This window comes from Monodon monoceros, unplaced genomic scaffold (genome assembly GCF_005190385.1).
Source record: "Monodon monoceros isolate NGI ecotype Baffin Bay Population unplaced genomic scaffold, NGI_Narwhal_1 Super_Scaffold_13, whole genome shotgun sequence".
NCBI lineage: Eukaryota > Metazoa > Chordata > Mammalia > Artiodactyla > Monodontidae > Monodon > Monodon monoceros.
In genome coordinates this window covers 76,609,601-76,749,635 of record NW_021703769.1, presented here as the reverse complement: position 1 = coordinate 76,749,635, position 140,035 = coordinate 76,609,601, and the positions used below count along the sequence as shown (strand labels likewise).

General features: G+C 55.7%; 1 protein-coding gene and 1 non-coding gene across 7 annotated transcripts; one reads left to right on the top strand and one right to left on the bottom strand.

Moving 5' to 3' along the window:
* The first annotated feature begins 25,412 nt into the window (after positions 1-25,412).
* Positions 25,413-137,056, top strand: GTF2IRD1 (GTF2I repeat domain containing 1). 6 transcript variants are annotated; one of them, XM_029220892.1, is made up of 27 exons: positions 25,413-25,812; positions 60,112-60,240; positions 62,912-63,053; positions 65,921-66,076; positions 67,890-68,073; positions 68,893-69,203; positions 70,274-70,363; positions 71,782-71,865; positions 76,621-76,804; positions 82,358-82,383; positions 83,331-83,439; positions 84,348-84,385; positions 84,823-84,903; positions 85,497-85,586; positions 92,241-92,288; positions 93,195-93,260; positions 94,370-94,553; positions 99,994-100,043; positions 100,263-100,319; positions 101,684-101,767; positions 105,732-105,915; positions 106,438-106,466; positions 128,506-128,583; positions 130,847-131,039; positions 133,089-133,126; positions 135,623-135,741; positions 136,826-137,056. In XM_029220892.1, the coding sequence occupies exons 2-27, from the start codon at positions 60,118-60,120 to the stop codon at positions 136,892-136,894; spliced, it is 2,817 nt and encodes a 938-aa protein (XP_029076725.1). In that variant the 5' UTR covers positions 25,413-25,812; positions 60,112-60,117; the 3' UTR covers positions 136,895-137,056. The 6 variants fall into 6 exon arrangements, with proteins under 6 accessions (XP_029076725.1, XP_029076721.1, XP_029076726.1 ...); XM_029220888.1 differs by lacking the exon at positions 25,413-25,812 and having other exon boundaries at positions 59,937-60,240; XM_029220893.1 differs by lacking the exons at positions 25,413-25,812; positions 65,921-66,076 and having other exon boundaries at positions 59,937-60,240.
* Positions 137,057-138,124: 1,068 nt separating this feature from the next.
* LOC114895110 lies at positions 138,125-138,228 on the bottom strand. Its single transcript, XR_003793419.1, has one exon. It is a non-coding gene; the product is annotated as a U6 spliceosomal RNA (small nuclear RNA).
* Between the last annotated feature and the right edge of the window lie 1,807 nt (positions 138,229-140,035).

Sequence of the window (140,035 nt, the reverse complement as noted above, 5' to 3'; positions counted from 1 at the left end):
CAGCTAAGACCCAACATGGCCAAATAAATAAATAAATATTTTTTTTAAAAAGTGTTGGTTGTATAACGTCATGAAAATACTGAATGCCACTAAGTGATCATTTAATCATTTAAAATGATTAATTTTATGTGATATAATTTTCACCTCAGTAAATTACTTTTTAAAAAAGAAAACGAATTTTACATTGTGATAATTGCCATGTTTCCACATGTGTACCAGTAAGATTGTGGGAGGAGTGTGACTTGTTCATATTAACACCAAACTGTATTGGTAATCTTTGTTAAGCCGTGATGTGTGAACTTTTTTATTTGTTCAGCTAATTTCAGAGAAAAAAATTGCCAAGAACCTGAGCAGGCTTAAGAACTGGACAGTCTGATTTTGTATTCCAGCTCAGCCACTTACCAGGTTTATGACCTGCACCAGACCCCTAAACCTCCCCGAGCCTCTGTTTTTCCATCTCCAGTATGGCAGGGATAGTGGGATACATCTTATGGGATTGTTGTGACATCCCCTCCCCCCAACACAGGGTCTGTCTCCTGGGGGGTGCTGGTCTCAGGAACCGGGATTTCTCTTGTCCCACTTCCCTTCTTTACTCCGAATTCCTGGGGAAACATCAGTCAGACCAGCTAGGTCAGTTGGGAGGTCTTGGCCATATCCTCCTGAGGGAACTGGGGGTGAAGCTGGAGGGTGGGTGAAATACACAGCCCTGGATCCGCGGGAACCCACCTGGCAAGCCAAGCCTGTGATGCTTCCCACTCACCAGCAGGTGTCACCCTCGGCCACCTCACCACTGCGTATCAATCCACCGTGGATGGATGCGGAAGGGGAGACTGAGGCCCAGAAGGCACATGGCCACGTTCACAAGCCAGAACCAGATGGGGACCCAGATGTCCCAGTGCGTGACCCTAGAGCTCTCCGCCCCTGTGGCCTCCGAGTCTTGCTTCCGGGCTCTATGTGAGTATCTATCTGGGACCCAGGCCAGCTGGGGGTGGATATTCATTCCATCACAGGACCCTGCTGACCAGGACCTGACCCATCTCCCTCCTCCCATCACGGTGGCCTCCCCACCCTGCAGGACCTCGGGTCTTGTCTTTGTTTTTGCGGTACGCGGGCCTCTCACTGTTGTGGCCTCTCCCGTTGCGGAGCAGAGGCTCCGGACGCGCAGGCTCAGCGGCCATGGCTCACGGGCCCAGCCGCTCCGCGGCATGTGGGATCTTCCCGGATCGGGGCACGAACCCGTGTCCCTTGAATCGGCAGGCGGACTCTCAACCACTGAGCCACCAGGGAAGCCCAGGACCTCGGGCCTTGATGTACCCACTCCTAACTCTAGGCTCTACCCCCTCCATGGAGATGCCTCCTAGACCTAGAATCTCTGTCCTAAACGTTTTCTTCATGTCCCCCTTGCCAACCCCAACTCTGGGTACTTTTTCTGGTCCCCCTCCTACCCCCAAGAGTGGCTGAAAAATGTCTTAAGACAGAAGTGTGGAGCCCAGTGTAAATTTAGGAGACAATATGGGATAGAGCAAATAACCAGGAGACTGAGTTCTAGAGTCTTCTCTGGAAACTTGGGCAAAGTTTTCTGCTCTTTCGCTCGGGTGTCCCAGCAGAGGGAAGGACCTGCTGCCTCCAGGGCTGCCCCAACGCCCATCTAGATGCCCCTTACAGCCTCCTTCTCCCAGTCACAGTGACCACCCTCCCCTCTGACCCACACAGACAACTTTGCCTCCAATTTCCCAGAAGCCTTGAGCCTGAAATTTACCAGGAACCTCTTCATTATGCCCCTAGCTAAGTGTGCATCTCTGGACTTCATTATGTTTGTCACTTTCTATCCTTCATTTCTCAGTCCTGCGTGGACCTCCCCCAGGTACCCCGTCCCCCTTCTCACAACTCAGCCCTCAGATCCTGGCTCAAACCCCATAGCCTCAGAGAAACCATTCCAAGTGGCAAGACACACACACACATAACCTGCGTTTTTCTCCCCCTGCACGTTCCCCATCCCCTCATGGCACAGACCACATTCTGAACTTGTGTACCACCTGTCTCTCCCAGGGGCAAGCACCGTGTGGGGCTCACTCCATATCCCTCACAATTAGCCCAGTGCCTGACACAGAGTAGATGCTCAATAAACAGTTGTCAGATGGCTCTATCCTCACCTGACATACACACCTAAACCTTCAGCCTTGCTTTCCACTTGGCCATCTTCCTTGAACTCCAAACATTCCCAGGTTTGCCCTCCATTCTAAAAAATATAGCCCTTTATGGGTCTCTTAATTGTCCTCATTTACTTGTAATCTGAGTTTATTTTCTGTATCTGTAAACTTCTCCAAGATTTTTTGCTCTTGTTTCCTTTAAAACGGTTTTTCTCTTAGTCCTCTTTCAAGTTTACTTCTTATTTAGAAGGTAAACAGCACCGTCTTCGTTCTCAAAGTCACTTCTTCATCCAGGGTCCCGTCCTCTTGAAAATCTCTTTATCTCGTGGGTGGTTGTCTGCATCTTCTTAAATGCTTACATCTTTACCTTTCCTAGGTTTAATCTTTTAATCTCAGACGTTAGGCTTTGATCTTCAATCTTAAATCACATTCATTTTGTCACTTTATTTTATCATCATTTTAAACCTCTTAACTTTCATCTCTCGTTAAGGGTAATTTTAAGCCCGATTTCCTGGTTTTTCATTTTCATTTTCATTGGCTGATTACAACTTTGTATTATATACACATTTACATTTTAAAGTTGTCACCTCATTGGTCCTAGTCTTTGATTTCTGTCATCTTAAATTTTTTTCATTATTTCAAATAATTCTCTACCATAAGTCTTGGCTGGCTTTTTTTTTTTTTTTTTTTTTTGTCATACACGGGCCTCTCCCATTGTGGAGCACAGGCTCCAGACGCGCGGCATGCGGGATCCTCCCGGACCGGGGCACGAACCCGTGTCCCCTGCATCGGCAGGCGGACTCTCAACCACTGCGCCACCAGGGAAGCCCTGGCTTTTCTTGTTTGTTTGTTTGTTTTTTGGCTGGCTTTTGATTTTCTCAGTTTAAAATCATTGTTTTTCTCAGGGATTACGTCTTCTTCATCTTCCAGGCATTCAAGCTTCACTAGACCCTGTGCAACTGGTGTTCTAGGATTGCCATCAGCTCTTTTTGAAAGGTGAGCAGATGAGACCCAAGGAGGATAAACAGTTGCTGGAGGTCACACCGCTGGTGAATGGCAGGAGGGGTGGCAAGCCCAACGGGGCTGGGTCCAGCCTCTCACTCTCTGCTTCCCCTTCTCCTGGCCCCTGCCTCCGCTTCACCTCAGGAGCCCCCCAGCCCTCTGCAGAGACCCCATGCCTCATTCCCCTGGCTGTCCCTGTAGGCCCCCTCAGGTAGCCCCATAGATCTCCCCACCCATTCACTGCTGCTTTTTCCAAAAACTTCATTCCAAGGAACTAGAGAGGCTCACTAGCCTCTCTGTGCAAAGGTCACCTTGATTTACTGAAGCACATGGTTGCCTAGAATCTCATGCCACCCAGGCTTTCACTAAGGACCTGCACGTTTTAGAATCCGTGGTCTCTGACACCCACAGCTATTGGAGTCAGGGCAGATTCTGCCAGGAGGATGCCACGAACCTAGAGGCTATGCTGGGCAGGAGGTCCTGCCCATGTGCACTGGTCTCCAATGGGAACTGATGCTGGGGTCCTGGTAGCTGGTGATGGAGGACAGGAGAGGGTCTACACCAGGAACCTGGCCCAGCTTTATACCAGGCTGCCCCGACACATCCATTTCCTGGATGGTCCAGTCCTGTTCTCTGAAAGGCTGTGTGAAAGCCGGGACGCCATGTTGCACAACTCCAGGGGATGCTATTCACGTAGCGCCACGCAGGGATGCTGTGTGAGGATCCTCCTGACGGGCCGAGGGTCAAGGAGCAGCTGGCTCTTACAGAGTTTATCCCAAACAGAGATCATCTTTGGGGTCACACAGGGGCTCCTGACTCAGGCCAGCCAGTTAGGTTACCTCCTCACCCCCAGCTCTTTCCTGCCAGGACCACCACAGGTCACCAGGATCCCCTAGAATATCCATCCCTTAGGCTTGTCTCACCTCCTTCCCACACTTCACCCCCAGCTATAAAGAACAGAAGCGTAGCAGACAGTTAAAAAAACAAAAACAAAGGACTTCCCTGGTGGTTCAGTGGTTGGGACTCCACGCTTCCAAGGGGGGCAGTGCATGGGTTCGACTCCTGGTACCCTGGTGGGGAACTAGGATCCTGCATGCCGCAAGGCGTGGCCAAAAAAAAAAAAAGGAATAAATCTTAAAACAAAAGGTGCCAGGCAAAACAGTGCGCACTGTAGAATCCCATTTGTCTATGAAATAAAACAGGCAACAGTAATCTATGCTGTTGGTCGTCAGGGTATGAGTAGCAGGAAGTATGGGGGTACTTCTGGGGGCCTGGAATATTCTATTTCCTCACCTACATGCTGGTTACATGCAAGTGTTCAGTTTATGAAATCCAACATGCTGTACGCTTGTGGCATGTGTCCTTTTCTGTATGCAATACCTCGATAAAAAGTTTTTTAAAAAGCAAAAAAAGACGCGTTCTCCTGCAGGCAGAGGATATAGCTTTCCCTGGGCCTGGACCAGGTCTGACCTGCCCTCTGATTATCACATTAAGAGGGCTCAGACCCACCATCCCAGGTCACAACTCTAGGAGATGCTCCAGGCTTTTAGAGACTTTTAGGTAACGATCCATTTCTTCAAGTCACCCCAGTGAGTTTGGGGCCTGATTTAGAGCCAGGAACCACAGGACTCACACCCACACATCTATGACACCTTACTGTGTGTTATTCTTTGCTCTCCTTTCATTTTTTTTAACAGCTTTCTTGAGATATGATTCACATACCATACAACTCACCCTTTTTTATTTTAATATTTTTTAAATTTATTTGGCTGCGCTGGGTCTTAGTTGCAGCACACCAGATCTTCATTGCGGCGTGCGGGATCTTTAGTTGCAGCATGAGGGATTTTTTAGTTGCAGCATGTGGGAATTTTTAGTAGTGACATGCGGACTCTTAGTTGTGACATGCGGACTCTAGTTGTGACATGCAGGATCTAGTTGCCTGACCAGGGATCGAACCTGGGCCCCCAGCATTGGGAACGCAGAGTCTTAACCTCTGGACAACCAGGGAAGTCCCCAACTCGCCCATTTAAAGTGCTATTTTTTTTTGGTATAGTCACGGAATTGTGTAACCATCATCACAATCAATTTTAGAACGTTTTCATCACCCCAAAAAGAAACCCCATGCCCCTTAGCTGTTACCCCCTCAATTTCTCCACCACTCCCAGGAACAACTGTGTTTACCTGGTAATGGCCTGCTTTTACCTTTTAGATAAAAACGGATCATGTTTCCCTCTGTATATCAGATGCCAAAAATTTCATAGGGAAATTGTGGCCCACCTCTGACAACTACACAAGCCCTCACCTCTGGCTTTATCTTCTTTTCCTGCCATTATTTTCCCTAATTTCCTAACCTGTTTTTGTTTATCTTTGCAAATATAACTTGAAAAGCCCACATTAGGATTTGATTGGGGTGGCATTGAATTTATAGATTAATTGAAGGGAGAATTAACTTCCCATCCATGAATTATCCTCCCATCTGTAATCATGGTATATCTTTCCATTTATCTAGGTGTTTTTTTGTTTGTTTGTTTTTGGACTGTGCCATGCGGGGATCTTAGTTCCCTGGCCAGGGGCCGAACCCCTGCCCCCTGCAGTGGAAACAAGGAATCCTAATCACTGGACCGCTAGGGAATTCCCCATATCTAAGTGTTTTTTAAATTTACATCCCAAAGTTAATTTTACAATGTTATCTATTAGGTCTTGAGTAACTTTTATTAAATGTATTCCAAAATACCTTATACTTTGTTTTGGACTATTCAATAAATGATGCTAGGACAATTAGCTGTCCATATGGAGAAAGAATAAAATTAGATTCCCACCTCCTACATGAGCAAAAATCAACTGCAGATGAATTAAAGAACTACGTGTGAAAAGTAAAGTTGTTCAACTTTTAAAAGAAAATGTAGGATAGGGAAGTGTGTTCAACTGGAAACACCCAAAGCAATAGTGGCTTAAGTAAGTTCTCTCTTATTTAAGATCATTTCGATCTCAGGTATAATCACTCTAGAAGTAGGCAACAAAACAAAACTAAACAAAACCAGAAAAACTGTTATGACAGTGATACCAAGAATTAGGCTTCTAACTTTGGCCCTGCCATATTCAGCATGTTGCTTCCATTCTGAGGTCGCCTCAAAGTCCAAAATGACTGCTGGAGCATCTACATCACATCACATCTACATTCTAGATGGCAGATTGAAGAAGGTAAGGAAGGGAAATGTCCCAGAAGTCCCACAAAACACTTTCACTCATATATCATCGGCCAGGTGTCAGTCTAATGGCCACACCCAGCTGGAAAGAGGACTGGGAAATGTAGTCTTTTAGCTGAGTGGCAATATGTCCAGCTAAAAACTGGTATTCTGTTACTAAGGCAGAAAGGTAGAATGGATGTTGGAGGCCCCCAACAGAATTAGCCATAGTAATTTTTTGAAACAAGATGCAAAAAGCACAAATGTTAAAGGAAAATATTGGCAACTGTGACTAAATTAAAATGTAAAACTTCTAATAAGTAAAATATTTAACTTATTTTAATAAATAAATATTGACAACAAATGAGTGTTAACTCTTAGTTTGGGGAAGGATTTACGGTGCATATAGCTAAGTGTTTTAAAATTTTCCACAAAGAATTGGGATCTATCGTATCCTAAGAATTCCTACAAATCAATAAGAAGAAGGTTACAACCCAGTACATGAAACTTACCCTCATGCACCTAAAAAAGACCATAAAGGATGTGTTTTGTCTGGGCGGGGGGTGGGTTCCAGACAAACCAGCAACGTTAACACTGAACCCCAGAGTACACGGCGGGAGGCGGAAGCGGTGGCCTTAAGGACCAAGCTGCTGCAATGGAGCAATGTCAGTTAATAAGACACAGGATGACCCAACTGACATGAGTGTTATACGTGTGTTGTTGAAAGTGGCTTTAAATTTTCTCTGAAAGGAGGTACAGTCGAGATAACTGAATAAATGAAAGAGTAAAGATGCAAACTTTTTCCACAGATGCTTACTTCTGGGGTGTCTTAGCCTTTATAGCTTCAGACACCCCCTCTTCCCCAGGGCTTCTGCAGCCCCATACTCCTGGGCTGCTTCTTAAATAGGAGTCAATCCCAGAGAAATAGGAAACTCTGGCTGGCTTTGCTCGAATTCCCCAGGGATTTAAGTGCAAGTGATTGGGAGGTGACCCAGGATGACTGTGGAGGGGGGGGAACAGGGAGAAAAGCCAGTAAAGGGTGTGTCAGTTAGCAGGTGACTTTGGGGTAATTGGGGCCCGGGACCCTCTGAGATCTGCGGCTGGCTTCGTGCCTCAGGATCGTCCCATGGAGCGGGGGCAGCTGGGGTGCTCAGTTTCCAGCTTCTGCCTCTCAGTGGTTGAGGGAGCCCCCCTTACCTAGAGCCAGACATCACCCTTAGGCGGAGTCATGGGATGCTGTTTGCAGGTAATGCCAGGTGGGTCATGGGTATATGGGGAGGACACCAACAGCAAAAGTGTCACAAACAGCATCGTGTCCCCCCGACATGACGGTGGTCCACCACCACCCCTGCCTGCAGGGCCCCCCGCAGTAAATCTGCCGCTTCTCTTTCCCATCTTCTCTCCCACATTTGGGTCAAGCTGGAAAACTCGTTATTCCTGACGCTTCCTGTGTTGTCTCTGCCTCCTGGCTTGTCCACAGGCTCTTTCTTCGTCCTGATCCGTCCTTTCTCCTCCCCCATCACTGAGGTCCAGCTTAGAAGCTAGTGTGTGTCTCTCCGCTCACCTTCTTTTGCCCTTTATCTCTCTCTTTCTCTCATCCCCACGGCCTGTTGCCTTCCTCAGAGGATCCATCTAATTGCCTGGTATTTATTCTTGGATGCCCTCTCTCTCCAGCTAGGCTTGGGCTCCTAGAGAACAGGGAATGGTCAGATCTGCTTCCTTTGTGGGTCCCAGGGTCTATCACTGGGACGTGCACGTAGCAGATGCTCCACAAAATACTCAAGAATTCTCATTTTGCAGATGGAGACATGGACCCAAGAAGCAAAGTGACTTACATCCCAAATGCCTTATTGAGCACCAACAGTAAACTCAGCCCCGTACACGGAGATCCTGGGGTAGGACGTGTTGGTCAAAAAAGAGGAGACGACTTGGTCCCTGCCCTCCGGGAGTGTCCAGTCCAGCCGTGGAAAGAGTGACCTACGTCAGCGCCCGGGGACTGGCGCTCATTTACATGTCCAGCGCGCATGGAGTGTCCTGCCATGTGTTGGGAATGCAGGTAGTTGGGGATGGCCAGCTCTGTTTGCTCAGGTCTGTGCAAAGCCACGTGTGGGGCTGAGAGGCAGGAAGCCCAGGAACCAAGGGGATTCCTCCTTGACCTCAGTGAAGCCATGGTCCATCAAGGAGACCAGAGCATCCTGGGAGAAGAGGACCACCTGGAGGGTCAGGTGTTGGTAGGCAACATGGACAGTAAGGGGTGAAGTAGCTCAGAGAAGTGAGAGATCCAGGAAGACTTCTTGGAGGAGGTGAGTTGGGGCTGAGACATGGAGAACAAAAAGGAAGTGTTTCCTGGCTGCCCCAACCCTGAGGGACCATGGCCTTGTCTTGCCTCAATTTTCCTTTCGTTGTTTTCCGGTGAGGGCCTGGTCTCCCCAAATTCCCTGGGGGCCCATAGAGATCGGGAGACCCTATGGGGTGAGATGAAAGGACATTGAAGCCCTGAGTGATGTTGGGCAAATCCCTCCCATTCTCTGTGTCTCAGTTTCCTTATCTGTTAAATGGGTCCATCCCCTTTATCACCCTTACAAGTTTGCAGGGAGGAAAAGAGACGATTTGCAGTTTCTGAGCCAAGAGGGGGCAAAGCTCCTTAGAGATCACGTCACCAGCCGCCTCATTTCACAAAGGGGAAGCTGAGTCCCAGAGAGGCAGAGGGCCCTCAGTCAGGTTCAGTGAGACCCCATCTGGGACTGAGCTTCCAGGACGATGGCAATGTGCTCCTCACCGGCAAAGTGGATTTCCTCCCAGAGCAAGGGGATCCCCACTTGGCCTGTGTGTGTTGTCTTCTTCTTTGGCACCTTAGAAATGTTAATTGAGGGACATTATGCAAAGAAGCCCAGATTGGAGATGCTCATTTGAATCCCAACAAGGTTCTGTATTAAAAATAGCAGGAGGGGCTTCCCTGGTGGCGCAGTGGTTGAGAGTCCGCCTGCCGATGCCGGGGACACAGGTTCATGCCCCGGTCTGGGAAGATCCCACATCCCACATGCCGCGGAGAGGCTGGGCCCGTGAGCCATGGCCACTGAGCCTGCGCGTCCGGAGCCTATGCTCCGCAACGGGAGAGGCCACAACCGTGAGAGGCCCGCGTACCGCAAAAAAAAAAAAAAAAAAAGCAGGAGGAGGAGGTAGCTTTGGGCTTGGAGGGAGGCAGCCGACCCTGTGACCTGGGAGGGTCCAGACTGTTGGGCCCCTGGTGGGACGTCCAGGTCTCAGAGCCTGAGTGTGGTCCACAGCTCTGACAGCCCGGGGTCCCCACTGTAGTCAGGCTCCCACGAGTCCCTTTAGCACACTGGACACCCAAGCAATGATTCTAAAAATCAGATCTGACCCCGTCACTCTTCTGTATATAACCTGCTGAGGCTGTCCGTTGCCCTGAGGATAAAACCTCAGCTCTGCGCTCAAGGCCTTTCCTGTCTGGTCCCTCAGCCTCATCTCCCACCATGTCCTCAGGGCTCCCCGGCACTCCAGCCAAGGGAGCATCCTGTCTGATCACCCGGCCTCACCCGCCCGCCAAGCCTGCATCCTGCGACAGCAGTGTCTCCTCTTTCCCACCAGGACAGCTACGTCATCCTCCAAGCATTAGCGGCTCAGAGGCACCTTCCTGGAGCCTCCAGGCCGGGCTGGTTACCTCTGCCTCTGCTCTTCCACAGACACCCCTTGTAGCGCCTGCTCTTAGAAGTGATGTGTCTGTGGGTCTAGCCATCCTGGGCTACATGCACCCCAAGGTCGGGGGCCACATTGGGGACCTCCCCTGGGCCTGCCCCCCCCACCCCAGATCCAGCCCTTCTGCACAGAGCACGTTGAGGGGGGAGTGTCAGAAATAATCACAGGGTTACCTCCCTGGGCCCCGCCATGTACCCCTCCCTCCAGAGATGGCCGAACTGGCCTGGGTGACTTTGGGTCCCCCACCCCGACCTGTCCTCAAGGACATCAGGGGGAAGGGAGGGGAGTGAGGAGGGAGGCTGGTTATTAATTAAAAAGCAAGTCATGTGCAGGTCCTGCTTCATTCCAATAAAAACCGTCAAGGGTATTAATTACCAGATCTGGTGATAGACGCGGGGTAGGTTTACTCAGGCTGGGTAAGGATGCTGGTGGTCAGAATGCCAATGAGCATGCAGCCTCTGTGGCTCGGGCCTCGGCCTAGGAGGGGCTGAGAGCTGAGGGGCACCTTGGGTTGACGTCGGTAATGAAATAACACCACCGCCAGTTACCTCCCGCTGAGCAGTTCCCGAGTCCCAGGCAGGGCCCACGTGACCGCTTTTCTGTGCCTTCTGTCATCTCACTCCCTACAGCCTCATGAGATTGGTCCTATTTTTATCTCCATTTTTCAGATGGGGACATTTGGGCGCAGAGAGGTTCTGTAACTTGACAAGGTCACACAGCTAGCAAGTGGCTGTACGAGGACACCAGTCTGGGTTCTTAACCACAGGGACATGAGGACCTAGACGTGCTGGCTAGCATCATCAAGCAGGTGGTCATCGCACAGGTGGGGAAACTGAGGCAGGAGAGGGCGTCACTTGCCCAAATCATACTGCACGTTGGTGGCATGGAAACCATGTCCCTGGGTGCTCAGTCCAGGAGTCTCTCTCCTCCTTAGCAGTTAAGTATGCGTGTTGGGGGTTCCCACCAAGAAGGAATAGGGTGGAGGGGCCTCAGGTGGGCCAGGGTTTGGGGCCAAGGCCACCTGCCCTGTCCCGCCCCCCTCCCCACCTCCCCACCTCCTCCCTCTGCCACCTCCCAGAAGCCTCAGGAGCCCAGCCCGTCTGAACCAACCCAGTACTCCTCTGTGTCAGCCCCAGAAGGCGGTCTCAGCCCAGCACTCGTCCCAGTGGAATTAAAATAGGCCTGACCTAAATACAAGCACAATGCCAGCACTGAAAATACAGCTGTGTCAGCAGAAACTCCAACTGGTAGGAAACCAATGCACTTTGGGATGAACACCCCCCCACCCCAGAAAGGGGGCCAGCCTGCGTGACCGTGAACACCGACAGTTCCTTATAACATACCCGAGTGTGACATAGAGGTGGGCAAGAGAGAAAGACCCCTCCCTCCTGCCGGCCTGGCTGATGGCAAGTTCACAAAGCGGATCAGGCAGCCACAGCATCATGGCTCTCACCCCAGGGAAAATGAGACCCAGAGAGGGGAGGTACCCCAGCCAACGTTGCACAGCTCACGGGCAGCAGCGGTCGGGAGACAGGTCTCTGGTTTCTGGGAAGGAAGACACGCTGGGAGTGAAGGGACCAGTAAATGGGCTCCTGAAACAAAAGTCTGGGCCCCTGAGGAGGACCAGGCGGGGGTTGATGCCTTTGACTGGCCTTAGGGTGGGGCCCCAGGAAAGCCCCTAGGGCTGCGCACTCCCTTTGGTCACCAAAAAGAACCAGCGCCGCAGGTGTGCACTGATGATGTGTAAACAGGCAGATGAGCAAACCGCGCTCCCCTTGGCAGGGCCCACCTCCTGGGCCACACAGGGCCCTGCGCTCAGAAGGGCTCCACGCTCAGTTAAATGCTCTGCTGTGACCATCTTAAAATTCTTAATAATTCTGTCACTGAATGTGTGTTTTGTAAGCGAATTCCAACAGGACAATGAACATGCGTGGGAACAGAGGAGGTACCTGGTTCGTATCCGTGCTCTGTGCCACCATGGTCCACAGCGGAGGCGATGCCCGTCGGGCATGAAATTCCAGTGGACCCGTCAAGAGCAGGAGACTCGAAGCAAGTACAAGGTGAGCGTGTCATACCAGGGGGCTGCTGACAACCTCGAGAAGCCCTGCTTTCTGTTCAAACCACAACTTGCTTCGAATGCAGAAAAGAAGGCAATGACTTCTAAGAATCACAAAGGACCAAGGAACCCTATCATACACTTCCTTATCCGTTACTTCCCCGCATTAGCCAACCACTCGTGCCGAAAATGACGACATGGAAGGAGAAGAATAAGTAGGGCAACTCAGAGTTTCTTTTCCTTTTGGTCCTTTCGTACACATCATAAGGCAGAGGAGAGGGAGTTGGTTGAACGCATGTGTGTGGGAAAGTGAAATTAAAACAGTTGAGTTGGTTTTGTGCCATGTTTCCACCTGTTGGAGTAAGAATGACATACACAGGCATGTACAAGTCATGATATAAACTGCGTAAACTCGGGGGTTCCACATATGAGTTAAGCGCTCTTATAGCTGCATTTAAAACTGGCCCTGGGCTTCCCTGGTGGCGCAGTGGTTAAGAATCCGCCTGCCAATGCAGGGGACACAGGTTCAAGCCCTGGTCCAGGAAGATCCCACATGCTGTGGAGCAACTAAGCCCGTGTGCCACAAATACTGAGCCTGCACTCTAGAGCCTCGAGCCACAACTACTGAGCCCGCGTGCCTAGAGCCCGTGCTCCGCAATGAGAGACGCCACTGCGATGAGAAGCCCACACACCACAACGAAGAGTAGCCCCCGCTCGCTGCAACTAGAGAAAGCCCGCACGCAGCAAGAGACCCAACACAGCAAAAATTAATTAATTAATTAATTTTAAAGATAAATAAATAAATTCTAAAAAAAAAATAGCAAATTTTTCAAAACACCATGATAAGTCGAAAGAGAGACTGCGGAAGAAAGGGAAAGTTTTATATTTTAGTACCTTTAAGGACACATTTTTCTTGCTTGTTGAACAATGAGCACCTGCCCCCCTCACCTACGCCCAACCCCATTTTCATTCTGCAGTTCTGTAGCAGGCCCCAGCCCTGGGTCAGGCAGGAAGAGAAGCATGTGTTATGTGGTTTTATTTTTCTTCTTTATTCAAGTCTCTGCAAACCTGATTGAGCAGGGGCAGAGTGCTGTGCGTCCACGGGGGCCCAGAGGGGCAGCTGACCAGCCTGAGATCAGGGACCCCTTCCTGGAGGCAGCGACGTGAGAGCTGGGCCTGGAGAGGTGAACAGAATGCTGGGAGGCAAAGGCGCTTTGAGGATGCCGGGCGGCTACCCACCTTGGAGCCTCAGGGCTGAGCGCCCGGCTGGCCCTGGCACGTGCGTCCACCTGGGCGGCAGCTCCAGATGGCCTTGCACTGGCCCCAGAGGACCTGTCACAAGGCAAGGTGAAAGATGGTGCCCCAGGGACAGGGGGCCCAGCACCGCAGATCCAGGGCCTATAGAGGCCTACTCACCCCTCGTTCAATGAACGAACATCTCTTGCACTTCTTCAGGCGGTCTTCTGGGCGCAAGACATAGAGCAGAAAATGACACAGACCAGAGTCCTGGATGCGTGGGGACAGCTGGCTGGAAATGACCAAGAGCTTGGGGAGAGATAGTCTCGGCCGTCAGCGGTGACAGGAAGCGCCGGGTCCAGCAGGGCCTCGGGTAGGACAGGCCTGGACCAACGGTATCTCCGAAGAGGACGTTGCTCTCCGGGAGCTTGGGCAGGTGACCCAGATTCCACAGGTGTCGAGGGATACCTCTCAGGAGGGCTCAGCAGGCAGGGGGCTGGTGGCCTCTGAACACATTAGAAAGGGTCTCTGCTTTGGGCAGATGCCATGCCGGGGCGCTAAGCGTGATGGGCTGACCGTGGAAGCAACCTCACACCACTGAGCCCGGGTGAGCTGAGTGTGACCTGGACTTCAGCCCCAGTCACCTGCCCACAGCCTGTCCAACCACCCAGGTCTGGCTCAGCAGGTCTAGACATCCAGCGTGTCTGTCCTTGCAGGTGCCTGGCCTGCTTCCCCCATAGGGTCCCTTAGAGCCGAGGGTAGTTGGGGGCACTCATAGCTGGTGCCGTGGAGCCTTACACATGCCAGGCACAGTGCTGACCATTCAGATACACGGATTCGTTTAGCTCCCACGGCACCTCCTCGAGGTAGGCAAGTTCCTCATTCCCATTTGATCAGTGAGGTCACTGATGCACAGAGAGGTGAGGTTATTTGCCCAGAGACACACAGCTAGCGAGGGGCAGTGCTGAACAACCTCTTTCTCTTTATCTCTTGGTTCCCTTAGGTTCTGGCTTAAGTGACCCCCGCCTTTTTTAAAAAAATTTTTACTGGAGTGTAGTTGATTTACAACGCTCTGTTAGTTTCAGGTGTACAGCAAAGTGATTCAGTTATACATATATCCACTCTTTTTTAGATTCTTTTCGCATATAGGCCATGACAGAGCACTGAGTAGAGTTCCCTGTGCTATACAGTAGGTCCTTGTTAGTTATCTGTTTTATATATAGTAGTGTGTATATGTCAATCCCAATCTTCCATTTATCCTTCTCCCCTAGATGGCCCCTTTCAGACCAGTTAGGATGAAGCCCAGGGAAATTCATTAGAACGTTGGATAACTCCTCCCATTTTGAAAAAAACAGAGGCTCAGAGAGGGAAAGGGACTTGCCTGCAGTAGCACAGCAACTCCTGACTCCTTGCTCCAGAGTAAAGCAAACAGTCCCATTCTGTCACCCAAAGGATACTTCCTTTTTGAGATCTCAAAATGTCCCTCAGCCTCCGGGGACCTGGGAGGTGCGACCTCGGGGACTGGACAGTTTGTGCTGAGGGGCAGGTGGGGGCTGAAATCCTATCCACACTCAGCTCGCTGGTGCGAGATGGGGCCCTGGGCTGGGGCTGCAGAGAAGGAAATTCCAAGGGTGAGACCCTGGTTCCCTGGGTCCAGGTACACCCCCTTGTCTCCTGTACAGCGAGAACACACGTTTGCCCACAGCTCTGCCTCCCTCAGGGACCAGAGCTGACGAGTTCTTTGAATGTATTCTTCGGAGTTTGCTACCTGGCTGGCTTTCCCCTGTCCTCCCTCATCTCAGCAGCCCAGCCCTGAAGGTACAGCTCCTGTATGATGCGACGTCTCCACTTGACCTTCAAATGGACAATTCTCAGTTTGCTCCCTTGCTGTTGAAACCAAGTCCATTTTCTGTGACCTTGGCCCCGAGCACTGACCTCCATTTTTTAATTAACATTGACGTGGGTTCAACTGAATTAATATTCCCATCTTCGAGGCACTATCTGGCAAGGGTCCAGCCCGGAGTTCTGGGCCGAGGACCTCCTGTGTGACATGCTTCTCCCGAGGGGATGGTGGAGAAGGGCAGAGGCAGCTCGGGGGGAGTGGAGGCTGCGGAGGCATCTTCCAGGCAATGGAGACAGGAGCACGCTCCCTCTTTTATTTATTTTTCAGGCCACAAAAGCACCAGTTAAGTGTGTGTCCAGCCTGACCCTGGAGAGGAGCCCAGGCAGTTCCTCTGGGTCTGACCAGCTTCCAGTCCCTGGAGGATCCCGAGACCGTGCCAATTGCCTGGGACCCAACAAGTACCAGGGACCAGAGTCACCTGGGTCACCTGGATTTGGGGGTGGGCCGGGGCAGGAAAAGTGGACAGAGAGGGGCATCTGGCCTCAGACCCCCGCTCTGGGCTCGGCCCAGCTTGCCAATTGTGTTGGTCTCAGGCCCTGTTGGTCAGGGGCCCGGGGTGAGGGGACAGAAATAGGCCATCTGTGAGCTTTCCCAGGACGCTCAGGGGTCTGGGCCCGTGGCCTCCGTGTGCACTGGCATTGTCTGCTCATTCATTTATTTTCAGAGCAGGAAAGTGGATTGGAAACGCTCCTTCTGAATGTTTATCCCCGGGGGGGAATGTGGGGCTCATGAATAATGCAGCCCATGGAGGACCGGGAGCCGGCCGGGCTCTGTCCTGTCCGGAAAGGCTCCAAGTCACCACAGACGGACCCAGGGCACATGCCAGCTGTGCCCCTTGCTCCTCAGGGTTTGGGAAGCGTCTCTTAGCCTCTGAGCCTCCAGATATAAAACAGGAGTGTGGAGCTTCGCCCTGCCACCCACAAGGCAGCCCATGGAGGGCCAGTCCGTCCTCACTGCCACCTTGGTCCTCTCCTGGGGCACCGGTGCAATCGCCTACAGCCTCACTCTGATGCTCAGAGCACACCCATCTTTTCTAACCACGCACTTAATAGCATCAGAGCCAGACGGTTATTCCAGGCTGCTGGAGGACGCAGGCTGAGGGGGCGCCCGGTCCCACCGAGATCCAGGGGGCTCAGCTCGGCCAAGTGGGCTGTTGGGTGGTGGCAGTGGGCACAACTCGTCCCCGTCCTCGGATGATCTGGGTGGCCTCCCTTAAAGGGGTTGGTTTTACATCTGATGCAGGATGCAGTTCTTGTTCCTGTTCGCACCCTGGGCCTCCAGCCTCACTTCTCCTGGGCAGGGAGCGGGGCCTCTGCATGTCAGAAATGTCCCCCGTCCCCCAGGGACTGTGCTCAGGGCAGTGGCCCTGTCCTGCCCCTTAGCCCTCTGCCAAGACCCCTCAGACCACCCCCGAGCTCCTGTGGGACTGAATCTCCAGTCAAACCCAACTTGGGTGTGGAAGGACCATCCTTTCTGTGCCCCCTCACCTCCCCGGTGGCAGTCACACCACAGCTCTGGAGAGCCCTCTGTTGGTGGGGTGACAGCCTGCAGGCTTCTAAGTGCTTCCTGCTGAGCCGAAAGCAGGAATGATTTAAGGTAGACATGGGGAGGATCATTGGGGGTTAAAATGGATCAGCAAATGGCCAAGCAGAAGTTCTTCTGGTGAGGATGGAGTGGGGGACCACACACCCGCTGTGCCCCTCCTATCCCTCACCCCATCCTCAAGGTCTGGGAGGTAGTGACCTCATGCTATTTTCTATCATAATATTTACCAACAGTGCTGCAATTGAGCCAGGCAGCTCGGCAATTATAATCATGTTATCATTATTGCTGATAATTCTGATCATAAGCATAAATTATAAACAGGAGCAGGGCCCAGCGGGTAGGCGCAGGGAGGGCATGTAGCGGCAGGGAGACTGGCCTCCCTCCCCACTCACCCACTCCCGCCCCCCTCCTGTTTTCTGGCCAAGGCCACGTGTCCCCTCTGGAGCCTGGCCCTGGGATACTGGTAGCTACAGGTGGCCCTTTCCCGCCGGGGTCCCTGGCTGTCCTGGCCACCTCTCACCGAGCCCTACTCTGCCTCACAGAAACTATTACGGTGCAACTATTACAGAGACGGTCATTCCAAAGTGATCTTTCAGTTACCCCACAGCTGCAACCATGGAGACGGCCCCAACGCAATTACATGCCTCTCTCTGTTCTTGAAAGATTCCAGGAGAGGAGAGTCGGAGGATACAGAGAGCAGGGACGGCGGAGACAAGAGGCACAAGGAGAGAGAGTCGCAGAGAGCAAGAGAAGTGAGGACCCCCAGAGACAGAGACAGAAACACAGAGACAGAGAGAAACAGCGGCCCCTGAGAGAGCTGGGAGAGATAAAGGTTCAGGGAGAGAGAGATGACAGACAGCATCACGTGAAAGATGTAGACAGAGAGACAGAGACAGATTCAGAGAGAGACGGAGATGATACGGGAGAAGGAGAGACAAAGGCTAGGGCAGACACAAGGACATAGAAACAGACCCAGGTGCATATTTTGCTGGAGAGAGCTACATAAAAAGACAGCAACAGATGGAGAGTAACAGAGAGAGAGAGAGAGAAAGAGAGAGAGAGAAAGAGAGAGAGAGAAAACAGAGACCAGCAAGTCACGTGACAGCAGACAGATGAGGTCTTTTTCATTCATTCATTCATCCATTCATTCATTCAGCAAATGTTTGTGGAGCCCTACTGTGGAGGGCTGGGGACCCCGAGGCACACCAGGACCCCTCTCCATGTCTGTCCTCACGTGATTTTAATGGGTGAGTCAGACAGGGACTGAATTATCACTCACCCAACGTAAAATTCCAGTGGGAGCACTTTTTCAGAGTTTCTCCCCTGCCCTTTCCTAAGGGGCTCTGAGAGCCTTGGCAGGATGGGTGGCCAGGTCAGTGCGGTCAGAAAGGCTGAGATCTGGAGGATGAAGAGCTGACTTGGTTAGGCGTTGGGTGTAGAAGGACTGTGTATGCAAAGGCCCACTTGCATGCACTGATGCAAAAGCAAAGACTTGGTTCCAAGGCCTGGACCAGGTTTCCCCTTGGGAGATGGGGTGGTATGGAAGGCTGATGGGGGAGACAGGGAGACCCTGTGTGATAAGTCTTCTCCTGGGGGTGCAGCAGAAAATCCTGGGGCGGAAAGGACTATTTCAGCATGTGCTGAGGCCCTGGACCAGTGGGCCAATGGCATGGATGCCAGACGGGGCTGCTGGTTTACTATTTCCCATGGGACCCGAGAGCGTGGCCTCGGCCACCCCCATTCCTCCTCAGGCTGAGTTGGGTGCCCCTCTGCCTCCAGTGCACAGGGCCTCTTCATTGCTGCACACACTACATCGTTTTGTGTTCATTGTTGGCTCAGAGCTCCCAGGGGCAGGTGGAGAGTGGGTCTAAAGGATGCCTGCTACAGAGAGGGCGCTTTGGTGTGGAATTAGGGCTCTCCCATCGCAGGGCTGATCTGGCCCAGCCAGATGTCTGTCCTGACTGCTGGTCTGGGCACCGGCAGCCTGTGAAGGAGGAGCCAGACTGGAGTGCCGTGTGGCACAGGGGACGTGGCTATGGGCTGGAACTGTGTGGCTGAGTGTGGGCAAACCACAGATGCCAGCGCCTGAGCGACCCTTGGAGAACATGAAGGCTAGTGATCCCCAAACTTGAATGTGTATCAGAAAGACCTGAGGACTGGGTTCTAAAGTGTAAAGTTCCCGACCCCTCTGGTGTCCGGGCCAACACATCTCCAGGAAGGGTCTGGACCTGCGCTTTTTTTTTCTTTTTCTTTTTCTTTTTTTGGCCACCGTGCAGCATGCAGGATCTTAGTTCCCCAACCAGGGATCAAACCCTTGCCCCCTGCAATGGAAGCACAGGGTCTTAACCACTGGACCACCAGGGAAGTCTCTGGACCTCTGCTTTTTTTTTTTTTTGCGGTACGCGGGCCTCTCACTGTTGTGGCCTCTCCCGTTGCGGAGCACAGGCTCCGGACGCGCGGGCTCAGCGACCATGGCTCACGGGCCCACCCGCTCCACAGCACGTGGGATCTTCCCGGACCGGGTCACAAACCCATGTCCCCTGCATCGGCAGGCGGACCCTCAACCACTGCGCCACCAGGGAAGCCCGACCTGTGCTTTTAACAAGCACAGGGGAGGAAACTGAGGCCCAAGTCCCACCATCAGTAGCTGAGCTGAGATGGAAGATGCCACAACACGACCCCCAGTTCCAGCTTGTCCACTTGTCTCACCTGGTCCCTGCCCTTGTGGGGCTCAACTCACTATACGCCTTGGGCTATGTTAGAAACCCCCTCTGCAGATGAGAAAACTGAGGTTTGGAGAAAAGAAAGTACCCAAACAACACAGCTGAGCTTCAGTTCTTGCTGTGCTAGACTTCCAGCAGGGAGGGGGGGCGCCCAGCTTCTCCGGGTCCTCTCTTCCCCGCACCCTCCATGGACACACACTCATAGCGGGAAGTCCCCCCAGAGCTTTTCTACTGACTTTGCTCTTTTCCTACAGTTTCTGGGGAAGTTGCTTTGAAGTGTTTTCCCCTTGTTTTTTCCTTTTCTGGCCCTGAAGTTGTTCTAAGTCTTCACTAATTTATAACTCTAAATTTGCTTAGCAGAGCTGCTGCCTGGTTCCCGCTGGGGGTGGGGGTGGGAGTGGGGTGCTGGAGGGCCAAGACCTGAGAAGCAGGGGCCCCTCGTGGGGGATGATGTGAGGGACAAAGGCTCTGTTCCTCCTTGTCCCACATACTCGAAGTTGGGGCCACGGAAGACTCACCGGCGGCCTCAGCCTAACTTCTGGGTGGGATGATGGAATCGTAACCTTGACCGTGTTTCTCAGGTACCTCCCTGAGCCTGTTTCTTCCACAGAATGGGCTTGATGGAAGATGCTGAGCACCACGCCTGGCTTAGAGTAAGCATTCAGTAAATGTTAAGTTACTGGGGGGTTTTTTGGTTTGGGGTTTTTTTTGGCTGTGCCGCGTGGCTTGCAGGATCTTAATTTTCCCAACCAGGGATTGAACCCAGGCCCACGGCAGTGAAAGCACCTAGTCTTAACCACTGGACCGTCAGGGAACTCCCACGTTATTGTTATTACTAGTATTTTTCAATGGTTGCTCTGTGGAGCAGGGAAGGGAGGGATGGAAAGCGGGGGGCAGGGGGTCTACAGGGGCTTCTCAGAGGAATCAGCAGATGAAGGGAATTTCGAGGCAGCTCCAGGACCTCCACTTCTGCTCCCATCCAGAGCAGCATATGGACTGAGCTTCTTTGCAAGAGTTTATTGGAAAAAAAGATTTTGCAACTTAAAAAGGGTTGGAAAATTACCTCACAGACCCGCATTTTCCAACACATGGCCACTAGTTACATATTAAAGTCTGTCTGGCCGAAACTGGGATGTGTTTTAAGTGTGAAATAGACACTATTTTCAAAGACTTAGTATAAGGAAAATAATGTAAAATATCTCAATTTTCAAAAATATTACATGTTGGGGCTTCCCTGGTGGCGCAGCGGTTGAGAGTCCGCCTGCCGATGCAGGGGACGCAGGTTCGTGCCCCGGTCCGGGAGGATCCCACGTGCCGCGGAGCGGCTGGGCCCGTGAGCCGTGGCCACTGAGCCTGCGCGTCCGGAGCCTGTGCTCCGCAACGGGAGAGGCCACAGCAGTGAGCGGCCCGCGTACCGCAAAAAAATAAAATTACATGTTGAACACACTTTGGGTGTGTTGGGTTAAATCAAATATACGACTAAAATGAATTTCACCTAGTTCTTTTACTCTTTCAACACGGCTACTAGGAAATTTAAAATTCCCTCCGTGGCGTGCATTTGTGGCTCATATTCTATTTCTGTTGGCCCGCGTGGCCGTACCCTACTTACCAGGGCCAAACCCCGGGGGCCTGGGAGGCTGGGGCTGCAGAGCTGCCTGTGTCATGAAAGGAAGACCTCCCTGCCTCCCAGCTGTCTTCCCCAGCTTGCCAGGGTGCCCGAAATCCCAGTACTAGGGCTTTGCTTTCTGGGGTCTGGAAAGCTTGGAAGAAGGGAGATGATTTCTGCCCTTAGCCTTCTGGATGAGCCGTGGAAAGAAAAATCTGGGGGGACAAGGCCCAGGCAGGGGATGAAAGGAGATGCCTGGAGCCCTGAGGGATGGCCCCTTGTTGGGGGAGGGGGTTGGAAATCTGGGTCCCAGACTTGGGACCCCCAAGCAAGCCCATCGCCAATCCTTTTCTCCTGCGCAGCCCTCGCACCATCTGAGCACCCTGGCTGACAGGGATAACATTCAACATCTAGGCTTACAGATTCTCTGCTCACCTTGCCTGACCTTGTTTTATGGATTCTGCACGCTGTCTTGAAAGCACATTTCCATCCATCAAATCTATTTTCCCTTTGGTTTCCATGATGGAATAAGAGATAGGTTGCTCTGGAGAGAAATAGGAGTAGTTAAATCCAGAAACCATTCAAGTGTCATTTTTAAAGACTAGATAGTTATTATCAGATAAAATCATTCTTCCTGAAGATCCAAGGAAAGCCACGGAGATGGCAGAAAAGAACGGCCGTTGGGGGGATTGGGAGTCCAGAGGTCCTCGCTTGCCACTCGCCACTGGGCTGCTGTGGGTTGATCCTTCCCCTTTCCCCTCTCGGTACTGCGGGCTGCTTACCTGTAAGATGAGAGCATTGGGCTCACCGTCCTCACCTTTGGCCCTTGTGTTCACATCCAGGGCGGCCAAGCCCCAGGCTCCCTCTGGGCTTGTCCCAGTGTTCAGAAAAGGGATACCTTGATGGAGATGGCTGGGCTGTCCTTCTATCCCCCACTCCCACCCCCACCCCGTGGAGTCTCACCTCCAAGGAACAAGGAGCCAGAAGTGGCCCAAATCATGGGAAAGGAAACAATGCACAAGGAGGTCAGGGATCCAGGTTGGGCCCAAACCCCCAGGGTGCAGAGGGTAGAGTCCATATGGCAGGTCTCTCGGGTGGCCAGTCTGCTGGTCAGAGACCCTGAATCAAACACACTGGGCCAGGAAGAAGAGACCGGCTCCTGCCTGGGAGTTCCTGGGCTGATGGGGAGACAGGACGCCCAGACGCACCGTCACTTCCACAAATGACCAACCATCCTACATTCCCACTTGTGAAATGAGACAAGTGAACGAGGGCGTGCAAAGGGCTTTGTCATGGGAGCAATCCTGTGGCTCTGAGAGAGTTACGAGGAAGGTGGAGAGAAGAGCCTTGGTTTCCACATCTCTGTAATAGTGGGGACCTGGCCAGGCCTGGGCGAGGATGGGGCAGGGCCAGTGCAAAGGCGCTTCATAAAGCTGGCAGGAGAAGTTCCTGTAGGTGCAAAGAAGCCACTGGCAAGGATTTCTCAACCAAACTCCCCTCTCTGCTTAAGGAGGTGTTGCTGTCCTTCTCAGGAGAAGGAATTGAACTTGACAGAAATGTGAGTGTCCATGACCTTGTCCTTAGTATCCCCACCTCCTTATGAAAAGCAGTCCAAGCAAAAACTCCACGTCTGACTTTGCCCCCTAGATGAAACCAACAAATTTTTTATTATTTATTTATTTATTTTTGCGGTACGCGGGCCTTTCACTGTTGTGGCCTCTCCCATTGCAGAGCACAGGCTCCGGACCCGCAGGCTCAGCGGCCATGGCTCACGGGCCCAGCGGCTCCGCGGCACGTGGGATCTTCCCAGACCGGGGAACGAACCCGTGTCTCCTGCATCGGCAGGCGGACTCTCAACCACTGCACCACCAGGGAAGCCCGAAACCAACAAATTTTCCTGTATTGCATGCCATTTAATCCTCATAGCAATCTTATGAAGAAAGGACTATCTTTTTTTTAAATTTAATTTATTTTTTTATACAGCAAGTTCTAAGAGATATTAATTATCTATTTTATACATATTAGTGTATATATGTTCATCCCAATCTCCCAATTCATCCCCCCCCACTTTCCCCCCTTGTGTCCATACGTTTGTTCTCTACACCTGTGTCTTTATTTCTGCCTTGCAAGCCGGTTCATCTGTACCATTTTTCTAGTTTCCACATATATGCATTAATATACAATATTTGTTTTTCTCTTTCTGACTTACTTCACGCTGCATGACAGTCTCTAGGTCCATCCACTTCTCTACAAATGACCCAATTTCGTTCCTAAGAAAGGACTATCTTGACTCCATTTACAGATGAGGAAGCTGAGGCCCAGAGAGGGCAACTAACTTGGCCTAGGACACAGCCAGTGAACGTGGAGCCAGCTGTCACACCCCAGTCACACGCAACTGAGAGGGGCAGGGCCTTCTGCTCTATCACACAGCCCCCAGTCTCTGCCTGGGTGAGGCTGAAGTGAGGCTGGCTGTTCCCACGTGGAGGAACAGCCCAGAGGCAGGCCATGCCCTCCCAGCACTCCACTTGTTTGTCTGCCGCTCTGGATTCTGCCTGCAGAGGGCAGTCCTGAGCACACACCAAGCCTCGGATCCTTTAGGCCCCCGCCGGGGTCCAGAGGTTTCTGGCACTCTGCCCCTGGACTTGGGGTCCAGGAAGCATTCTGCCCAGAAGCCAACAGCTCAGCCAGCCAGCCCTTCCTGGGACTAGCTTCCCCTAGCTGGGCCCACTGAGGCCATGCCTAACCCCCAAAACCTCATGGGTCTTTGCAAATGTAATGGAGGGACCATAGGCCAGTGGGCAGAATGAGGGCTATGGAGAGGGTCCCAGCAATGCCACTCACATGCTGCATGTCCCTAAGCAAGTCACTTCATCTCATTATAAAATGAGGCCAATAATACTGCCTTGCAGGCTTCATGTAAGGAATGGTGATAGCCTAGGTATTATGCCTAGTGGATATAGGTGCCTAGTAGATGCTTGACTAGCAGTGCCCATCATCACTGTTACCTGCAGAGACCACACCGTGGTTCACTGAGAGGCTGCAGGAAGGGGGAAATGGAGGCTCTGAGGGGTGAACTGCCTTGCCCAAGGTCACACGGTGGTAAGAGCCAGGATTTGATGTCACCTGGTCAGGCTCCAGATCCTGGCCCTTCCCCTTAGTCACTCTGCCACACCAGGGCCAGCACAGGGCAGGTGGGGATGTGAGTCTGAGGGGGACCACAAGACAGGGTGCTTCAAGGTGTCCCCAGGCCTCCCAGTGGCAAGGAGGATGAGAGAGTATTCCCAAGAGGCCGGGGCAGCATGGGATAGAGGGCATGACTGTGGCCTCATTCCCAATCCCCTGCTCTGGCTGATACCCTCTGTGGGCAAGGCATTCAATGGGCACAAGGGGCCCTCTGGGCTTGGCCTCGGGCTGGGCAGTGTGGACACAGCCTGCCAGGGGGACACCTGGCCAGCCAAGGTCAGCCTTTACCAAGGGCCCGTTGTGTGCCCGGCAGGGCCCCAGTGGGCTTTGCTAGGACCTAGTAGATTCTCAATCTGACTCCCTCCATCTAGGCCAGGCACTCCCTGGGGTTGGGGCCTACCTGGTCTGTTTCCCTCCCCACAGTGTCCAGCATAGCAAGGGCCTAGCACAGGGCTCAGGGCACTGCCATGAACCATCGTGCTCCTCGTGATGAATTAAGATGCACGCTTTGCAGAGGATCGGAGGTGTGCTTCTGAATCCTAGCACGGCTGGTATGGAGGGGAAGGGGGTGGCCCTGGAGGGGAAGGGGGGAGTCAGGAGGGCTGCCCAGACAAGATGGGACCTGGCGTGTTCAACTGCATCTGCTGTGACCTTCAGCATGTCACTGCCTTCCTTTCCATCCCAGGGGACAAAGGCTGAAAGAGGCACCCGGGCCAAGCCACCGGGAAATAACCTGGGCACGGCAGGGGTGACCTGCCGCTGCACTTCCAGTTTCCCCAGCGCGTGGCGCGCCGGGCCTACGGTCGCTCCGGGCCCCGGTGTCTCCCGGGAATCCTCCCGGAGCCCGCTGAGTGACCTTGACCCTCCGGCCCGGCTCCTGCGCCCGGGTCTCCCGGGGCCGAGCCGCGGCTTTCTAATCCGCAGCGGCCTGACCTGGGGAGGCAGAGGGGCGTCGCGGGCAGCCAGGGGGCTCCTGCGGGCCACCATGGCGGCGGGCGCTGCGGCGGAGCGCGCTCAGGGCGCCGGGCGCGGGGCGGGGACACGGCGCTCCCCCCGCGGTGCCCAGGCTGGGGCGCGGGGCGGGCAGGGCGGGCTAATCCCGTATGTAAATGGCAGCCAATGGAGGGTGGTGTTGCGCGGGGCTGGGATTAGGGCCGGGGCGAATGGCTGGCAATCTTACTGGGATTACAGAACAAAGAGCCTCCCTGCGCTCCCGCTCTCGGCTCCGCTCCCCGCGCCGCGCCCCGCCCTCCGCCGCAGCCCGCGCCGGGGGTGGGGGCCGCCGAGCGCCAGCCCCCCGGCCGGCCCGAGAGCCCCCGCCGGGCCCCCTCCCCGCCCAGCGCCCCGCTCTCCTCCCGCCCGCCCCCTCCGCCGCTCCGCACCTCCCTCTGCCTCTCCTTCCCCCATTCTCCTGGATTAATTAAGGAGGCAGCGGCAGGAGTCTGAGTCCTGGCCGCGGGCCGGGGCCGGGGCGCCGCTGGCAGGAGCGCTTGGGGATCCTCCAAGGTAGGAGAAACTTTTGCGGGGGGCGGGCGCCGAGGCCCTTCTCCCCTCTCCTCCCCCCCCCCCCCCCCGGGGCCCCCGCCCCTCCCCCTCAAGGTGTTACAGAATCTGGGTCCGGCTTTTGGGTGCATTGGGAGGCACGTGACTGGGATTATAATTCGGGCCGGGGGAGGGGAGGGACGGCCGCCCCCACCTGCCGGGAGGGGGTGGCAGTCGGGAGCTGTCACTCCCCGGCCCTTCCGGATGTAGGGGCGCCCGGGGCGGGCAGCGGGCGCCCGCAGGCTGCTGCAGTTGGCGAATGAGGTCAGTTGTGCTGCCCAGACGGCGGGCGCCAGTGTGGGAGCGGAGGGGGCTGGGAAGGCCGCGGCCCCCGCCCCCCAATTCCCCCCACCTCCGCCTTTCTCGGGCTGGGCCGGTCTCCTGGCCGGTGCCCCCCACTTATAGGCTGAGTTCAGGCAGGACTGAACAGGATAGCCAGGCAGGACTGCCCCGGCACAGTGGTTCCTGTTGGGGTCCCTGGGGAGGGGGCTGGCCTGAGTGGTGGCAGCTGAGCTCCTCGTGGGGTGGGGGGAAGGAGACTCAGAGGATGGCAGTGGAGGTCGCAAAGCTTTCAGAGGAGCAAGTTGGGGATGCTCTGTCTGTGGGTGGTCTCTGAGTTCCCGCAGAAGGGTGGGGAGGCCCCTGGAGCAGCCATAGGGTGTGGATGGGCTTTGAGTATGATGGGCTTAGTGCCTTTCCTGGGTTCCCCAGCCCCTGCCTGTGGCCAGGGAGAGGGGTGATGCCCCGGCCTGGGCCCAGGTGAGAGGGGGACAGTGCATCTGAGAGTTCCGCCCTCCTGGCATTGCTGGAGGGGGCTCGAGCCCTGGACATCTGGTCCTGTGACCCAGGCTCCCAGGACTAGACCTGGGCTGGGAGGCTCCTGTGTCCACATCATAGCCCAAGTGAGGGAGCTCGGCATGTAGGGGTCTCCTTGCCCGGCACGTGGGGAAAGCAATGGTCTTGGGTGGAGTATGGTGCTGTTGATGTGGGGCGTGGGGCAGGCCCGGACAGCTTCTAGGGGAGTGGGCATTTGCGGGGGCTTCTCTTACTGCCCACAGCAGAAGGAAGGGGTGGCCAGAAGCTGCTCTGACCCCTCTGGTCATCGTCTCCCTCGTGTGTCTGGTTGCTCGGTGGCAAGGACTGCTGCTCCCTGGTACTGACCTGGGGCCTCCGGGCTGGGGAGGTGCCTCTGAGCAGCACATTTATTTCAGCACCGTCATTCCCAAAGGGTAAGGGCATCGACATCGATTATTTATTCAGAGTGAGAGGCAGTGGTGGGGGGGAGGCTGGTGACTGCTGGCAGGGAGGGGCCGGGCACAAGGGCAGAAAGGATGGGGGTGGTCAGGTGGCCATCAGGAGTAGGGGTCCAGGAGGGTGGGGGGTACCCTCTGCCTTCTTCTGAACAGGGACCTGTGGACCAAGGGATAGGCCTGGCCCCAAGGGGACAGGATGTCGGAGCCCCCAATCTGCTTTTGGGAGGTGGGGAGCTTAAGACCACACCCCGTTCTGTACCCTGCTCCGAGGGTGACCTAGAAAGTTGTGGCTCTGACTCAAACGGTCCCAGAGGACCCCAGCGGAGGAAGCGAGGCAGGGTTGGTTCTCGGCCGCCACTCACTGACCACTCGTTCAAAATGTGGGTGGACTTGGGGGGAAAAGGTTGCAAAACTGGGTCTGGGAAGGTAGCATTGTAGGGGCAGGCTTAACCTACTTAAGAGGACCGTTCTCTGGATGCTGGAGGAAGGGTCATTTATTTGCAGTGTGCTTCATCTGTTCGTTTAAGGCAGTCTCCCCGAGCTGGCTAGCCTTCTGACGTGGTTCCAGTTGCTTGATGCTTGGAAATAGACGGAAAGGCAGACGTAATGATAGGGGTCTCGGAGACAGCTGTTCTTACAGCCTCCCTGTCTCCAGCAGCCAGGGCGTCCCCAGTTTGGTAATGGCCCTGTTGTTGGAGACCCCGGGTGAGGATCTGAGGGTGATGTGGTGGGTGACAGCTTGGGGCTCTCGTGTCCTAAGCGTGACCTTGGAACCACAGACCGCATCTGCTGGTCCATCCTCATTCCAGGTTCTGCTTCGTGTCCTCTGGCTCTCGTCTGCCCACCCGCTGCCTCCTGGGCCCATTCTTTGAAACCTGCAATCTTACAGTTTTCCTGAATGGCCTTCGCACGTGCCGTTCCTCTCACCTCAGAGGTTCTTCCCACCTGCAGGGGCAGGGCTTCCTTAAATGGCCCCACTTGGTGAGGATGGGGGATAAGAGCTGTAGGATTTGCCTTTTTCCTCTCCTCTGTCAGGACTCAGCTGGCTGTCATGTCCTCCAGCCGGAAGCCTTCCCAGACCTTCCCAGGACTGGCCAAGGTGCTACCTCTGTGTCCCCATGACATTCTGTCCTTCCCCTGTCCCAACATTGATCTTAATCAAGAGTTACACGTCCCGATTGTACTAGGGACAGGGCGGGGACTGAGGCTTGCTTTTGGTTCCGTGGTGCCCCAGGGCTGGTCCCCAAATACTTGTTGAGTGAATGAATGAATGAAGTCCTGCCCCAGGGTCCGAATTGCTAAGCACGCTTTCTCGCGTTGTTCCTGAATTCCCGTCTCTGGGGCAGGTTCCCACAATGGTTGGAATCCCAGGGTCTTTTCCTGAGCTTCCTGCCCCACATCCTCTGGGAGACTCCTCACCCCATCACCCCAGCCTGTGTCTCCCCCAAACCTGAGTCTGGGGCTTTGCTCCCTGAGCGTCATCCATCCAGCATCTCTTGATCCTCCGACTCTCAGCCACTTGCGGACATCTCCCTCTTTGATGCCCTGCAGCCAGGACAGAGCCAGGTTCCTTGGGACAGACCAGGAGGGTGTGCCAGCTCCAGGGGTTCTGTGGAGGCCTCAGGGGGCACTGGGAACAGAACTTGCAGGGTTAATTCACAAGTCCCAGAGAGCAGAGCGAGACCCAGGACCGAGGGCTCGGGATCCCCCGGGAGGATGTGGGGCCTATGAGATGTGACCCCTTGTGGTGACTGGAAGGGAATTCCTGGCAGGAATTCACAAGCAGGGGCAGGTGGGGAGGATTGTTTTATATGGGAGGAGTGAAGGAGACAAACCTGGTCCGAAGACAGTGGCATGTCACCCCTTTGGTGACAGGGTGACAGTGGAGACTTCTGGGTGTAAATGTTGGGGTGTCCAGGTGAGTCCCAAGGGGAGCCAGCCTCGCTGGGCGCCCGGGTTCCTCATTTGCAGGATGTCTGGCTGGGACTGTCTCACTGGGGTTGATATTTCGTCAGTTCAGACTTCGTGCTATGGGTTATGTCTGATGACACAAAGAGGCTCAGAGCGCTGGGGGAGGATGGCGCATGGGGCACAGCCCTCCTGCACTTCGGGGTGAGGCTTTGCTTTGACCAGGCACGGGCTTGGCGTGAGTGGCGGGGGTGTGCCCGGCAGGGAGCAGAGCTCTCGCTCCGAACTCCCTCCTGGTCCTGAGCTGGGCCTGGCTGACCCACAGCTATTTGTGTGCCCACCTGTCTCCCTCCTTCAGGACCACCTGCTCCGGGCTGCCAGATTTAGCCAGTTAAAAGAGGGACACCCAGTTACATTTGGATTTCGGATAAGCAACAGACAATGCAGTATTGGGGCTCTCAATGACACTAAAACTTTACTTCCTGTTTACCTGAAGTTCAGACTGAACTGAGGGTCTTGTGTTTTTTCTGGCAACCTTTCAGCTGCGGCCTCTGGGCAGTGAGACTGTTGGGGGCTAGGGAGGGACTCAGGGTGTGGCTGGGGCCTGGAGTTGGGGTCAGGACTCAACCTGAGGGTCGGGGGATGGTCTAGAGCGAGTCTGAATCAGGCAGCGGCGATTCTGATTTCCTCGGTTGGGCTTTCTCCTGTCTGGGGTCCAAGCGTCCAGATCTCCTGTTAGGCCTGGGCAGCGTGGGGCCTCAGGGATCCCCAGGCTGGGAGGCCCTGGTGTTCAGAGTCTTCTGTGCCACTGCGGTCCATACAGTGTATGAAGAAGTGTTGGGAGGAGCAGGGAGGTTGCCGGGGTCGCCCTGTCTGACACCGACTTAGGATTTGCAGAGCCAGGCCTGAGCCCCGGGAGGCTGTTTCTCTGGTGCTCCCCCCTCCAAGGCTGGAGATTGCGCCTCTGGGGCCCCTGGTAGGGGAGGGTCCTTGGTGGGCTGGTCACAGATTTGAGGGGCTGTCCCTTTAAAGGGATGCCAGGTGAGTACAGCACGCTGGTTGCTGGGAATTACCTCCCCGCCGCCATGCCACCATCCGAGGCAGAAGCCCCAGCCCCTGTGTTGCACTGCGGCCCCTGGAATGTCACGGGAGGGCCCAAGGCCAGGGAGTGACCCATGTCCCCTCCCCCCAGCGGGCTGTGTGTGTGTGAAGTGGCGATGATGCCCCCGCTCTGCCTGAGCCCGATGGTGGTGCTGTGGTTTTGGGGGGTTCAGTGTTGCATGGTGGAGGCTCCACAGAGGGGTAGGTGGGTCACACCGCTGCAGGTCTGGAGTGGAGACGGGGTGGGAAGCCAGAGGCGAGAGGTCCCAGCTTGAGGGCTTAGGGTCCTGGGCAGCTCCTAGGTGCCCGGCCTGGCTGTGTGGTTGGGGAAGGAGGGACAGCTGAGGCCATGTCCCTTCCTGGCCTGTAGCTGGAGGAGACTCTTCAGGCTGCTTCTCTCCTGGAGGCTTGGGCAGGGCCAGGCCTGTTTGCTGGTGGGGTCTAGTGGGGTCTCAAGGTACGTTTTCTGGCTACTGGCAGAATTGCCCTATGGGGGGGTCTGTATCTGTCCATCCATCCGTCGGTCACTCCACAAGCTAGTGAGAAACTTGCAGAGGCACCAGGTCTGCAGGGTCTCAGGTCCTGGCATCCAGCCTCAGGCCGGCACGTAGGAAGGGCTCACCCCACGTGTTATCATGTATATTGTCGAGGGATGAGGAATATCTGGTGAAATGCCCAGGGCTTAAGTGTGCCGTCCAAGGAACTCGACCAATGCATGCATTCACATAGCCCAGCCCCTGTCAAGACGTAGAACATTCCATCCCCCCCAAAGGTTCTCTCAAGCCGGTATGCAACCAGCCCCCTCCCTTCCCCCAGCCCCTGGCAACCCCTGATCTGGTTTCTGTCTCTATGGCTTCGCATCCTCTAGAGCGCCATATAAATGCAATCACGCAGTATGCAGCCTGCGTCTAGCTTCTTCCGTTCCACCTAATGCATTGTCGGGGCATCGGGAGCTGGTCCTTTTGGTGGCTCAGTAGTACTCCACGGCACGGCTATACCACAGAGCTCTGCCACTCTTCTCGTGGAGGAGAGCTGAGCTCCGGCTTGGGGCCGCCCAGAGGAGGGGGTATCTTTTCCTCATGTTCACAAAGACACCCCCTCCCCACCCGCTTTGAGAGCTGACCCTGAGCCAGGATCGCTGCACACTTCTGTCCGCAGAGCTGGAATTTCATCCTCCGTTTCTGGTGACTTGCACAAACGGGGAGCTCCCGATGAAATTACACCTGCCTGCAGCCGCCCTCAGGGCTGCAGTCTTCCACCCGCCCAATGACCAGGTGGCTTCCTGGACAATTGATGCTCTGGGGGCAGAGGGTGAACCTGAAGGGAGGGAAGCTCTCTGTGCCCGGTGGTGTCTTGCCCGTCTCTGTGTGCCCCGCTCCCCCAGGAGTCTGGGGGTCTCTGGCAGTGAGTCCCTGGTCTCCACTTCTGCAGCTCTGTAGTTTGGGATACAAATTCTGTGTTTTCCTGAAACAAGCGGATATGGAAGGAGGGCAGGCAGGAGCCTGATTTAGGGTCAGACAGAATGGGACTGTGTGACCTCGGGAGGGTGACACCACGTCTCTGTGCTTCGGCCTGGTCATCTGTGAACAGAACAGAGCATCTGGTTTCCAGGGCCAGCGTGAGCCTCAGCAGGGGTCACACAAGCCGCTGGGCTTCTGCAGAGCCCCGGAGGGCACGGGACCCCGCGGGGGAAGGAGGTGGGGACATGCGGGCTTCCAGCACCCCGTGTCCCCCTCTGAGTTGGAGTAGGGCCACTTCTATCCAAGTTACCTGTTAGGGCTCTGGATAAAACGTTGGTTGACACACATCTGAGATCCACAGATGCGCTGAATGTCCGTGTGGACGGCAGCACTGAGATTTCGGTTGGTCACAAGCTTCTGGTCAGGCCGATTCCAGCTCTGCCGCCTGCCTGCTGTGCGTGGCTTGGATGACTGCCAGTCTGCTGAGCCTCAGTTTCACCGTCTAGAAAATGGAGGCAGCGCTGCCTGTGGGCTCATGAATGGCGGTCCCTGAGTGAAGGGGGGGCCCCCCCAGGGGTCGTGGCTTCCTAAGGAAAGGGAGCACCGTGGGTGACAGCAGCATGGCCTATGGGTGTCTTGAGAGATTTGGGGGGTTTTAACTGTTTCTTGTGAGGAAGTCATTGATGAGCCAGCTGCCCCCCCCACCCCACCATTGTCCCCTCCCCCATGTCCTCAAAAGCTGGACCCCTGAATCCCACCCTTGGGCTGTACTCGGTGGAGGGACCATGGCAGGCTAGCCCTGTGCAGAAGGGCCCTCGGGTGCCCCTGGGTGGCTCCCTGGAGCAGGCAGGACTCCTGCCTGCCCACCCACCCAGCCAGCTCCAAGGTGGTCCTGGCGGGCTCCAAGGGGGTCTTGTGACTGGGCCCATCTGGTGTCTCATGTTTATCCAGGAGCTGGTTTTTCAGGTGTGGTGGCTTTCAGCAGAGAGGCCCAGCTTGGGAAAGGTAGGGCCTCTGGGAAGGAGCTAGGTGCCCCTGTTCTCCATGTGTACCCTGGCTGGGGGGTGCAGCCCTCTGGGGGGATAGGCTAACCACATCCTCCCTCTGATCCTGGTCCATTGCCCAGCCGCCCGCCCGGAGCCAGCCACTGCCTCAGATGCTCTGTTCTCTGCACATCATCCAGGGCAGGGAGATGCTCCTCATCCAGGGCAGGGAGATGCTCCTGGATGCCCTGGGTGGGAGGCCAGTGCCCCTCCTCGGGGGCGGGCTCCTTTGGCTTCCTTAGAGCTTCCCCACTTCCCAGCAGGGTGCCGTTTAACCATCAGAGCCTTTGAAACCAGACAGGCAAGGGTTGGAGCCCCAGTTCTACCCCTCACCTGCTGTGTGACTTCAGACGAGTGACTTTACCTCTCTGAGCCTCATCTGAACAAATGAGTGTGGTTATCCCTGCGTGACAGGGTTCTTGGGAGGATCCGCGTGTTCAGTTGGGAGAAGCTGGTCCCCATCCCAGTGAAGAGTGTTTTCTCAACTTGTCACACGATGATCCCAGAGGCTGGCCCTTGGAGAGCTCCAGGCCTGCCCAGAGAGGACCTGGCCGCCATCATTCCCTGCTCTGCCCTTGCCTACTCTGCGCGCGGCGCGTGGGCTGTGCTGAGTCTCTGTTTCTGTAAGCTGGGAAAACCCCAGGGGTAGAAGTGCTTAGTCCCCTTGGCGTGTCCACCTCTCAGACCCTTGGGGTGGGTGATCAGGTGTCCCGATGCCAAGCCCTACCTTGGTGCTGGGCTACCCAGGGGTATGGGCCCCACCGTACTCTCCAGTGGGCCTGGGGGCAGCCTGCAGGAGGTGACTGGAGGACGGGTGGGATTCAGGAGTAGTCTGGGGTGGGCATTCTGGGGTGGGGCGAGGTGGGGGCAGCAGTGTAGGAAAGGGTCCAGAGATGGGAAATGACACTCCAGAAGGTCTTCCGCGGGGACCAACTTGGGGCGGGGTGGGGGAGACGCTTGTGTTGGGTCCAGGTGAAGACCTTCATCTGATTGCCTCACTCCCAGCCAGGCCCTGCCTGTTCCTGTGAAAGCCATGATGAGCTTCAGCAGTTTTCAGAACATGCTGCGTTCCCGTCTTGCTTCACAATGCGCTATTGCTTCTCCTTTAAACACGCTTTACCGCTCCCCATCCATTTCACTGGGCTAATTCTTGCAGGTCCCAGCTTGGATGTCACTTCCCTCCGGAAGCCTTCTCTGATGTCCCCTCCCGGGTCTGTGTTAGGTGCCCCTCCTCTGTGTTCCTACAGCTCAGCGCCCCTCGCCTGCTGTGTTCCAACTGGCCTTGTACTTGTCTGTCTCCCTCCAATGGGTCAGGGCCGTGCTGCCCTGTCCCTCTGCATCCCTGCCCCCAGCTCGCTGCCTGACACAGTGAGCGTCCTGTACCAACTTGTTAAGTGAATTAGAAGCAAGCTGGGTGCCGGGACATTTGGGGCAGGGCCTTGGAAGGTCAAGGGGCTTTTCCACCCTTCCATCCCAGCTCTCACAGGCTCACCCCCTCATCCCCAGTTGCTGCCTCTGCTGGCCTGGCTGTGCCTCTCAGAGACATCCGGGGGGTAATGGCAATGGTGGTGGGGGGCACTGTGTGCAGACTAGTTTGGGGGGGTTCCCCCTCCGTGAAGGGCAGCTGGCGCGTGTGGAGAGAGCACAAGTGTAAAGCCTCAGAACAGTTAATCCCCTGGATTATTTAGACACACGCTTTTGTGCGTGCACGTGCGTGTGCACACATCTGTGTGGTGATCCAGAGGCCGCTGGCAGCGACCGTGCCCAGGAACTTGACGTTTAGCTGAGTCCTGACCACCAGCCTCAGACACATGCCGCCCAGTGTGCGGAGCCCCCTCTAGTCCCGGCGGGTGGCACAGGGACGAGACCACCAGTTAGGAGCGTGTTTGGCTCCAGGTAATAGAAAGCCCAAGTACAGAGGCGTAAACAAAGAGGGGTTTATGTATCCCCCCCAAGAAGAAGCCTGTGGGTAGGTCCTCAGAGCCTCGGGTTGGGGCTCAGTGGTGCCTTTAGGGACTTTGTTCTCTTCCTCTAGCATGTTGGATTTTTTTTTTTTTTTGAAAATTATTTCCTTTAAAATGCACACTTCAGGACTTCCCTGGTGGTCCAGTGGTTAAGACTCCGTGCTTCCACTACAGGGGGCCCGGGTTCGATCCCTGGTCAGGGAACTAAGATCCCATGTGCTGCACGGTGCGGTCGAAAAAAAAAAAAAAGTAAAATGTACACTGCAGTGTGTTTTCATATATTCAAAAAGTTGTGCAGTGTTCGCCATGGTCTAATTTCAGAGCATTTCATCGCTCCAAAAAGAAGTCCTGACCCATTAAGTAGATACACACACACTCGTCCCCTGGCAACCAGTCGGGGTCTGTCTTTCAGGATGTGACTTCTGTCCAGGGCTGGGGCCCAGAGCTTCTGTGGGAGCCCCCGTGCCACCTTCCTCAGGCACCCTTCTCCCTCCCCTACTCCTGAGCCTCCTGGATGGGGTGTGCCACAACCCTTAGAGCTGGAGGGGACCTCTTTTCCTTTTCAGATGGGGAAGCCGAGGCCCAGGGCTGGGAAGACACGTGGCTAAGGTCCCAGAGTTACAAGAATCAGGATCCAAAACCACATCTCGTGACTCTTGGTCCAGGGCTCCCTGTCCTCCGGCAGGTGCCCCGGAGCCTCCCCGGGCTTCCTCTTCAGGAGGCTGGGTGGACGCATTGAGGCAGAACAGCTGGCGGGAGGTCTGGGGGCAGACCGTGGTGAGGGGGGTGGTGGTAGGGGAGTGAGAGTGATCAGGGTATGGGAAACACCCCAGATGAGGAGAGAGGAGAGTCCGCAGCGGGACCTGGTGGCTGTAGATTCTGCTCGGAGGCAGGAGGCAGGAGGCTGCTGAGCAGTTGATGCAATGGAGTGTAGGCTGATGGCCCCTGGGACCAAGCAGGAGAGAGGGGCACTGATTTCTGCCCCCGGGAGCTCCTGGTGTCACCTCGGGGAAACCTCAAGCCTCATTATGTGTCCAGGGTAAATCCCAGCGGACACCATCCTTGGGATCTGTAGAATGGGGCTGACGAACTGGAAGGACTGCCTAAAAGAGAGACCCCTGGAGCCCGGGGGCAGGGGTGGGCAGGTGGAGTATCGTGGGTAGTGACGCTCCTGGTACGGGTGGACCCAGTCTTGGTGATGCAGGTGCTACATTTATCTGGTGAGATGTTGAGTCACTGCCTGTGTGGGCTGCGTCCGTCCTCATGGCGCTGCTGAGAGCTCTCGAGGCTTCCGTGAGCACTTGGGGTGGTGGGCAGGTGGGCGTGGCACAGAGCTGGCGCTGGCTAAGGTCCGGGTGCCCACCACTCACCTTGGGGAGCCAGTTCAGAGCTATGTCAGTCCCACCAGGAGGGTTCTCACCCTGCAGGCCTTGGAGGGCCAGGACCCTGGAGCCCAGTGGGAGGGGACATAGGGATGCCAGGGGCAGTGCCTGGGACCCCTCCCTGCCGGCCTGGCCTTCTGCAGGGGAAAAACTTTGGAAGAGGAGTGATTTTCTCATCCCAGGCTTCAGACAGGGTTTCTTTTTTGGCAGTGAAACCAGTGCCTCCTTGCTCCCATTTTCTTGGCTTGGTGTCTCTGCAGACGTGAGGGCAGACTGGGCGACCCCATGTCACGGAGGGCTGCCAGCTGCCAGCATCTCCACCGTCTCCACAACTCATCCCCACGTCCCGGAAGGTCCGCGATCTTGGCACTGCCCTCCGCCCTGTTTTTGGCTCAGAAAATTACATCTCCGTATCTGTAGGGTCCCTTCTGGTTGTCAGGACCCATGATGACTCCGGGAAGCCCACGTTGGGCCTCACTGCGACCCCAGAAAGGAGGCCTGGCCGCTGTCCTGAAGCCCCTCACTCTCTTGAGGGAGGCAAAAAAGACAGTTTGGAATAACGAACCAAGGGAGGACCCCCTCAGCCTTTCTGCAGATACCCGCACGCGAGCCGCTGGGCAGTGAGCCGTGCTTGGGGGGCTGCTCAGGGGAGGTGTGTGGGCGTGGGACACATGTTTGCTTCTGGCAGGCTTTGCTTTGAAGCTGGCCCCGAAGTCTTCCTGCTGTGTGACCTTGGGCAGCTACTCAGCCTGTCTGAGCATCTGTGTCCTCGGCTGTCAGATGGGTAGAGTCATGGTCGGAGGGTTGCTGTGGGGGAGGAGGATGCACAGCCCTGGGTGGCCACACACGGTGGCTGATAAGGATGGCCGTGCTGTGCGGCTTCGTGGAAAAGTGAGGTCCAGCCAGGGCCCAAGCCAAGGTGGGATTTGGATAGAAAGGCTCCGTTGGGGCCTGGCACTCGCCTCCCACCACTGCTCTGGGAGGAAGGAAGGAGCAGGGTGCCATCGGTGTCTACGGGAGGAGGAGACTGAGGCCCAGAGAGGGGAAGCAGGTTGCTCTACGTCACACAGCCCCGGTAGGTGGCACACCATCAGTTAGACCCAGATCTCCCAAGGGCTGGCCCTGTGCACGCTCCCGAGACCATGGGCTTTTGGAAGGGGGGGCTGCCCGTCAGCAGTGATCGGGCCCTAAGGAGGGAATGGTGTGACCTTGGCTGGGTTCCTCCAGGCTCTCCGCGTCCCTGGGGTTGGGAGAGAAGGGCAGGCACGGGTCACTTTATTGGTACTTTTTTTTTTTTTTTTGCGGTACGCGGGCCTCTCACTGTTGCGGCCTCTCCCGTTGAGGAGCACAGGCTCCAGACACGCAGGCCCAGCAGCCATGGCTCACGGGCCCAGTCACTCCGCGGCACGTGGGATCTTCCCGGACCGGGGCACGAACCCGTGTCCCCTGCATCGGCAGGTGGCCTCTCAACCACCGCACCACCAGGGAAGCCCGTGGGGTCACTTTATTGAATCACATCACCTGGCTGGAGCTTTAGGGGAGCCCCAGGTTGTCCCCGGTGGATCGAGGTAGCTAGGCTCCCCTCGCCCAAGTGAGGGTGGAGATGGGGGCATGAGTTTGGAGAAGGAAGTGGTGTCTGTGCACCCGCCTGAGTACACACAGGAGGGGAGGGCCAGGGAGAGGAGCGGGAATGTGGCCTGGAGCCCTGGCTCCCCCTGGCTTGTGCGGTGGAGGGCGGGTCACCTACACGCTGGGCCTCAGCTGTCCAGTGTAGGATGGATGATGATCTAGATCCTGCCCCCCTCCCAGGGTGCAGGGGCCTCAGATGTGCTGGTGTGTGAAAGCAGCTGTGGCCAGGGAGGGGTGAGTGGTGTGCACCTGTGTGTGGGAGCCTGTGAGTGTCCCACCACAAAAGAATACGTGTCATCCCCTGGGGACCTGGTCATTGATGTGAACCAACCCCCTTATCCCGCAGGGGCAGGGATTCACCATGACACCCCCAGGATGGACCGTGTGGCTCCATCTTCCCCGTCTGGTGGCGTTCCTCGTCTAGAGCACGCAGTGGGTCTGCAGGTGATACTTAACTATTCGTGAAAGGAATGAACGGGACTTGGGGCATGAGATGTGTGCGTGAGTGTGAGGACAGAGGGTGCAGGGACCTGGGGAGGCAGCAGGTGCGGTTGACAAATACCTGATGAGTGGACCTCTGAACGGAGGTGGCCTCCTCTCTCATGTGTGGGTCACCATTTATAACCTTTGGCTTCTCTTTCCCCACCTGGGAGCTCTGGGGTGGGAACTGGGTCTGAGTCACCCCAGTTCTGGGTCCGTGTCATAACAGGTGCAGTGAAAATACTGTGCAATTAGTTAGGGTCCTGTGGCATCCTTCAGGTGGATAAGGGGCTCAGGGGGGTGGACAGGCCCAGGACTAGGTGGTCCAGTGGGAGCTCTGCGCTCCCGTTGCAGGGAGCCCGGATTCAATCCCTGGTCGGAGACCTAGATTCCGCATGCATGCCGCAACTAAGAAGTTCGCCTGCTGCAAATAAAGATCCCATGTGCCGCAAGGAAGATCTTGTGTACTGCAACTAAGATCCCTGCGCAGCCAAAATAAATAAACAGATAGATAAATAAACCATTTTAAAAAATAGAATGAAATAAAGGAGTAAGAACAAAAGGGTGAGGGGGCTGGAGGGCATCCAGGTTGGGGGTGGTGCCTGTGGACAGGCCAGAAATGAGGGAGGGGTGTGAGGGTGACTCAGATGACTGCTCTGGAGTAGATCAGGGCAGGTATAGAGGCCAGATGCCGGGGAGGGGTCGTGGTGGTCCTTCCATCTGGAGCTGAGAACTTCTAGCCCAAGTTCTCCACTTACAGATGGGGAAACTGAGGCTCAGAGATGGGTGGTGCCCAGGCTCCACTTCAGGGTGTCATCGGAGTTAGAAGCTAGTTTCCTTCCGATGGGTTCCTGGGACCCTTGCTCCACACCCCTGGTGGCTCACAGGTCAGGGGGCCGGGTTGAGTAGAAGCCAGAAACAGGAGGAAGGAGGGCGGGGCTGGCTGCCAGTTGGGGTGGGGGCCCGTGAGCGAGCCCGGCGGCCCGATTAGCTCACCCACAGGTGACTAGCTTTCTTCCGCCCAGCCTTTTCCCGACAAGGCAGGGCCTGGGGCTCCTCGTCCAGGTTTCTCATCCTTCTGAGAAGGCCTGTTTACGTCTGGCAGGGGGGCTCTCAGGAGATGCACCCGCCCCAGGGGCTGGCACCGCCTAGCTTCTTCCCATCGTCTCCTGACACCCAGCTGAGTGCCAGGCCTGCATTTCCCACCCAAGTCCCCCCAGCACGTAGGGGAACAGAAGGGTCCTTGTGCTGCCCGTCAGGAGTCCCGGGTGAGCTGCCCTGGAGATGGTGAGACGGGTGATGTCAGGGGGAGACAGCCACTCAGCAGGTGATGTCAGCGCGAAGCCGTCATCACCGTCATCTCGGCTGCCTCTTCAACGAGCCCGTAGGATCTTCAGGCGCGAGCCAGGCGCTTTTCACACGTTATGTCACGCGTGATCCTCTCGATGCCGGGAGCGGCGCGTTTGGTGGTGCCATTTTGCTCAGGAGGAAACACGTGAAGACTTTGGGTGCCCGATGGAAGTCACAGGCTGGTGATAGCTGGGTGGACTCCTGATCCCAGCTTTGGTTGACCCCAAAGCCCAGGCACTTGCCCCCTCCTCACGCCGAGAGGGGCAGCCAGGGCAGCAGGGGCACTCAGGCCGGCCGGGTGCAGGCGTGGTAGGGTTGGATGTGTCGGGGCAGGGCCTTGGATGCCAAGGATGGTGGAGTTTGGCTCGGCTTGGTTTCCTCTCCCTGTCTCTTCAGGCTTCTGGTTCCTTTTAGTGACTCATTCATCCACCCAGCAAGTATTATGGACTGCCCGCTGTGGTTCTGGGGGACAGCCGTGAACAAAACAAAATCCCCTCTCGACGTGGGCATGTCCTGTTGGGGCAGCTGGTGAGACCAGCACTCTCTCTGCCTCCCTGGCTGGTCTTTGGGTCCGGCCTCTGCTGACCGGCACACACCTTCCCGTCCGATGGAAAGAAGCGGCCGTGGGGTTGGCACTCTTCATTGTCCTGGATTGGCAGAGGGCTTGGCACAAGGGTTCTTGGGCCTGTGTCCTGAACTCAGAGGCTTTGGGGTCCATCTGGAAGGACCCGGGAGGCCTGGTCCCCAGGGGAGACTCTGTCTCCATCCAACCCAATTGGTTCCAGGTTTTCTCATCCTAAAGGATGAAGCCCTTCTGAGCCCTCCCCACCCCTCCGTTCTCGCCCACACCCCACGGCCTCCACCTGCTTCTACTCCTCAGCCCTCTACACCTGCTCCCTTGGGGTCACCCATTTGCCGCACCTCCCACCCCCATGTTTGTGTTCCTCTAGGCTCCTTGGCCAGCCTCCTGACCTCTGACCTCCACCCTTTTCCCCTCCCCTGACTCTCCCTTGTCCTCAGTGCCCCTGATTTCTCCCACTCTGTTCTCCCTGGCACGCTAGGCCTTTGCTGCTGCCCTGCCGCATGTCTTGCTCATCTCTTCCCTTCTGCCCAGAGCTCCCAGCCAAGCCCAGCCCCTGATCACCCACGGGTTACAGGTGTCCCTCGGGATCCCAGAGTCAGCCTCTAGGCCTCCTGTCCTCCTCCCTCTGTTCCCTGCTGAGCTGGGGGCACCCTCATCCACTCTCTCAACAGAACCAGAAAGCCGGGTGTCACTCCAGGCGCCTCGCTCTCAGGACACCCGCATCCACTCAGTCACAAAGCCCTGCCCTGCCCAGTGATCACATCCCTCCTCTCCTCTGCCCCACTGCCACCATCTGCCTCAGACGTGGCCATCCCTGGCCTGGACTGTTGCAGAAGCTTGGTAGCTACCAGATCCCCATCTCCAGTACTGCCCCCTGTAGTTCACCTGCCAGGACCCCCTAAACTAACCTTGTCTTGCCCCCGCCCCAAACCTGCCGGTGGTTCCCGTCCCCTAAACGATGACCTTCCAAGGTCCTTGACCTGGCCCCAGCAACCGTGCCCACGTCTTCACCCACCACTTCCTGCCCTGCCCTGGACGTTCCAGCCACGCAGAGCCAGGCCCGTCCCCACTCAACCCAGCGCTCTGCTCAGGCTCGACCAAGACACATGGGCGGCCCTGGCTGGTGGTTGGGTTTCCTGAGCAGCCGGTAATTTGGCTTTCCTTCAAACGGTCCTGCCGTATTTGCTCAGCATTTTATTCCAAGGAGGTGGGCCCTGCGGGGGGCAGAGCAGTCATCCCCCTTGTAGGTGAGCGGTGCCTGGGTATTGCTGCCCGGGCTTTGCTCCTCCCCTGCAAACTCCTGCTCCCGCGTGACATGACACACTGCAGTCAGCTTGGGTATCGCCTCCTCCAAGGAGTCTTCCCTGATTCCGCCTTCCACCATCCTGTGCTTCTTGTGTGTCACTTTTTACCTTTGACGGAAGTATAATTTACTTAACAGTAAAATGCATAAATCTTAAGTGTCCAGCGTGATGAGTTTTAAACCTACGTATATGCCCCGTGTAACCACCACTGAAATCAAGAAGTGTCACCCTGTGTTTTAATCTCTTTCTTTCTAAGTCTGTTTTATTGTAACTATCTTATCTCCTCCCAACCTGGGACTCTCTCTAGGGCAGGAACACCTGCTGTCTGTCCCAGTGCTCTGTGGAATGAAGTGTGATGGTTTTGGCGTGTGTACGCATATGGTCATGTCCCCACATGCGTGACCATGAGTTGGGGGCGGGGTGTGGCAGAGGCTGTGCCCATGGGAACCGGTGCATTTTGAGCCTGGCTGGGGGCCCTGCTGCGAGGCCAGATGCACCCTCCTCAGCTGGGAGAGTGCCTGATCTCCGCTCCCCAGCCCAGGGCCTCCGCAAGGAGCGACGCCCCGCCCAGAGAGGCCCCTGCCGGCTGGCAGCCTGGAGATTAGTCTCCAAGGCCACGACGCCAGTTGCCATGGGCACGCGGGCCCGAGTCAGGATTGCGATTCCTCCTCATCCTGGTCACGCAGGCGGTGGCCGCCCCTGCCTGCCCGCCAGGAGCCGGGCTTTAAATAACGAAATGGAAACCTGACCCACGGGGAGCTGTCTGCCCACCGGAGCCTGGCCTCCCCTCCCGCTGGGACAGGCCCCTGAGGCGACCCAGACACCCGCACACTGCCAACAGCACCTGCCCCGTCCCCTCTGGGGCAGAGCCTGGGTTTGAGGGTTCCCTTCGTTAGCTTAGCGCCCTGAGCACAGGCATGGCCCTAGCCTGGTCCTCGGGAGCCCGCTCTGAGAAGAGAGCTCACCTTCATGAACCCCCATCCCCACCTGAGAGGGCTAAAGCCCCACCTTCCAGAATCCAGGGCTCAGCAGGGGCCGGGCTTCCCACGGCCAGGCCGCAGCTTCTCCTCCAAGCGGAAGGCGGGGAAGGCAGAAGGCCTCCCTCGTTTCCCCAGGAAGCAGCGTGATGCACGTGTCTGCCCTTTGCCGGGGCCTGGGCTGCTTTCCTGTCCTGGGGGTGGGGCAGCACGTGGGTTGGTTCTTTAAAAAAAACTTTTTTTTTTAAGAATGAGGTTTCTGTTATTTCTTTCCAAATTGCAAAAGTCATACTCCACACCTCAGATCATTTACAAAACGCAGAAGAGGAGAGGAGAGAAAGTCATTCGTGGATGCCGCCCACGGAGATGAAATGTCTGGAGTCTCCATCCCAGGCTTTTCCGCGAGGTCATTAGTCTGTATGATGCTGGTTTCAGCTCCGGTGGGGCACTTAGGTTGTCTGCCATTTCCCTTTTTTGTGTGTTGGCGTGTGTATTTACGGATGTAGGACATGCTTTGGTGAAATGTTTTTGTACATAAATCTTTGTGTTTTGGATAATTTTCTCAGGATAAATTGTTAGGGAGTTCCCTGGCGTCCAGGGGTTAGGGTTTCACACTTTCACTGCCGAGTTCAATCCCTGGTCAGGGAACTAAGATCCCGCATGCCTTGCGGCTCGGCCAAGAGAAAAAAAAAAAAGGATGAATTGATTAAAGGACTGGGTCAAAGGGTGGGAACTCGGTTAAAGCTCTGGAGACGTGTCAAGACAACTTTCTTGTGTGTTGCGTAACTGGGGATCCCAAACCTGTCTCTTTAAAGCGGTTTATTGACGGGGGACAAAGCTCTTTATTACGTCAGCAGCTCGATAAGTGTTAGAAAGCAAGTCACCCAGGTAACTACCCAGATCAAGTTTGGAGCATTCCCAGCCCCCCAGAGGCCTCTATCATGCCCCCTTCCAGCAGCCAACCTACCCCACTTCCCTGCCAACATGACCACCATCCCGACCTGTAACGTCAGTCAGAGTTTGGCCTGTGTTTGAACCGCACATAAAAGGAGTTCTGCAGCGTGACCTTTCGCACCTGGATTCTTTCATCGTATTGGAGATACTCGGCCATGGCATAGCGTGTAGCTGTGTTTTGTTCATACATCTGATGTCTTTTTCACCAGACCAGGCATCAGGGAGAATGCATTGGAGGCAAACACATGGGCAACGCACTGAAAGCAGGATACCATCTGGATTATTGCCCGTTTTCAAAGACATAAAGTGTGTCTCCCTAAAGGCCCTACTCTGGTGAATAAGAAAGACTCTGCAACCAGCACAGCACTTAAGCTCATGGGAGAGCACGCCGTGTTATGGGATGAACTTGCACAGAGTGTGCAGGCATCTGGGGTACAGTCCGTCCCCTCTGGGCCTTGGTTTCCCCAGAAGCACGTGGAGGTGGTCGGATGGGGGTCCATCCAGCTCTGAGTGCTATGACATTGTATACTTAAAAGCACTAAGAGTTTCTTCTCTAAAGCGGGCGAAATTTGGTCTCGCCATCCTGTTTACCAACTTGCCTCACTTTCTACATAAAGTAAGTGTGAGCTGACTTCGACCTCTGCCCACGTTACCCCGAGGCCAGGTGACTTGACGGAAGGATCTTTGCAGGTGGTGCCCGTCTCTCCTTTAAAAACTTGCACAGACCCTCTCTAAGAGGCCTTGATAAGTGGGCAACTTCCACTTGAAAACCCTCAGGGATGGGGAACCCCGGGGCCCACGAGGCTCCTGGTCTTCCGTTTGGAGACAGCCCTCCCGGTGGGGTAGCTTTTCCTGTGTTGAGTCAAAGCCTGTATCCCTGTAACCTCTACCAGTGTGACATGAATGCACATGGACTAGTGTGGGGCTTCAGGAGCCAGTCACGAATCAAAGTTTGGGGAGATGATGGGCATCACCAGGCCTGGCATCATGGGTCCCCTTGATAGCGCTCGGTAAATGGTAGGAGCTACTGTTAGTGTTCTTATTACTTTTTAAAAAATATCATTTCTTATTTTTTATTAATTAATTTATTTTTGCTGTGTTGGGTCTTCGTTTCTGTGCGAGGGCTTTCTCTAGTTGTGGCAAGCGGGGGCCGGTCTTCATCGCGGTGCGCGGGCCTCTCACTATCGCGGCCCCTCTTGTTGCGGAGCACAGGTTCCAGACGCGCAGGCTCAGTAGTTGTGGCTCACGGGCCTAGTTGCTCCGCGGCATGTGGGATCCTCCCAGACCAGGGCTCGAACCCGTGTCCTCTGCATTAGCAGGCAGATTCTCAGCCACTGCGCCACCAGGGAAGTCCTTATTACTTTTTAATTGTGGGAAAATACCCATCACGTAAAATTTGCCATCTTAACCATCTTTAAGTGTACAGTTCAGTGGCTTTAGGTACATTCAGTGCAACAAATCTCCAGAACTGTTTTCTTCTTCCCAAACGGAAACTCTCTCCCCCTTGAACACTAACTCCCCCTCCCCCCTCTCCCCAGCCCCTGGCACCCACATGTGACTCTGCCTCTGTGAATTTGACTACTCTGGGTACCGCTTATAAGTAGAATCACACGGTATTTGTCTTTCTGTGACTGGCTTGTTTCTCTTGGCATAATGTCCTCAAGGTTCATCCATGTGGTAACAGGTGTCAGAATTTCCTTCCTTTTCAAGGCTGCATAATATTCCATTGTATGTATAGACCACATTTTCTTTATCCATTCATCCATCAGTGGACACTTGGCTATTGTGAATAATGCTGCTATGGACATAGGTGTATAGCTATCTCTTGGAGACTGATACTAATAATATTAATAAAATAATATTTTTTAATATATTTTTAATTTTTTTTTTTTGCGGTACGCAGGCCTCTCAGTGTTGTGGCCTCTCCCGCTGCGGAGCACAGGCTCCGGACGCGCAGGCTCAGCGGCCATGGCTCACGGGCCCAGCCGCTCCACGGCATGTGGGATCTTCCCGGACTGGGGCACGAACCCATGTCCCCTGCATCGGCAGGCGGACTCTCAACCACTGCGCCACCAGGGAAGCCCTAAAATAATTATTTTTAATTATTATTATAATAAAATAATAATAATATTTTATTATTATCAACATTGCTATGGTATAGGATCTCAAACCTGGGATGGATCTGAGAAGTCACCTCTTTCGATCCCTCCTTCAGTGCTTGAGTCGGTCCATCCAGTATCCTGCTGAGACTTCTTCCGGCCTTGGATGCATGCCAGGGGTGGGATGAGAGCCCTACTACCTTCTAACACCTCTGACCATCTGAGTGCCAGGAGCTGGGGTGCCATAGGGTGGAGGAAGGAGGCTTTGTGAGAGTGATCATGGTAGAGGGAAGTTCAACCAGCCATCCCCTCTGTCTCCAGATGACCCACTAGAAGGAAGCAGGTGGGGGCTTTGGCAGGAGAAACTCGAATTTGATGCTTGGGCCAATGTTCCTCCATGGCAAGGATTAGGGGATGGTGATATTTATCAAGAGCGTCTTGGAGACTGAGGTCTATAAGAATAGATTCCATTTCAACTGACAGGAATTAATCCCTCAACAGTGCAGTGAGGTACATCCGATTTGCCCTATTTTCCAGATGAGGAAAGCAAGGTTTGGGGAGATGAAATAACTTGCTTCCTGGAAGGAAGGGCTTTTTCTCCTTGAATGGTGCCCGGCATTGGGGCTTTTTAAAGGTTATTGGATTGATTTATTTTTGTTTAGTTATATCGCACCTTATTTCAGAAGGGATTTGAAAGATTTGTAAAGAAACATAACCTATATAGCAAGATGGTTAGAGGACTTCCCTGGTGGTCCAGTGGTTAAGACTTCGCCTTCCAATGCAGGGGGTGCAGGTTCAGTCCCTGGTTGGGGAGCTAAGGTCCCACATGTCTTGCGGCCAAAAAACCAAAACAGAAGCAGTATTGTAACAAATTCAATAAAAGTTTTTAAAAAGACAGTAAAAAACAAAGGTTGTGGCCTGACGCGGAAGCAGAAGTGAGTCGAGTTTGATGAAGATGTGTGCCGTGGAGTCTGTTTCCATTAGGACTGTGTTCAGTTGTAAGTAATCTGAGAAACAGAGACTTAAGAAGTGAGGGTTGGGACTTCCCTGGTGGTCCAGTAGTAAAGAATCCATCTCCCAGTGCAGGGGATGCGGGTTCAATCCCTGGTTGGGGAACTAAGATCCCATATGCTGCAGGGCAACTAAGCCCTCGAGCCACGACTACTGAGCCCAGGCACCACAACTGGAGAGAAGCCCGCGCCACAACGAAGAGCCCACGCAATGCAACAAAAGATCCCATGTGTCGCAACTGAGACCTGACACAGCCATAAAGAAAGAAAGAAAGAAAGAAAAATATATTAAAAAAAAAAAGTGAGGGGTTTGTTTTCTCCTATAATGAGAAGTCTGGAGGCAGGTGGCCCAGCCCTGGGGCAGACTTCTGGGACTTCAGGGAGACCAGCGCCTTCCCTTCCCTGGCTTTTCCATCCTAGGTGGTGGCTTTGGTCATCCTGAGGCACACGGGACTGTTGGCCACCAGGCAGCAGGTGGAAGGGGTGGGGCAGCCAGTACCTGCTCTGTGGGCAGGAGAGAAGAGGGTTGAGTGAACCAGCTACACCGTTGGCCACAGAATCCTAGGTTCTTTCTGCGGGTCGATCACCAGATGGGATGGCCACTCTCTAGCCGCCAGTTACAAAAGGAGTGTTGGTCTGTTATAAAATAGACCAGGAGGCAAAAACAGATGGATGATTTTTTTCTTTGGTCACACTGTGAGGCTTGCAGGATCTTAGTTCCCCAACCGGGGATTGAACCCGGGACCTGAAAGTGAAAGCGCTGAGTCCTAACCCTTGGACTGCCAGGGAATTCCCCAAATGGGTGATTTTTTTTTTTTTTTTACAACTGGTAAAGGTTGACTTAACTAGGATGCTTTTAGCTACAAGAAAGAGACCTCCACTGAGCGAGGCTTATGAAACGTGGGCTTTTATTATATCCAGCCTGAAGCCCGGAGGTGGCAGGTCCAGATCATGAGCGTCCAGGTTCTTCCACGGGTCTGCTCTGCTGTCCTCTGCGTGATGGCTTCACCTCCTGTACTGGCTCCTCTCGTGGTCCTCAGATGGCTGTCACGGTTGGGGGTGTCACATTCAGACCATCCCGACGTCCTCGTTTCGGTCCCCTTCTAAGAGCAGGGAAAACTTTCCTAGAAGCCTCGTGTCTCAGTGGCCAGAAGTGGGTTCCATGCTTCTCCTTAAATCAATCCCAGGTGAGGGAATGGGATTGCCTTGACCAAAGGCCTCAGGGCGTCACCAAAATTTGCTGCCCCAGGTGTGAATTTAGGTGCCAGGACATAACGGGGGCTCTGTTAGCAGGGAGGAGGGAAAGGACTGGGGTCAGAGGTGGGGTTGGGATTCTGGTGTCTCGACCACAAATCCGGGCTGCCTTCCATTGTACTGTGGCCAGTGTAAGACCCCCTCCAGCTGCCCCGCTGGTGCAGAAGTCAGGGCGGTGGCCTGCTTTATTCTCTGCCAGCTGCAGCGATGGGTGGACAGTGGGGAGGGGGCGAGAACTCAGGGCCCCAGGTAATTCCATCCCCACTGGGGAGCCCCTGGGACAAGAGATCCCATGGTGGGTAGGGCTGCTGGGGAGAAGGGATGCCCCCCCTCCCCTCAGGAGGGGAGAAATTTCTTTTTGTTTGTTCTCTCAAGCTTCTTTTTCAAGAAACACAGGCATATGGCTGCGGATGGTGCGGGGGCCGTGTTTGGGTGGTGTGTGTGCTCTTGCCTTTGGCGTGGTGGTAGTATTTTTTTCCACTGGCTCCAGTGCCCAGCTGGTACGTCGGGCATTGAGACTTGAGTCAAAGGTGCTCCCCTGGCATCCGGAGAAAATCCAACTCTTTCCAGTGGTGGCTCCTGGCATTTCCTATAGGGAAGGGATGGGAGAACTTTCCAGCAAACCCAGGTCTGAGCTCTATAGAAGTCTGAACTGAGGAATGTGTGTCCAGGAGGTTGAGGATGTGGACGGGGATTTGTGAGGGGGACATGGTGAGTGAAGGGGTCCTGGATTCACTCCTGAGGCTGCTGTAACAATTACCATAAACTTAGTGCCTTAAAAAAAACGAAAAATTTTTTTCTTAGAGTGTGGGAGACCAGAACCAGAATCAGTACCACTGGGTCAAAATCAAGGTGTCTGTAGGGTTGTGCTATCTCTAGAGGCTCTCAGGGAGAATCTGTCCCCGCTTCTTCCGGCTTCTGGTGGCTGCTGGCATCCTGTGGCTTGTGGCCGCATCACTCCAGTATTGAAGGCCGGCATCTTCCCATCTCTCTCTGCTCTGTCTTCATGTGGCCTTCTGTGTGGGTCAAATCTCCTTCTGCCTCCTTATAAGGATATGTGTAATGGCATTTAAGGCCCACCCAGATCATCCAGGGTAATCTCCGCATTGCAAGGTCATTAACTTAATCACATCTGCAAAAGTGATTTTTCCATATAAGATGACATTTCAGGCTCCAGGGATTAGGATATGACTGTCTTTGCGGGGCCTTTTTGGGCCTACCACAAGTCCTTAAGGGCAAATTTGAGCAGCTGTGCTTATAGAAGGGCTCTCTGGTAATATACACCAACCAGGAAGAGGGGGTGGGTGGTCCCAGCTGACCCCCGCTTCTCTTGCCATCTCAGCTCTGCCCCACACTGGGGGCAACCTTGCACACATGTCTGTGGACACCCTAAACATGTACCCAAGTTCCATTCGCCCTTCCAAACAGCTGCCCCCTGGGGATGCACCTGCACCTGCATGGTCTGCCCTCAGTGTATCAGTTACCTATCACTGTATAACAAATAGCCCCAAACTTAGCAATGTCAAACAACAGTCATTTCTCATTTTAATCTCTCACAGTTTGGGATTTGACTAGACTCAGCTAGATGGTTCTTGTTCGAGGTCTCTCCTACAATTACAGTCAAAAGATGGCTGGGGTCAGGGTTGTCTCAAAGACTTCCTTACTCACAAGGCTGGTGCCTGGCCTGGGAAAGAGCTGGGGCTCCTCAGGCATCTCTAGATCCACTCAACCTGTCCAGCACAGTGGCTTCAGGACAGCCAGACTGCTTATATGTTGACCCAGAGCTCCGATGTTCAGTGTCTCCAAGAGAGCAAGATGCCAGGAGAAACCAAGCGCCCTTTGGGACCTGGCCTTGGAGGTCAGGGTGGCATCTCCAGAACATCTGTTGGTTAGAAGTGAGTGATTAAGGGACGTCCCTGGTGGTCCAGCAGTTAAGACTCCTTGCTCCCAGTGCAGGGGGCCCGGGTTCCATCCCTGGTCAGAGAACTAGATCCTGTGTGCCGCAACTAAAGATCCTGTACATGGCAATGAAGACCCCCGCGAGCCACGGCTAAGACCCGGTGCAGCCAGATTAATTAATTAATTAATTTTAAAAAGTGAGTGATTAAGGCCCATATTCAAGAGGATGGGAATTGGATGTCACCATTGGATGGGAGAAGTGTCAAAGAATTTGCCATCATGTTTAAAGCCACCTTGGGTGGACACACCAGAGGAGAGGCCCCCTGGGGGTCCAGGTCGGGGAATTGCTTGCCCAGTGGATTCCAGGGGCCTGAGTGCCCAGAAGGTGGTCTGGGGCAGATGCAGGCTTGTGGCGGGGTGTGTCCTCTTAGGCTTATAGGCTGCTTGCCCCTCGGACCAGGGCTGGAGCAGGACCTCTGAAGTGCAGTCCCAGGCTCTGAGGTCAAGGGTGGGATTCCTACTAGACAGTCCCAGAACCTGACAGTGGTCTGTGTTGAAAGTGCTTCAGCCATCTGCAGTCCCAGCCTCACTGACGACCCTGAGCCACATCATGCTTGCTAGTGACTCAGGGTCTTTGCCCACGCCACCTCCTGTCCAGAGTGCCCCCTTCCTCCCCACCCACCTTGTTCACGTCTCCTGATTCTTTCAAACCTGCAGAAACAGCCCCTCCCATCAGACACCTTTCCAGGCCTTTGTGTACCAGGCTGATACTCAGCAGGCCTGGGGGTACACAGGAACTGGTGGTCTCGTGGGGGCCCAGACGCCTCTGCATCCTAACTGAAGGAGAGTTGCAGGGTTGGAGGGAAGAAGGAGCTGTGGGTGCCCAGACGAGGGGCAGCAGGCCAGCCTGAAGGGTCAGGACATGCCTGACCATGGCAAAGAGTGAGCCAGGCAGAGGGAAGGGTGTCTCTTCTGAAGGGCACAGGGGTGCTACAGCCCAGAAGCCAGAGGTCAGGCATGTCCAGGGGCCTGTAGGCTGTTGTGTTGGGCACCAGAGGGAGGGCAGCGAGGCTGGGATCGGGGATCAGGTCATCTCCTGGTATAGCAGTGACTTTGGACAGGACGGTGACCCCCGAGGGCAAGGTTTGTGTCCTGTTCATCTGTGTGTGTGGCAGTGCTGGGCCTGGGCTTGGGTTGGTGCCTTCTCTCTGACTGTCTCCCTGTGGGGGGAGCCCCAGCAGGCCTTGCATCAGCCTACTTGCGTGTGCACCTGTGATGCGGGTAAGTGCGTGTTGGGTTGCTAGTGCTCACACTCACCTGTGGGTCAGAGATGTGTTTGTCAGGTACACTCTTTCTCTCCCCCTTGCCCCATTCCAGCAGGGGTCACTAAGCAGCCACTCTCATTTTAGTGTTGGCACTCAGTGACTACAGCCAAACACTTCCCCTTACTCATAGAGTGAATGTTATGTATCTCCAAGCCATGCTTCTTGCCTATGCCTCTCTCCACAGAAATGCGAATACTGTCTGCACATTTGTGTTCTCAGAGAACCCCTATTCACCCTTCAAAACCCTTCTCAACAATCATCAATTCAGGAAAACCTTGTTTGGAAACCCTGACTCCTCCAAAGCTAAATAAACAGAAATTGTTTAAATAAAAGGGGGTGGGGACTTCCCTTGTGGTCCAGCAGTTAAGACTCCGCACTCCCAATGCAGGGGGCCCGGGTTCGATCCCTGGTCAGGGAACTAGATCCCACATGCTGCAACTAAAGATCCTGCATGCCACAATTAAGACCTGGCACAGCCAAATAAATAAATAAATAAATATTTGATAAACAAATAAAGGGGGGGAGCCCTTTTCCCCCATATCAAGCCTTGTTGCCTGGGTGAGCTTCTCTTATTCTCATTTCATGGTTCTGTAATTTTTTTTTAAATTAATTAATTTATTTTTGGCAGCATTGGGTCTTCGTTGCTGTGTGTGGGCTTTCTCTAGTTGTGGCGAGCCGGGGCTACTCTTCATTGGAGTGTGCAGGCGTCTCATCACGGTGGCTTCTCTTGCTGTGGAGCACGGGCTCTAGGCGCATGGGCTTCAGTCGTTGTGGCACGTGGGCTCAGTAGTTGTGGCACGTGGGCTCAGTAGTTGTGGCTCATGGGCTCTAGAGCGCAGGCTCAGTAGTTGTGGCACACGGGCTTAGTTGCTCCGCGGCATGTGGAATCTTCCCAGACCAGGGCTCAAACCCGTGTCCCCTGCATTGGCAGGCAGATTCTTAACTGCACCACCAGGGAAGTCCCTGGTTCTGTAATTTTTTGTGGACTGGTCCTGTGAGCTCTAGGAGGGCAGGCACAGCTGTCTGAGTCATTTCCAGGAGGTGTTAAGTAAACAAATTGGGGTGAAAGGAGGCCCGGGAAGCCTCTCCCCTGGGACCTCCCCACAGGTGGCCAGACCTCCAGCTTCTGCTGAGTTGTTGTAGGCTGCCCGCCCCACCCCCCCAGAGCACATTGCCTTGGGACTTTGACCCAACTGATGGCCAGGTGGAGGTGTGCTCGCTGTTCTGTCCCAGTGTGGCCTTGCCGGGTGTAGCCCTCGGGGTTCAACAAATGTGTGTGGAAAGGAAGGAGGGGCGCCCAACACGTGTGCTCCTGATACTGGGGGACCCGGACGCGCCAGCACGTGGGAGGAGGGCCTGGGCTGCTGCAGGCCCGGCTCGTGGGAAGCCCGTTGCTCGCCACCCCCTAGATGGGCTGCTTGCGGGAGGGCGGGTGGCGTTTGTTTCTCGGTTCACCCCCAAGCCAGCAGGGACAAGTGACCCTCCCCAGCCTGGTGAGGCCAGGCCTCTCGGTCTCACTCTGACTGGTGGCTTCTCTTGTTCTGTGTGTGTCATACACAGTCTCTTTTTTTTACCCATCCCCATGCTGACACATGAATGCTCACTCACACTTCTGCCTCTTTCAACAAGTACTCTTCAACCTCGGTGGAGACTTGAGGGACGTGGGATTCCCAGTTGGGCCACTGTCCGGGGAAGGAACCTGTCAAAGGTGGCCCTGGGCTCTGGGGACAGGCTCGCTTCCTGCAGGCCCAGGAAGGAGAAATATACTCTCCTGCCAGGAGTCTCCTTACCTGTGCCTGCCCTGGGGTCCCACGGGCAGGGTGGGCCCCCTTCTCTGCCAGCCGGGCTGAGTCCCCCGATCTGTCGCTGCTCCAGAGGGAAGTGAGTTGAAGGCTGCGTCATGGGGTGGAAGGAACCGGGATTAGTCGCCGTGATCTGGACTCAGGTCCTGGCTTTGTCACATCCTGGCTTTGGGACGCTTGAAACTCGAAATCCTTCTCTGTAAAATGAGGGTGGTTGTGAGAATTAACCGTGTATCGGGGCCTAACCAGTCCTGGGCACCTGGGGAGCAGTGCTTCGGCTTCTTCCCTCCCTCCCCTGGGCACCTGCTGTTCTGGCTCTGGCCCCCTTTGCGTGTCCTCTGCGTGCGGCCCCGAGTCCCTGGGCTCATGGTGTGAAGGACCAGCGCCTGGGCTCCTGCGGTCATGTGCACAAGCCCTGCCCTGGTTCCTGTCTGCCCGGCGCCAGCGAGGAGTGGGGCCAGCCCACCAGCCTCATCAGCCACCTGGCTGTCCTGTCACCGTGCCTGGGGCTCCGCCCTTAGCCCCGTTCCTCTGAATTAGGAGTCCTGCGCCACGGAGGAGCAAAAAGAGAACGGACCGTGAGTGTCAGATGTCCCGGATCTCATCCTGGCTTCATCACTCACTTGGAGCAAAAATGTGCTGCCTCTGGGACTTGGTTTTTTCACCCTTGAAATGGGCCCAGTTCCCTCCATCCTGCTGCGCTCCAGGGGTGGAGGTCACAGGTGTCAGCGTGGCACTCCCAGGGGAGGGGGACAAGAGAGTGGCTCTTCAGCCAGGGAGAAGAAGAGGGAGCTGGCGGGGGAAGCAGGGCAAGGAGGGAAGGGGCGTGCGGGGTGCTGAACCCCTGGATGAAGGGGGCGTCTAGGATGGTGGGTGGGGAAAGGGTTTTTTTTTATGGGTTGAGCTGGAACGTTTGTCTGCAGCCCTGAATTTTTGCCTACACACCCTTCTTCCCTCCCCCCATCAGCCCCATCCACTTCTCCTGCGGGGCCCCCTGTCACTGGGGGAGGTCAGGTTCCCTCCAGAGTGAGCACCTGTCTTCCCAAGGCCATGCCCAGGCCATGGACAGCAGTAAGGACAAGTTCAAGGACAGTCCCCCCCTCTCAGTGGCCCAGTGCAGGGTGTTTAGGATTGGAAACCCCAGCCCAAGTGCTGTCTCCTCACCCTCGCCCAGGGCCCGGGGGAGTGGCCTTTCTGGGCCCAACTGCCACGGGGGCCTCCCTTCCGGGGGCAAGTCTGCCTTGAGTTGGAGCAGCGGTGACTCAGCCATGGACACAGCACTCAGCTAATCTTTGGCTCAGGGACCGGGAAGGCCTCCACCTCTCGATGGCCAGCAAAGCTGCCACCGTCTGGGCCAGGAATCCTGGATGAGTGTAGGAGGCAGGCAGCGGGCAGAAAAACTGAGCTGCTTGGAAACATCCCCAGAGATCGTCCAGGCCCTGTACCTGACTGCGTGTCAGAATCTCCCGGGGCTGAAAAATACAGCGTCCGGGGCCTGAGGTAGACTTGTCACCTCAGGGCTTCTAGGGGGTGGGCGCCAGGAAGCTGGGAGCTGGACCGGCAGGTGTTGGCGGCAGCTGGGCCACCTGCCCGCCTCACTCACACATGGGCAAAGGGAGGCTGGAAAGCCGGATGATGGGGCAGGTGTCACACAGCAGTGTCCCTGCAGACCGGGGACCCAGATCTTCCCTCCACCTCCCCCAGCTCTGCCTTTTGGGGCTTTATAAAACAAGGTTGTCCCCTCTGGTCCCTGTGTGACCTTCAAACACATCAAGAGAGTGGCTTCCTCCCCTCCTGTGATCTCCTGGATGAAACAGCCCTGCCTCCTCCTCTGGGAGACCCTCCCTCCCCCTTTGTCCCCTCCCCTGAGGAGCCCCCAAGCCTGTCTCTCATCTCTAACTGAAATTGGATATTTTGGACCCAAAGGCAGGACCTAATGTCCATGGTTTGCCTTCCTTATTGGTGTCTGTCCTTGTCCTCAGTGGCCGAGAGCGGCATTTGGGCTCCCGGCTCTGCTGGTCCCTGTGTCCTGGGGAGACCAACCATCCTGCTTTTCCTGGGACTAAGGGGTTTCTGTGCTGAACGCAGGAAGGTCCCGGGCAAACCAGGCGAGTTGTTCAGCCTGGCTGAGCATCAGCTGTGGATTCGATCGGCCGGTCTTCCTGCTCCCCGCGTCCTGGCAGGTGTGAGGGGTACAGTCCTCATGGAGCATGTTGACGGGAGAGGACCGGGCTTGGTGACAGAGGGACAGATGGACGAGCTCATGCCCACTACCGTCCGTGACGGAGTGATGATATAGCAAGGAAGGCGGCTCACACTGTGACAAGCGTCTAGGCGGTACTGATGCTGCAGGTCCTGGGACCACGCTTGGAGGAGCACCTGTGCAGGACACCTGTCTGACCCAGCAGCCTCCCTCATTTTCAGTTCCTGGACTGTTCCTCCTTCGTGATCCAAATACATCCAAAGTTGCAATCCCCCATGTTACCTTTTTATTGTTGTCAGACCACCCTGCTTATAGCTTGCAAACATCCTGGCTCCCGCCCAAAGTGGCTGACCATCACACTTGTTGTCAGTTCCCCAGATATTTTTGTTTTGGGCCACTCCACGCAGCACGCGGGATCTTAGCTCCCCGATCTTAGTTCCGTGACCAGGGATCGAACCTGTGCCCCCTGCAGTGGAAGCTCGGAGTCCTAATCACTGGACGGCCAGGGAAGTCCCCGTTTCCCCGAATATTTATTGAGTGTCCCTGAAATCCCAAGCAGGTGCTCAAGGCAGTGAAGGTTTGGTAAACCTGACAGCCTCTGGTCTCCCGGGGCCACATTCCAGGTGGGGAAATCTGGCAGGATGCACGTGAACAGGTCACTTCGGATGTTATGAAGGAAATAAATGAAAAGGTGGGGGCAAGGGGTGGGGGCTGCCGCCTGGCTGCTGGATCAGGGAAGGCGCAGAGGACCTGGTGGTTGGGCTGAGGCCTGATGGAGCGAAGGGGGCAGCGGGAGGAGACGGGGACCGGGCAGAACCTTCCGGGCGGGAGGAACCGCGAGTCCGAGGCCCCAGAAGGGAGCACACGGTGTGTTTTGGGGACAGAAAGAGGGTGGTGCTGGAGCCAGCACAGAGCGGGGAGGGCAGACAGGCCCAGGTCACATGGGCCTGCAGCGTGGGGAGGTGACATTCTGCCTGCGGTGGGAACCCCCTGGAAGCTTCTTAGCGGGAGAGCCACGTGAGACTGGTGTGGCAGCTGCTTGCAGGGGGACCGTGGGGGCAGGAGGAGGGCAGGGAGGCTACAGTGGGGAGCCACTGTCCCCACGTGGGTGAGCGGGGATGGTGGCCTGGACGGGGAGGTGGTGAGAAGTGGGCAGACCTGGGTGCATCCTGGAGCCGAGCTCGCAGGACTCTCCCTGGATTGTTTCAGGGACATGGCAGAAGAGAGCCGGGGGTGAGGCTTCAGTGTCAGCCTGCATCTGAGCTGATGGCAGGAGAGGAGCGGATCTGAGCGGGAAACGCGGGCCGTGTTCCGTTTGGGTTGCTTGTTAGACGTTGAACAGGAGACGGGGAGGAGGTAGCATCTCAGGAGATGGGGGAGGGGAGAGAGAAATGGAGAGTCCCCAGCATACAGGTGACATGTAAGCCGCGAGATTGCCTCGCAGCGAGGGAGGGAGTGGGATGGGGATGAGAAGAGAGCCCAGGACCCTCCAGCGGTCAGCGGTCAGTGCCAGGAGGGACGTGGCCGGGAGGTGGGGGGGAAGCCAGGTGTGTGGCCCTTGGCAGCCCTGGGAGAAGGGTTTGGGGAGGGATGCTCACAGCTCCCTGCTGCCTTTCGGCCCTCGTAGACCTTACCCCGCCAGGAACCCAGGGGTGGGTGGAAGTCCCTTGTCACTGAGGGCTTCCTGGCCACTCGTGCCTCAGGTCAGGAGCCAGCCACCCATCACCCAGGATGTCACTTCTGATATCCTCTCTCAGGTGACACAGAGCAGACCTTAGCTGCCTCCAGCCTCGCCCGGCCCCTTGTCCTCGCTTGCTGGTGTGTGGCGTGTGTGACGGCTCAGGCAGTGGCCTCTGTTCTTGCCATCCACTCCCTCTGGGGACTTTGTCCTGTTCGTTTTTTGGGCACTTGCCTCCTGGTTAACTAGCATACTTCGTGCTCTGTTCTGTGTCGTTTGTTGGTTTCATTGGGTGGTTGTCTTCTCCCTCGTTTTCAGATTAGAAGTAGCCCCACCTTACAAATGAGAAAACGGGGGGGTTAGGTGGTTGGTCCAATGTGGTCCTGGCAGCCTCAGGCCTGGGTCTCACTGTGTGCGTGGTTCACGGCTCGTGGCTCCCAGCCCAGCGCTCTGGTCCCCCTGTTCTACCCACAGCCGCTCCAGCCACGGGAGCCTGCCCCTCTCTCCAAGGCCCGGGAGGATCTTCTGCCCTCCTACCCAAACTCACCCAGCTGCCTAGGGCTCGGCCTCCTTGGGTTCCGGCTCCAGACAGAGCGTCCTGGGAGCCCAGACGGACTAGAAGTCAGGGGATGGCCCACAGCCCGGCCCCCTCCTCCTCCGTCCCTGAGTCCCTGGCTCCTTTCTAAATGGATTAGGACCTTTGCCGGAAGGAGCCAGCAGCCGTCTGGGGCGACCGGAGGCCAGGGCTGGCGCGCTGTCTGGTGCCTCCTGCTTTGCCCTGATTCGATTTGGGCTCCAGCAGCTGGGAGGCTGGCAGCCTGAGGCCTTTCTGGAAGTGGCTCAAGGGACTGGGGGGCAGGGGGCAGCTGAGGGGAGGAGGCAAGACTTCACGCGCCCCAGGCAGGCAAACCTCTCAGCTGGCCGTGCAACAGACCTGCGATTGGGCTTCGTGCCACAGAAGGCCCCTGGCTGATGCTTGGTCCATTAGCAGGTCCCATCGGGGCCTTTCATACCCTCAGCATCCCTTAATAACGTGGGTTTCGAGCTTTTATTAAAAATAAGGCAACCGGGACTTCCCTGGTGGTCCAGTGGTTAGGGCTCCATGCTTCCACTGCAGGGATCACAGGTTCGGATCCCTGGTCGGGGAACTAAGATCCCACATGCGTGCAGCACGGCCAAAAATAAATAAATAAATAAGGCAACCTAGGAGAAGAAATACATTTTATAAACATTTCAAAGTGAACCCATACACATTTTGGCCAACTGCTGACCTGGCCAGTTATTTGTTTGTTTGTTTTGTTTTGTTTTAATTTATTTTATTTTATTTATTTTTGGCTGTGTTGGGTCTTCGTTGCTGTGCGCCGGCTTTTCTCTAGTTGCGGCGAGCGGGGGCTACTCTCCGTTGTGGTACGCAGGCTTCTCGTTGTGGTGGCTTCTCTTATTGTGGAGCATGGGCTCTAGGCGCGCGGGCTTCAGTAGCTGCAGCACACGGGCTCAGTTGTTGTGGCTCGCGGGCTTAGTTGCTCCACGGCATGGGGGATCTTCCCAGACTAGGGCTCGAACTCGTGTCCCCTGCATTGGCAGGCAGATTCTTAACCCCTGCACCACCAGGGAAGTCCCTGGCCTGTTATTAAAATCAGTATTTATCTACAGCCAAGTAGCCAACTTGGGCCAGGACAGAGTCCAGAGCCAAGCTCTGCTGCATCCCTAATTCCTTTGAATGTTTCCGTCTCTGTCATTGGATGCATCTCACCTTGTTATGTGTGACGTGCTCTGATTGCTGTTCCGTGTCATCGATTTTACAACCCACTAAAAGGCTACAGTCTGTGGTTTGGACTACACTGAGCTGGACACTGGCACTGGGGGTGCAGCAGTGATTGGCAGACCAGTCCCTGACCTCATAGAGCTTACAGTCCAGGGGGCAGAAGACACTATGGACTTGGCACTATATTAGGTGCCAGGCCCAGCCATCACCTACCCAGGACCTCTGACCCCCAACCCCAGTTACATGCACAGACTCCTTTACCCCCAAGAAGCAGAGAGGGCAGGACTCACAGGCTCCCTCTGATGCCTGCAGCTCTATTCCCTGATCCCACCCCTGAACTGGCCACCTGGGGCCCTTGCACAGAGCACTAGAAGGTCTGAGCCCGGGGAGGGAAACTGAGCGTTCCTGCCTCTGCCCTCTACCTTCTCCTTTGCTTGGATTGGCGAGGGGACAGCTGCCCCACAGGAAAATGCTGGCACTGGGGCATCCTGTGGGGGGGCCCCCTGGACCTGATTCCTGGGTCAGGAAAGGGAGGGGCAGGATGGATCGGGGACCGAGGGAGGCTGACCTTTGTATCTAGTGGGGCCCAGGCCCGGCTGGGTAATACAGGGCCAGCAGACTTGTTCCCTGCCTGCTGTAGCCCCGATATGACGCCCTGATCTGAGGGCGCCTCAGCAAGGGGGGAGGATACAGCTCTGTCCTCCGGGAACCTCATGACGAGGGGCAACGTCCTGTGTTGGGGAAACCTCACCTGAGGTGAAGGGGCCTCTGCCCTGTGGTATCTCTCTGCACCTCTGAGATTCAGTCCTGGAAGCCAGGAAGTAGACCAAAGTTCCACGGCCTTGGGGTGGCGGCCTTCCCCCGGGGAGCATGTGACTTGACACACAGCTGTGATGGGGGGACTCGGGGACAGGTGGGAGGCCAGGGACACCTGACCAGCCTGGGCAGGAAGGGGCCGGAGGTGGGGCAATCCAGGGCACCTTCCCAGCAGAGGTGACAATTAAAAGCTAAGGGGGCAGGGCTTCCCTGGTGGCGCAGTGGTTGAGAGTCCGCCTGCCGATGCAGGGGACGCGGGTTCGTGCCCCGGTCCGGGAAGATCCCACGTGCCGCGGAGCGGCTGGGCCCGCGAGCCATGGCCGCTGAGCCTGCGTATCCGGAACCTGTGCTCCGCAACGGGAGAGGCCACGACAGTGAGAGGCCCGCGTACCGCAAAAAAAAAAAAAGCTAAGGGGGCAGTCAGTAGATGCCAAAGGGGCCAGGGAGGGCACTCAGGGAGAACAGAACTGCTGACAGCTGAGGAGCCGTGAAGGATGTCCGTGTGTTTGGAGGGTGGTGACACATAGAGTGCCTAGAGCATGGGGCATAAGGAGGAGTTGAGGCGAGGGACAAGAGTCTAGACCCTTGAATACCAAGCTGAGGAGTCAGGAGCTAATGTGGGCAGCAGGGAGCCGTGGAGGGTGTGTGGGCAAGGGAGGGCCATGGCCAGAGGGGTGTGCGTAGGCAGAGTTGGCATTTAGGGCCTGCCGGGCACACTGCTTGTGGCTTTGACTCTGGGGGTGCAGACTCGGGAGACGTGCCCTGAGGCACCCGCCTCCGTTATCCTGCTGTCTGTTCCCACACCTGTACGGGCCGCGTGCAGGCTGCTGTGGGTCCAGGCCTGTCAGAGCTCAAACCCCATCATGCATGTAAGACCCTTAGGTGGAGAAAAGGCCAGCTCTTGATTTGTCCCACCTGGGAAGTTGAGGTGGCCTTGGGGATCCCCGGGGCCTGGCGGGTTAGTGGTGGCATGCCACGCCCTATGGCCCACGGCCACCTCCGCCTCTTCCCTTCCTCCATCCAGGCGACCATGGCCTTGCTGGGAAAGCGCTGCGACGTCCCCACAAACGGCTGTGGGCCTGACCGCTGGAACTCCGCCATCGCCCGCAAAGACGAGATCATCACCAGCCTCGTGTCTGCCTTAGATTCCATGGTGAGTGCCCCTGCTCGCCCCTGGAGGAGTGGGGCAGCCAGCCTTTGTAACCTCTGCTGCTCACAGGAGCCCTCGCCGACCTGAGCCTCAGAGCCCCCGTCTGCTACAAGGCCTGTCTGCCGACGCCGGGGGTGGGAGGCTTAAGTGAGGTCAAGTGTGTGGAACTCCAGCCCTCGCCCCCTCACCCCATCTTCGTTGCGTCACCTCTTACAGTTGAAGTCCCATCCCTGGGATGGTCACAAGTCTCCCTCCCAGCAGGTCACCTGGAGGGTAATGCGTCACAGTGATTCATTAGAAACTGTCACCCCCGTTCTTAAAGCCAGGGCTGTAACTGCATCACTCCTCTGACACCCTTGCCTCCATACCTAAACCTATGGCAGTTTATCCCAAATGAGAAAATAATAGGGAATTCCCTGGCGGTCTAGCGGTTAGGACTCAGAGCTTTCACTGCCAAGGGCCCGGGTTTGATCCCCAGTAGGGGAACTAAGATCCCACAAGCTGCACGGCTCAGCCAAAAGAAAAAAAAGAGAGAGGGAGAGAGAAAACAATAATGTCATTTTCCTGTAGACTTTTCCTGGGGCAAGTTCTGTGATAGAGGGTAGGCAGGTGTCTTAAAAAAAAAAAAAAAAATCTGTCTGGCATCAGGTAGCTGCACCCCCTGCATTTTGGTTCAGTGAAGTTGAACTTCAGAGAGGGCAGTACTTTGCCTGATGTCACAGAGCATGATCAGTTTTTAAAGTGGGCTCCCAGGGGCAAAGTCTACAGTTTCCCAAGGACAAAGGGCCTCCCTCCAGGCTATTCCAGCTGCAGGCAGCTCAAGGGCTGCTTAGGTGGTATTTGGGGCAGAGGTGGTAGACACCCCTGGGAAGGCCAGCTGGGTTTGACCCCTCCCCTGTACAGAGTGGCCTTCATGAGGAGGGGGGGCCCCAGGAGCTCAGCCCTGTGCCGGTAGCAATGTCAGCTTGATGTGGTGGTGGAGGTACAGTTGACACAGGCAGCGATGGCCAATGCCACAGCCACTAGCCACATGTGACAGTCGATATTTTAATTGTAATTTGTGAAAATTAAACAATTCAGTTACTCCATCACACTAGCTTCATTTCAAGAGTTCAGGGGCCACATGTGGCTAGTGGCTGTGGTATCAGACAGTGTAGAAATAGAACATTTTCATCATTGCAGAAATTCCAGGGTCCAGTGCTGGTCTAAAGGGTCTTTCAGAGGCTCCTTGGAAGAGCCAGTGACCCTGTAGCTGTCCTGGTGGCATGAACAAGACAGGCTCCCCCCGCCCTGCGACAAGGCCTTTACAGGTTTCCTGAGGGACCTTGTGGGTGACAGCGGCACTTACTTGGCAGTGACCTAACGCCGGCACCCAGCGGGCCTGGGGCCAGGTTCTCAGGCGGCCTGCAGGAAGATTGGGGCCAAAGTGCTGTTCGTTCATCACCTCCTCCCGCCCAGTCTCAGACCCTTTTCCAGGCATTTCCTCCTGACCCCCATTCTCTGTGCCTGTGGGTGAGTCTACTCCCTGCGGTGGCCTCAGCTTCTTCAGCTGAGAAGTGACCGTGCAGCGCAGGGAAGGCTCTCCTCCAGCTCTGCTGGCCACTCCTTGGAAACGGTTGAATCCGTTTATCGTCTTTGTTATACAGTGTTGCCACAGGGCAAGGGAGCAGTGGGGTTTGGTTTTCATCTTAGAGAGCCGGAAATGAACACCATCCCTGCCCCCAGGAGCTCCCGGGGGACAGTCCTGCTGGCCCTGAGATGTCCCCAGCTTCCTCACCAGAGCGACTCCAAGCCGGAGCTGACACTAAAGGCATGATCACGGCTCAGAGAGGTTGTAGAACCTGTCCTAGATCACACAGCAGTGGAACTGCGATTAGAAGCCAGGCTCCCCGACTGTCTGCAGAGCGCTAACTCAGATAAAAACCAGCATTTATCAGGCACCGACCGTATGCCACGAGCTTTGCAGGCAGGGTTTTCCCAGTGAAGTAGGCCTGAGATGCTGGTGGTCTTGGTTGCAGGGCCCCCTGTGTTAGGGCTTCCTGTGCAGTAGGCCTGCCAATCTCAACTCTGGGGCTGCAAAAAGAACCTCTTTGCCTCATACCCACACGGGATGCCCCGGTTTAGAGACTCTTTCCCACCAACCGGGCCCCATTGAATCCCCACAACAAGCCCATTACAACTCTGGGAGCTGGGCTGCTTGTCCGCATTCTACACATTTGGAAATTGGGGCCCAGAGAAGGGCGTGACTTGCAGGAAGAGGCTGATGCAGGATTGAAGCCTGGATCTGTCTGTGCCTTGGTTCTCCTGGGACCCTTCCCACCTCCTCATCCAGGACTTGGAGAGAGCCCAGGACAGGATCATTCCTGAGGCTGGGGCCAGGCCCGAGGCAGGAAGCCCACCCCAGAGCAAGGAGGAGGAAGGGGCACAGGCCACGTCCTCCTCCAGCCCCTGTAACCTTGTCTTCTTCCCCTGACCTTGGCCAAGCTCTGTGGGTGTCGTTCGTTCATTCCCACTGCAGTCTAAGACCCAGAACGTTGGGACGGTGACCTCTCCCTGGAGCTGCTGGTGGGATCTCGGGCAGCTGGGAGCTCACCTCCCACCCCCCAAAGCTGGCACTGGCGGTGTCCAGAGTGGGGGATCCTTCCCCCAGCTTACATCCCTGCTCCCCCGGCAGTGCTCAGCGCTCTCCAAGCTGAACGCAGAAGTGGCCTGTGTCGCTGTGCATGATGAGAGCGCCTTCGTAGTCGGCACCGAGAAGGGGAGGATGTTCCTAAACGCCCGCAAGGAGCTGCAATCAGACTTCCTCAGGTTCTGCCGTGAGTACTCGGGGCTCCAGAGGGCCAGTCCCCACTGTCCCTGAGGGGAGGAGCTCTGGCGCGTTGCTGGGTCCCTGGAGCAACACCGGGTGGCCCTGTGTGGGAGGAGACACTGGGCAGGAGGGGCTGCTGCAAGCTTCCCAATGTGGCGTTATCAGGGGCGGCCACAGTTTTCGTTGGAGTCACACAGCAGCCCCTCGGCCGATAGAGACTCTGGGCAGGCCAGACCCAGCTGCCTCCATGTGCTCGTGGACGAAGGGGACACTGTGGCCCAGTTCCTGTGCGGCCCTGATGCAGGGACCCAGTGCACGTGCTCAGCTAATACTTACTGAGCGCCTGTTGTGTGCCACACCCTTTAAGCACGAACTCACTTATCCTGACGTCAGAGGCTGGCATTGACCCTGTTACAGTAGCAGAATCTTGGAGCCGCCTCCTGGTGGCCCGTGGGGATGAAGTGACTGAGGACTTGTCCAGCACGTAGGAAATGCTCTAGAAACGGGAGCAGTTAGGGATGATGTGATAAATAGAGCCACGGGCTGGACCACGTGCTGGTGCTGTTTACTGTTCCCAGCAGGCTCGGGAAACAGTCATCACCGGTTTACAAATGAGAAAATGAGGTGCAGTGAGTGTAACCATAGGGGACACACACATGATGAGTGATGGAGGTGGAGTTTGCTCTTTCGGCTGCACCCCTTCAAAACAGGGGGGATGCAGGGACTTCCCTGGAGGTCCGGTGATTAAGACTCCGCGCTTCCAATGCAGGGGACGCGGGTTCAAGCCCTGGTTGGGGAACTAAGATCCCACATGCTACGTGGCGCAGCCAAAAAAAGAAAAACGAGGGATGCAGCATGGGCACCCCCGGGACCCCTGCCAAAGGGTCCTGGTTGCTCCCAGAAGAAACCAGCACCAGCACTCAGAGCTGTGAGCTGGGACCCCCGAGGCAGAGGGGTCGTTCCGAAGCCCCCGACTCTTCAATGCTCCCTAGGCCGTCAGGGCCCCTCATAAGCAGCCCCGGCCTCTGCACTCTCTCCTCCCAGCATCCCTGGAGCTCACCAGGCTGCACTGTGCTAAAGTACACGTTCCCCGGCTCTGTGTGTCCCTGCTCACCACTGCCTTTTGTCCCTGCTGTTCCCCACCTGGAAGGCCCTCGCTCCTCCCCTCTGCCTGGCAGACGCCTCCCCAGCCTCCAGACTGACATCCCTCCTGCCCCTGGCCCCATCGGTGCACCTCCGCCCCAGCGCCCATGCCTGACTGCCCCCCACCCCTCGCAGCTTCCTGTGCCCTGAACTTCCATCCACGCCTACGCCCCAGCTCGGCGGGGAGCTCCCGAGGCAGCTCGGCTTCCCCTTCGTGGTGGATTAACTCCTATGACGTTAGAGCCTGGGCGGGCATTCTAGCCCAGAAGTTGGGACTCAGAGACCTTGGGGTTAAGAGCAGGCCCTAGAGGCAGACCCCTGGGGCCACATCCTGGCTCTGCCAGCTGCTGCCTGCTGGACCTCAGCCTCTTCACCTGTGAAAGGGGAGGACAGTGCTACCCTGTCCTGGGTCGACCTGAGGGTTAAACGAGTTAATACGCAGCGAGCACTTAGAACGATGCCTGGCACTTAGTTTGCACTCACTAAACACCATCTGTTGTTTTTCGCACCGTTATCAGCATTTCCATCACCCGACCCCGGCCTGGGCCTGGACCCTGGGATCAGCCATTTCTGGGAAGGCTGTCCCCCCGCCACACACACACACCGTGCTGGGGCGTATCGTTACTGGGGTCCAGCCACTTCCCCAGCCAGCCCCCTCTCCCACCCGGCCCTCAAAACCTGTACCCTCTCCAAGGTTGGGCAGGGGGCTGGACCGGTGTAGGGTGGGCAGTGGCAGGGTCCTGAGGCCCTAGATGGCCAGGCTGGGAGCCAGACTGGGGCCTGGGGAAGGTGCACCTGGCTTCCCAGAGCCAGGCACGGCTGCTATTTATAGCACCGGGAACTTGGCTGGTCTATTTCAAGCTTCTCAGGTCCCAGAGGAGAGCACACTCCAAGCTGGGAGGGGCGCCCCCAAGCCCTCTTCTCATCCCCTTTCCAGTGCAGTGCCTAGCATCTTCCCAACCCAGGGATCCACGGACACTCCCAGGCCCCCACCCTGGCCCAGCCTGGCATGAACCTGCCTCTTCCCAGACCCTCAGCCTCTTGGTGGGGTCCCCATTGTCTCCCCATTTGGCAGAGCAGAAAACTAGGGCCTCAACTGGTTAATTCAGAAATAGGTGATGGGGGACTTCCCTGGTGGTCCAGTGGCTAAGACTCCATGCTCCCAGTGCGGGGGGCCCGGGTTCGATCCCTTGTTTGGGGAACTAGATCCCGCATGCATGCCGCAACTAAGAAGTCTGCATGCCGCAACTAAGAGTCCACATGCCGCAACTAAAGAGCCTGTGTGCTGCAACTAAGACCCGGCACAGCCAAAACAAATAAATAATAAATAAATAAATATTTTTAAAAAAGAAAAGAAAAAAGAAATAAGTGATGGAACAGACATTCGTTGAACCCCAGTTCTGAGCCAGCCCATCTGGTCTCTCATGAGAGCTCACAGACTGAGGCCCAGAGAGGGAAGGGACTTGCATAAGGTCACACAGTGAGTTAGAGGTGAGCAGGGATGAATGCCCTCTGCTGGGCACTGGGAACCCTGAGGTAAGCAGCCCTGGCCCTAGGCAGGGCGGTTGGGGCAGGCCTTACTCACCCATTTATTCTTCCTTCATTCATCCACTTGCACTCCGTGTTGGGTGCCCAGCTACAGGGCTTAGCACAGGGCAGGGACGTCCCAGCTCACTGGGCTGGTGGTGTGATGAGTACTCACCATGGCCCCGCGTGCTCTGTGTCCCACAGGAGGGCCCCCGTGGAAGGAGCCGGAGGCAGAGCACCCCAAGAAGGTGCCTCGGGGTGAGGGTGGCAGCCGGAACATCCCACGGTCTGCCCTGGAACATGGCTCGGACGTGTACCTTCTGCGGAAGATGGTAGAGGAGGTGTTTGATGTTCTTTATAGTAAGATCCTTCCTCATTCCATTTGGGGCCCCCAGGCGGGTGGGAGCCCCCAGCCCTGCCCAGAGGAGGAGGCCCCCTCCTGCCCCACTACAGGCCCTGGGCGGAACCTCAAGGCGTGGGTTCCTTCTCTCCCCACCCCCAGCCCTCCCTCATTCTGCATCCCCAGGCGTGGATCTGCTGTCCCAGCCCCATTCCCTGAACCACCATCCCTACCACCCCTGCCCTGGCTCTGCTCACTGCTCCCTCGTGCCTCGAAGAGGCCCCAGGCTTGCCCTGTCTCCTCGCCACCAGCCCAGCTCCCTGCTGTCCCCACCTGCCCTGTGACCAAGGGCATCTTCCCAAAGCACAAGTCTGACCACAAAGCTCTTCCCTCCGCTGCCTACTCGGGCTCCCTGTCACCCTGGGCGTGGCATCAGACCCTACCACGGCCCGTCCCCAGCCCCCTCCAGCCATGCTGACCCACCTCCTATTCTCCTGCTCATTCTGGCTTCATTTCACACCTGCTGTGACCTTTGGGCCGACCTTCCCCTCCTCTGTCTGGTGGACGCCTCATTGCTCTCTAAGGCTCAGCTCCAGGAAGCCCCCAGCTCTGAGCTTGGTTAAGGCCTCCTCTGGGCACCCACTATGCCCTGTGTCCTCACTCGCCCAGTTGCTCTCCAGGATCAGGGACTGTATCTGCTCTTTCTGCTGTTCCTAGCCTGCACTTCAGAGCCCAGCAACAGTGGGCTCTCAGAGGGTGTTTGTTGAATGACTGAGTGAAGGCTAACTGCCCAGCCAAGTACTACCTTTGGGGTGGAAGAGGGGAGGGGACAGGCAGGCCTGGTCTCCCTTGGGAAGTGTCAGGTTGCAGAGTCTCTGGCCCAGTGGTGACCTTCACACTCCCTGGGTGACCTCATGTGGGTCCCTTCCATCCCTAAGGGTCCCACCCCATGATTTCTAATTTGCTTTATTCCTTTCCCTACTGCAGCCTTTGGTTCTGTGGAGCAAAGGTCGGGGTGGGGTGGGGGGACTCCTGCTGTTGTCTAGATGTCAGGAGGAGGCCAAGAGGGGTAGGGGGCCCGGAGGCCCTGGTGGGCATGCTGGCCCCGGGGATGGGAGGACTTGTCACGCATGGTTGGCTGTGCCACTGCAGACGCTTTTGCCAGATGCAGGGTTCACGCCCAGAGCCCCCTACGCCCCTGCTCACTCTGCCCTGACCCCCCTTGCCTGCCTCGGGCAGAATCAGAGGTGATTATGAGGGGAGGGGCTTCCTTCTGGCTCCAGGTGGGAGGCAGCAGATGTCTGTGAGCCCAGACGCTCGGCCCTCCCTCCCCTCCCCCCTTCCCGCATGCTCAGCAGCTTCTCATCCTGTCTCCTCTCTCTTCTGCTTCCTCTCCATTCCTCTCTTCCTTACCTGCCCTCCTCTCCCTCGCTTTCCTTTTCCCTTCCTTCCTGTGGCTGTTTTCTTGCAGTTTCTCTCCCTCACCCCTCTCTCCTCACCCGCTGCTCGCAGCCCCGGGGCCTGCTTTCCCCTCCACTCAGATGCCCAGAGAGAAGAATGGCGGGGGAAGCGGGGAACCCCCTCAATGGGGCAGCCCCAGCCCTCAGGTGCAGGCCGCAGGCCCCTGTCCACAGCCCCTGCCGCCCCCCTCACCGCCGGCAGGGACTTATTCTGTGGGAGGTTTGCAGTGAAGGGGCCTCTGGGGTCCTGTTTCCTGGGGATCCGGCACCACAGGGTGTCACTCAGCGCGGCCCCAGCTCCGGGGAGTGCCCCGTGCTCACCACAGCCAGGCTGCCGTCTCATACTAGGCCCCCTCCTCGACCCCTCCCACAGGCGAGGCCCTGGGCCGGGCCAGCGTGGTGCCGCTGCCCTACGAGAGGCTGCTCCGGGAGCCGGGGCTGCTGGCTGTGCAGGGGCTGCCCGAGGGCCTGGCCTTCCGGAGGCCGGCCGAGTACGACCCCAAGGCCCTCATGGCCATCCTGGAGCACAGCCACCGGATCCGCTTCAAGCTCAAGAGGTGAGTGAGGCAGCCCGCCTGGGAGCGGCCCGGGGCCTGGTGGCTGGACCCTGGGGGCCGGGCCGGGCCGGGCTGGGCGATGACCTGCTTCCGTGCGGGCTCAGCCGCTCGTGGCCGCTTGTCCTGCCCGAGGGCAGGGGACTTCAGACTCCCACAGGGGACCCTGGTTGTAAGAGCTCCCAGTCCGATGGCAGAGGTGAGGCAGAAACTCAGTCACAGAGCATGCTCTGAGCCAGGTGTGGAGTCACGGAAGTCTTCCCCGGGGGACTTCTGTGTTGCAGAGAGGCTTGGTTGGGGAAGAAATAGCACCAGTAGCACTCCAGGTATCAGGAACAGCCCGTGCAAAAGCATGGAGGCGGGAAGCCACATCGTGGGTGCTTGCTTGGGTTGTCAGCCGAGGGCTCCATTAGGGACTGACGGGCCACGAGGTCATGGAGGCTGGGCCGGGGAGGCTACCGATCTCTGGGGCAGCCAGGAAGCAGCCTGAGGGCTGAACGTGGCCCGTCAGGGCTCGGGCACCGCGGCCAGTGCATGAGCGATGCGTTAGGGGGTGCGAGGCGATCAGCTGCAGCTGAAAGGATGTGATTGGTGGCGAGGGGACACAGAGGCCACGGGGCAGGGCCCAGGTCCTTGGGTGGCCCAGCCGTGTGGGCCTGGGCACGTCACACCCCCACCCGGGCCTGCACCCCGACCTGTAAAATGGGGACTGGTCATGCATACTTCACGGGCTGTCGTGTTCTGCAGAGGGAGGGCTCGGGGAAGACATACCCCTGGTGGGACAGGTGGATGAAGCTGTCTTGTGTCCTTTCCTTCACCCAGGCCGCTCGAGGATGGCGGGCGGGACTCGAAGGCCCTGGTGGAGTTGAATGGCATCTCCCTGATAGCCAAGGGGTCTCGGGACTGTGGCCTGCACGGCCAGGCCCCCAAGGGGCCACCCCAGGACCTGCCCCCAACCGCCACCTCCTCGTCCGTGGCCAGCTTCCTGTACAGCACCGCCCTTGCCAACCGCACCGCGCGGGAGCTCAAGCAGGAGGCACCCGCCTGCCCTCTTGCCTCCAGTGACCTGGGCCTCGGCCGGCCCGGGCCTGAGCCCAAGGCCCCCACTGCCCAAGACTTCCCAGACTGCTGTGGTAAGCTGCTGCTGGGACTCCCGCGTCTGGGGGGTGGGACAGAGGTCACTCATGCAGGGGCAGCTTCCCAGGGCAGGTCGGGGTGCTCAGGGCTGCAGGGGGCACGTCGGAGCAAGGAGCTGGGACGGGACGGAAGGCGTGGTAGCTTGGACTCAGTCAGACCCCGGGCCTCTGCCCAGTCATCTGTGAACAGTATCCTTGCCTGGGACCAAGAGATGCCCGAAAGGACTCCCACGGGAGTCTATGGAGGGAGAGAGTAGACATGCTAATCAGGTACGTGCATTTAATGAGCACCTACTACCTCCACCCAGTGTGGATTAGGGGTACTGGAAGCATAAGAAAAGGAACAGCTGGGCATGAGAAAGACCTGTGTCCATATTCTGACCCCTGTACTTAATGGCTACGTGTCCCAGGGCAAATCTCTACCTCTTTGAGCCTCAGTTTCCTCATCTGTAAAATGGGAGATGCCAATAGTACCTGTCTCGCTGGGCTGTTACCGTGATGAAATGACAGAGCACATTAGAAATGCACATTCTCAGGCCCAGCCACAGCCCTGCTGAATCTGGCACTTTGGGGGCGGGGTGAGCCCCAGCTGCCTGCAAACTGACGGGTCCACCAAGTGTTTCCGACGGGTGCTCAAGTTCGAGAACCTCTGTATTAAAGCACCGAGTCCAGTGCTTGGCACAGAGTAGGTGCTTATAAGTTATACTTAACTGTTATTGTTATTATGAGAAGGAGAAAAAAGGACACCCCCTCCCCTCCACAGCCATGAGGGCTGAGCAGGGGGATGGGACTTATATGCCTGAAACAAGTGTCCCCGTCTGTAAAATGTGACCTGGGACGTCCTGCCCTCCCCGATCTGCCATTCGGAGAGCACACTCTGCTAAAGAATGTCTCAGGCCTCTGGTCAGGGAACTTGCCTTGAGTTCATGATCACAGGGCTCAGTCCTGGGTTCTCCCTGGTGGGGGAGACTGTTACCCCAGAGCCCCAGCCCGTGCACTCAGGCCAGATCTGGGGAACCCCTCTTGGGGCCCACCTGGAACCTGTACCTTTCCGCTCCCTTGTCCAGGACAGAAGCCCACTGGGCCTGGCGGTCCTCTCATTCAGAACGTCCATGCCTCTAAGCGCATCCTCTTCTCCATCGTCCATGACAAGTCAGGTAGGACAGTGCCCGTGGCAGCACCCTGACCAGAGCGGGGATCCAGGACTGGGGTGGTGCTTATTACTGAAATGGATGTGTGTCCACTGGGTCTTTGTGAGAGAAAGGAGGAATGGCACCGCACAAGGGACTTGTGAGTGAAACCAGAGTGAAGCCAATATATAATAGTTACATATTGCTGCATGCCAAATTGCCCCCAAACGTAGCTTAAAATGACAAGCATTTATACCTTACGGTTTCTGTGGGTGAGAATTCAGGAGCAGCTTAGCTGGGTGGTCTTGGCTCAGAATTTCTCAGGATGTCAGCTGGGGCTGTGATCATCTGAAGGCTCGATTGGGGCTGGAGGATCCACTTCCAACTCACCCATGTGGCTTTTGGCAGGATACCTATTCCTTACTACCTGGGCCTCTTCAGGGCTGCTTAAGTGTCCTCAAAACGTGGCGACTGGTTTCTTGGAGCTAGTGATCTGAGAGAGAGTAAGGAAGGAACCACGTCTTTTATGACCCAGCCTCAGAAATCACTGTCACTTCTGCCATATCCTACCCATTAGAAGTCAGGAACTTGGTCCAGTTCATACCCAAGGGAGAGAGAGGAATTAAACTCCACCTCATGAAGGAACAAGGGTCAAAAAAATACGTAGACAGATTTTAAAAGTACCACACAGTACAGAGAACCAGAAAGTTTGGGATTCATTTGTACCAAAAAGGGATGTAGTGAGACTTTCCAGCAACTTTGCCTTGTGGAGGTCTCAGCCTCACCTTCAGTGAAAGGTTCTTTAAGAAACCTAGTTTCCTGGGATCAGAATGGAGACCACCACTGCCACAAACAAGCTGCATCCCAGGCAGGGAGGGGACCTGGATGTCCAGGCAGAACGGCATTGTGGGAGGCCGTGGTGGGCAAGAGATACAAGCAGAGATAGAATCTCACCAGATACTAGCTGGGTGATCTCAGGCAAGTTACTCAGCCTCTCTGAGCCTCAGTTTTCCCACCTGCAAAATGGGAATAATATCTATTTCCGCACATTGTCCTGAGGGATTAACTAGGATATTATACATATTAAGTGCTTAGCACAGATAAGTACTTAATAAATTAAAGATGTTCCTTTTATAATTTTAATGAACCAAATGATCGCTCTAGTTATTAATATTAAATTGAAGCAGAGGCTTTGGTTTTATGGGAGAGGCCAGCAGGGCTGAGGGTTCGAGGGACTCCAACAGGGCCAAAGCTGTGTGAGAGCCCGGATGCACAAAGCATGAGGGTTAGGTTTTCAAGGTCAAGACTCAGGAGAGGCCCAGGATGGACTGGCTGAGCCTGAACAATATCTACTGCTATGGGGGTGGACAGAGAGGCAAGAGGCAGCCAAGCCATGGGGTCCCTGCTCCGTCGGGCCCTCACTTGTACCTCCTGTGTTTTGATAGAGAAGTGGGACGCCTTCATAAAAGAAACCGAGGACATCAACACGCTCCGGGAGTGTGTGCAGATCCTGTTTAACAGCAGATATGGTGAGTGGGCGGCGCGGCCCGTGGTGTGGCCCCAGCAGCGCACTGAGCATCTCATTATGTGGCAATCACTCGTGTTCCCCAACATGACGGTGGGAGCCATATGCTGGCACCACGCGCCGTCAACGGAAATGTCATCTCCTGTCTGGGTAGGGGGTGATTGTGTCAATATTTCCCTTCCAGATTCTCCAGGGGGCGGGACTGATGGCAAAGCCCCAGACCTTGGCTCACCTGTGGGAGGCGGGCCGCTTGGGGGGGCGGTGGCGACCATCCGGGAAAACGGCTGTTGGCCTTTTGTGCCTGCAAGTCCCCCACGCACCACCCTGTCTCCTGCCTCCTCACCTTTGCCCGTGCCGTGCCCCCTGCCCAGCGTGCCCTTTGCACGTATTGCGGGCAGACTCCTACCTGTTCTTCAAGACTCAGCTCTTAAAGCTCTGATGGTTTCCTCTCTGTTCCACGTCGCACACTTGATGCACCTTGTCTGTATCTGTCCCCGTGAAAGCCAGGACAGCACCGGCCCCTCTGTGCCCCCAGCACCCAGGACAGAGCCGAGCTCAGAGCACGTGTCGGCTCACTGCACTCTGGGCAGCAGACACAGGTGGTAACTGGGGCAGGGGTGCCCTCCATGTGGTAGAGCTTCAGCCAAGTGCAAAGTGTGGCCACTCTTTGGCTAGACGGCAGGGGCTGGACCAGACAGACCTGTAAGCCCTTCCCGCTCTGGGTCCTGGGACCCCCGAGTGCCCTCCCACACCTGGTCTCCTTTGTCCCCTCAGCAGTCCTCGCTCACTCTCACTTATTCGCTCAGCCTCTTTTGCGCTCCGTCTATAAGCCCCGCTCAATGGTCAGACGCAGCGTGGCTCTGGCCAGGGTGGGTGGCTCTCAGTCACTGCGGAGATGATGCAGGTACCCACAGATCACTCATCACGCAGGCGTGATGTCATTGAACCCCACTTGAATCGCGCAGCCCCTCTCTGGGGCAGCCCCTCTGCACGATGGGACCAAGGGAGGGCGCTGCGGGGAGGGGCAGAGCTGCAGGGACAGAGCTGCAGGGACAGAGAGGAGGGTCCCGGGCCGCCTACATGTGCGGGTCAGGGGAGAGCACTGCCCTGGGAGTCCACGGACGCTCGCTGGATGCCCTGGAGATGGCCAGTCTCCCTACCTAACATTGGCTTTCTCACCATGAGCAGACCAGACGTGCCGGGGTAGGGCTTCACTGCCCTCCCTGCCCTCCCTGCCCTCCCTCCCCTCCTGCTTGGCTACGAAAAAGCCTCTCTCTCTACTCACAACACTTCTGACAGCAGGAGTGTGGGTTTTCCACGCCACGCAACCCTCTAGTTCTCTGTGGCCACCAGCTGGGGGCCCTACAACTCGATTCAGTTCTGACCCTAACTCCCCGGAGTTACCCAGACCCCTCCCCAGGTGAAGGGCTCAGTGCCCCAAGGCAGCACCCCACTTCAGATGCCAGTCACAGGTAGTGGGTCCCCAGGGTACCCACACTTCCATCCAATTTGGCTGCACACCGTGTTCCCAGGACCCCCCTCCGCGGGTTCGGCAGTTTTCCATAATGGCTCACAGAACTGAGGGAGGAAACACTTTGCTTCTCTTGACCTGTTTATTACAAAGGATACAGAGGAAGAGGTACATGGTGAAAGGTCCGGAAGGGTCTTGAGCACAGGGGCTTCTGTCCCCGTGGAGCCTAGGGTGCACCAGCCTCCTGGCACGTGGAAGCTCTCTGAACCCCTTCGGTTAGAATTTTTACAGAGGTTGCATTAAGTGGGTGTGATTGATTTAACCATTGGCCATTGGTGATGAGCTCAGCCTCCAGCCCCTGTCCCCTCCCAGGAGTGGGGGATGTTTCCAACCCTCTAATTGTGTTTTTGGGTTTTTTTTAAATTAATTAATTTATTTTTGGCTGCGTTGGGTCTTCTTTCTTTAATTTTATTTTTAATTTATTTATTTTTGGCTGCCTTGGGTCTTCGTTGCTGCACGCGGGCTTTCTCTAGTTGTGGCGAGCGGGGGCTACTCTTCCTTGCGGTGCACGGACTTCTCACTGTGGTGGCTTCTCTTGTTGCGGAGCACAGGCTCTAGGCACACGGGCTTCAGTAGTTGTGACACGTGGGCTCAGTAGTTGTGGCTCTAGAGCGCAGGCTCAGTAGTTGTGGCACACAGGCTTAGTTGCTCTGCAGCATGTGGGATCTTCCCGGACCAGGGCTCGAACCCGTGTCCCCTGCATTGGCAGGCAGATTGTTAACCACTGCGCCACCAGGGAAGTCCCTCTAATCGCGTTTTGAGCCCCCTACCTTGTGCCAGGCACTCAGACCAACTCTGGTCTCAAGGTGCTTCAGCAAGTGGCAGAAGGTGGGTCTGCAGTACACACAGTGGTATACGGTAGTACGTTCGAGTATGTAGTAACGTGCAGGGGTGGGGGCCCTCAGAAGGGGAGGACGGCTCAGAGAAAGGTGAGGTTTCTTGATAGGCTTGGGGAGTCAGGGGAGGCTTCATGGAGGAGGGGTTCTTTGATCCACCCTGGGGCCTGGGAGGCTTGGTCACGTGGGCTTGGTGGGCTGGGCCATCCTGGTTGGGGTGGGGCTGAGCGAGGCCCCGTACTACAGGGGGCTGTCTGTACCCAAGTTTCTCCCCTCCCTCCCTAGACAGGTGTGAGCAGGGCGGGGAGTAGGGAGAGGGGAGCTGGGGAGGGCTGGCTCTGTCCACATTGGGTGGGTTCTGCCCCACCATTGCGGACATGACAGCTGCCAGTCTTCCAGTCTGTCGTAAGTGCTGGATGTTTCCAGAATGTTGAGCCTTTCCTAGAGGTCGGCACTTGGGCCCACCACCATGGCCAAATCCAAGGAGGAGTGTCGGGCTTGGGGTGGTTGAGACCTTGCCCCTCCTCAGGCCAGAGCTCCCTCTGAGCTGTCCCTTCCGCTGCCCTGGGGACAAGCTGCGCTCGCCGCCCCGCCCCCATGAGTACTGGGGGTTCCTGTGGCAGGGGTGGGGATTTCTGGCAGCCTGAACAATCCTGCAGATCCAGGACGAGCAGGTCCTGCTCCTGGTTCGCCCTTTCAGCTACCAGCTCCGGGCCAAGTGGGCCCGCGATGTTGCTGGGGGTGCAGAGGGGGGAAGAAGAAACAGAAAAGACATGGGGAGAGCCCCAGCCTTGAGGAAGCCTCAGTGTCTCTGTCACCCGGGGGGAGGTTGAGATTACACCAGAGTCTAAGGATTGTGCGTGGCGGCTCCATCCTCCTCTTCCAAGTGGGCAGCAGCTGGAGCCTGGGCGGGCTGGAGCTTTTGTGCCCTGGGCTGAAAAGACAGGCCTAGCAAGTCAGATGAACCCGAGGGGAGGTGGATTCACGTAGACTTGAAGAAGCCAAGAGCCCATCGCTCAAGTGCTGGGGCTGGGGGGTGGCTGGTGATGCTGGGGTTCGGGGGAAGAGATGGTTTGACGGCTACTGAGATGGTGAGGGTTTAATTAGACGATGAGCTAAGTGTGACTTCACAGTGAGACCTGGCTGCCAAAGCCTCCAACGCAGGCCTGGGCCACATCAACAGAAAAGCAATCTTGGCGGTGCCCCAGGGAGGGCCACAGGCAGGCGACTCTGCCCTGCCCCTGTCCTGGCATGACTGCAGGGGTCCGGCTGTGGGCTGGCACTTGTCAGAACACAGACACATCCTGGTGTGGCCCCAGGAGCCAGGCCAGATGGGGAGGGGCCTGAGGAACAGTGAGGAGACGTGGAACCCTTGGGACAGGTTGGAGTGACCCTTGGGAGAGGCAGGAGTGAAGGGGACACCCAGCTCAGCTCGCCTCCCAGGCCTTGGGGCCCCATGAAAGTACCATCAAGCACATAGTAGGTGCTCAAGAAGTATTTGGTGAGCGAATGAATGAAAAGGAGGAGCTGGGGTGTATGAGTGACTGAAATGGCACAGGACCGCACCTAATGGTTTGGAGGAAAAGAGCAAGTAACCACTTCCTGAGCTCGGGTTCTGTCTACACTGCTGTTGACAAAGCTGTCGGCTTCCAGCGGTGTCTCCTGTCACTGACGAGTGAGCAGAGTGCTGGGCCCCTCCCTGGAGGAAAGGGCACACCTGTACAACTGGGAGCATCTTGCCAAGAGTCCACCTCCAGCCTGGAAGCTTCCCTCAGCCGCTCATTCACTCCCAAATATGCAGGAAGCAGCTACTACCTGTCCTGCCCCGTTCAGGTTCCAGACAGTGAGCCAGCGCACAGTGAATATGTTTGTAACGTCAGGTTATGACAAATGTGGGATGAAAAACAAAGCAGGGTGGGCTAGGGAGGGACGGAGGGGGCTATTTTAGGCTGGTGAAGTGACTTTTGAGCAGGTGCTTGAATGGAGAGAGGGAGGGAGGGAAGAGTATGGTGATCTGGAAGAAGAGTGTCTGAGTAGACAGAAGAGCAGGTGCAAAGGCCCTGGGATGAGTGCGCGCTTGGCGTGTTAGGGAAGCACCAAGGAGGCCAGAGAGACCGGGGTGAGCAAGTAGAGGGGTGAAAGATAAGGCCAGAGGTGATGGGGTCCTGGTCACGTAGGGCCTTGTAGGACTTTGGCCATCGCTGAGTGGGAGGGGAGCCTATGGGCAGTTTTTAAGAGAGTAGTGATGTATTTGGTGTTTCAGGAGGATCCCTCTGGCTGCTGAGTGGCCAGAGTGGTGCCTGGGAGGTGGGAGGTGGTGATGACCAGGCCCTGGGGCCCTGCATGTCCCGCAGCCTCCATCCCGTGTTCAGCCTTGCCGTTGCCCTTCCAGCGGAAGCCCTGGGCCTGGACCACATGGTCCCCGTCCCCTACAGGAAGATCGCCTGCGACCCGGAGGCTGTGGAGATCGTGGGCATCCCGGACAAGATCCCCTTCAAGCGCCCCTGCACCTACGGGGTCCCCAAGCTGAAGCGGATCCTGGAGGAGCGGCACAGCATCCACTTTGTCATTAAGAGGTAGGAGGCGGGGGGCAGGGGGGCAGGGCTGGGCAAGGGGGCGACAGCAGGCACGAGGCAGGGCCCTGGGGAGGCAACAGGGGAGGAGCGGAACGAAGGGGTTCTGTAACCTGACAGCTACGTGGCCTCCTCCTTCTGGCCTCTTTTGAGTATTGAATGGAAAAATGGAGGCACAGTGCCTGACCCGAGTAGGCGCTGGCTAAGTTCTTAGAGGTGTTTTCCTGCCACTAAAGAAGACCTGAGGCCTTTGTACTTACCTCACTTCAGAGAGGAGCCCACCTGAGCTCAGGTGGGGCTGGGCCAGCCTCTCCCTTTCTGCACCTCCCATCGGACTACCCTGCCTGCTGGTAGTTTGTCCACCTTTCCTGTCCTCCCAGGTGGCCAGTTTCCCTGGTGCAGGTGTGGGTGGGCGGGAGAAGACAGAGCACTATGGACTCTGGAACTGCAGCCCCTTCCCCCCGGTCTGCTGCCACCCACCCCCCAGCCTTGTCTCCCAACTCCTACAGGGGGCCTTGTCCTCACAGCTGGCCGGACTCACCAGCGAGCAGGCATCCCCAGGCAATGCCAGGCTTCCTGGGATTGCTTCCTCCTAAATAGTTAGAGAGGGAGGGGGCCAGAGGCCATGCCGTCCAGCCCCCTGCCTCCAGCAGCACTGCCTGCATCGGGCCCTTCCCAGGCATCCATTCTGGGAGCCCACTGAGGGCGTGCTCCCAGCGTGTGCACGCACCCACGCGCCTGCTTGATTGTTTGTTGCCCTAGACTGTAAGCAGGGACTGTGTGGCTCGTGGCTGAATCCCCAGCGCCCACAGCAGTCCCTGGCATGCAGGAGATGCCAGTCCATATCTGTGGAATAAAAGGATGGATGGATGAAAGTGCTTGTCCAAATTTGGACTCAGGCCATCTAACTTGTTAGAGCTTAGGAAATAAACAGGGTAATAGGAGAGAGAAAAATGGTGGGTGGGTGAGGAGGAGACCTGTTTAGGGTGGCCCGGGGGCCTCTGAGAGAAGGTCCCATTGGTTAAGCCAGAGCTGGGAGGTTGAGAAGGGCCGCCTGCACCCAGCTGGGCAGTGTCTGGGCAGAAGAATTGACCTCAGTGAGCAGCCCAGACGGCTGGGGTGCAAGAGGGTGGGGATTGACCCTGAGAGCGTGGAGTTGTTCTGAGCCTTGGGAAGGACCTCTGCAGGGTTGCTGGATGCCAGAGCTGGGGTCTGCCTGGCCCCCTGGCTGCTGGGGGAGAACGGACTCTAGAGAGCAGAAGCAGGAGACTGGTGAGGAGGCTGCTGCAGCCGTGGGCCAGGCCAGCGTGGTGGGCACAGGGAGAGAGCGGCTGGGTTGGGGATGGAATCTGAGCGGTGACGGGGTATGCTGGTGAGTGGACCGTGCAGGTGGGGAGGGGAGTGGGGAGGAAGGGTCACTCCCATGTTTCTGAGTGAGTTCACCTTGGAGGAGATCAGGAGATGGAATTTTCAGAAGCCCAGCTGAGAGGTCAGAAGCTCGGGAGGGAGGTCTGGGAGTTAGAGATAAAAATCTGAGAGTTGGCAGCGTGGGCCAGGAAGGGATCACGGGCAGGAGAGAAACAGAGAAGAGAAGAGAGGGGCAATTCCCCGGCGGTCCAGTGGTTAGGACTCCACTCTTGCCTGCTGAGGGCCCGGGTTCAATTCCTGGTCGGGGAACTAAGATCCCACAAGCCATGCAGCGTGGCCAAAAACAAAAAAAGAAAGAAAAAAAAAGAAAAGGTGGAGAGGACTCAGATGGACTCTGGGATCCCCACGTTAGAGGCTGGGGCCGCCAGCAGAGGAGGCCAAGAGTGGCCAGGGAGCTGGGCGGGCGTCTCACTGCCACCGAGGGAGGTGACTCTGAGAGTCAGCTCTGACTGTGGGGCACGCCTGCTCAGAACCCTTCCCCGCTCCCCCACTCTCCGTGAGCCCCGGTGTAGCGGCTCCCAGGGTACCACACTCCAGCCCGTCAGCAGCCACCGTGCCCGCCTTAGTGCCGCTCCGCCTTCCCTCCTGTTTCTCTGAACTCCTGCCTCCTCACGTGCCTCCAGCCATCACTGAAGCCCTTTCCTTTGCCTGGAGCTGCTCCCCACCCTCCTTCCCACCTGTCCTGTCTTTCAAGGCTCACTATTCTGTCTAGAAGCCCTCCCCTGTCCTCAGTTGGAAAGAATTTCCCCCTTCCGCAGCAGATGGCTTCTTCCCCCCATCCGCGTCCCCACCAGCCCCCCATCACCCTGATCACTGGCGGCAGTGGGACCACATCTGAGCCACCTCTGTTCCCTCTCAACCTCTACCAGGGGTCCCACTTGATAAATCATTCTGGAGGTGGATTTGAAATCATTCGAGGGAATTCCCTGGCGGTCCAGTGGTTAGGACTCTGCACTTCCATTGCTGAGGGCCTGGGTTCGATCCCTGGCTGGGGAACTAACATCCCGCAAACCGAGTGGCGTGGCGGGGCCAAAAACAAAATCATTTGGCCTTCTGTCAGGTAGTGCCTCCTGTTGTCTAGCTTAAGTCTCTCTTGCTGCTGCCTAAGTCCTTTTCCTTCAGTTGACTCCTGGTAGCAAGGGAGGAGGCTAGGAGAGCAGAAAGCAGCAAGGGCATCCCAGTGACCCCTTACATTCCTGACCGTGGTGTTTGAGTCCTCACTGTGGCTGACCTTCATCTCCCTCTATCCAAACTGTAGGTCGTTTAATCCTTCACTAGTATTTGCCAGGCACCTCCTGCAGGCCCAGCCCTTCACTGAGCTCTACTGAGGACTTCACGAAACAGCAGGCACAGTCCCCATCTGCCCCCAGGGGCTACCGCGAGTCATGGGGGGTGGTCACTCCTGCGATGAGTCCTGGGAGCATCAAACAGCATGTTTCCAGGTGTAGACTCGATGGCATCTGAGCAGCAAGCCTGTAGGGCTTCCTGGAGGAGGAGGCTTGGCATCAGGCCGACTGGGCTTGAAGCCACACAGCACGTGAAAACCTTGACTAGCGCTTCTCTTCTGAGCCTCAGTTTCCTGATTTGTAAAAATAGGGACAATGATGCCCTATTCCTCAGGTTTTTCTCAACATAGTATGAGGAGGTAGACATAACATACCTGGCATGAAATAGATGCTCAATAAACGTGAGTCTTCTCCCTTGACCTCATCTCCATCACGTGTAGAGAAGTAGTTAATCAGTGCTGACAACCCGGGTTCGAATCCTGGCCCTACCATTTTCCAGCTGTGTGTCCTTGGGCAAGTTACTTAACTGCTCTGCCTTACTTTCCTCGTCTATAAAATGGGGCTAATGAGGGAAATTCCCTGGCGGTCCAGTGGTTAGGGCTCTGCGCTACCACTGCAGGGGGCATGGGTTCGATCCCTGGTGGGGTAATTAAGATCCCACACGCTGCACCGTGTGGCTAAAGAATAAAATAAAATAAAATAAGGCTAATGATTGCTCAGGCCCCATAGTGCTGATGGGATGTGAGCAAGGTGCTTAGACCAGAGGCTGCTCCTTTCTGAGCCCCAGTGCATTTTCACTGTTGCACACCCCAGCCTCGTCAGGGAGACATTTGAGATCACATTTGCGATCGTCCTAGCAGAAGGGAGTCAGAGAACAGAGAGCTTAGGAAGCAGCCAGGAGGGGGAGTTGCCACCCCAGCCCAGGTGTCTGCAGTGGGGGGGAGGTCAGGGTGCTCTCCTGACAAAAGGGAGAAGCCCCTCGACAAAGCCTGTGGGTCTTGTTATTAGTGGAAGGGGGCTTCCTGGCCCCTGGGTCCCCAGTCATGCCCAGCCCTGACCCCTAAATCCCCGGTTTCTACCAGGACACAAGCCCAGAGCGAGAGGCTCTGAGTTCACATGTGTCGGTTCTACCTAAGGGAGGACTTCAGAGGGAAAAGTGTCTGGAGGGGGTCCTAGAACTCTGCAGTGTGCAACAGCGACCCTTGTTCAGTGCTCATCAGGTGGGCCTTCCAGGCCGGGCAGCCCATGAGGGCGTCTGTCACAGCATTGGAGCCACGTCAGATCAGACTTTCTCCCTGTCATCTGTCTCCCCCCCTCCCCGCCCGCCAACTCCACTAGGAACTGCAGGCCAAGGTGTCACACCCCCTCCCTTGTGCTCCTTGATAGGTAAATATAACCATAAATAATAAAACCTGCTGTTAATGCTGGGAGCCTCCCCGTCACTGGGTGGAGCTGAGGAAGCATGCCTCAGAGTGGAAGCCAGTTCTCTCCAGAATTATTCGCTGTGGCTGCTTCTCGGCCTTGGGGGACCCAGACGAGCATGAACCTCCAGGAACAGTGGGGGAGGCTTGCGCCTCTCAGAATAAGAACAGGATGCCGTGCCTGGGGTCTCACCGCCCTGGTAACCCACACGCTCTACCTTCTGTCACTGACCTTTTCGCCTCTGTTTGAATTTCCCTCTGGGCCCGGCTTGGGCACTGTCAGCCCCCTTGTATTTGGACTCAGACAAGCGGGACTTCATTTGTCCCATGTCGCCTCTGGGGGTGCCAGTTTAGTGGCCAAAGCCCTGTCCCCTTGTCCAGCCTCTCCATGGCACGTAGGCTCTGCTGCAGGCCCCCCAGACCAGCTGCCTGAGGCTCCCCAGCCCGCTGGGAGCCACCCTGGTGGGGTCTGGGAGCAGAGCAGAAAGAACAGCAGCCCTGCAGGTAGGCAGCCAGGTGATCCCAGCTCCCTCGCTGACCTTTACTCCATCCTCGTTTTCCAAGAATAAGAACTCCAGGTGTCTTATCAGGATGACTCAGGAGTCCCCAGATGGCCCCTGGGCCCCTAGCCATCCCCCCTCCAAGCCATCCCCCCTCCAAGCCATCCTCTGTGTGGTGATGGAGTGATCTGAGGGTGCCATGCCCCCTGGGGGCTCCCCGTTGCCCACGGTGTGGAGACCACATGCCTGGGCACAGCACTGAAGGCTGGTCACCTCCCACAGGACGCCTCCAGCCGGCCAGATGGAGCTGCCAGCCCTCCCTGTGCCTTTACCTGGACAAGCTCTCAGCCCTCCCACCTGGGCTTGCCATCCCCAACTCTGTGAAGTCTTTCCTGACCCCCTCCCTGCTTGGGTCCCCTTGGCTTCTGAGACAAACCGGAGGGGTCCCACATGTCACGCTGTGAGGCTGTGATCTGGAACGCTCCTGGCTTGTGCCATCGACAGAGAGCTTCCTGGGAGCAGGGCCTACCCCTTGCCTGTCGCTGAGACACAGGTGGTGGTGGGTAAAGGCTGCGGAGCCCTGGTGGGAAAGGGGTGTGAGTTATCCGCCAGCTGTGGCCGAGGAGAGCTCAGGGCCCGAGGAAGCCCTGCCCCCCAACCTGGGTTGTTGAGATGAATAGGTTGGACCCTCTGGGACCCCCACAGGGGCTGGCCAGTGCCTTCCCTGGCTGTGGAGAAATGGTTCGGGATGTCTGGTTGTTTGGGGGTATCTGGCTGTTCCGGACCGTGCCCTCTTCTGCCCCCATGTGAGGCCAGCCCGGTGCCCAGGTCTGCAGCCATGCATGTGGGGCTTGAGTGACCGTCACTGAGGGGACCTGGAGGCCGGCTCCCCTCTCATGCCCGTCTCTCCTCTCTCCCCAGGATGTTCGATGAGCGAATTTTCACAGGTATGTGTGGGTACCGTCTAGTCTGTTCTGAAGCCACCAAGCTGATGCCCCCAAGAGTGCTTGAGCTGCCACCACACCGGACCCGAGGGAGCCTGGGTGTGGCTTCTGTATCCGGGGGCCCCAGCTCCCAGGCGCAGACAGACTGTCAGGACATCCCCTCCAGACACGGGAAGCCCTGGATGGGGAATAATAAAGCTGACATTTGCTGAATACTAACATGTGATGGTTACTCTCCTAAGCTGTTAGCATATTTAATTTTAATTTAATTTAGTTTTCAACAGTCCTATAAAGTGGGTTCTGGTTTTTTCCCTGAAGTCTAGCTAGTGAGCACTGGGGTCTAGATGCAAACCGAAGTGCCCAGGCCATGACCAGTGGGTGGCCTGCCTCTCAGGAGGAAGAGGCGGGCTCTGCCAGGTGCAGCAAAGGGAGCACGGATCTTGGGGTGCAACATATCTGAGTCCCAATACCAGCCCTACCTCCCTCCCCCCAGCTTTGGGACCTTGGGCACAGTCATGTGGGCCTCAGTTTCCACATCTGTGAAAAGATAAGAGCACCATCCTCTGGGTTCCTGGGATAACTAAATGAGAGAATGGTCCCATGGTACAGCCTTGGGAGAGACTCGGTCCTTTTCCCAAGGGCTCCCTCAGCCCCAATAGCATAGCCCCTGTCCTGAGGTCAGGACAGCCGTTTCTGGCTTCTTCCTCCTGCCAAATCCTCTGAGATCCCCGGCATCCTTATTCCTCATCCCAGGGGAGGCATCTCTCCCTGGACCCCTTCCTGGCTTGGCTGGACATGGAGGCCACAAGAAGGAGGGACAGAGGCCAGACCACACCTGAGGGGTGCCCCCAGGAGCTTCCCCCAGAGGCCCCTGCTGGGTGCCACGCAGGCAGTGGAGGCTGGAGAACCTTCGCCTTGACCACCCTGCCCCTCCCCGGCTCTCCCCCCAGGGAACAAGTTTACCAAAGACCCCACAAAGCTGGAGCCAGCCAGCCCGCCCGAGGACATCTCTGCGGAGGTCTCCCGTGCTGCCGTCCTAGACCTGGCTGGGACTGCTCGGTAAGGCCACACCCCGACTCTGCGCCAGCTCTGCAGGGAGGAGCGAGGCCTAGGGCTGGCTGGAGGATGCTGGGCCCAGCGTCTCACTCCACCTGGACACCCTGCACAGGTTTATCCTGCACAGGCACCTGTACGCCTCACCCCACTGTGGGCCAGGGAGAATCTAAAGGGACCCAGAAGGAGAACAGAGATTTCGCCAATTTTCTTCCACCTGGAGGATTCTTGTCACCCCTTGGGATCTAGCCATACGTTATCTAGTCTGAAAAGCCTTCCCTGGCACCCAGACTAGGTCAGGAATCTGCCCTGCGTGTCCACAAGGCCTCGCACTCAGCTCATGGCCTGGTCGCCATTCACCAGTGCCCCCCACCCAGGCCCTGGGCTCCTGGGGGCCAGGGATGGGCCATCTATCCCGGAATCCCCATGTCCAGCCCAGGCCTCCCCGACAGTGTTCTATGAATGAACCGAATCCTCCATCCCAGGGTCCTGCCCAGCTTCACTCCCCAAGCCCCTCCCCAGACTCCTGAACCCTCTCCAGGCGGGTGGTCCCTACAGCTCTCAGTGCCCCCAACAAGCACTGATCAAACCCCCACTGCACTAAGTGGTGGGGCTCCTAGACTGGCCAGTCCCAGGCCTCAGGAGCTCCCAGCTGGTGGGCAAGGTGGACGCCCCGCATGTCACCCCAGGGTACAGATCAGGAGCTCTGCTGGGGCAGCCAGGAGACTGCTGTCCGGGAGATGGGGCACTGGGGGTATTGCTGGCGTAGGAGGTGAGCGGCGTGGATCCCGCTGGGATGGGAGCAGATGTGGTCAGGGGTGCATTTTGAATTGGCAGCCACCGTGGGCCCCTGACTGCTTGGAGGGGGAAAGCTGGGGCTGATGCCATGTCATTTCTCGGCTTCCTTCCCACAGGTCGGACAAAAGCAGTCTCTCTGAAGACTGTGGGCCAGGTGAGGAGCTGGACCCCACTGCGCGTGTCTGGGGTGGGAGGGCGTCCACCAGCCCCACTCAGCAGCTCTGGGGAGGAGGCCGGCTCAGACCACGATCCTGGGTATTCATGAATGTCCTCCGTCCACCCCTGTCCCCTGACCCTCCCCCAGGCCGCAGAGCATGATGGGAGCTCGCTGGGGGCCGGGAGGGGCAGGTGGGATGTGGGTGGCTTTGTGGGAGACCTGGATTCGGGTATCACCTCTGCCTCCACATCCTTGGCGATGCAGGCCTCAGTTGCCAGGTTTATACGTTGTATCTACCTATAGCTCAGACACCAGGGCTGACATGACTTTTCTTGGCACTACTAACAAGTCACAGGAGAATGTTCAAGAATGACTCCCCTGCTCGGCTGAGCTCACGGCCACACTTGACCAGATTCCTCATTTCCCCCTCACAGGAACCTCTGGGGAGCTGGGTGGGCTGAGACCCATCAAAATTGAGCCAGAGGATCTAGATATCATTCAGGTCACTGTCCCAGGTAAGGGCTGATCCTGCCACCCCCGCCTGAAGGTACAGGGGTCGAGCACCACCGTGTCCCCTCCCGGGCTGTCCTGTTCTGTCTCTGGAGCACCTGCCCCGGCCAAGAAGGGGTCGCCAGGCCACTGTTTGGTCTGATCGTGAAAGGGTGCAGCATTGCGTGTGCTTTCTGTAGCCACATCTGCCCTCTGGGCTGGGGGTCAGGTCTCAGCTCCGACCTTCCTAAAGGTCCCCCCAGCCTTCACCTCTCTGGCCTGGCTTCCCTGGGATTTGAGAGGCTGCGGGGGAAAGAAAAGGTCATTGGAGTAAGAGGATCTGAGTCTGACTCCAGACCTGGGTCCCTCTGAGCATCTGTTTCCACATCTGTGAAGAAGGGCATGTACTTGTCATCTGGAGGCTCAGTATGGGGTAACCACAGGCTCCAGGCCCCTTGGGTCCCTGCTGTCCTCTGGCACAGCTACCCTCCCAGAGTCCAGGGTGCAGCTTCCTTAAGGGTCCTGCTCTGTGGGCATGCTGAGCTGGGAGGTCCCTGAGGGACTGTGACGGGGTGGGACAGACAGAAGATGCTGTTGTCATTTGGAGTTTTGCCTCCAGACCCTTCCCCAACCTCTGAGGAAATGACAGACTCGATGCCTGGACACGTGCCCTCGGAAGATTCCGGTTACGGGATGGAGATGCTGACTGGTAAGAAATGGGCTGGGGACCCACCTCCCTGGGATGTAACAGGGAGAGGGCTGGGCCAGGAAGCCTCTAGACTTTTCTTGGTATTGACTGTCCCCCTTGGAAGAAACTCAGTATATGCCTGGCTCCCCCATCCAGGCCAGGTTCCTTTCTGAAAGCTTGAAATAGGCCTTTGAGTTAATATTAAGTCTGGTTACTCTGTCTTTCCCAGGAGCTCCTATTTGGATAAATTTGTTTATTTATTCAATAACTATTTATTGAGCACCTACTATGTACAAGGTCCCGTGCAAGGTGCTGGGGACAGAGCAGTGAACCCGACAGACCAAAGTCCCCGCCCTTGTGGGCTGACATCCCAGTGCAGGGAGACAGGTAATAAGCAAATCAATAAGGAAAATAGGGGAATTCCCTGGCGGTCCAGTGGTTAGGATTCCAGGCTTTCACTGCCAGGAGCCCGGGTTTGATCCCTGGTCAGAGAACTAAGATCCTGCAAGCTGTGCAGTGCGGCCCCCAAAAAAAGGAAAAAAGAAAAATAGAAAGTCAGATGGTGGTAAGTGCTATAGGGAGACACAAAGCCAGGAGGGGAAGTATCAGGGGCAGGAGGGGTGGTTATTACAGGATTTGAGTGGTCAGAGAGGACCTCACTGAGAAAATGACATTGGAGCAAAGACCTGAAGGAGGTGCGGGCAGGAGCCGTGTGGATATCAGGACAGAATTTTCCAGGCAGAGGGGGCAGCATGGGCAAAGGCCCTGAGGTGGGCTATGCCCAGCATGTCTCAGCAACAGCAAGGAGGCCGGGTGGCTGGAACAGAGTGAGGTGGGGAAAGGGAGGTGGTGGGTGAGTTATGCAGGGTTGTGTACATCAAAGGAAGGACTGGAGACTTAACTCTGAAGAGACAGGAACCAGTGCGGGGGTTGGCGCTAATGGAGTACATTTTAACAGTGTTTACCCTGACCGTGGAGCTGAGAACAGACTGCAGAAGGTCTGGGGACAAGGACAGAAACAGACTCTGACGATAATTTAGGCAAGAGGAATGGTTGGGCAGGTGGATAGCAGCAGGGAGAGGGTAGGGTTTCTGTGTGTTTTGTTTATGAAAGTTTATTTTGGAAATGTTCAAAACCACCCAAAGTTGAAAAGAATAGCTTAATGAATCTCACATGCCCAGCTCTCAGCTGCAACCATTCTCAACAGATGTTATTATTGATAATAAGAAGTAAGAATTATTACACGTAGTTAATGTTTTTAAAAAGTGAATCATTATAGGACTTCCCTGGCGGTCCAGTGGTTAAGACTCCGCGCTTCCACTGCAGGGGGCGCAGGTTCGATCCCTGGTTGGGGAACTAAGATCCTGCGTGCCGCGTGGCACAGCCAAAAAATAAAAATAAAAATTTTTTTAAGTGAATCATTATAAAGACAAATAGTATGTAAATTATAGAAGGTTTGCAGATACGGCAGAAAACGATATTAGTACTTAGATGATTTGAGCTTGGAAGGCTCTGTAACAAGGGATGCAGGGCCAGGGCGGCAAACTTTAGGAAGATGGCTGGAATTTGTTTCCCTTGCCTGTGATGTCTGGTGTGGGCTTGATTAGGAGGGGAGAGGGGTGGGTATTGCTTAAGGATACTGTGCAAAAGCATAGTAGGTGTATTTAAATGAACAGTGTGAAGAAATCTCATAATGTTCAATGTGAAAAGCAAGTGCAGAAGGATATAGACAATATAGCATTTCTATAAGTTTGGAGATGTAAAAATAGTATTGCTAATGTTTTATTTTTAAAAATCGTGTGCACGTATGACAAAATGCTAATGTGTATTCATTCCGGCTGATAGGTCCATGAGTGTTTGTTGTAATATTCTGTATGCTTTACTGCACTTTTTAACATTTCCCCTACCAAAAATAAACAAGTGACTGGAAAAATAAATAAGGAGGTTTCCTACAGGCCCAGATGGGTGGTGCCGCGTTAATTGGTGACAGAATAAAGGCAGAATATCTCTGCTCCTCGTCTGCTTCCGTCTTCTCTGTCAGGGAGAATGGTCTGGAAACAGAAAAGAGTGAGGAGGACCTGGGAGTCCAGTTCAATAAGGAGACCTACGACGTCCATAGGACGTGGGAAGTCCCAGCGGACACAGATGAGCTGACAACAGAGATAGACTTGGAGATGAGGTTTTGCCCCAATTGCAAACAGGTGGACCGTGCGTTAGTCCCAGGCACAGTTCTGGAACAGATTTCCTCATGGGCGACTGTGAGCCATCAGAGGGGACCCAGTGTGGGGTCATCCACGGGACTGAGTTGGCTCATACGACATCGAGATCTCCAGATGACCCTTCGGCTGCGGAAGCTCCTCATGATTTTTATAAACAAAAGGGTTTTGACTCTAAATGCAGTTTTAAGTATTGTTTTCAATTTAAATAAAAGTTATTTGAATTTCAAGCAAAAAAAGGGAGGGCTGCAGGGGGACCCCAGCCTCCACATGGGGAAGGTTTCCCCTGTTGTCCTGGAGGGCTTGGTCCTTCCTCAAACATTTGTCAGTTAGTTGGATAAAGGGACCTTAGGCAGCAAGATTATGCGATTTGCAGATCCTTGGGGAGGAATGGTCAGTCCATCCAAGAATGGTGTTCCCCATGGCCTTGACAGACCAGAACACTGGGCTGAAATGCACAAGAAAAATTCACAGCCCCAGGACGTGTGTCATGGATTGTGTTCCCTGGGGCCCAGTCTCTGAGATGGAGTTTAATGTGTGGGGTGTTTATTAGGGGCTGCCGTTGGGATCAACACCTATGTAAGGGAGGGGACAGAAGCACAGGGGGGCCGAGGGGGAAGGCAAGCCATGATCTGGCTGCAGCAACACGTCCACCAACCCCACGGGGAGCTCGGAGCCAGAAAGGCCCCTTAGAGTTTCTCCCAGTTGCACTGGATATCCTGGCCTTTATACCTCCACCTCAATCAGTCACGAGATGTGGGCCACCCTGGAAGGGCAGTCCTTGAAGGGGCAGCTGCCCACTGACCACACTCCCCGCTGCTAGGCCAACAAGCTCTTCCTTGAAGGGGATCTGAGTAGTAAGTACATCCCAGTACCTGCCACAGAAGAAGAGACAGACAGTAAACAAACGCATGCAGCCACAGAGAAACGGGCTTGAACAAAGGGGCATCTCTTGCACCTTTTAACTGAACAGAACTTTGGCTGAGCGCATGGGGAAATGGGCACAGACCTGGTGCTGGTAAGAACGCAAATGGGCAAATTGCTTTTTAGAGAAATGTGTCAGCTTGAAGAGCCGTGAAAATGAGCACCACCACCCCCTCCCCCCTACGTACAGCAGGAACCCAGTCCGAGGAAATTGTCTGAAATGTGAACAGTGTTTTCTGCACAGAGATGTTCGTGCCAGCGTTAATGATGACCATGAAAAGCTTGTCCAGCTGTCAGGGAACTGTTAACAGTATCCTCCTGATGGACTATTAGCCACTAAAAAGAGGCAACGAGGGAGACTGTAGAAGACACAAAGCTGATGGTGTTTACAACTGTGTTGAAAACATGATCACTGTTTTGGGGGGAGAAAAATATCAAAAAAGTAGCTATGTTAGGTTAAGTGATCTATCTTTGTCACTCCCTAAATCAGTTGCGATGTGCTTTTAATACCTTGGTAATGAAGAAAGAATATTGTCAGGCACGGGCTGGGCATGAGTGGAATTGGAAGCAATCCGGTAACTGTGTGGGGAGTGTAGTGGACCAAAGGCTCAGGATGAGCTGACAGTGTGGCCTGGTCTTTAAGAAGTCGCATGTCACCTGGCTGCATTCACAGCAGAATTAAGAAGACCGAGGGGGATTTCCCTGGAGGTGCAGTGGTTAAGAATCCGTCTGCCAGTGTAGGGGACATGGGCTTTATCCCTGGTCCGGGAAGATCCCACATGCCGTGGAGCAACTAAGCCCTCAGGCCACAACTACTGAAGCCCACGCGCCTTGAGCCCGTCCTCCACAACAAGAGAAGCCACCGCAGTGAGAAGCCCGCGCACCGCAACGAAGAGTAGCCCCCGCTCGCCGCAACTAGAGAAAGCCCCGTGCGCAGCAACGAAGACCCAACGCAGCCAAAAATAAATAAATTTAATAAATTAAAAAAAAAAAGAAGACCAAGGGGGTCCCGATCTGTGGAGGCCCCTGGGGTTGGGGGACCGTGGACCAGCATGGTGCCATTTCTGTTGGAAAGGCTTCTGCCAACTGGTGGTGTTACTGTACTGTACAAATCATCCCTCGTTTGCTCACCTGGTGCCTTGGGCATCTCTGGTCATGCCCTCGATCGTTTACCAAGGTTGAAAATGGGGAGGCAGTGAGCACATGGACGGGTTTGTTCAGGGTAAGTAGCCCCGCGCCATGCCAGGGGGTGGGGGGAAAAGCAGGCAACTTTCTCACGTTTGGAATTAGGGCCCCCAAAGTACACAGGCCATCATCTCCTGCTGCCTTTGAAAGAGCCCCCCGCCCCCCGGGAGAGGACCCCGCCCCGCTTCCTTCTGTTTTCAGGGTCCTACAACAAAGGCTGGCAGAAACCCCTCCTTAGTGGAGCCACAGAGCTGAGCTGGTTCCCTGTGGGTGTCTGGGTCCGGTCATATCCTGCCTGGCTCTCAGATTGTTGCTACCGCCTGGAGGTGGCCCTGCACACACGGACAGCTCAGAGCGGGGACAGACTTCCTGGTCTCCCCTCTTGTTCCTCTCAAGCCATTTCGTGAACTTGATCGGTGCTGCCACTGTGACATCTGGGCATCTCCCTCCGCCCTGAGACAGATCCAGCTCCCTGATTCAGGGAACCCTCCCTGGCAGCACTGCTTGTCCCTCTGTCCCCACCGGACTCCTCTCCTCCTGTCTGCCCCTCTCTGTCTAGAAATGGCAAAGATGAAGTTGGTGAGTTTGGGATCCCCCAGGGGCTTCCCCTGAGACAGGGGCCTTCGTTCATTTGGGAGGAGAGTGCGGGAAGGGCAGTCCAGGTACGAAGGGGGACTGGACAGGACAGCAGTGCCGTCAGGACCGTCGCCCCTGTGGGCAGCTGAGCTGAGGGACCACGGGAGCCCACGTAAATCACACACCTGAGTTAACGCAGCTGAGGAAGCTGGGAGCTGGGCTGGTGATCTGCCCTCCATCACTGGCTGAGAGCTGTTTCCAGGCATTGGTCTCAGCCCTTGTACCTTGCTGGTCTGCTCCCACAGCCAGAAAAAAGCCTCCAGGCAGAGTCAGGTGGGCCCAGCATCTACCTGCCCATAGTGTACCTATTGCCATGAGGAAAATTTAGGCCGAAAGCTCAGGCCTGGCCCTTTTTAAATCAGAGGCTGAGCATAGATGAAACCTTCCAGAACCTTCCGGGCTGAGCCCCAAGGCTTAGGCTTGTCTGGCAATCCCAGATGCAGGCTCCCCTTCTCTCCGTCCGTGAGTGGGCCTTGACCATGGGCAGCTCTCCCAGGATCAGCCGCTTTCTATCCCACTCATGATCCCATCTGGAACATCCCTGCATCCCTCATCACCGAGCATCCTCTGCACCAGCTGGCCAAGAGCAGACCCAGGTCCGACTTCTCCACCCCTCACCAGTTCAGCCTCGTGTCAGGGGCTGAGAAGGGCTGTTTAAGGGTTAGCCCTTCCTGGGAAAGCACCTGGCAAACGCACAGCAAACTTCCTAAGTCGCAGTTTCCTTCTGGTTCTTTCAAGTGTTGAAAGTCCCCACGCCTTCCTCCAGCTCTTGGCACCAAAGAGCTGCTGCTGATGGAGGCCCTGCAGCCCACCTGTCGGCCTGTGCCCCACCCCCTGCACCCCACTTCCACTGTCCGCACTTGGAGTTCATCCTGCTGCGGAAATCCGCCATCTCTGAGTTTGCCACCACCCTCCCCACACACACTTCCCCCCTCCCTGCCTGTGTCCCTCTCCCACCCCACTGCTTTCCCTGGACACTTGGGTCCAGCCCAGGTGTACCCCCCCTCGGCCCCCCAAGGCCAGTCTCACCCCTCCCCTGTATAGCTTGAGCCCTCACCTCCCCTGTTGTTCACTGTGCCACGACCTTGCTGCCTGTTGGACGGGCACCTGGGGACAAGGTTGGGTCTCTTGTGCCCAGACCAGAGCCAGTGTCATCTTGTCAGATGCGCTGGGACCACGTGACCCTAGATGGCTCCACGCCCCCACCTGCCTTTCCTCCATCCCCTTACCCAGCCATGCCACGTGACATGTGGGATTGTAGTTCCCTGACTGGGGATAGAACCTCTGCCCCCTGCAGTGGAAGCGTGGAGCCCTAACCACTGGACCGCCAAGGAATTCCCTCTGTTTTTCTTTACAGCATCACTGCTATCTGGCATCGTATGTAATGTTTGACATCACACCAGGAGGACAAGGCTTTGTCTTGTTCCCGTGTGTCTTCAATGCCTAGAACAGAACCTGGCAGTCAGTAGATGGAAGGACAGGCTGGTGCAGGGCTGGTCTCCACGGGGTGTTTACCAAATGTCACAGGATATCTGGTCTCTGAAGCTCACGTGGAGGCGAGGGCAGGTGCTTGTGCAAAATTGGGGTCCATGATCCCATCTGGGAGTCACCATGCCGTGCTCCAGAGTCTGGGCCTGCCGTTCCCCACCTGTCTGCCCTGACTTTGATGGTGCAGGAGATGATGAACATGGCTGCCTGGCACCCTCTTTTTCAGACAAAGGCCCCAGCGAGGACCCGCGGCCTGAGGAGAGGCCTGTGGAGGGTGAGGCACTGTTCACCCCCCATTTTTCACCCCCCCCCACGTCTCCTCCCCTCCCCAGTCCTGCATCTCCTTTTTGTCTCTTCCCAACACCGGGTTTGGGGGTGGGTGTCCTGTGGGCTGCCTGAGTTGGGAGGAGGTTTATAGACCTGTCTTGTAGAACTAAGAGGTACACGGTCAGAGGTAGAAGCAGCTCTTTCTGGTAAAGGAAATTGTAAGCCTTTCTTATTTTGTTTTTATATACACCCTGCCTCTTTCCACAAAGGTTTTAAGGCTGAGTCTTCCTGAGCAAGTCGAATTTAGGCCTGAAAGCACAAAATTGGCTTTGTGTCCAATAGACATGTTCAATCTCAGGAACACTGCTCATTCCCACCCTGCGGAGGGTGGGAGTAGGACAGGCAGGGAGATCAAGGTGAGGATGGGTCTGTTTCCACCCCTGGAACGAAATGAGTGGGTGTCAGAGGAGAGGAGCATCACTTTCCCAGTCCCAAACCCAGCCTGGCAGGGGAGGAACTCTGAAGTTTTAATCAACATCCACTGCCACCTAGTGGCGGCATACTCAATTTGCAGGCTTAGAGTTCACAAGCTAGCAAAGTCACTTACGGTGCTGGTCTAGAGTGACATTCACGTAGAAAGGCCCATGGTCATTCTTAGGCCTCAAAACCTTCCATTCAGTCCTGATAATGCCCTAGATCCGATTTCACAAGCAGGTATTTGAGCCCCAGAATTGTGGACCTGTCTGCAGGGAAGCCACTTCTGAGGAAGTAGGTTACCTGCCACCATTACCCTTCCCCATTCCAAGGTCCCAGCACAGGGTCATTCTTGGTGCCAGCAGACCTAGGACCTGAGCTGAGAAGCAGGGTCCTGCTGCCACTGGGGAGGCTCACCAAACTGTTCTTTGCCTTTCAGACAGTCATGGTGACGTGATCCGGCCTCTGCGGAAGCAGGTGGAGCTGCTTTTCAACACGCGATACGGTGAGCGAGGAGCCGGGTAGGGTTGAGGGCATCCAGGCGTCCCTCCAGCTGCCCTGTTTTCAGAGGGCCTGACCCCCCATCCCAGCTGCTCCTGGAACAGAGACAGAGGAGGGAGGGGCCGGAGGGGCTGGGACCAACTGGGAAAGGGCCGGGGCTCCGCAGGGCCTGCCATCCTGCCCCTTCCTCAGCTCTAGACCTCCCTCTCTGGGAGACTGAGGCACTGCCAGAGAACCCCACCCTCTGAAACGCAGCGTCCCCACCTCCTCCTTCAACAGGCTCACACTCACTCATGGTCTGCCTCAGCCTCAGCTTACAGAGGCCACTCTGACTGCTGTCACTGCCCCTCTGTACCCACAGACACCCTCGTTCAGGGTCCTCAGGAGGACAGATGGATAACAAGGTCTTTCCTACTAGAAAGACCAGGAAAGAAAACAGGGAGGCAGGGAGAAGCCTACTCTTCATTCAGCCCTTGTGGTTGGCCAGGCACTGGCGAGGTGCTTCACATGAGTTCTCCCATCCCATCTCACAAAATGCCTGTGTCCTAATGCCCATTTTACAGATGAGGATAATGAGGCCTGGGGAAGTGATGTGGCTTGTCCTAGGCCCCAGAACTCGTGAGCGGCAGTGCCTGGCCTGGGCCTCAGATGTCTCTGGTTCCCAAGGCGTGGTGTTGGGCCATGCAGGGGGTTGGGGTTTTTTATGGTGGCAGGGGGACCCTCTGGAGGGCCTTTATGGCAGCACGGGGACAAGTGGACTTGGGTGGAGCCGATGCCAGGTCTCACCAGCTGTCAGCAGTTTCTCCTGCATTGCCAGGGTATGAGGGCATGAACTGAGCGTAGGTCTGGGGACGCCACTTACCTGGGTTCACATCCCCCAGCTCTGGGGCTCTGAGACCTGAGACAGGTCACATCCCCTCTGGGCTCTGGGTCTCTTACCCACAGCCTGGGGCTAACAGTACTTACCTCGGGAGGGTCAGGAGGGTTCAACTAAGGGCTAAGTTTCAAAAGGGCTCCAGCACCTGCGGCCCCCCCATGCAGACATGGGAGGTGGGAGTTGAGGCTCGTGGCCCCATAGATCTGGGTGGCCCTACAGCAGCCGTATCTCTGCAGCCAAGGCCATTGGCATCTCGGAGCCTGTCAAGGTGCCCTACTCCAAGTTCCTGATGTACCCAGAGGAGCTGTTTGTGGTGGGGCTGCCTGAAGGCATCTCCCTCCGCAGGCCCAACTGCTTTGGGATCGCCAAGCTCCGGAAGATCCTGGAGGCCAGCAACAGCATCCAGTTCGTCATCAAGAGGTAAGGCCAGGCCGGGTCCATGGGAGCCCTTCCAGGCTTGCCCGGCACCCAGGAGCAGCGCCAAGTAGCCATCTTCCTCTTCAGACTGGGGAAGGCTTTTTTTTTTTTAAAAAAAATAGGGCATTCGATGAGGTTTGGCCTCAGTTGAGCAGGCACGAGGTTGCCCAGGCCCAGCCCAGGCCTGAAGGACCTTAAGCAACTAGACTAACGCCCTCTCAGTCCCACGAGAACAGCCCCCAGTTTACCCAGGTGTAGAATGGGAGAACACCCACCAGCTTGATCTCCTGGATAATTCTGAGCATCCTCTGGGCCAGGGGGCATCCAGGCTGAGGACAATGCCCCATGACCCCAGGACTGGAAAATCAGGCATTGGCATTTTGGGTCTCTTCTGTTTCCTCGGGCATCTAATTTTTGTCAGCGAGGACCCAGGGAGCTCAGTGTATCCAGCCTGTGTGCCAGCTCAGATATAAAGTCCCTTTGGAGGAGATGGAGGCAGCTACTAAATTTTTAAAAGATGAGGGAGGACCTGGGGTGAACTGTTTTGTGTTTTGTTTTGTTTTTTATGGCGGTACGTGGGCCTCTCACTGCTGTGGTCTCTCCCACCACGGAGCACAGGCTCTGGTCGCGCAGGCCCAGCGGCCACGGCTCATGGGCCCAGCCGCTCCGCAGCATGTGGGATCCTCCCGGACCGGGGCACGAACCCGTGTCCCCTGCATCGGCAGGCGGACCCCCAACCACTGCACCACCAGGGAATCCCTGTTTTGTGTTTTTTTGCTTCTGTGTATTAACGCGATGTCTTATAAATTTACTTTTGGTTTGGTTGGAAGTGACAAGAAAGAGGAGACTCTTAAGGGTTTGTTGTCCCTGGGGGGGTAGATGGCCCCCAAATTGGGAGACTCACAGTGTCCTTCACACCTCGAGTGGCAGGCTGGTGATGGGGTGTGGAGCAGGGAGCTCTCTCGTGGGGCCTGGTTTGCGCCAGGAGAAGCAGAGAGGGTGATGCTCCAGGAGATGCAAATAGTGGACACGTGGTTCCTTCCTTCCACAAATACATCTTGAGTGCCCACCATGTTCCAGGAGTGATGCAGCAGCAAATGCCACCGAGTCCTGCCCTCGAGTTGGCTGATCTCACGGAATTAAATCACAATATAGTATCAGGTAGAGATAAATGCTATGATGCAAGTTAAAGGGGCAAAGAAGGAGGGGCAGGAGGAACCTGTCCATGGAGGGGACCTTGGAGCAGAGACTTAATGAAGCAAGGTTTGCAAATTATTTGCAATGGAAGAGCATTGAAGCAGCGGGAACAGCAGGTGCAAAAGCCCTGAGGCAGGGACATCCTTGTGTGTTTGAAGTCTAGCAAGGCGCCATTGTGACTGGTGCAGGGGGAGTGAGGGAAGAGTGAGAGTGGCGAGGCCCAAGAGATAGCAGGAGCTGGATCATACAGGGTCTTAGACTGGTTTAAAGAGTCTGGATTTTATTTCAAATTTAACGAGGACTCACCGGAAGTTTTTGAGGAGGATGGGCAGGGGCAGAAATGGGGACCAGTGAGGAGGCTGTTCCTGGCCCAGGGGACACAGTGGCATCTTGGATTAGGTAAAGGTAGGGGTGGGATGGTGAAAAGTTGTCAGATTCAGACAGTGTCTTGAAGATGAGGCTGGTAGAATTTGCTGATATATGGGATGTGAGTCTGCTGTGTGTTATGTTTGAGGTGCGTGGGGGCCTTCCAGAGAGGGTTGGCAGGTGGATTTACGGGGGTCAGACTCAGGAGAGAGGTCGGGGTGGGGACAGAACATGGGAACCTGTCAGCATTCAGGAGGGACGTAGCACATGGGGGCTGCTTGCCTCATCCACCCCCTCAGACTTAGAACTGGAAGCCCTTGGGTGACTCGCAGGCTCCTGGGTCTAAGTCCAGCTCCTCCTGTTACTGCCCCTGACCTTGGGTAGGTTGTTCAGGGCGTTAAATGGGGCACACTGTACCATTTAGGGGGTGGCCCTGGAGGTCAAGGCTTAGAAAAGACCTGGCACAGTTTAGGTACTCAATTAAGATGTTGTGTATTTTGTATCAGGTTTATTGAAGTTTAATTTACATTCAGTAAAACTCACCCTTTTAAAATGCACAACTCTTTGATTTTTGGCGAACTCACACTGTCACATCACTACCATCAAGATACAAAACACTTCCATCACTCCACAAGCTTCCCTTGTGCCCTTTTGTTGGCTACCCCAGACCCTGCGACCTGGTAGTTGATCATTTTTTTGCCATTTTGCCTTTTCTAGAATGTCATGTAAACGGAATCATACATTGTGCATCTCATTGGGTCTGGCTCTTTCACTCAGCTTTTGAGATTCATCCATATGGTTGCCTGTATCAGGAGTTCATTTAAAAAATATATATATATATATAAATTTTAAAAAGTGAATTTAGATAATTCGTTTTCTGAATGCCAAGTAAAGAAAATGATTCAAGTAGGAAAGAGTGATTAACTTTGTCCAGTGGAACAGTTGGGGTGTTAGGATTAAGGACCAATTGGGGTGATTCTAAGAGATAATTGGAGAAGAGAGATGGAGCACTTGAGTATATTTATTTTGTTATTCTTCATTTAAAAAATTAGTCAAAAATACTATTGGGAATATTAGTGAAAAATCGCCACTTCTCATTAATCTTACTTCTAAAAAATATGTATTTGGGGGGGTGATGTAAATGTTCTGGAATTAGAAGTATGGCTGCATAAACAACTGTGAATATACTAAAAACCACTGATGCGTGTACCTTAAAGAGTGAATTACATCTCAATAAGTATAAATGTATGTGTGTGTATGTGTGTGTCTTACGTATGTTCGTATGTGTGTATATATATATATGTTAGTTTGCCAGAGCAGCCATAACAAAGTACTACAGACTGGGTGGCTTAAACAATAGAAATTTATTTCTCGCAGTTCTGGAGTCTGGAAGTTCAGGGTCAGGGTGTCAGCAGGGTTAGTTTCCCCTGAGGTCTATCTCCTTGGCTGGCAGACAACCACCTTCTTGCTGCGTCTTCACATGGTCATTTCTCTCTGTCCACACATCCTTGGTATCTCTCTGTGACCTAATCTCCTCTCCCTATGAGGACACTAGTCAGATTGGATTAGGGCCCACCCTAATGTCCTCATTTGAAGACCTTATTTTGAAATACAGTGAGCCTGTAAAAATATATGTGAGAAATCAGCACTTGGAGGGATATCACTGATGGGTTGATTTCCCCCAAACCTGAATTCCACGTCCTTCTAAACAGCCTCCAGGCAGCGGCTGCCAGTTGATGAGAGTTGGCACAGAATCAAATCAAACTTTCTCAATCTTTGATCAAAAAACATTCTTAACCCAGATTCTTGAACAAACATGTATCCAAACTTTTCATATTCTTTTGTGCATTCTTCTGGAAGTAGGGTCCCTTGCTTTCATCAAATTCTCCAAAGTTAAAAAAAACAAAAACAAAACCTTGGGAAATTTAAAACCATGGGTGGATTCACACGGATGGGAGACTGAGGTCCAGGGGAGGAGTGGCAGAAGGTCTGTCTGATTGCAGCGCTGCGGGGCAGTTCTGGTGCCGACCTCCCAGACTTAGCAGACCCTACGGATTCAGGACACAGTCCCCAGCAAGACTCCTGAGCAGCTGGCTGGAAATTCAGGGGTTCCCAGGACCCCTCCCCAAGTTTGATAATTAACTAGCACGACTTACAGGACCCAGGAAAGCACTGTATGACAGTTTTATAGAAAGGATGCAAATCAGGACCAGCCAAATGAAGAGACATAAAGGACAAAGTCTGGGAGGGACTGGACGTGGAGCTTCCATCCCCTCTTCCTGCAAAATCAGGGCCCATCACCCTCCCAGCACATCAGTGTGTTCACCAACCAGGCAGCTCCACCGACCCCAGTGTCCACACTTTTACTGGAATTCATTGTTAGCCTTCACTGGCTTACTGGCCAAGTGATTGGACTGTCTCCAGCCCCCCTCCCCTCCCTAGAGGTCAAGAGGTCTGGCTGATAACAGTGGCTTGAAGACCAGACAAGCTATATTATACAGCACTGATTCTAAGTGCCCCATTTTTGGTGCAACCTTGTCCAGCTGTAGCAGGCCTGTCTGGGTGGCGGGGGTCTGGGCTGAATGGCAGGCTGAGGGCACTGGGCAGGTCACATTGGCCAGAGGAGGGCTGGCAGGGCATGGCGGGTGCAACAGGTACCAGAATCACTCCTTCATATCTCCCGAAGGGAAGGGATGCTGGACCAGGGTTCAGTGTGAGGATGAGTCTGTAGGTGAGGCTGCCCGGGGAGGTGCTGAGCTTTTCCTCACAGGGGTATCCAAGCAGTGACACAGGAGACCCTGCCTGGGAGTGAGGCCAAAGGCCAGACTCTCAGGGCACCACCCCCTCCATCAAGTGGATGAGGATTTGGTGTCCGTCCTGGCAGCGGGCATCTGTGCCTGACACAGAGCTGGGCTTACAGGGCCAGGGAGGGAGGAGGCACAGCCCTGCCTTAGATCACAGTTTCAGGAGCTGGAAAAGCCCTCAGACTACATTTAGACCCCCCATCACTTCCTCTCTGCCTTCTTATGGGGAAGCGGAAGCCCAGAAAATGTGATGATTTCCCCACAGGCACTGAGCAGGGCTCCCAGGCCAGAGTGCTTTCTGCGGTCCTGTTGTGTCTTCAAGTATGGATTTATGAGGCCTGTTCCCCTCTGAGCCAGGGCAGCGTTATTATTCCATTTCAGATGAGAAAACAGCCCTGGGGTGGGAGGGGTCCCTCAGCGGGAGAGGCTGCAGGCAAGGAGGAGGGGATGCCTAGTTTGAACTCTGCCCCTCTCGCTGTGCGGTCTTGGGCACGTTACTCACCTTCCCGATGCCTCAGTCTCCCATTCCTGCAAGTGGGATGATGGAAACAGTGCCTACCTCAAGGATGTCGGGCGGGTTACCTAATGTGAGGACGGGCTCTGTGGAGTCTGCAGGGATACAGACATTAGTGTAAAGCTGGGTCTGGTCCCCGAGGCCCCGACCCCAGAGTGAAATGGTGTCAGCCAGAAACCTTGGACCTTCCCTACACCAGGATCTTGCCACAGTCAGTCCCGACTGTGTCTACAGCTCCGTAGGAAGGCCCCCAGACCACGTGCTCTGACCCTGGCCAGTGGCAGTTATGCATCCTGGAACCGCGAGTGAGGGGTTCAGCTCCACCGGGCCAGGACCAGGCTGGTTTTGCTCCTGGCTGGATCCTCAGAGCCCAGCGCAGCCCCCAGATCACACATGTGGGTCAGCAGGACAGCTGCCTGGGAGGCAGAAACCCCAGACCTTGACTGTCCAGAGCCAGGAGCGCCCACTGCACAGATGTGCAGACTGAGGCCCAGGGGGAGAGCTGGGTAGTACCGGGGAGCCCTGGAGGGACCTTGGTGATAGCCCCACTTGTGTTTTGCAGGCCTGAGCTGCTCACCGAAGGAGTCAAAGAGCCCCTCACAGACAGCCAAGGTACCCTGCGCAGGGTCATGGGCTGAGGCGCGGGCTGGGCGTGGGAGGGGTCCCAGGCTTCTGCCATCACCCCTCCTCCTGCTTCCTCTGTCCTGGTCCCGTCTACCCTGGCATCCCCCCATTGCCCTCCCTGCTGGGTTTGCCCCCACCAGATACCACCTCTGTCCCGGGTCCCAGGAGCTGCCTGCTCACCCTGGCTTCTCTCCCCCCCGCCCCCAGAGAGGGATTCCGGGGACCCTCTTGTGGACGAGAGCCTGAAGAGACAGGGCTTTCAAGGTAAGGTTGCAGCTCAGGATGGGGTCCGCAGTCCCAGTGCCATGACCTTGACGTGGCTTGGGTTTGGAGGGCCAGGCTAGGGGTGGGAGGGGCTGGCCGCCAACCTCAGGGCCCCGGTCTCCGCAAGGTGGCTGGGGGTTCGGGGGTACAGGGCGCGGGAGCCGGCCTGCTGTCCGTCTGGGGAAGCAGCTGACCTGCCCGCTTCGTATTAGGCAGCCGGCCGTGCTCTTAGTGCTTTGAAATCAGAGGAGAGGAGGTCACGGAGGGCAGGGAGGGCTCTCCCAAGAAGGAGGACCCTGGTTGGGCCAAGGAGGGGTGGGAGGACGTGAGCGTGGAGGAAGAGGCGTGGAAGATGGGGGAAGCCTGACGCAGGGAGGGGCCAGGGACTGACAGGGGAGGCTCCCTCCCCACAGTGGAGGCTGGTATTACCTTTTGGTTAAGATCAAGCGTAGTATCGGTAGGGGCTGCGGTGGCTGAGAGCAGCCGTCCACGTGCACGTCGGGGCAGCTCTAGGGTGTGGCTGTGAGTCCCCTAGGGTGGGTGCTCCCCATGTGGGTCCTGGGTGGTCAGTGTGACCCAGAGGAGAAAGTGGGGTCAGCCAGACCAGCGGCAGGAAGGGCCAGCCCCTGTGGGTGGAGGAGCCCAAATCCCAGAGGGGCACCTGCTTACCCCCCAGCCTCTCAACTCCTTCCTGGGCAGCCGGAACTTTCTGGGACGGGGGAGTTGCGTCTCTCACCTCACCCCGTGACCCCTCATACTCAGCCCTCTTAGCAGACTGGGGTCCGACCAGCCAGAGACCCACCCCCTCCCTCCTCCATCCTCCACCTCTCTCTTCCCACAAGGCAGTGCCAGGTTCTCATCTCCCCAAGGCTGGGGGCTCGTCCAGGGGTCTCATGGCAGGTGCTGGCACGCGGGCTCCATAAGCGATAGCCTCTGGGTGAATGAGTGACCATGGGGAGCTTCCAGGCCGGCTCCTGCCTCCGCGGGGCCGCCCTGTCCGCTGAGCTCACGTCCCCGTGCTGCCTCCTGCCTCCTGCCTGACTCTGAGCAAGGCCCCACTCCACCCGCCGGTGACGCAGGAGGCTGCTCCCCTCCGTGGCGTCTCTCACCTCCAGGGCTGGCTCACTGGTGTGGGTTTCAAATGTCAACAGTTAATTTCCGACTCATCGCTGTGTGCGTCCTTCTGGAAAAAACACACGTCTCCGTCAAGAAGTTAGTGCTGGAGGACTCCAAGGGGCCCACTCCACGGAGCTGATAATTGCCTGAGAAGGAGTTCCCCATAGTTAGGAAATCATATTCCTTTAAAGTCACCAAGTGCCTTTTCATTTAACAGCCCAAATCCGTAATTGTTTTTCACTTTGCAGAAAATTATGATGCCAGACTCTCACGGATCGACATTGCCAACACGCTGAGGGAGCAGGTCCAGGATCTGTTCAATAAGAAATACGGTGAGCCCCGGGACACCCTGGCGGGAGGGAAGAGAGGCAGGAGCAACCCGGTTCTGGCCGTGGTCTCCTCTGGGAAGACCGCTCACCTGCATACAAATACGTCTTGAGCACTTACTGTGTGCCAGGCACTGGGGAAAAGGGAGTGAAGAAAACACGCAGTCTCACGGGGACTTCTCTGGCGGTCCAGTGGTTAAGACTCCGTGCTTCCACTGCAGGGGCTGCGGGTTTGACCCCTGGTCGGGGAGCTAAGATCCAACATGCCAGAAACAAACAGACAAACAAAAAAACCACTCAGTCCCTGCCCTCGGGGGACCCTGCAGACCAGTGACGTGAGACTGACATAGAACAGCTCTACCCAGAATCCAGCGACAGCGAGGCATCGTCCCATGATTATGCAGGAAAAGAGCAGGCTGCTCAAGAGAAAATAGCTCTCCTTAGATTGGAAGCCAGGGAAGGGCTCTTGGAAGAAAGAACTGAACGATGGGGAATCAAGCAGAGTGTGAAGGAAGGGCATTCTGGCTGAGGTGATGGCATGTGCAGAGGCCCTGAGGCTTGTCTTAAGAAGGAGCCAAGGGAATTCCCTGGCGGTCCAGTGGTTAGGACTTGGTGCTTTCACTGCCGTGGGCCCTGGTCAGGGAACTAAGATCCTGCAAACCATACGGTGCAGCCAAAAAATATATATATATATATATATACACATATATATATGTATATATATGTAAGTAGATAGATAGATATAAAAAGGAGCCAAAAGCCAAAGCATAAGGGCAGGCACTGGGGGAGAGGAGGGCCCTGCGGAGCTGGCCAGAAGACAGATCCAATTGTCCAGGGCCTTGGAGGGAACCACGATATCGGGTTTGTATTTTGGGAGGATTGAAGTAAATGGAGCAGCTTTGCACTTTTAAAGTGTCTCCCTGGATGCTGTGAGGAAAGTGAGTGGCTGTGGGAGGGTGGGAGTGGACACTGGGAGACCAGCCCAGAGGCTGGAGCAGTATTTCGGCGAGAGTGGTGATGGCTTGGGCAGGCCCTGGCCGGGATGCTGCAGGAAACCGGATGGAGTGAGATGTGCTTCCGAGGGAGAACCACAGGCGCAGATTGACGGGGCAGCGGGAGGAGTGGAGGCATCCAGCTGCATCCTGCCTCGAGGAGGACAAGCTCTATCTGTTAAGGTGCTTTTCGGTCTCAAAGTAGCAAAACCAAACTGGCTTCAACCGTTAAGGGGGTTAATTGGCTAATGATTCAGTTACTATGACTTCACAACAGATCACCCTAACACGTGGTTGCCTAGAATAGCCATGATCATGTATTATCTCTGAGGGTGTCAGCGAGTCAGGACTTTGGGAGCAAGCCGAGCTGGGGAGCTGTCACTCACGGTCTGTCCCGGGGTTGCAGGCAGAAGGCGGGTGAAGCTGGGATCATCTGGACGGCATCCTCACTCACATGTCTGACGCCCGGGCTGGGGAAAGAGCTGGTGCTGGAACGGCTGGGCCCCTCAAGCATCTTTCTCAGTTTCTGTGTGACCCCTCTACGTGGGCTTTCTGGCATAGCAACTCCATGGTAGCTGGATTTCCTCCTTGTTGGTCGGGGCTCCTGAGTGTCCTGAGAGAGAGAGCCAGGTGGAAGCCACGTTGCCTTTTATGACCCAGCCTCAGAGGTTGTGCAGTGTCCCTCTGCCGTACTGCATTGGTCAAGGCAGTTACAAAGTTCCACCCTAGTGTAAGAGGAGGGGTTATAGACCCCATCCTCTACGGGGAGTGTCGATGTTACACTATAAGAGGAGCACGTGGGATGGGAGAAAGATTGGTGCGGCTGTCTTTGGACAGTACAATTAGCCATAACTCAGGAAATCCAGCAGTAGGGTGGCTTTCAGGATTAGCTGGATCCAGCAGCTCAGGGAATGAACTTGGTGTCCTTCCGCTGTGTCAGAATCATCTCAGGCTGACTTCCTGCTTGCTAGCAGGATGACCACGGCAGGTCCAGACATCCCATCCAGGGAGAGAGCTGGCTTTTCCACAGGCTTTCTCAGGAAAGCCTGATAGTTTCCCAGAATTCCCTGGGCCCTCCCCTGTTTCTCATTGATCCCCATTGAGTCACATGTCCAGTCTTTACCCAACCCCCATGGCAGAGAATGCCATGTGCTCATCGGCTTAGGCCTGGGTTACCCAGACCTGTCACCGTGACAAGGGGGAGGAGGGGGGAGCACAGAGCTGCCAGAGACAGGTGGATACCCAAACTGCCAGCCAGGGAGAAGGGGCAGCGCCCTCACTGAGCGGGGAAGTTTGAAGAGGGGAGATGATGGGTTCCATTTGGATATGTTGAGTCTGAAGGGTGAGTGGAGATGTCTCATAGGCAGGCAGAGAGAAAAGTCTGCTGTTCAGGAGAGGTGTCTGGATTGGATGCAAAAATTAGACCACAGGAGCAGAGGAGACACCCCTAGGGGTGCAAAGAGAGCAGAAAGAGGACCCATGCAGAAAGCCAAGGAGCCCTGTGTTTAGAGGTCAAGTCCAGGAAGGGGAGGAGTGGCCAGAAAGGGGAAACCAAGAAAGTGAGGCATCATGGACACCAAGGTGTTGGATTTTGCCAAAAGAGAGCAGATACCTTCTGGGTTGGGCAACACAGAGGCCGTCAATCATTCTAGCAAGAGCCCTTTTGGGGGCAAGGAGTGAGGAAGTAGAGATGGCAGTGTTCCCATTCATGGATTATGGGTATAAGTACATTTCTGTCTGCAGCAAAGTCAGGATAAAGAATTTAAAACAGGCTGGAAATTCATAGAAACAGAAAGTGGATTGGTTTGGTTGCCAGGGCACAGAGGGAAGGAGTGAGGTGTGACTGCTAATGGGGATGGGGTTTCTTTTCGGGGTGATGAAAACGCTCTGGAGTTACATAGTGGTGATGATTTCACAACCTCCTGAGTACGCTAAAAACCACTGGATTGTTTAAGATGGTAAATGTTATGGTACGTGAATTACATCTCAATTAAATAAAGCCAAACAAACAAGGTGAAGCAATGGCACGAAGCCAGGGGTGACATGAAGACTCAGCCATTCTGTCCTCGCTAGATGCAGGGCATGCATCAAGCTCTGAGTTTCCCAGGAGCCAGAGCAAAAAGGGAAATGAGGCCAGTTATACCATTCCCAGTGTCCACGAGATAAAAATTAGTTTATTGCCCAGAAAAAGTTCAGCTACTTCTCCTAGTGCAAAGATTTCTGCAGCACATCTTTGTAAAGGGGCATCCTGTGACACTGAGGAGTGTCCAGCCCTCCGTCCAGGAGGGGGCTCCCATGGTGCACCCCACCTAAGTCAGAGAGCCATGGACGTTCACATCAGCCTGACAGCAGGCAGCAGGCCTTGGCCCAGAGTGGATCAGCAGTGGACTCAGGGCTGCTCCCAGGCTGTGAGACAAGGCACAGTCCCTGGGATGGACATGCCACAGCCCTCTGCAGAGGGGATTGGCGACAGGAATGAGGCCGAGCGCCAGATGTGGAAAGAGAGCCCTGAGGTCTGAGCCGCACCCTGGCTGGCCTCCCTGCTCCCAGACGCGATCCGCCCTTTTAGGCCAGGCCGATCCTGAACCAGGGTGAGGCAGAGCCTGTGGGGCTGATGGATCGTTGTAGGGAAGGGCCAGCTGTGCCCACCAGATACCATCCTTGAGACGGCTTTCAGATTCTCAAGCTGTGAGGCCTCTGACTTTAGCCCCTGCCCTCTCCCAGCAGCCATAGCCACACGTCCCCTGGCCACTCCTCAGCCTGCCCTGGGCACACGCCCACACCCCCGACCCCCCAGGGCCCCTGCTTCCCAGTCCCTCACTGACTGTGCCTTTCTGCAGTGCTACACGACAGCCCCCCACCGTACCCCACTGTGCACGGGGTGTATCACACTCGTTCATGGAGCACCCCCTGGCTGCCGACAGCCCACCAGCCCCGCCTCTGGCTCCTGACACCTCCTCTGTCCTTCTCCTCCACAGGGGAAGCCTTGGGCATCAAGTACCCGGTCCAGGTCCCCTACAAGAGGATCAAGAGTAACCCCGGCTCGGTGATCATCGAGGGGCTGCCCCCCGGGATCCCTTTCCGAAAGCCCTGCACCTTTGGCTCCCAGAACCTGGAGAGGATCCTTGCGGTGGCTGACAAGATCAAGTTCACCGTCACCAGGTACTCAGGGGAAGGGAGACAGAGAGGAGGCGAGGCTACCACGGGAGGGGGCTCGCACCACAGACCCTTGGCCTTTCCTTTGGGTGGACCTGCCCTCCATGGACAAGGCAGCTCTTCCAGCACCACCCTGGGCCCTGGGGGTTGGAGGAAGGGGGACTGCCGGCCAGCCAGGGTGCAGGGAGCCCCACAGAAGTGAGACTAGCTCCCCTGCCCCCCAGCCACCGTAGCGGGGGCAGCCTTCATGGGCCCCGTCTACCTGCTGCGGCACCTGCTCACTGCACTCCCTCATCCCCTGGAAGAGGCGTGGAGCCAGCAGGGCAGAGCCAGCGGGAGACCCTGCTTGGCCTGGTGCACAGCGGCCCTGCCGCATCGTCCCAGGGTCCCCAGGGTCCCGTGCGCACGAAGCACCGGGCATCTTGTTAAAATGCAGATTCTGCTTCAGCAGGTCTGGGGTGGGTCCCACGCTTTCCGCACAAGCTCCCAGGCCCTCCCCTGACACCCCCATCTCTGTTTCTCTTCCAGGCCTTTTCAAGGACTCATCCCAAAGCCTGGTAAGAGGCGCTGACTATGGGGGGGGGGCCACTTGGCACGGGGGTGGGCCATGGTGCTGGGGGCCAGAGGCCGGAGTGGAGCTCACCGTGGGGCACCGGTTCCAGGGCCCTGGAGCGGGACCCCTGCCCTTCTGTTGTCCCACCTCCCTGGGCTCTGGCCCCAGCAGAGAGGAGGAAGGCCAAGCTGGAACCTGGCCCCGGTTCCTGGGACAGAGAAAGGGGTGGTGGGGTGGCACTGGTGACTTCTAAGCCTGGGATGGGGGTTCAGGAGGGAGGGGCCTGGCCGGGTCAGTGCCCCCCACTTTCCCTAACGCAGGGGCCTTGGTGAGCAGATGAGGTTGATGGGGGTGGGTTCCTAGCCTCAGAGGGAGGGGCGTCTGCAGGGGAACCTGCGAGCTTGGCGGTGGGATGTGGGTGAGTGCTTACCCGCTTCGTAAAATGCCTCTCCTGGCCCCATTTCAAGGCATCCACCCCCACCCCCACCATCCCCCGGGCTATGTCCTGGCCCTCCCAAGCCCTGAATGAGCAGGGGCTGTCCCTGCGGGGGGTGGCATGACCACCTGGTCAGCACTCAGGGCTGGCCGGGCCTCCACGGAGGCAGCTGCATACGCAGATCCCAGAGCCTGCGCGTGGAGACTCGGGGAGGAGCTCTGCCGCCTCTCCCCTGCTCCCGCCTGGAGTCACTGGCAGCCCTGGGCCCTTGGGGAGGCTGCGCTGGGAACAGAGAAAGCGTGCAGGACAGGACTCCAATTTCACAGTCGCGGTCACATCCACTTCACTCCTCACTCACCTCCGTGCGCCCTGACCCTGCCACCTATAGCTGTTCACTCCCTGCGCCCAGGCCTGGCTCGGTGGGCTTCTGGGGAAGGGGCGACCTGGAGGGGGGCCAGACACTGAGGGGGGTAGCAGTGTGGCAGCTGCCGTCGGGCTGCAGGGACCCCAGGGAGGAGGAACAGAGGAAGGGGTGCTTGGGAGGGTTTCCCGGAGAGGAAGGCTCTCGCGGGGCCTCAGGGGAGAGCAGTACTTGGAGGGCTGGGGGGAGAGGGAGGGAGAGGCAGGTGGTCAGCTGGGGAAGCAGCAGGGGTCCAAGGCCTACGCCCAGGGTGGTTTTCCAGAACTCTCAGAGGTGTGAAAGCCGTCGGGTGATGTTAGTAAGGTAGAGATGGTGAAGGTAAGAGCAGCAAAGTGCAGCTGTGGTGGCCCCGGCGGAAACCTTGCCAAGAGATTACTGGGTGTCAGACCCTGTGCTGACCGCTTCACGTGGGTCCGGAGGTCCTTCATCCTAGGGCTGGGCAGTGGTCTGTGTACCGTGGTTACAGACGGAGGAGTCATCTCGTTTACTCCTCACACCTGTGAGGCTGGCGCCAGAGCCTGACCTTCAGGGGGAAACTGAGGCTCGCGTTTCCGCAATGTGCCCACATCACACGGCTAGCCAGTGGCCTGGCCGGCCTCTAGGCCCATGATCTGTAGCACTTCGCCCCCGTGGACAGGTAGGCCTGTGCTTCTGGGGGCTGCAGGACAGAACAAGGGTACGGGGGCTCAGGTGCTCATGAAAACATCACAGGCCCGGGGACCCTCTTCTCATCGGCCATGGGGGGGGCAGGACACACGTCCCCTGGTGCCACCTGGGGCCCCTGGCCCATCCCTGCTCTGTGACAGGCCACTCGGCCCTCTGTGGACCTGCCTTGCTGCAGGACCGTGGTGGGCGGCCTGTGGTCCGCTCGCCTGCCCTGCAGCAGGGGCCCCGTGACCCTGTCAGCCCTGTGCCACTGAGTCAGCTTCAAGCCACTGCCCGTCCCGACTTCACTTTCTGCCCAGGTTGGTGTCAGAGCCGGGCAGTGTCCGTCCTCTTCCCATGAGCGGCAGCAGGAAGGATGGCCGGGCCTCCCTTTGCTGACGGAGAGGAGAAACACGGCGAGGCAGTCCGTCGGCCTCCCCCTGCACACCCTGTGATCCCCAGCCCCTCCTACCCAGAAGGAAGGGCCCCATGGAGGCCTGAAAATATAGCTGCTCCAGGGGTATGCACATATTTTAACGAGTTTGAAAAGCAAGAAATACACGTGATCGTATGCTGGGCTGTGAGTTCAGCGCTTTGCACATCACCTTTTTTTGTCCCCCTTTTACGGATGAAGAAACTGAGGCCAAGGGAACTTCAGTGACTTGCCTTGGACGCCCAACCTGTAGTGGAGGAAGCGTTGGTTCCACACCTGGCTCCCTGCTCCTTCAGGGAGGCCCACTGATGCCAGGCGGGCGGCACGTAATTCACAGCAGCCACCAAATAGCGGAGTGTCGGGCTTTGGGGAGAAACACTGGGGGCCGGAGAGGCAACCAGCAGCCATTGCCCCCTTCTGGGGGGGGTGACCTCTTCCACTGACCACGGCTCACCCTCCAGCAAGGGGGCCTCGACAGCTCATCTTCCTGTTCGAACAGCTTCTTGAATCTCAGCCATCACCCCAGGGTGGCCATCCGCCCCCCATTTCTCTGTGCCAGTCTGCCCACCCACCCATCGGCCTTCCCTGTGGCCCCTCTGTGTGCAGAGAGGGCCCTTGGAAATGCTTTCTCTGCCCACGTGGTATGGGAGAGGGTGGCAGGCTGCCTAGAAGAAGAGATGGGCACCTGGCCCTGGCCCCAGGCCTCAGGGATGGGACTGCCAGCGCCTTTCCAGGCATTGGCGCTCTGGGCCGGGTGTCAGCCTGGAGGGACCGGGGCAGATGGGCTGGCAGGCCAGCTGTGTGCTTCCTAACGCCATTTGTCACGCTGGGCTGGGAAGGTGTCCAGACTCACAGGGGCCTCCGAGGGTTCACCAGAGGTCGCTGGGTGCTGTTCCTGCCCCAGAAAGGGCTGTTCCCAAACCGTCCATTAGACAGTCGCTGAAGGCTGATGCGGGCCAGCTCCTGGGGTTCCGAGGTGAACTGGAGCAGGTCAGGTCAGGTCTCTGGGGAAGGCGGAACGTTGGCAGGTGCCGTAGCCTGGAGAAAGGTAGGCTGTAGCTGTGCGCCTGGAGGGGTGTTAGATGATGTGCTTTGGGATTGGGGGCCAAGGTGGTGTGGGGGCCATGGGAGAGCACAGGCTGGTGCTCAGACAGACCCAGGTTGAAACCCCAGACGCCTCTTACTAACCCTGTGACTCTGGGCTCATTATTTCACATCTCGGAGCCTTCACTTCCTCATCGGTGAGATGGAGATGGTCATATCTACCTCCCCGGGTGATCTGAGTGAATAAATGGTGGGCATTGGTGGGTGAGCCATGGAGGACGGTTTTCCCCCTGCTGATGCTTGAGAGAGATGTTTGTGAAGCCCTCAGCCCTGGGCCAGCTGTGATAGGAAGGGCTCAGCCAATGGGGTTGGCAGTTGTTACTGTTATTCCTGGAGGTCGGGAAGGCTTCCTGGAGGAGGTGCCATTAAGCTGGGCCTTGGAGTTGAGCAGAAGGGTGTGTGGTTCTAACACAGGGCACAGCCTAAGTGGGGGCACAGAGCGGGTGTCTGACTAAACCAGGCTTAATCCCAGGGGCCTGAGTGAGTGAGGCCTGGGCGAGGTGCATACCACTGGAAGCTCCTTGCCACCTGGCCAGGCTGCTCCCCATTTCACCCACCTGCCTGCAGCAGCACTGAGTTAAATTAGGGACACTGGGCCAGGGGCCAGAGAGGCAGGTGGCTGGGGACAGTCTCTGCCCTCAGCAGCACCAAGTCAAGGTGGGTCTCTCCCCAGACCCAGAGGGGCCCGAGGCTGTGTAAACCCAGGGCAGCAAAGGGGCTGTTCATGATATGTTGGGAAAGATCAGTGCTGACTAAGGAAGGAGAGGCCCTCCGCCCAGGTAGCTGGTGTAGCAGCAGCTGTAGAACATTCTAGTAGGTCGGGAAACACGAATACATACCCATGGTGGAAATCTGGAAAATACAGAGATCTCACTGCCCAGATGGCTGTTTATTTTTACGATGATACATTTCTTCCAGATTTTTCCCCAAGCTTATTAATTGTATATCTCGTCCTTTCCATAAATTCACACACACACACGCTTAAGCATAAGTATTTTCCCATGTCTTTAAAACACTTTACAATGGTCTGTCATCAGGGTGCATCATAGTTATATAGCAGCCCTGTCCCCCGAGAATGGACATTGGGGCAACTTCTCACACCGTGGATACCTAACATCCACGTCATGCTGATGATTTGCTGATTACCAAGCCTTCCCATACCAGCACATTTGATCTCCCCCAATAACCAGTCCTACAGGAAGAAACAGGCTCAGAGAGGTTAAGGAACTCGCTGGAGGTCACACAGCATGTGCCCAGGCTTTCCACACCCCCGACCTTTCATCCACACTGGGTAGGTCTTTGCTGCCCCCTTCTGGCTATCAGCATCTATAACAGTCCTGCCTGTCTAACCCTTAAGGCTCATAATCCTTTGAGTTCATTTATTTGCACAACAAAAAGATTATTGAATGCCTGTTGTACGCCAAGCAAGATCTGGGAGTACAAAATAGAAAAAAATCTCTACCCGCCGTGGTGCTTATATTCTAATAGGGGAGACAGGTAAATAAGAACAAATAGTATCACATTTCAATAGTGACAAGTGCCATGGAGACACACACAAAAGATAGCACTGTCAAGAGCACAATTATAGAGAGGCCACCAGAAGTTAAGGCCTGAATGAAGACAGGGTATAAGCCATGTAGAAATCTAGGTCAATGATCAGGGAACTAAGATCCCACATGCCGTGGGGCAACTAAGCCTGCGTGCCACAACTACTGAGCTCGCGCACCTCAACTAGAGCCCCCCGTGCCACAAACTACAGAGCCCACGTGCCCAGGAGCCCACACGCCACAACTAGAGAAGAGAAAACCCACACGCCACAACTAGAGAGAAGCCCGCGCACCACAACGAAGAGCCCGTGCCGCAACGAAAGATCCCGTGTGCCTCAATGAAGATCCCGCGTGCCGCAACTAGGACCCAGTGCAGCCAGAGATAAATTAACTAACTAAATAAATAATAAATAAATGTTTAAAAAAAGAAAGAAATCTAGGTTGAGACATCCAGGGAGAAGAGTTGTCAGTGCAAAGGCCCTGGGGCCCTGGACATATTTTGAAAGTAGGGCCAACAGGATTGCCGAGAATGAATGTGGGGAGGGGGAAAGAGAGAGATCAAGGATGGCATCAAGGGACTTCCCTGGTGGCCCAGTGGTTAGGACTGCATGCTTCCACTGCAGGGGACGTGGATTTGATCCCTGGTCGGGGAACTAAGATCCTGCAAGCCACGTGGTGTGGCAACAAATAACCCAAAACAAAACAGGATAGCATCAAGATTTTGTCCCAAGCAGCTGGAGAGGGAAAGGGAGGTGAGGATCTGAGTGGTGGGCAAATTTGACACCCAAGTGGACAGGTTGGGAAGGCAGTTGGATCTACAAATCAGAGAGAGCCCCACTGAGGGGTATAGCTTAGGGATAGAGCATTTGACTACAGAGAGAGTCCCCCTGAAGACATGCAGTCGGGAGCCATTCTGTATTTCATGCATTTTAGTCATGAAACTGGATCACAGTGGGGTTCAGCATGGATAGTCAGAAGGGGTTCGAGGATGAACCCTGGGGCCCTCCAGCATTTAGAGCTGAGGAGAAACAAGTGAACCCCCAGAGGCTGTGATGTCCTGGAAGCTGAGTGAGAAACTGTTGAAGAAGGAGAGTGATCACCTGGGCCCAGTGCTGCTGCAAGGTCAGGTTCAGACCTGAGATGGGACTGTGGGATGGAGCGCCCAGAGGTCCAAGGATGGCATGGTCAAGAGCAGTTTCGGGGGCTTCCCTGGTGGCGCAGTGGTTGAGAATCCACCTGCCAATTCAGGGGACGCGGGTTCAAGCCCTGGTTCGGGAAGATCCCACATGCCGCAGAGCAACTAAGCCCATGCGCCACGACTACTGAGCCTGCACTAGAGCCCGCAAGCCACAACAACTGAGCCTGCGTGCCACAACTACTGAAGCCCGCGCGCCTAGAGCCCGTGCTCCGCAACAAGAGAAGCCACCACAATAAGCCCGTGTGTCGCAACGAAGAGTAGCCCCCTCGTCGCAACTAGAGAAAGCCCGCACACAGCAGCGAAGACCCAACACAGCCAAAAATAAATAAAGAAAGAAAATACATTTATTAAAGAAAAAAAAAAAAGAGCAGTTTCAGGGAGGGGAGAGGACCTGAGTGGGATCGTGGGCTCAGGGGAGAACAAGAGAAAAGAAATGAAGCCCTCAGCTGCAGCCGATGGCCCTTTAGGGACAGAGGAGAGGTGGGGTGGGAGCTGCAGGGTGAAGTGGGGTGAGGAGAGGCTTTTAGAGGTTGAATAGTGACAATGATTTTAGAGAAATGGATGATATGGCAGCAGGGAGCGTGGGGAGAGTGGGCAGAGGAGGGACGTCCCCCTGAGAACAGGAGGTGGGGAAGGGGGTGCTGAGAGCACTGCCAGAACCCCTCTGCACACGGGGACAGGGGAAGGGTGACTGGGGCGGAGGGAAGATTGTTGGAGTCAGCGTCCTAGAGGGAGGGCTAGAAAGATGGGAAGGGACAGTCTCAGAAGGAAGTATGACCTGGACACCGTGGAGAGGCCACCAGTGTTGATGACCAAGGGGTTTGGACATGACTGGAAAGAGGAGAGGAGGTCGAGACAGGGAGGGCCAGGGGCTTGGAAAGCGTGTCTGCCCGCACGTTGATCCCCAGGAAACGGGACGGATGGCAGCGGTGTGGGTGTCCTGAGCCCCGTGCAAGTTCAGTGCCACCCGCAGGCAAAGACCAGTCCTCCCCCTTCCCCAGGAGAACCAGCTCCCCCCAGGCAGGCCACGTGCATCTGGGGGTCTGGGAGAGCTTCCCAGGGAGCTGACGTTCCTCCCGGGGGATGGGGGGATTGCAGGCTGAGGGGCAACACTTGCAGAGGTGGGGGGCCCTGAAATGACCATCCATGTCCAACCCTCGCTGAGTGCCCACGGCGTGCCAGGCCCCAGGCCTTTCCCCCAGAGCCTCGTGGGGTCTTCACAGCAAGCCTGCGAGGTAGATGCTGTTTTCATTCCCATTTTGCAGCTGAGCGCACTGAGGCTGAAGGAAGCAGTCACATAGGTAACACAGGGCTGAAGTCATACCCAGGGCTGTGCCGTTCTGGAGCCTGGGCTGGTTGGGCAGTGGGGGGAAGATCGCAGAAAAAGAATAAGGCTGAATCATGCACGGCCCTGACCTAAGCTCAAGCTTTCTCTGGTGGCATTGGAGGCTTTTTCAGTCAAGGAAATGATAGGGTTGGATTTGTATTGTCTTACGATTGCCATGGTAACCACACTTCCACCTACCAAGGTGGATGGGAGAAGGCAAAACTGGAGCAGCATGGGCTGTGGGACCCAGAGATGGGTGGGGTTAGGATCTAGAGGTGGCAGTGGGGCGTGAGGAGGGAGAGAGGGCAGAAGGTTCCAGAAGGGTGATGGTGGTGTCCATCCCCAAGGCGGGGTCTGCAGGCCTGTGGGACATCCAGGAACAGTCATGGTGCTGAGAGCCTGCAGGGTGGCGCTGGGGCTGGCCTGGGTGAGCATGGAGCCAGCAGAGAGGGCCAAGGGCAGAGCCGGGAGCACACCGACCTCCAAGAGACCTTGAGGGAGAGGAGCCTGTGAAGGAACAGAGGAGGTGGAGCCCCAGAAAAGGAGGTGGAGGGATTTGCGGGTAAGAAGCGCTGAGTCAGGCAGCTGTTTGCAAATCTCCCATGAGAGCAGAGCCCTAGGCAACACCAGAGAGATCAAGGAAATGAACATTCTCGAAAGGTTCTCGAATAGCAGTGGCTTTAAAAAAAGAAAAACAAAAAGCCTTGTTAGGTAGTGAGTTCCCCATCACTGGAGGCATGCAAGCAGCCATTCACCTGGAGGCACTGCAGGAGAGGCGGGAGGGGCTTTGCCCGCTGCAGCTACCTTTGGCTTGTGCATCCTGTGCCTGTCTGCCCGGAGCCCCAGCCCTTTAGAACTAGGGAGGGCGCAGACAGAGGGGTCTCCCCACGCACTGACTCACTTCCCTCTGCTGCCCGGCTCCAGGCTTCCCCACAGCTGCCCTGCCCCGGCTCCCTTCTGGCCAAACACAGGCTTCCAGTTTCCTCTCCTTTTGGTTTGGTTCTTTGGACCCCAGCAGCTCAGCCCTCCCTGCCAGCTTGGGGGAACTCCCTGGTGAGCAGCAAACCCGCCCACCCCCGGAGCAGGGGCTCCGGGCCCCACAGACAGAGCAGAGCTGCCGACTTCCTGTGTGACTCCAGCAGCAAGTCCGGTTTGCCTGCCTGGGCCTCGCTCTCCCTCTTTGCAAAGTGGGAAGAGTCACACTGGGGCTGCCCTGGGGTGCCCCAGCAGGGCAAGGAAAGGAGGAATAAATGGCCCGTCGTGCGCGGGAGGGGTAAGGCAGAGAGGCCGGCCAGGCCGGAGCGTGGAGGGCCTGGAAGGCCTGGCTTTGCAGCGTGGACTGGACCCTGCAGACCCGGCCTTGGCAAGCTCTTCCGCTGACGTCCCCGAGGCCGGAGCCTGAGCACCCCCGCGGGGCAGGGCCGAAGCTCTGCCGGGCCGAAGCTTTACCTAGGAAGCCCCCATTCCAGAGAGCCTCCACTTGAGTTTTCATTCAAGGAACTATGTCAGATTACATTCTGCTGAGAAAATAGATGTTCCCACTCGACCTACTTCCCACCCCCAGCGTTCCCTGAGGCCCAGTTTGAGAAGCTCAGCTGTGGGTGAAGGGTCTGCGGAGGGGAGGGCTGTGATCCCATTTGCGGGGAGGGTACAAGGAGGGAACGGCTCCAGCCCCAAATGGCACCTCTTGTCATTGTCCCCATTGGGGCCTCTGCTAGGTCTCTGCGGGGTCTCCTGTCACTCATCGGGTGCTGGGAGGAGTGGGCTTCCCGGAGAAGGGGACCTGAGCTGGGCCTGGGATTGACCTCAGCAGAGGGCATTTGGGGGTGGGGGGAGGGACTGAATAGGAGCTGGAACGAGTCGCCTGCTGGGCCCTCGGGAGCTGGGTGACCTTGGATGAGTTAACTTACTGTCTGTGACCCTGGATAAGTTAACTTGCTATCTCTGGGCCTCGAGGTCACATGGAGCAGGGACAGCCTTCGTGGTCCACCCCCCGACCCTTGTCACGCACCCCTGCCTCCCTCTCTTCCCTACGCCACCCCCCTCCACCCTTCCAACTCGTAAGAGCTCAAAATAAAACCCTGCTTTCTCAAGTTTCTAAAGATGTCACAGTTCCAGTGCCAGCCACATGTTTCTCCACTTCATTATCTCTGCTTTTCTTTGTTAATTAGGCTCCTGTAATGATCTCACTTCTGCCTTCCCGGGAAGAGCTGGCATCTGCTGGGTGGGGCCTGGAGGCCTTTGTGGGCAGACGCCCGGCTGCCAGGCCCAGAATTGGCCGGCTGCCTCCTTTCCTGCAGGAGGGGAGGCCCCGCCCTTTCCATCTGGGTCGTGGCTGCCCCAGTCTGACCCTGGGCTGGTCAGTGGTCCCAGCCCTGCCCTCCCTCAGCTCTGCCAGGTGGGGGAAGGGTACCTCAAGGTTCCCAGCGGCTGTTAGACAGGGGGCTTCTCAGGCCCCAGGAGCGAGCAGTGGGGGGGCTTCAGGCTCTTCTGCAACATTCCAGAAAACCTCACCGAAACTAGTTCCCCAGCTGGGACCACCCAAGCCGACAGGAGCAACGCCTTTATTTAGGCTAGGATGAGATCAGCTCAGGGTCACCAGGCACTGCGTGCGGAACAGAAGCTCTCTCGCTGGCTGATAAATGCGTCTTTGAGCCACGCAAGTGGAGGCCTGGGGGGTGGGGCACGAAGGATGGCTCAGCGCACGTGGCTTACTGGGTGGACGGGATCTTTCCAACCTCCTGGGCTGGGTGGGGTGGGGTGGGGGAGGGTCTGGTGGCAGAAGCGACCTTATGGTGGGAGGTGGGGATGGGGACAGGACAGCACAGTCTGCGGAGGGACCCCTGCAGGTTTGGGAGCTCAGGACCAAGTACTTAGTCAGTGAGCGGTTCCGAGATGTCTCCAGGGCTGGGTGTAAGTAGCTTTTGACCAACACCAATTAAAGAGAACCCTGCCTCGTGGAACTTGCGTTCTGGCGTGGATGCAGAGAGCAGACCACGTGCGAAGGGTAAAGTGTGCCAGGTGTGAGTGCTGAGAAGTTACAACCCTAGATGGGGGGCGGCCAGGGAAGGCTGGTGAGCAGAGGCCTGGAGGCGGCAGTAGTGAGCCAGGAGGGCAGAGAGAAGAGCCTGGCAGGCCGAGTACAGACTGCAAAGGCCCTGCGGTCCCCTGCCAGGGTGGGAGGCCAGTTCGGATGGAGGACCTGGTAGGAGATGAGATGAAAATGGGAGAGAAGGCCGATTGTGGACGCTGGATCAGGATGCTGACCCTTGTTCCGAGTGAGCTGGAAGCCAGGGCAGGCTTCCGAGCAGAGGAGAGACAGAATCCAGTCTAGGATCTAACAGGATTCTTCTGGCTGCTGGGTGAGGACACACAGGGTGGCAGCAGGGGACGACGTAGGGAGTTGGTCCTGGCAAAGCAGGTGAGGCCCAGTAGTGGCAGCAGTGGTGGTAAGTCCTTGACTCTGGGCAGAGTTTGTAGCTGAAGCCGACAATTTGCTGATGTAGGCTTTGAGAGAGAGAGGAGTTGAGTTTGACCTCAGGGATTTGGGCTGAGCTTCTGGAAGGATGGAGGTGCGGGTAGGTAGCTGAGACGAGGAAGATGCAGGAAGAGCTGGCCGGGGGTGCGGGGGAATCTCAGGCATGTTTGTAGCGTGTTAAGTCTGGGGTATTATCCAGGCGCGGTTGCATGTAGAGTGGGGGCGGGGGGCGTGTCCAGGGAGTGGTCCAGGCTTGAGATATAATTTGGGGAATCTCAAGCATATCGCTGGTGTTTAAAGCCCTAACAGAATGAGATCTTTGGGAGGGAGCGGAATCAGAGGACCAGGGCCCTGGTGCCTTCAGCCTTTGTGGGTAAGGAAAAAACCGGGAGGGGCCGGGAGTGAGTGGTGTCCTGGGGCTGAGTGGAAGAACCCCGTTCTCCCTGGGGAGGCCCTTCTCCCCTTGTGGCCGTGAGGCTCCCACGGCCCAGAGACGTGGCTGAGCATCTTGCAGGGATGTCAGGGGTCAGGCCCTGAGCCACGATGGCTTCTCAGCAGGCCGCAGGCCCACTGTGCAGGATTATAGATGCCACCCAAGGCAAGCGGGAGGTTTCCCCTCCGTTGCACGAAGTAGGGGAGCCCCGGGTTTCCACTGTCTGTTCCGTGAAACAGCAGGTTCTGCACGCCCTCTTGGGTGGGGACCTGGAGAGTCGCAGGGCTGGGTGAAAACAACTTCTCTGGTACCAGCAGAGGATCTCCTTCGCCGGGGAAAGGAGGATGGATTTGCCCCACAGACAACAGAGAGCCCTCAGCAAGTTTAAAGCGAAGGAAGGACATGGGCGGATAGACTGCTTAGAAAAATCTGAGTGGCTTGCAAAGCAGAGGGTGAATTCGGGGAGGGCAGGTGAGAAGACCCACCTGGATTTTTGGATGGAGACAAGGGGGCACAGAGGGGTTTTGTCGGCTGCTGTAACAAATTACCCACTCGGTGGCTGAAAGCAACACAGGTTTATCTCCTTACAGTTGTAGAGCTAAGAAGTCCGAAATGAGTCTCACAGGGCTAGTCACGGTGTCCGCAGAGCGGGTTCCTTCCCAAGGCTCCAAGGGAGAATCTGTTTCCTTGTCTTTTCCATCTTCTAGACGCCACCTGCGTTCCTTGGCTTGCAGCCCCTCCTGCATCTTCAAAACGCATCCATCCAACCTCTGTTGTCCCCTCTCCCTCTGCTTTCGACCTTGCCTCCTTACAAGGACCCTTGTGATTACATTTAGGGTCCACTCAAATAACCCAGGATAACCTAGCCACCTCAAGATCCTTAACTTAAACACACCAGCAAAGTCCCTTCTGCCATGTAAAGAAACATAGTCACAGGCTCCGGGGATTAGGGCATGGACAGCTTTGGGAGCCACTAAGCCGAGCTTTCTCTCTTGAGCGACCGTGTGGGAGGTTGGGGCCAGGGACCCACGAGAAGGGAGGAGGGACAGGTTTGAGGGGACCTGGAGAAGCCAGCCCGGGATGTGAGGAATCAAAGGCGTTCGAGGAAGCAGGCGGAAACATGGGTTTGGGGGTTGGGGGTCCAGAGAGAGAGAGAGAAGAAACAGAAGCATAGATGGAGCAGAAGGAAGATCTCTTCCCTCCCCGTGTGCAGCGACTGAGTCGGACACTCCTGCCCTGTCCTCCCAGCCACAACAGAACGAGGCTGTACTGCCAGGTGGTCAGTGGGCTGGGGTGAATCCTGGCTCTCCCTCTAACTCGCTGTGTAACCCGGGGCATGTGGCTTCCCCTGTGTGCCTCAGTCTCCTCGTCTGCAGGATGCAGACACTCCTAGGATCAACTTTGTAAGGTTGTCAGAATGACTAAGTGAAGGAAGCCATGCAAAGATCTAAGAAGAGTGCCTGGCACGCAGGAGCTTAATTTCTCAGACAGAAATTATTTACCGAGCGCTTGTGATGTGTCGGGTGTTATTGCGGGTGCTGGGGCTGTAGTCCTGAACACGTGCAAACAGACTGCACGCTCAGCCCACAGGAAGCATCTGTTCTCGGGTCGTCGGCTGCAGAGTTTGCTGTACAGCATGAGGATCGGGATTGGTACCCCATCCCCGCGTGAGGCAGTAGAGCCCTCCCTCGCCTGTGCGCTCCGCTGCCTCCATCTGCCCACCTTGCCCAGGCTGGGAGCTGATGTCCTGCTCATCACATTTAGTGTGTGGCATTCCGTACCTGGCCAGTCGTGGCCACAGTTCGGCCTTGGGACCATGGAGGAGGGAAGGGGAGAGGAGAGGGAAGGACACGATTTCCCTTGGGAAGGGCCATGGGCATGTCTGCTCCCAGGACTGTCTGTCCAAGACAGACCCCCACAAGAAAACCTGGCACTTGCTCTGCCCAGCCAGGTTTGCAGGTTCGAGCATAGAGCTGCAGGAGAGTTTGTGAGAAAGCCCTCTGAGGAGGTACTGGGCTGTTCTCAGATGGGAAAGCAGCACCCAGGGGTCAGAGAGATCTGGGTTTGAGCCTCAGTGCCACCCATCGCAAACCATGCGGCCTTGGTGGCTGGGAACAGGCACCTTGACTCCTCTGAGCCTTGGTTTCCTTGTGTGTAAAATGGGGATCATAACACCTAGAGGTCAGGCTTGTCGTGAGGAATAAAGAGCATCACTGTGTAAATCACCAGGCACTGCCCCTGGTGGGCACGTGTCATCAGCAAATGGAGGATTTGCATCCCAGTGTCTGGCAGCTGGGAGGGCAGTGAAAGGGCCTGGAGCCCCAACAGGGGAGGCCCCAGCCAGACAGCTCTCTGTTGGCCATTGTTCCAGTCTCTTGTGTGCAGTGGGTCAGCTGAAGGTCAGACAGCTGGGCACCAGGGAGGAACCTGGATCACCTGCCCAGGCAGGTTGTGGTCCACCCACCATGCACCTCCATCCCAGGGAAGGGAGATGGATTGATGGGGGCACAGAGCCCAGCTCGAGGGAACTCTGGGGGAGAAGGCGTGCTTTCTTCCCTCCCCTGTCCCCCTCCCCAGTGAACCCCATGCACTGATCAGATCCGTCATGATCCCTGGCTCATAACCCACTCTGCCGTCAATCCCTGCATGTGATCATCAATCAGTCAATTGATTGATGGTTGTAACTTTTTATTTTGAAGTGATTTTTAATTTACAAAAAGTTGCAAAGATGGCACAGAGTTCCCAAATACCGTCTGACCCGTGTGGGATGTTAACGTCTTGCATAACCATGGTCCCTTTGTCAAAACTAAGAAATTAACATCAATTGGTGCCATGCGATTGACTAAGCTATAGGCTTTATTTGGATTTCTTCAGTTTTTCCACCGATGTCGTTTTCACATCAGAATCCAGTCCAGGATACCGCACTGCATTTAGCATTCATTCATTTTTATTCTTTCATTCGTATTCCCACATATTTGTTTGCTCACTCGTTAATAAATACTATGGTGAAAGCCCATGAACCCACCACCCGTCTAAGAATCAGAACAGAACCAATAACGTACATCCACCTACGTGCTCTCCCTCATCCTGTCTGCCTCTCTCCCCAGAACAAATATTCTGAATTTTATGTGTGTCATTCTCTTGGTTTCGTTCCCTTCAAAATTGCAAAACTGCAGGAAAAAAAAAAGAATAGTAGAAGAATAGGAAAAAGAATAGGAAAAAAAAGAATCCCTGCCTATATATATTCTTTGTCAGGATTCATTAATTCTCTTTTTTGTGTTTGTGTGTGTTAATTCTTCTTTGTTCTTTTTATTTTTTTATTTATTTTTTTATTTTTTGGCTTCACCATGCGACATTCGGGATCTTTTTTTTTTTTATAAATTTATTTATTTTTTATTTTTGGCTGCGTTGGGTCTTCGTTGCTGCACGCGGGCTTTCTCTAGTTGGGGCGAGCGGGGGCTACTCTTCGTTGCGGTGCATGGGCTTCTCATTGCGGTGGCCCCTCTTGTTGCAGAGCACGGGCTCTAGATGCGCGGGCTTCAATAGTTGCGGCACGCAGGCTCAGTAGCTGTGGCCCCCGGGCTCTAGAGCGCAGGCTCAGTAGTTGTGGGGCGCGGGCTTAGTTGCTCCGCGGCATGTGGGATCTTCCCGGACCAGGGCTCGAACCCATGTCCTCTGCTTTGGCAGGCGGATTCTTAACCACTGTGCCACCAGGGAAGCCCAGACATTCGGGATCTTATTTCCCGGACCAGGGGTTGAACCCAGGCAGGCCCTTAGCAGTGAAAGCACCGAGCCCTAACCATTGGACTGCCAAGGAATTCCCTGGAGTCATTAATACTTTCCTTTTTTAAAAAATATTTATTTGTTTATTTATTTGGCTGTACCAGGTCTTAGTTGTGGCACTCGGGATCTTCATTGCGGCACACAGGATCTTTAGTTGCGGCATGCATGTGGGATCTAATTCCCCGACCAGGGATCGAACCTAGGCCCCCTGCATTGGGAGCGCGGAGTCCCAACAGCTGGACCACGAGGGAAGTCGCTGGAGTCATTAATTCTTAACATTTGCCAAATTCCTTCCCTCTCTCCCTCCCTCTGTCCCTCTCTGTCTCTCCCACAGGCACAGACCCCGCCCCATTGATTTCTGTCTCTGCCTCTTTCTCCATTCAAAGTAAGTTGCAGACATCTTGAGTGTTCACGCCTAAATATTTCAACACACAACCCACAACTCTCCAGAACAATGCTATTCTTTTGCAGATCCACAATACCGTTGTCACACTTACAAAACTTACTAACTCCCTGTCATCTAATAGACAGTCTGTATTCAAATTCCCAAAAATGTCTTTGATACCGTCGTCCCCCATGATTTAATCACTGCTCACAGGTTGATTTCTTTTAACATGTCTATTGCATATAATACGGGCCTAAACCAAAATTATTTCATTTTGCTTTTTTTTTTAACTTTCTAAAAATTATTATGTATTTACTTAGTTGCACCAGGTCTTAGCTGTGGCAGGCAGGCTCCTTAGTTGCGGAATGCATGTGGGATCTAGTTCCCTAACTGGGGATCGAACCCAGGCCCTCTGCATTGGGAGTGCAGAGTCTTATCCACTTTGCCACCAGGGAAGTTCCTTTTTTTTTTTAACTTTTATAACCAAGGTGTCCTATTGTAACAAGCCTGGGACTTGCTTCTGTCACTTAACATGACATAACACAAGGTTGAAATGTGTGGCCATAGCTGTCTGTTTTCAGGGCTCTGTAATATTCCACTGAGTGACTGTACCACGATTGACTTGTCCATTCTCCTGTCCTTGGCCATCTGGGTTCCCTCCATGGTCTTGCCGTTACTAAGAACGCTCTTAGCACGCTTGAGTATGTTTTCTTTGGCACACGTACGAAAGATTCTCTTGGGTACATGAGGTTATGGGCCTGGGGAGGGCTTCCACCCCACTGCAGCATGGCCATCCCCTCTCTGAGCCTCAGCTTCTCCGTCTGTAAAACAGATGGAGGACTTCCTTGCGGGTCCAGTGGTTAGGACTTGGCGTTTTCACTCCCAAGGGCCCGGGTTCAATCCCTGGTCGGGGAACTAAGATGCCACAAGCCGCGCAGCCTGGCCAAAAAAAACCCCAGAATTCCTGCTGCCCCTAAATACAGATCATGGAAGGGGTTAAGCGATGAACTGAGTTTTACCCTTTTATCCTGGCAAAGGTCTGGTGCCGGGAAAGGGAGGTATCGTGCAAGTCGCAGGGTCCCAGAGAGGGACTTGGCTCATCCCCCACCTGAGCGGCCCCTGCTTCCTGCACAAGGCAGCTGTTCTGCCAAGGTGGGGTGCCTGTGGATATCCACCCTCTGCTCTCTTGAGAGCCAGGCCCGCCCAGGTCTGCTTTCTGCCTGGATCGCCCAGCCCAAGCCTGGCAGAGAGGAGAGGCTGCTTCGAGAGGGTTGAGGAGGAATAGTTATTCCACTCTTCCCCCGAGATCCGGTCTCTCCCTCTGAGCATCATTCCTTGCTGCTGGCTGCCTCTGTGTCATTTTGGATCATGACTGTCAGCACACAGTCATCAGCCTGAGCTGGGGACCTCAGACTAGGTGCAGAAAGGCCAGGCTGCTCAGGGCTCGTGTACTTTGCCCCAGGAGAGGGCTGTGAGGCCACCCTAGGCATCACCCCGAGCTGACTGGCCTAAAACTGTGTACATAGCATGGCTGCGGTTTAATAAGCTTGGTTGCTTTCTTTCCCCAGGCAAAATTCAGTTAATCCTCAGGCTAGCAGACAGCAGATTAGAAACAACAAGATGAGAGCTACAGTAGTGAGATAGACAGTAGTGAGAGAGAGAAGACCAGAAAACTGGAAACAGCAAGAGGCAGGAGCAATGCCAGCCTGGGGCAGTGGGGCACAGGTCACTGCAGCCAGGGCAAGTTCAACAACACTTTCTGGACAGCACTGGCGGTCAGGTCATGAGGGTGACCTCCACCTACCCCCAACCATGTGCTTAATAAGAGAGGGGTACTTGATGAGTTTTAGAAAATGGTCTCCCCCACATGAGTAAAGCAAAACCCAGGGACTTAAGAGAACAAACTTCCATCATCTGGAAGAGTTTTGTATGGAAGATTTCGTTTCCTGAGACTACACAAGATAACTGAGGCACTGATCTGGTAATAACATCAATGATAACTTGACACTGATGGCATAAGACCTTAAATGTTTTTATGCACCGTGTCATTGGATCCCTCCCAACAGGCCAGGATTCCCATTTGAGGGATGTGGAAACTGAGGCTCACAGAGGTTGAGTGCTTTTCCAAATACCACACAGCCTTAGGGTTACAGTCAAGATTGCCTTGCAACCTGCTGGGCCAGGGAACTTCCCTGTCACTGGCCCTGAGGACCCCCTTTCTCCCCACTGTCTACAGGCATTCAAGCAGGTACATTGAGGGCACACCACACTCCTCATGGAGCCCTGTGACATTTCCAAATGGAGAACATTCTGAAATGTTTGCAACCGTTGGTGTCCTTACAACCAACCTGGGTTCAGAGAACCTCAGTCAGGACCCCCCCCAGAGAGGAAGAGTAATAACTAGACCGTAGACCGTGCCAGGCATGGACATAACGTCCTCACCTCATCCTCACGGCAGCTCCATGTGGTCATTGTTGCTAATTTTTTTTTAAGGTGGTTTTTTTTTTTGTTTTTAATTTTTGGCTGCGTTGGGTCTTCGCTGCTGCGCACGGGCTTTCTCTAGTTGCGGCGATTGGGGGCTACTCTTCATTGTGCTGAGCGGGCTTCTCACAGCGGCGGCCTCCCCTGTTGCGGAGCACGGGCTCTAGGCACGCGGGCTTCAGTAGTTGTGGCACGAGTGCTCAGTAATTGTGGCTCACGGGCTCCAGAGCACAGGCTCAGCAGCTGTGGTGCACAGGCGCAGCCGCTCTGCGGCATGTGGGATCTTCCCGGACCAGGGCTCGAACCCGTGTCCCCTTGGCAGGCGGACTCTCAACCACTGCGCCACCAGGGAAGCCCTGTTGCTACTTGCCAGATGAGGAAATCCAGTGGTTGCCTAAGGTCACGAGCTAATAACAGAGCCAAGATTTGAAACCAGGCAGTCAGACTTCAGAGAGTGTGGTCTTAACTCCTGGCAACAGGGCTGCACCTCAGAGCCCGGGAAAGACCACTGGGTGTACGGCCGAGGCCCCATGGGGCCCCAGTGATTGTGCCTCACCCCCGTCCCCATGTTTCCTGATCCTAGTTTCGCCCACAAGCAGACCAGACTCAGAGGTGATGGCTGCCGGGACCGTCCCACCCCAGCCTAGGCTAGGACAGCCGCTGCCCACAGCCATCCTTGGGGAGGTCCCTGGTGACCCCAGGCCTGGCCACCCCCTCTCCAGACGGTGGGTGTGTGACGGTGGTGGCAGGAGCCTGGCTCTGTCAGGAAGGAGTCCTGTGACCCGCCCGCAGCCTGCCAACAGGCCCACTTGGCTGGAGGTGCAGGCTAGCAGGATGTATGGGCTTCCTCCTCCACACCGGGGCTCGCCAGGACTCGGCCAGGGGCCAGCTGAGGACAGTGGCCATGATTCACGCCACAGGAGACCAGCTCTGTCCCGGGCACCTCCGAGCCCCCCGACACAAGCGTGTTCAGCCCTCCCCCCTGCATGGAGCTGGAGGGCTGGGGCTCAAGCAGGAACACAGGCAGGGCCTCTTCACTTGGGGTTCAGGTTCAACCTCCCAGCAACTGCGTCACTCCTTTGCCCTCACCACCCGAGGGGTTGCCTCTGAGCACACAGAGGACCGGCGCCTCTCTCCCCTCCAGCCCCCGCCAGAGGCTAACCTGGCCTATTTCATTCAAAAACTAGTCCTCTAAGAAAAATGGAACCCCCTTCCTCCAAATTAAGTAAAAACAAAGAGGTTGGGGAGAAGCCAGGAGCAGCTGTGGGGAAATGTGGGCATCCTCTCAGAGGCCCGACACTGAGCTGGGAGGGTCCAGTGGTAACGCGCGTCGTGGGCCTGACAGTCTGCACATGGGACGTGCTTGGTCCGCTCAGCAGCTGTGATGATTCTTGGTATTACGGAAGAAGGCCCCTAAACTCCCACCACACTCCAGAGGCGTTCAGGACACCTCCCGGTGCCACCAGCGTCCCTCAGGCAACTCAGGTCCCACTTTCCTGACGTTTAACTGCTGCCCCAGTTTGCTGCCTGGGACTGACCTGTGTGCTCTTCGTGCTGGCTGCCCTGTGATGTGGTGTCACCCCTGCCTGTCAGCTGCAGCCTGGTTTGGGGGTGCTCTCCCCGGCAGATCAGACAGGACATAGGGGAGGGGAAATTTTCCATGTCCCCTAACATGTGTTGAGCACCCACGGGATGCCTGCAGCCCCAACGTGCAGATAAATCTGCGTCCCACGGGGCCTTGGGTGGCATGGGTGTCACCTCCTCTGGGAAGCCCTCCTTGATCCCTGGCTGGGTTGGGGTCGTCCCCACCCCCACCCCATGTTTCCACGAGCCATGCACTGACAGTTATCAAGCCCAGTGGGTCACCGAGTGTTCCCCACTGTCCCCTGCCTCGTCTGGGGCTGTGTTCTGTACTCTGCTAAATGCCCAAGGGCAGCACTGCATCCAGATGGGACGGTGCTCGTGAAATATTCGTCCAAGACGAACACTATGTCAAGACAGTGAGCTGAAATGCTGAGAGGTGACATGGCGTGGCCCTTTGAGGCCTGGCGTTGCCTCTCAAAAGGCGAGGGCAGTGTGCAGCCCAGGCCTGCCCTGTCTTTATCTCTCTCCACCCACTGGCAGTGGTGCAGCAGGAGCCTGCAGGAGGAGGTGGGGTTGGTGAGTGAGTCCTGCGCTCCCAGAGAGGTGCACAGGTGACGGCCATGTCCAGCAATTACGGGGACCTGAGCTGGTGGGCTTGCTTTGGGGTGCTGTCTTTTAATCCAGAAGGCTTTTTGTCATATACCGACTGAGTCCGGACCTGCCCTGGGCTTGAGAGGAGACAGAGGCGTGGAACTATAAGCTGATGGAACAAGAGATTTAGAGGAAACACCTTAAAGATCGACCCTTCTTTCTACAGATGGGAAACTGAGACTTCAGGAAAGCCAGAGTGCATGGTAGCGTGAAAGACGAGGACTTTTGAGTCAGAGTATTCCTGGCACTTAGCGGCTGTGTGACCTTGGGCAGGTTACTTAACCTCTCTGCACCTTTGTGTCCTCGGCTGTGGTGAGCAGTGACCGTGACCGCATCTGGGAAAGCTGCCAGCAGAGCATCCAAGCGCTCGTTGGGTGAATCCAGGCTGATCTTTCCCTGGCCTGTGTGGTGCTGCCGTGCCTGAGAAGAATGCCGGCCACCAGAGCAATCCCTGGTGGCAGGGGGTTAGCTAGATAAAGAGTGTCCTCCACCTCTCTGCAGGCTCTTAAGTGGCCCTGGGGCCCAGCGCTCGGTCCTAGTTGTTTGCTGACCTGGAGGAGGGTCAGGTTGAGTCTCGCCACATCCGGGGTCCTGAAAACCATTTGGAAGGGCCATGTTGGGGCGTATGGGAAGATGGAGGGCTCCAGGGGGTGCTGAGTTTGGGGTCTTGGTGTGGCCGAGGGGAGCCATCACTCCCCAAGATGGGGACACAGGAGGGAGGGTGTTATCTGGGATGCCTGACATTTGCAGTGTCTCGTGGGCATCCAGGTGGCTGGTAGGCCGTGGTTGGAGAGAGAGATCCAGGAACTCTGAGATACGGCAGATTTGGTTACAGAGTCAGGACCGCTGGCAAGAACAGGACCAGACCAGGGACAGCGGGTGAAGGGGGAGGAGGCACCAGGCAGTGCGGGAAGCTCGCTGCCCTGAGGGGCGGCCCTGGACTGGGAATGGAGGCCCCTCCCTGACGCTGGTGCAGGGAGAGGGCTGGGCCTGCTGGACGGGGCGTGAAGGGCAGGCGGGGGCAGCAGACAGTCTGAGTGGCACAGAGCCCTTGGCTTCCTAAATGGAACCGAGTTCTGTGAGATTTTCCAGATTAACACAGGAGCTGTTTTTCTTCACAGACCCATTCTGTCTGCTCTGCCCCTCACCTCCCAGGCCCTGGCTCCCTGCCGGCTCCCCACCCCAGAGGCCCAGCCCCGTGGTTACTGTGTGAGGGTGCCCGGGCCCTTCCTGGAACTCCAGCTCCCTCCCCAGCCCAGGGCAGGAGCCCCGCAGCCCGGACCTTCACCATGCCAGCCACTCCCACCCAGCCCGGCTCTGTCCCTGGGGGGCTCCACTGACCCCCACCTCCTGCTCTTCTAGGCCAAGGAGAGGAGTGAGGGGAGCACGGGGTCCAAGCAGAAAGTACCCGTGGAGGGCTACCCTGGACGCTAGGCCGGAAGGGTGTGCAGCCCCTACACCCCCAAAGCATGCCTGTCTCCCTGGTCACAGGCCTGGGGCTCTTGGTCTGCAAGGCAACCAGGGTGAGTTCTGAGAGCCCAGCTCAGTCAGGCCGGCACACACTGCTGGACCCATCACTGCCCCCTCCCCGGCACCGGCCCGGGCTTTAGCCGCATCCAGCACATTGTGACCTTTCTCCCTTCAGTGCCCACACATGGGCCAGTCCTACACCTGCTGTCTTTTCCCACCCGCACCCCACTTATCACAGACCCCTACCTGCCTTCCAAGAGACCACTTGAACATCCTGCTCTCCCAGGGGGCCTCTCCAGACTTGCACGGATGGGGTAGGCACCCCGATTCATGCCCCACGTCTCCTCGGAGGTGTCCCCCGTCGCATTTCTGGGTGCCACCCCTGCCAGGCTGTGAGTTCCTGGGAGGAGGCTCACGGCCTCCCTCTCCTCGGGGTGCTCCATGCCTGACATGGGGCCTGTACGGGGGGAAGGTGTTCAGAGAATGTGGGGCGGGTGGGTGGATGTACAGACAGACGGCTGAGGCCAGAAACAGGCTGCAGGGGAGTGGGCAGGCCCTGGAGAGTCTGCGCCAGCAGGTGAGGGTCTGGGCCGCCATGGGGGAGAAGGAGTAGGTCCGGTGGCCGAGACCATGCCGACCCTCACGCCCCCTCGTCTTCCTCTTGTAGATGAAGATGATGCCAACAGACTTGGGGAGAAGGTGATCCTCCGGGAGCAGGTGAAGGAGCTCTTCAACGAGAAATACGGTCAGTGCGTGGCGGGGGAGGGCAGGGCCTGGGGGGCAGCCTTCCTTGGAGGCACTCCTCCCTCTGCAGCCAGCCTGGCCTCCAGTTGCCCCCGGCTGGCCTGTCCGCTCCCTGGAGACATAGTTGCCCTGTCCGAGACTGATGGGAGCTGATCCCTCTTTCTCCCCATCCAAGAAAGGAGAAAAAACCCTGATCTGTGGTGCACACAGTGGGGATGGCTATGGTCAGCATTTCTGTTTCTCTAGGGCTGGGCTGTGTGGCAGAGGCCGTGCCCCACGGCCAAGTGCTTGTTCACGCAGACGCTTGTCTGCCCAACACACACTCAGCCCTGAGATTCCAGAGGAAGGCATCTGATCCCGCCGTCCAGGGGCTCAGTGTCGGGAGGGAACTGGCCGTGGAATATATGAAAGGTGCCAGGTCCTGTGCAGAAGGCATCCAGGTGCCAGGGTGGAACCCAGGATGGTGCAGTTGATAATACGGTTACCACTGATGGAGCATTTTCTAGATTACTGGGTGCTAGGCTGCACTGGGTGCTCTATATACATTTTGTTTGTGATGAATTTAGTAGTATTGGCTCCACTTTGTATTGTAGCAGAGAAAGACAGTTAAAAAAAAAAAGAATTTCAGAGAGTGACAAAGGAAAACAGGAAAATGTAGAAGTGTGATGAGGGTGAGACGGGGTAGCCGTGGCCTGTCTGGATCGGTGAACCAGAAAGCTCCTTGGGCACTTCCCTGGTGGCGCAGTGGTTAAGAATCCACCTGCCAGTGTAGGGGACACGGGTTCAAGCCCTGGTCTGGGAAGATCCCACATGCCGCGGAGCAACTAAGCCCGTGCACCACAACTACTGAGCCTGCGCTCTAGAGCCCGTGAGCCACAACTCCTGAGCCCGTGTGCCACAACTACTGAGCCTGAGTGCCACAACTACTGAAGCCCGCGCGCCTAGAGCCCATGCTCCGCAAAAAGAGAAGCCACTGCAATGAGAAGCCCGCACACCCCAACGAAGAGTAGCCCCCACTCACCACAACTAGAGAAAGCCTACGCTCAGCAACGAAGACCCAACGCAGCCAAAAATAAAATTAATTAATTACTTAATTAATTGAAAAAAAAAGAAAGAAAGAAAGCTCCTTGGAAGAAGGGATGTTTTAGCCAGAACTTGAACGTCAGGGGGGGACAGACATTAGAAGGAAGCTTGCCAGGCAGAGGGAACAGCTCGGTGACTGGGGAGCAGCGAGAAGTCAGGAGGGCCTGGAGTGGGAAGATGTCCTGATGACGGGGTGGGGAGAGGTGGGCAGGCCAGGACTCCGAGTTGGGGTTTCATTTTGAGAGTAACAGGAAGCAACTCTGCTGGTGGTTTGTGGTGTCTTTTTCACTTTTTATTTTGGAATCAGTTTTCAAACATATACTAAAGCAGAGAGAATGACAAAATGACCCACCATGTAACTCAAACCTGGCTTCTGTGCTTACCAACATTTTGCCAATCTTAGTTCATCTGTTTCCACAGGCACACTTTGATAGGTTTAGTACTTTGAAACAAATCTAAGACATCCCGTCATTTCGGCCACAAATACCTAAGTAAGGACTTTTATGTTTTCTAACACAATTGGAGTGGATTTTTAGCAGCATCAGGTCCTCATTTGTCAGGTCCAGGCGTGCACACTTAACAAATCATTGCACTGGGCATGTGTGAAAGTACCTGTTTGATTGCCAGTGTTGGATATTGATTTTTTTTTTTTTTTTTTGGGTGAGCCTTGAGGCATGCGGGATCTTAGTTCCCTGACCAGGGATCAAACCCATGCCCCCTTCAGTGGTAGCATGGAGTCTGACCACTGAACTGCCAGGGAATTCGATGGATTTTTTTTTTTTTAATTTTATTGAAGTATAGTTGATTTACAATGTTGTATTATTTCTGCTATACAGCAAAGTGACTCAGTTATATATATTCTTTTTCATATTCTTTTCCATCCTGGTTTATCACAGGGTATTGAACATAGTTCCCTGTGCTATACAGTAGGACCTTGTTGTTTATGCATCCTGTATATACTAGTTTGTATTTGCTAATCCCAAGCTCCCACTCTTTCCCACCCCCACTCCTCCTGGATTTTAGTTTTGCTAATTGGATAAAAAAAAAAGTGGTGTGTGTGTTGACTTATAAACTCTCAGTGGTGCAGTGGCTACTGAGTGGGGCTGTGCTGGGTCCCAGCCGTTCCCCACAGAGCTTGGCTTTGACAGGGGACATCTTCCCTGACTCCCTGTGCCCTCTAGGTGAGGCCCTGGGCCTGAACCGGCCTGTGCTTGTCCCTTACAAACTGATTCGGGACAGCCCAGATGCTGTCGAGGTCACAGGCCTGCCCGATGACATCCCTTTCCGGAACCCCAACACATATGACATACACCGGCTGGAGAAGATCCTGAAGGCCCGGGAGCACGTCCGCATGGTCATCATCAACCAGCTCCAGTGAGTGCCCCCAGCACCTGCGTCAGGGTGGGAAGGGTGGTGGGGGCCATGGGAGAGGGTGCTGCTTGGATCTGGGAGGGGAACCCCCAAAGCAGGCCCAGCCAGGAGTCAGAGAGAGAGACAGAGAGAAAAGGAGAGAGAGGGACCTTTCACTTGCACAGAATCCAGGAGATAGACTAGCTTAACACTCTCATCTTAAAGATCAGGAAACTGGTGAGGAAAGGGACAGTGTAAGTCACAGTGGGTCAGCTGGGCTCTAGACCCAGGTAGCTTAGTCCATTCGGGCTGCTGTAACAAAATACCACAGACCGGGTAGCTTAAACAAAAGAAGTTTATTTCTCACCATTCTGGAGGCTGGGAAGTCCAAGATCAAGGTGCCAGCAGATTTGGCATCTGGTGAGGCTCTTCCTGGTTCACAGATGGCCCTCTTTTCGCTGTGTCCTCACATGGTGGAAGGGACAAGGGAGCAATCTGGGGCCTCTAATAAGGGCACTAATCCTGTTCTTGAGGGCTCCACCCTCCTGACCTAATCACCTCTCAAAGACCCCACCAACAAATACCATCACATTGGGGATTAGGTTTCAACATTTGAATTTTTCGGGGAAACTAGCATTCAGTCTGTAGCCCCGGATGCCCTGATTACAACCCCTTTCAACTGAAACACAAGGCCTCAGCATTCATGGGTGTTTGTTTACTTTTTGGATTTTAATTAAATTTGATTTTTTTTTTTTTTACTATTCCCCTCATGTTTACCCATTTTACTGTATTTAGAAAATAACAGTAATTCAGTACCCCACCCCCCAGAGACAACCACTGTCTGTATTTTACTATATATCCTTATAGTGTTTTTTTTAAATGTGGTAGTTTATTTGATTATTTTCTGATTTAGAAACAATACACACAGCAAACTTGGGAAAATACAAAAAGTAGAAAAGACGAGGAAGATAACCCATAACACTCCTATTCAGAGTTAACACTGGTGGTGCTTTTTTTTTTTTTTTAATATTTATTTATTTATTTATTGGCTGCACCGGGTCTTCGTTGCGGCATGCAGGATCTTTAGTAGCGGCATGCAGGATCTTTAGTTGCGGCATGTGGGATCTAGTTCCCTGACCAGGGATTGAACCCAGGTCCCTTGCATCAGGAGCACAGAGTCTTAACCGCTGGACCACCAGGGAAGTCCCTGATGGTGCATTTCTTTCTTAGTTTTTCCTCTACCCATATTTTCTTTTCACTTTTATACTCCATGTTTTAAAATTAAAATAGTATTTGCATGTGTCAAAAAAATCAAATTATTCAGAGGGGTCTCAAATGAAAAGTAGAGGTTTCCCTTCCTTCCCAACTACAGTCCACTCCCTGAAGTAACTTCTGGAAAATAGGAGAAAATGCCCACCCCACACCCTGTAGGCATACTTTCCACAGAGAACCACCAAAGACATTCTGGGGTTTTCCTTCAACGTTTCCACTTCTCTTTTAATGCCTGTTAGATATATATTTTGAAAATGAAACTGAGATCAAACAGTATTTATCTGTAGACAGTAAGTAAAACTTGCTGTTTCCTCTCTGGCTGTCTTGCATGTATTTGACCATTATCCATTTCCTTGATAACTCCCTTTAACGACTGTTTAGATGGACCATAATGTCCTCTACTGATGGACATTTAGGTTACATCTAATTTGTGGGGGGTGGTTCATATAATAACACTGCAAGTAAAATAATCAATAAAATAAAAAGTAAAAGATATATTAAGATATACTACTGTCTCAAATATCCATTTACATAAATCTAGGCACACACTTTTGATTACTTGGTCAGACGACCCCCTCGCTCTCTAGAGGAAACCAGGTCCCGAGACTGGCGATCACGCACCTTCTCTGGGCGGGGATGCTGACCGTTTTCATCCGGGTCTTACCTGGCTAATGTTCCAGCAGTGGCGGCATCTCATCTCATGTCATCTCACGAGAGATGTCGCCCAGACTCAGGGAGCAGGTGAGAAGGAGGAGGGGAAACCTCATTTTCTAACTGCCACCTCATCTTTTTCTTTTTCAGACCTTTTGCAGAAATCTGCAATGATGCCAAGGTGCCAGGTAAGTCAGAGGCTAAAGAGGCCATCCTTGGGAAATCCCTGGCAGTCCAGTGGTTAGGACTCTGAGCTTCCACTACAGGGGGCACGGGTTCAATCCCTGGTCAGGGAACTGAGATCCCACAAGCCACGTGATGTGGCTGGAAAAAAAAAAAAAAAAAAAAGGCCACCCTTCTGCCTCTCAGGGACCAGAGTCTATGGACAGATCTGGGCCAAGTGGCACGCAATAGAGGGAAGTGTAGTCCCCCTGCCCAGTACCTCCCCAGGGAGCCTGAGACCTCCCTCTGCAGCGCCAGTATCCCCAGGTGCTGGAAGGACAGGAAGCCTGCAGGCACCCTTCAGAGAGGCCCTGCCACAGAGGTCCAGATCAGCTAGAGAGGATCAGCTAGAGAGGGTGTCAGATCTGCTAGAGAGGATGAGGAACAGGCTGGAACCAGCAAGAGGGGGCATCAGGTAGGATGGCGGAAGTCACCCAGGGAGGGGAGGAGGGGTGACGTGGGGTCGGCAGGGGTGAGGCAGGCGGGCGCTGCCCGAGACTGGCTGGGCCCCCTAGATTCTGCCTGCATTTGCAGGGCAGCACCTGCACCAGACCCTGGTCTTCTGGAACCTTTCAGGGCACAAGAACCTGGGAAACTCTGGGATTCTGATTAAGCAGGTGTGCCATAGAGCTCGAGAGGATGGAGCCCTGGGGATTGGGAGGTGCACCTCTGATTAAGAAACACCCATCTCGTCCCACCTCTCATGGTACCTCTGGGAAACTGAGGCCCAGGGAGGGGAAGGGACTTGCCAAGGCCATATAGTGAGTTGGTGGCCGCCTAGAACCTGGTGTCCAGACCATCCATCTGAACCACAGGCCACCGTGGACTGCAGGCCCCAGCGTGGCTGCTTAATGGGGACAGTGATGGAATTCAGCGAGGTGGCCCCACCCCAGCCTGAGACCCAAGGTGGCCCAACTCCAGATGGTCCCAGTTCCCCTGGGACACCCCTGGGGTGGCACAGGCAACCAGCAGCCCCCTCCTTCTAGCGTGTGCTGATGCCACGGGCACGGCACTAGGCACTCGTGGTAGGGAGGTGACTAGGTTTGGGAGTGCTCCCAAGTCAAAGGCAGACACGCAGAAGGCTCCATGGAGGCCTCAGGGAGGAGAGTTTGGGACAAATGATCAGAGACTGGATGCTGTCACTTACATCCACCCCCTCCCCCCCCGCCATGGCCATCTTTAGGGTCCACAGCCCTGGGCCAGCACCTCTGACTTGTTTGCATGTGGAGCCTCCTACAAAAATTCCTCCTCCCTGGCTCACAACCTGGGCTCCTCCTGCCTCCAGAGTCTCCTATTTCCCGGGGTCTTTATACCACATCCCAGATGCCAGGCTCTGGTTTTGCTTCAGCAGCTGAACGAACAATTGCCCCCTGGGCCCAGCCTGCCCTCATGCTGTGTCATTAAGACCCTTCTGGTGGGCTGTGTCAGTAACCTGTCCATCCACTCAGTCAAGCCCAGTCCCCACCTGTGCATCACACAGCAGCAAATCGTTTTTTTTTTTTTGGCCTTGAGAATTCGGGGATCTTAGTTCCCCGACCAGGGATGGAACCCGGTCCCCTGCGGTGGAAGTGCAGAGTCCTAACCACTGGACCACCAGGGAATTCCCCAATATACAGCTGCAAATCTTTTTGATAAGTCTTACATATTCACATGAATTGAATTCAGCAGCAACACGACCCCTGCTAGTCCTGCTGTGTGCTGGGCTTGGTACTAGGCTCTTTCATACACATAATCTCCTTTGAGTCTCATATCACAGTTGTCCCCTTTTGGCTCAGAGAGGTTAATCAATTTACCAGGGTCACACAGCTAGTAGGTGGCAGCAGTGGAGTTTGAACTTAGGACTTCTGGCTGTAAACCAGGGTTTCTTTCCATTGGGACACTGCCTGTCTACTAGTACCTGTGACCTGTCACCATTCACAGCAAATCAGATCTGGGTCATCACACATCAGCGGTAACAGTAGCAACAATACTGATACCAATTCTCAGTTTCTGACTATTTACTGGGGACCAGGCACATTAGCTCATGTGACTCTCCCAGCAAGCCTGCAGGATCTTATATTTTACTTGTGATAAAATGAAGGCTCGTTGGCCACTAAGTGACTCCCCTTAAGACTTAAGTCTGTGTGGCTCAGAGTCTGGGAGTTCTGGGGAGGCCGGGAGCCCACAGGCTACATGGTCTGGGGAGGGTATAAGGAAACCTCCTGGGGAGACCCACCTGGGGGAGGAGGCTCTATTGTTAGCAAAGCAGACAGGTGAGCGGGAGCAGGAAGGTGGGAGAGTGGGGCGTGGGGCTGCTTAGGGAAGGAGGCCGGAGAGATGGGCCTCAGCTGCCGGTGGGCCGGGAGCCTTGAGTGCTGAGAGGGGGACTTCAAACCTGAGAGCACGGCCTTCTCCGTGGGGGGTCAGGAGGCCAAGACACAGTGGCCCTGGCACCCGGCGTCAGCAACCCTTTCTCCCACCAGCCAAAGACAGCAGCATCCCCAAGCGCAAGAGAAAGCGGGTCTCCGAAGGGAATTCCATCTCATCTTCCTCCTCCTCTAACCCGGAGTCAGTGGCATCCACCAACCAGATCTCACTCGTGGTAAAGTTGCACAGACCTGGACCTGACTGCTCTTCTCTCTGGCTTTCAGCCGGCACTCGGGCAGGCTCGTCTACTCCGGAGCGTGGGTCTGGGGTGCGGGGAGATGCTGGGCACTGAGTAGAGTCTGCAGACACATCTGCCTGCCCTACCCATGAGACAGTCCACCCCCCTCTCATCAGGTGCCCACAGGCGCCCGGGGAAGGAGTTCACACCCCCACTACGCAGATGGGCAAGCTGAGGCCGAGGAGAGGGAAGGGACCTGACCACCCACTCGGCAGGACCTCAAGCAGACTCCTGGGTTCCCGGGGCAATCAGATGCTAGACTAATCTCTGTGCTCACATCACATGCTCTGAGCCACAGCCCTGTGAGGTGTTCCCTGCAGTTATGTAGACAAGGAAAACCAGGGTCAGAGGCTGCATGACTCTGTGGCCTCATGGCTGGCCAGTGGTGGATGGAGACCCCACCTCCAAAGCTCCACCTGTTCTGCCATATGGCTGGATTTTTCTCTCCCACCCACGAGGAAAACCTCATTAAGGGCACACACTTGAGGGTTCTTTCTGATTTCAAAATATTAGCTTTGAAATCCCGAGTCCAAATGGGGAGAATATTGGAAGACAGTTGAAAATGACTTTAGGATTTGTTTATCCTTGGACCCCTTCCTGCTAAACCCCGAAGCTCAGGCTTTGCCTCTGTTCCTGCCAGGGTGCTCACAGAGGGTCCCTAGCCCCTCACACCACCCAGAGAGACAGGACAGCTGCTTTGGAGCCTGAGGCCTGGAGGGGGCTGAGTTGATGGTGGTGACCAGCAGTTCTGAGCCAATCCCCAATTCCCTCCCCACATGTCTGCTCACATGGTTAGCCCCCGGGACACAGGTGGGAATAGGTCAGAAGGCTCCAGCCCAGGCCCCATGGCCACTGGTGAACTGCGTGACCTTAGACAGGTCCCGCCCCGTCTCTGGGCATTCCATGGCCTCAAAATAAATAGCATCTGAGGAAGCCCTTCAGAAAGCAGCGCTGAGTGTTCTGGTATGCTCTCCACGTCACCCGGAGTCCTAACCCGGGCTCTCTGTCCCCCTCTTTCTAGCAATGGCCAATGTACATGGTGGACTATACCGGCCTGAACGTGCAGCTCCCGGGACCTCTGAATTACTAGACCTCAGTGCCGAATCAGGACCTCACTCAGAAAGACTAAAGGAAATGTAATTTATGTACAAAGTGTATATTCGGATATGTATCGATGCCTTTTAGTTTTTCCAATGATTTTTACACTATATTCCTGCCGGCAAGGCCTTTTTAAATAAGTAAAAAAAAAAAACAAAAAAAAAAAACCATTGTCTTTGTTCCTGTTGCGTTTTCTCTCTTGGAATTTGTGGCTGCAGCTGTCACTGGAACGAGGTCAGGAAAACCAGCTCAGGTGGCCTGCCTGGGCCCTCCGTCCTTGCCAAAGCAGAGGCGGTGGCCCTGACCGCGGGGCCCTGGGTACAGACTTCACTCATTTGGCTGCTGCTGGGGTCACGTGACCTCAGGATGCGGCAGCACGGAAGGCAAAGTGCTAGGCTGACATCCTTGGCCTCAGGGAGCGTTCAGTGTGGTAAGGGGCCGTCTTGCCCTTGCCCCAGTAACTCAGGTGAAGTCAGAAAAGTCAAGTATGGGGACTTCCCTGGTGGCACAGCGATTAAGATTCCGAGCTCCCAATGCAGGGGGCCTGGGTTTGATCCCTGGTCCAGGAACTAGGTCCCACATGCCGCAACTAAGGAGCCAGTGAGCTGCAACTAAGGAGCCTGCCTGCCACAGCTAAGACCTGATGCAACCAAATAAATAAATAAATAAATAAATAAATAAATATATATATATATATTTTAAGTCAAGTATGATAAGCAAGTATGGAATCTCCATAGCTGGAGGGAAGGCATCTTGGCGAAGGGGCTTTGGGTTGGGCCTGGAGGGCTGGAGTGGGTTTTTTTGTGTGTGTTTTTCTTTAACATCTTTATTGGAGTATAATTGCTTTGCAATGGTGTGTTAGTTTCTGCTGTACAACAAAGTGAACAGCTATACATATACATATATCCCCATATCTCCCCCCTCTTGCATCTCCCTCCCACCCTCCCACCCTCCCTATCCCACCCCTCTAGGTGGTCACAAAGCACGGAGCTCATCCCCCTGTGCAATGCAGCTGCTTCCCACTAGCTATCTGTTTACATTTGGTAGCATATATATGTCCATGCCACTCTCACTTCATCCCAGCTTACCTTCCCTCTCCCCGTGTCCTCAAGTCCATTCTCTACGTCTGCGTCTTTATTCCTGTCCTGCCCCTAGGTTCTTCAGAACCATTTTTTTAAGATTCCATATATATGTGTTAGCATACGGTATTTGTTTTTCTCTTAAAAATATGGAATGCTTCACAAATTTGCGTGTCATCCTTGCACAGGGGCCATGCTAATCTCTGTATCGTTCCAATTTTAGTGTATGTGCTGCCGAAGCCAGCACCTGGGGTGGGTTTTTGATAGAGTTCTGGGTACTGAAGCAGAGTGATGGGTCACAGCTGCTTCTCAGAAAGACCTCTTTGGTGGCAGGTGGCAAGGTGAAGGAAAGGATGAGACCGGAGGCAGAAAGACAAGTCAAAAGGGCCTGGCGGTAGTCCAGGCCTGGCACCCAGTGGCCACTCATTCAGTCCTGGTGGGGAAGGCAGGGCGCCCTTACCTAGCGCAGAATCAGGAAATGGTCCTAGAAGCACATTAGGAGTTGGTGGGACAAAGCAGGGAGGGCTGGCGCAGGACGGTGGGACAAAGCGGGGGAGAGCCGCACGTGCAAAGGCAGGGAGGCCCGGACTGAGAACCTGGAAGTTCCAGGAACAAGGAGTCGCTGGAGCAGTCGACTCAAGGAGAGCGGCTGGAAGTGTGACGGATAGGTGGGTGTGTTCCCAGCAGACTGCTGCCTGCACATGGTGCTGTGATCGAGAGGTGGGCCGGGGGCAGAAATGCAGCCTGGGTTCTGCTGGCCCAGCCTTGCACGTTGCATCCTGTTCTCCCTGGCCCTGGTGGAAGACCTTGTGGGCCGGGTAAAGGTGATGGGGTATGGTGGTGAAAGCCACAGCACGGAGTACCAGGGGAGAACCAAGACCAGATCTGCATTTTGGAAGGGTCCACTTCCAGCAGCCAGGAAACTTCAGAGGAGAGAGAAGCTGGAGGCCATGTGGGAGGCTCTTGTAGTTGTTCCAGCGAGAGCTGGCAGGGGTTTGAGCCAGGTGGAGAATAACAGGGAGGTCAGCCAACAGGACTTGGAGGTCAATTGGATGCAAGTGCTGGGGCGTAGAGGAGTCAGGGTGACAACGGGGTCCAGCCAAGGTCCAGCAGGAAGCCTGCAGCTTGGAGGAACTGAGTCCTGAATCAGCTAAGTACACGATCCAAACGGTTCAGGAGCTTCTGCCAGCCCTCTGGGTTAGCCTGGTGCCCAGAGCTGGGAGGGAAGGCCCTGTCCCAGCCTTCCAGACTCTGCTTCCTCCTAGAAAGACGCAAGAAGCCAGAACCACGAGCTGGGTATGCCCCACCCAAACTTGTCCTCTTTCTGCCACATGCCAGTGGCCCCAGGACCTGCCAGGGCTCTCCACTCCATCCTCAGGTCCCTGGCCCTGGGCCCAGCTGGCCTTGTAATCTCCAGGATCAGGGGGAGGGGCGACCCCCTCTACTGACCACCTCCCCCAAGGCATAAACTGCCTAGGAGATCAAGAACATCGTTGCAGCTGCCACCTTGCCTTCAAGCCCCCTTCTCTTGCCACCCAGCCTTCCCCCATCTCATCCTATCTCTCCCTGGATTAAAAAACCCCACTGCTTTCCCTCCCCCGCAGCACTGAGTGCCAACTTCTTGGCGCTCCCGGTCTGTCCCCCTCCTCTGCCTCTCATCCCACCGATCTGTCCCCTTTCTTCTCCACGTCAGCCACAGAGCAGTGAGCGGCTGCAGCCTTGGCACCGGCCTCCTCGCGGCCTGGCCGGCCTGGGACTCGGGTCCACCTGGCGCCCCCGCACCCCAGCTGGCGCCTCCCGGTTGTCTAGACCGACCAGGGTCGCCCCGCCCCCGGGCTCAGATCTGCGGCCAGAGCCGGAAGTGGCTCCGGCCCCGGGCGGGCGGGGCTCCGCGTGCCCGAGACGGTGCCGCCGCCGACTGCGCGGAGAGGCGGGGAGCCCCGGGGAAGGGCGCTGGAACCCCGGAACACCAGCGCTGCGGACTGCAGAGTCTCTGCATCTGTCATCTTTCGGACGTGTGCAAATAGGTAGGTTGGTGCAGCAAACCTTCGCGC

What these genes read in the sequence shown, in the direction of transcription:
- GTF2IRD1 (XM_029220888.1), top strand. Translation starts at nt 60,058, where the DNA reads ATGCCACGCCCTATGGCCCACGGCCACCTCCGCCTCTTCCCTTCCTCC. An exon ending in ATCCACTTTGTCATTAAGAG is followed by an intron (nt 76,805 to 82,357) that starts GTAGGAGGCGGG and finishes CTCTCTCCCCAG; the next exon opens with GATGTTCGATGAGCGAATTT. An exon ending in GAAGAGACAGGGCTTTCAAG is followed by an intron (nt 100,320 to 101,683) that starts GTAAGGTTGCAG and finishes TTCACTTTGCAG; the next exon opens with AAAATTATGATGCCAGACTC.